The following is a 144,179-nucleotide window of genomic DNA, read 5'->3' on the forward strand; positions in this document are numbered from 1 at the left end:
ACCACACTCTTGCCCAGTTTCCATGATTGGCCCCAAGTCCTCCAACCACCAAACCTGTTCTCAAAAATATATTCTGAATTAATCTTATAGAAACCCTTCAGTAATTTGAATGTCTCAATCATATCACCCCTCTTCTGCCTATCAACCAATTTCTGCAAACCACAAATCCTCAACCTGTTTTCATAAGGTTCATTCCATAGACCTGCTATCATCTTGGTCACTCGTCTTTGGATCCTCTCCTACCCATCAAGAAGAAACCCTGGCACCCAAATTTGGGCACAATAGTCTAGATGAGGTCTTATCAAGGCTTGACACACTGGAACAATAACTTGCTTGTCTCTGCTCGCCAAAATATTCTTCAGTAAGCAAGTGATTGGATGAGCTGATTTAGCCACTTTTGCAGTGTGCCCCCCCCCTAAAATTCAACTCCCTATTCACCAACACTCCCAAATCCATGGCCTCGTCAATCTCCTTATACCAGTATACCACATTGGTGGGATACTGCTGCTAATCTTTTCACCCAAAAATGCATAACCTTACATTTTGCCACATTAAATTGACATCCATTCTCCTTAGCCCAGTCCTCCAAACTATCCAAATCATCCTGCAAAATTTTGACATCCTGTGCATTCACTATTGCTCTACCCAACTTTGCATCATCAGCAAACAAATGAACAGTTCCTCTCAGATCCTTTCCTATATCGTTAATGAACAAATTAAACAGTAGCGGTCCAAGAACATAACCCTGCGGTACACCACTAGTCACAGGCCATCTCTTGGACTCTACTCGTGAATAAACTACTCTCTGATATCTCTCCATCAACCACCCTCCTATCCAACTCACCAACCCTATATCCATCCCATTACATACTGCAGTTTACTGAATAGAATTCCATGTGGTATCCTATCAAAGGCCTTAGCAAGGTCCAGCAGAATCACTGTAAACCTATTTCCCTTATCCAGTTCAGCCGTCATATAAATATATAAATATATATAAAGTATATAATTATATACTTTCTTACAATTATTTCATTTATTTGTATTAAAAATTTTATGTATGATTTTATGATTATGGTTGAAGATGAGTATGCATCTGTTTGTAGTACAGTGAATAGAGGTGCTGATGATGTGATATAACGTTTTAGAGCGCACTCGCTTTGAGTGAGAGAGTTTACAACCTGAGACTGTCCTACTGAGACTTTTTTTTTTGCTTGTTTCGCATGCAGAAATCTGCTAAAACTTACCTAATTTTTTTAACCTCCTTTATTTTTTTATTTATGCATATTGATAATTAACAATACTTATATACATGTTTTTTTCTTAAATGCTGGTAATTAAAAATACATATAATTACATATTTGCGTGTTGAAATTATATGCTTTTATCAAGATGAGTAAGGAAGCGCGAAATTGTTGATCCGCTGGTATAGTGGATAGTAGCGGTGCTAATGATGCGAATAACATTCAAGAGCACACTCGGTTTAGTTCGAGGGAGCTGCAGAGATGAGACTGCCTTGCTGAGGCACTTTTTTTTCCCCTTTTTTCCATATTATTTTTACATTTAGTTTAGTATTTTTAAATCCTGAATTTGATAATTAATAACTGCATTCGCTTAAAATAATTTTACATTTTAATTAATGCGAACACATTTTCGAAAGCATGTGAAATCCATGTTTGCGGCATATATTACAGTATAATGCAGTTCCACAGATGCTTTAAAAGCTAAGCGTGGAATTCCATATCCGTTAATAAAATCTAGCATTTCACTGTCATGATTGTTTAGAGAGAAAGTGGTCATTAGTAGCTATTGACTTTATGTTTAGTCTTGATGACTCCTGACATGTCTGTAGTATGAAACATGCAATGCTGAAATGTGTGTTTGCAAATGGATGAGGAAGTAACGGAACTCTTTTTAACCGAGTTATCACTAATATCTGCTGTTACGAACATTCGTCATTTTAGTAAAATTCGAATACCAGCTCTGTACTTTAGTAAGTAAACAGCAGGTGGAGTCTTTCTGTCTGTCTGTCTCCACATTTGTTGTTATTATCCTCCGGAAAGGAAAGTTTTATTACTTAACTACTTTTTAATATGGACCATTATGTTACCCTGTTTATGGCAACAAACTACTTCACGAGCCGTATTATAGATATAGATAGGTATAATTTGATTTGGCTGTATAGGATTTCACTGTTATTAACCAGTAGTGTAACTACGAGGTTTGGGTCTCATCCTAACAACAAATTTTTTAGAATTAGCTGAAAACTTTTGTTCGGTCTTACTAGAGCTTTCATTGGAGCTGTTGGACGCTCCCCTTCCCAATTGAGGGGATTCGAAGTATATTGGTTTGGTTATTGGTTTCTCTAGTTAAATCATACTGTATATTGTCACCCTTTGAATGAAACCCAAGGGTTGAATGATAAATGATTCTTATCCAGCCAAATCAGACTATCCTATATTAGATAATGGCGAATCATTGCAATTTTCATAGATGCAGAAAGTAGTAATTGCCCGAAATTTTAGATAATGTCATTCCCATGTGTCTCACAAAAAAGAAGTACAGGACACTTCATAATTTTAAGATGGTTTCAACTAAGTAGTTTTAAAAAAAGAGTAACCATTTAAAAAAGTACAGCTGATCTGTATAACTTTTCAAGTCTTTAGATCTTTTTCACTATTTGTAGTTACTTAGGAAGATAAACTTATAATTGCGTTGCTTCTGATTTCTACTTTCCTCTTCACTGTTTCTTCAAATAAAGTTCAATATTGAAGCATCTATTATGCTTTCAATAAGCACTGAACTTCATTAGGATATAGTTAGCTTAAAATATAAAGAGGGTCTCATTGTTTGCATAATATGAATTAAATTGTTTTCTAGCACAGATATTTTACATCCTCCTAGTGAGAAATGCTGCTCTGTTATTTGTATTGAAGCCTGTTCAAATTTTGTTTGAAAGTGCCTGAATTATATCTTTTTGATAATTTCTTGCATCCATTTCTTTAACTATCGAGTCTTAAAGCTAAATCTGTACACTTTTACTAATGCTCTTTCATGGAAATACACCAATTCTAATTTATATTTTAGCAAATATTTCGTTCTAGACTCAAGACTACAGAAATATTTGGTAATGAGATTATCTACTTTCTTTTAAATTTAGAACATTTTGCAGAATGTGATGTTACTGATTTTTATCCCATTGGAGAGTAATGAAGTATAATCACTTTGAGATGAAAAGTTGATGGAAAATGAACGTCAATAATAAGCTTTATATTTTATAGAGCTTATAAATATTTTTGACTTGTGGTCCTTTGTACATCTTATACATTCCGTTATGTATCTTCAACTGTCTCTAAGTCTAATATTATTCACAGTGATATAAATCCTCTTACTTTTTCTCCAGATGTAATGATTGCTAAATATCTGACCGATGTATACTGAGCATTGCAGATGTGATTGTCACTTATTCTTTATCAGCTTGTAAATTGGACACTTTTATCTAAAGAATTTTCTACAGGTTTGCAAACAATAAATTACATGATAAAAACAGTAATTAACTTTAATGAAATGAAAGTACAGATATTTATTTTGTACTGAAAATAACAGTACATCATCAGTGCATAGAAACAAGCAAATCAAAGAAATGGGAATACAAGGTACATAGAACTGTTGTTGCATGCTAGAAATTCTTCTTCTTCCCTTCACGTATTAGGCCTAGTGGCCTGTTACTGGGCTATCCTTAGCCCTTCTAAGTCGTACCGGTTCCGAGGATAGAGTGGCTAGCTCTATGCTACCCAGTGTATTCTATGTCTTAGAAGCATTGAGTTCTCAAGGCTGGTTTGCCTGCTTGCGGGAGGAAAAAGCCCAGATAAACCGGGGAGAAAAACCATGCTGTCCACGCCCAAGACCAGCTAACTTGGCTATGTCTGAGAAAGATCCTTAAGCTCCTCACGTCGTCGGCTGGAATTGAACCCAGGACACTCCTTTCTCAGGCATATGGTTGAAAAGTACATAGCCACTCAGGTAACTGCATGGACGCTGCTAGAAATTAATATTAATAAATAATATTATTAAAAACTATTTTTGATGGTTACATAAAATAAGAATCCCCCAAACTTTTGAGATGTAAAAGGACTTTGAAACTTTCTTTGAAAAGGTGTTCATATTTAAACCTGCTTTTATGAAGAAGACAAGCTTCATCCCACTTGATACTGTGTTTAGTGTCAATACTATGTTGTGCCAGACCAGACTTTTGAGGTTTCATGTATTCGATATAATATTGATGTTCATTAATTCTTTTTTCCACAGAAAGTCTGTCTGCCCAAAGTATGTTAGATTACATTCACAAGATATTTGCCAGCTAATGATAGAAGTGACAGTTTGTCTTTTGTAGATGGCAGCAGATGAGAAATTTTGTTGATTGATAGGAAAATATGTGGAAATGAGATGATACCTCTTCAAAATTCTACCATTCAGTTCAAAGAAATATGTCTGTACTTTCATTTCATTAAAGTTAATTATTATGGTTGTTGGTTAATTTATTGTTTATAGTCATGCCACTGGTACTTTGAAGAATAGGTTTGCAAGTGTGCTCCCTTTGAAAAACTATTTTGAAATACTTATTAGGGCTGAAATCAGGAGCACTTCTGTTTCTTGCATATCAAATGCTAATGAATTAGTCACTTTAAAATAATTTAAATTGATCTAATGATTTGTACCAGTTTCACCAATTTTGGACTGTTTTGAGTGTTAAGATTTTTTCTGTGAGTTTCAGTACATTCTCTACAGCCAAATTTCAACTATATTACAATATTTCAATACAATATTCTCTTATTATATATTTATATATATATTTATATTTATAGATATTTATTGGGGAGATATATATTTATATATCTCCCCAAAATTTTGCAGGATGATTTGGATAGATTGGAGGTCTGAGCTAAGGAGAATGGATGTCAATTTAATGTGGCAAAATGTAAGGTTATGCATTTTGGGGTGAAAAGATTAGCAGCAGTATATCACACTGGTGGAACTGTACTCCAGGAGATTGATGAGGCCACTTGGGAGTGTTGGTGGATAGGGAGTTGAAGTTTAGGTGGCACATCGCAAAAGGCTAAATCAGCTCATCAAATCACTTGGATGCTGAAGAATACTTTGACAAGCAGAGATAAGCAAGTTATTGTTCCTCTGTATCGAGCCTTGATAAGACCCCATCTTGATTACTGTGCCCAGATCTGGTCACCTAGGTTTCTTCTTGATGGGGAGGAGGTTGAGAGGATCCAGAGGTGAGTGACCAAGATGATAACAGGTCTATGAAATGAACCTTAGGAAAACAGGTTGAAGATTTGTGGGTTGCAGAAATTGGTTGATAGGCAGTAAAGGGGTGATATGATTGAGACATTCAAATTGCTGAAGGGTTTCTATAGGATTCAAGATGGTGGGAGGACTAGGGGACATCCATGGAAGCTGGGCAAGAGTGTGGTTAGTAAGGGTGTTAGAGCTGGGTTTTTTACTTTTAGAGTGGTGAATGAGTGAAATAAGCTGCCAGAGTCTGTTATGACAGTGAATGAGTTCAAGGCAAGGTATGATAGATACTGTGTGAATGTCGAATAGTTGTGATGGACATGATGTTTAGGGCCTTCCTCGATGAGTCTAAGGACTCCTCGGAGTCTCCCATGATAATAATAATTATTATTAACATTTATTTAGTATTTATGATGAGGGACATTTAAATTAGTTCTTTATTCTATTCAGGTGATATTTGTTAAGTATATACTTTATATTGAAAATGTATTAACCAAATTGAATAACTGCTGTAATAAATGCAGTGAAAATCATGATGAAAAGGCCATAATGATAATAATAAGCAGGTAAACAAATACTAATAGCATTCTTTATGAATAAGCAAATTAAATATTATTTTTAGTAATAACAAACCTCCATGAGGTCAACAGATTCATATTAACCATAAATTATACTTAACAAGAAATTACAGTATTCTTTCATTTATCCAACCACAGCAGAGATCAGTTTGCTAGTCAGATAATTTTTCATATGGATGAGGGGAAAGAAAGAACCAGGGAAAGGAGCAAGGACAAGGGGGACATCCCTGGAAGTTGCTAAAGATGGTGGTGAGTAAAAGGGTAAGAAGTAAGTTTTTTGCATGGAGAGTGGTAGGAGCATGGAATACATTGCTTGAGAGGGTGGTGAATATGCAGACCGGATGATTTTAAGGAGTGGTATGATAGACTTTATATTGACTAGTGTTGACCCCCACAATGAATCTTGTAGCTCCATGGAGGTCAAGAAATAATAATAATTGAAAGGGTAGAATAACTGAAGGTAAAATTACATGATGCTGCATTAGAAGTCAATTGACACACTAACTCCAGTCAATTGAAAGTTAATTCATTTGAGGTCAGATAATTGAGAGCTCTCTATATATATTCTTTTTTTATTCTTACATAACATCAGCAAACAAAGTTTGCACATGAGATATCTTCATGACTAGATTGCTTGTTTACAGAGGCAATTAGCCTCACATCTAATTGCTCTGTTATCCCATAATACTGTGCATTATGGGAAAATAGGGCAGGATAGATGCCTATACAGCAGTGGTGGCCTGTCCATAAGTGCTGCATTGAATGCAGCTCCAGTATTGAGTATACTAGCCACTACTACTCGCTAGTATACTCAATGCTGGAGTTGCATTTAATGCAGCTTTGCAGCCCTTATGGGCAAGCCGCCACTGCTATATAGCCATACATTATTAGAAAGGTCACTATCTAGATCATTTTTAACCTTCATTGAGGTTTTATCAGTGGGAACTAGTTCTATAGAGATGCTGTGAACTAAACAAATGGTTGACTTTTAACCTGTTGTTGCCAGTCATTTCATATATTTTCTATTTTAAGAGTAAAAAAATAATGGTAAATATGTTTCCTGTTAGACAAATTCATCAGATTATAACTAACTCTTATAACTATCATGATACAGTGCTGTATAATTCGATCTTTTCTGAGTAGCCTTGAATTTCTTGAGATCCATTAAAAATCTTGGTGAGTAAAGTTGGGATTTCATAATAATAGTATTAGCCTGAGTAGTTCTCAGGGACTCACATTAGTGAGTACAGGCATAGCAAACCTGAGATACCCAAGCTAGACCTGATCTTACTTCATACAATATACACTTGGTATATCATATCTGGAGACTGGTCTTCTGCTCTTCTTTCCCTCTACTCTCTCTTACTTCTTACTCCTCCCCCCCCCCATGCTATTAGAGCAACTCGAGGGTGAGGGGATGACTCTTTCCTCTCATACTGTAGTTTCCACTATCTACTAAAAAAAAGTGGCTGAATTCAGATCAAGGAGTGGTGGTTGACACTTGACGAAAACTTAACCATTGAAACCGAATGAACTCTAACCAACCTAAAGATACATGCCAGCTTGACTGTCGCCCGGTCAAACAAGAGTCATGCCCACTATTAGGGAACCAAGATAGTGAAGGCGAAATTTATAATAGTCTAACCAAGTGAAAAACAAACTTTCAACATGCTATTGGAACAAAACATCACCTAATAGACAGGAAAAACATAACAAGCATAGGAACATGGAATGTAAGAACTCTTCACCAGGAAGGAGCATTGGAAATACTACTGCATGAATTAGACAACTACCAATGGGAAGTGATTGGACTTTGCAAAACCAGATGGACTGGAAAAGGAGAATTCTGCCATGGACAGTACAAAATCTTAATTTCAGGCAGGGAGGACAACAAACACCAAGGAGTAGCAGCACTTATATTTAAACCCAAAGGCTCAAAACTCTCTGTTGTCCTACAATCCTATCTCACCTCGGATAATTAAAGCAAGATTTAAAACATCAATCAGATCTAACTATCATTCAAGTATACTCACCAACTTCGACATCATCAGAAGAAGACATTGAGGAGTTCTATATAGATTTGCAAAAAGCAGTACAGCAGACATCAAGTCATGATCTCCTAATTGTAATGGGGGACTTAAACGCAAAAGTAGGCTAAGACTGGGATACCTGGCCAAGAGTAATCGGAAAGTTGGGGTATGGAGAAAGCAATGAATGTGGCAAAGACTGCTAAACTTCTGCTCAAATAATAGACTAACAATAACCAACACTCTCTTTAAACATCCAAAACCCTAAAGAAAATGGACATGGATATCACCAGACAGACGAACCAAGAATATAATAGACTATATTATTGTAAACCAAAGATGGAAATCAAGTATCCTAAACTGCAGATCCTTCTCTGCAGATTGTGGATCAGACCATAAGCTAGTATTAGCAAACCTAAGAATAAGGTTAAAATCTGGAAGCACTTTTAGAGTCAAAAGGAGGCTGAATGTAAAAAAACTACAAGACAACAATATTCTAAGAAAATATCAACTAGAACTAGATAAAAACCTGAAGGAACTACCAAAACAGAATATAAACATCAAAGAACATTGGTACAAATTAAAAGAAATAATATTAAATTCGGCAGAAAAAACAACAGGTTACACAGAAAGAGAAAGTAAAAAGGATTGGATCTCGAATGAAGTAAAAAGGTTAAGCAATCAAAGGAAAAGCATAAAACTAAAACAGAACTATAACAGAAATGAATATAATAGATTAACCAGAGAAATTAGAAAACTAGTTAAAAGAGACAAGAATAACTGGTTAGAAGAAAAATGCAAAATGGCAGAAAAGCTATCAAAAGAAAATAAGCTTCATGGATTATATAAACAAATAGACTAAATTAGTAAGACAGACAACAAAAATTATAATAATCAAAAAGGGACAACTAATTGAAAGTAAAAAAAAAGAATGGCCAGATGGGAAAAATACTTCAAAGATTTATATAATAAAAACAGCTCCCAGGATATTACGATTCCAGCCACTGAAATGGAAGAGGAAACAAATATCTTTACCAAAGAAATAATAGCACATAGCATAGAAAAACTCAAAACTAGGAAAGCACCTGGCATTGATCAAATACATGCAGAATTCTTAAAAGCAGAAAGGAACAACTTTTGGAACCATTAAAAACATTATTTGAAAGGATCTACAAAAATGAAGCAGTGCCTACTGATTGGACCAAATCAGTCATAACCCCTATATACAAAAAAGGAGATAAAACAGAATGCAATAATTACAGAGGCATTAGCCTCCTCAGTATTCCAAGTAAGGTTTTTACAAAAGTACTCCAAAAACAAATTAAGCCATATATATAGAACTGGCACTAGGAGAAGAACAAGCTGGTTTCAGACCAGGGCGAAGCACAGTTGATTAACTGTTCACTTTAAGACAGCTAATAGAAAAGACACTAGATTACAACCAAAGTTGCTACATAAATTTCATAGACTTTCGTCTGGCATTTGATTCAATCCATAGAAGAGAACTATGGAAAACTATGGAAGAATTCAGAATTCCCAACAAAACCATAAGAATAATAAAGAATCTGTATGAGAAATCTAAAAGTGCAGTACGAATGGAGGACACCTTAACCAACTGGTTCCACACAGAGAGCAGAGTAAGACAGGGATGCAATCTGTCACCAGACCTATTCAATCTTGCACTGGAAGAAGCAACCAATAAGGCCTTAAACAATGAAGACTCCAGAATCAAAATATATGGGGAATATGTGACAAATTTAAAATTTGCAGATGACATTGCATTACTTGCAAGCACAGAAGAAAATCTACAGCGAATTTCTGATAAAATAAAGGAGGAGTGTATAAAATCTAGATTAAATATAGACAAAACAAAAATTATGCAAATAGGAAAAAGAAGCACCAATCTGAAAATTGAAATTGATAGTAAGAATCTAGAGCAGGTAGTAAACTTCACCTACCTTGGAGGAGTTATTGAGTACAATGTTGAAATTATAAAAGATATAAACAGATGAATCAGTCAAGCATTCCAAACTTTTGGACGACTTAATAAAATATGGAACTCAAGAGACATCAAACAAGTAACAAAAGTAAGAATCTATGAAACAATGGTCCTCCCAATACTCCTCAATGGAAGTGAATGCTGGAATCTCAAAAAGGCTGAAGAGAAAAAATTATTAGTTACTGAAATGGGTTGGCTAAGAAGATTACTTGGAGTATCTCTGCTGGATCGACTAAGAAACAAAGACATAAGGAAACTACTAAAACAAGAAATAACAATAATAGACAAAATCCAAGAAAGAAGACTGCGATGGTTTGGCCACCAGAATGGGGACAGAAAGACTACCATCTAAAGCCCTGAATACAACGATGGAAGGTAAAAGATCCAAAGGATGGCCCAGAATTAAATGGATAGACAAAATAAAAGAGGACCTGAAAACCAAATCATAACAAGCGATGCCAAACTGGACAAAATTGTTCGGACTCTCCCGGGACAGACAGAAGTGGAAAGAGTTCATTCGGCCTCATCATCATCCATATAGATGATGGAAGAGAGAAGAAGATCAGCCTGATGTAACTGTATCCTGACTTTCTTTCTTCTATAAATGATAAGTGAGCACATTCCTTATCCTGCTGCTGCTGAGAAACTTTTTCCCACCAGTAGCAGCAGCAGTACCATTTCCTTCCCTTTCATATCTGCTGCAAGATCCCATTAAATTATCAGATCAAAATTCCATAATTTAAAAAAAAATATTCCATAAAAAAAAAGACATGCGATACAGCCCATAAAATACACTAGCTTCTATAAATTAAGGAACAAAAAGAAAAAATCACAATAACTCAAACACACTGTATGATTAATTTTTATGTAATTTGGTGAAAAGAAGTATGGTATGAGATGTGAAAGAAACAACCTACAAAAATTATAAATAAATTATGAAGGTAACGATATTGTTGAAGGTACCCAAAACAGATTACATGGTTGTTGAAGAACACACTAACAATCATGGATAGAGTTGTTTCCCTTTTTAAGGCAGGGGAACAACTCTATCCATGATTGTTAGTGTGTTCTTCAACAACAATAAGGCCACATCTGGACTCCCAGATTCTGTAGTGATGAAGTTGTGGAGAGAATCCAGAGACAGGTGACAAGGATATTATGATGGGTCTGTGGAATGCTCCTTATGAGGAAAAAATTGACGGTCTGTAGCTTCAAAATTAGCTGATAGACGAAAAAGATTAGACATGATAGAAGAAGTTAAGTTATTAAGAGGTTTTATAGCAGGGGTTCCCAACCCTATGCTCGTGGGCACCATGGCGCCCATCGACCAATTTGTGTGTGCCCGCCATTGTTCAACCATGTGCCGTATAGTTTGAACAATGGTGGGGGGGGGGTATCTAGTGGTTTTCTGATTATGTTAAACTGGAGTGGAAACAGCTAAAAATAAGTCATACAGAAAGCTTGTAAAAGATGAAGACAAAAGATGAAGGCTGCCATTTCAGTGTGGCAAAATGCATACATTTTGCCAGAAAGTTTGCACTTTGAAATAAAAAGATTATATGCACTTTGAAATAAAAAGATTGATGACATTGTACAGCAAAATTAAGAGCGTAAAAATTTGGGAATTATAATAGACAGAGATTTAAGTTTGAAGGCACACACAAATTGGTTGACGCAACAATTCATGGCATGCTATATGACTCATGCATTAATGACACATGACGAGTATTAAACATACAATGTAAAGTAGACGTGTATTCGAAGTTGTTCATTCCAGTTTAAGAACTGGAATATCATCATATTCTCCTAATTATGAAGCACTGGCCAATGAAATGGAATGCCAAAGATCACACTAACTTACATATATATATTTAAATTTTTATATAATGTAAACTTTTAAGTAATAAAACATTTGATTATAATGTGAACTTCGTATGTATTCATTTAACAAACGAATTCAAAAAATTTGCTTGAAAAAATAGATGGTGCCCATTGCCCTACCAGTATTTTAGAATGTGCTCTAGGAAAGAAAAAGGTTGGGAACCCTTGTTTTATAGGATTGACACTGAAGACTTTTATATATATATATATATATATATATATATATATATACAGGGTGTCCCAAAATTCACGCAAGAAGTAATTTTGATAGCAAACACAGGTTTTTAATTAAAAATTGTAATTTCTTATTGATTCATAAAGTATACAGTATAGGGTTATGCATGGAATAGCATATCGGGTAAATGGTGTCCACGGTTTTGCTGGCATATACGTACTGTTTTGTCGAAATTTTCCATGACCGTTTTGCATAAATGTGGCTGAATTTCGTTGATACAGCGCTCAATTCCTCTTTCAAGGCGTGGGTGGTCATGGGCTTGTTGCCATAAACCTTGGACTTCAAAAAACCCCAAAGAAAAAAGTCCAACGACGTTAAGTCACATGGTCTGGGCGGCCAATTCTGATCACCAAAACAGGAAATTACACGACCAGGAAATGATTCATACAGTAATTGAATTGTTTCTCGGGCTGTATGGCATGTAGCCCCGTCTTGTTGAAACCACATGTCGTCCATATCTTGCAATTTAGGCACAAAAAAACTGGATTATCATCTCGCGATAGCGAGCACCATTAACTGTTATTGCCTTATCAGCCGCATTTTCGAAGAAGAATGGACCTATGATGTCTCCAGCCCAAAATCCGCACCAAACAGTGACACGTTGTGGATGCATTTGTTTCTCAACAATCACTCGTGGATTTTCTGAACCCCAAATGCGACAATTTTGTCGATTAACGAAGCCATCAAGATGAAAATGAGCCTCATCGCTGAAGATGATTTTGTTCGAAAAATAAGCATCCACTTGTTGCTGTTCAATAATCCATTCAACGAACTGTCTTCGGTGCGTGTGGTCAGTAGGCTTCAGTTCTTGAGTCAATTGAACTTTGTAAGCATAAAGATGCAAATCGTTCGTGAGAATACGCTGTAGAGAGCTTCTCGAAATGCCAAATTCAAGACCATGGTGCCGAATTGATGTTCCTGGACTCTCAGCAACACTCTCACGAACTGCTTCGATGTTTTCTGTTGAACGACTTGTTGAAGGACGGCCAGAGTGTATAAGATCACTAATTGATCCAGTTTCCTTGAATTTTTTAATTAATCTTTTCACAGTTGATGAAGTTAAATCATTATTCCGACCATATTTTGTACGAAAATTGCGAACTGTAGCTGCCAACCCTTCGTTATTTTTAAAATATTGCTCAACAATGAAAATGCGTTGTTCTTTCGTGTAGCGCTCCATTTTTAATAACCTTGAACTGTCAGCTGTCACGCTGTCTTTTTTTTCTCGTTGGCAACACTTTACCGCACAAATGGCGATAAATTTAAATCTTGCGTGAATTTTGGGACACCCTGTATAATACAATACAATAGCATGAAGGGAAAGAACAAGGGGTCACCATTAGAGGTTGTGTGAGTGTGTGGTTAGCAAGGGTGTTAGGACTAGGTTTTTTGCTTGGAGGGTGGTGAATGGGTTGCCAGAGGTGGTTGTGGGTGCTTCATCAGTGAAAGTTTAAAGGGAAGCGTGATAGGTATTGTGTGAATGATGGTTAGTGTGTGAATAAATGGATCTATTAGGATAAGTCTTCTGACTCCATGAAAGATACTTGTATAATAATAATAGTTTAATTCAGTAACAAATGGGTACATGAAGACAATGGTCAAAGAATGTGGTCACCTCTCACACCAATACAGCTCTCAATGATGTTTCATGCTGTTTATAATGGTGTCCCAGAGCTCAGTTGGTAATAATAACCATTTCTCCTACAAAGCTCTCCTAAGTCCCTCAAGGTCTTGATGATAAACTATGGCAGGTAGCGGATGTAAAAGAAAAATGTCGAGAGCATCCCGGACATGCTCCATAGGATTAAGATCAGGAGAGCTGACCAATCCATACATACAATAGTATCTTCTTGAAGATGTTGGTCCATGAGCTTGCTTGATGAGGATGAGCATTATTGTCTTGACCTCTACATTCATGTGTATGCAGGTGCAAACAGATGAATGGAGCTGGGACCTCACTCTAAGTTGCAGCATTCATGGTTCTACTAGTAAGACTAGAGGACCAGCCAAAAGGTCAGACAGAGGTAGCCAGATGGTAGCAAGAGCAGCTATCTGGCTGCCTCCTGACCAGATTTGAGCATCGTAGTCCATATGTGGTCATATGAAAGTCCTGTAAAGAAAGCAGAACAGTACTGCCTTATTTCTACTTGTCACTGTGTTTTTCAACATTCATGTGATCCTTTGCCATTTTACCACTTTTGCAATATATTCTTTGAACTTCAAATCTCTGTCTGTTATAATCCCCAAATTTTTACGCTATTAATTTTGCTGTACAATGTCATCAATGAATATACAGCATATAATCTTTTTATTTCAAAGTGCAAACTTTCTGGCAAAATGTATGCATTTGGCCACACTGAAATAGCAGCCTTCATCTTTTGTCTGCACTGCCAGACAACTCTACAAGCTTTCTGTATGACTTATTTTCAGCTGTTTCCACTCCAGTTTAACATAATCAGAAAACCACTAGATACCCCCCCCCACACACACACACAGAAAGAAAAATAATAATAATAATCCCAATATTCTCTCCTGTGGTGTGGAGATAGGAGTATACAGACTATCAGTCACCTTAGTCACATACAGACCCCTTCACAAAGCCTTCTGTGCATAGTGGAAATTGATACCAATATTTCTGTAGCTGACGTGAGTAGCCATCCTGTTTTGACAAGCAGATAATTGAAGATATTGGTCACCAATTGCAGTTGTAGCCCATGGCTTTTCTTCACTGTATCTCCCAGAATACCGTTTGTGACTGTTGGAGTTAGTTCCCCAGTCTATGAACCAAAGCAACAACTCAATTCTTTATTACAGTATATGTCATATTGTATATGTGTGTGTGAGAAAACATACTATAATAAGTAATTCCACTACTAAAAGACTATGGCTTAGGAGTGGTGTTAAGTTAGACATGCTGAAATGTGTTTTATGACTGGAGGTGCTATGTAATAATAATAATGACTTACATGGATGAGGACTCAATAAGCTGACCCATCCCAAGTAACAGTAAAATGCTGCAAGGCATTTTACTGTTACTTGAATGTAAATCCTGTGTCCTCATTGGACTTGACATATGTCTCTAGCAGATAGAAACAGGCAGGTTTAAGTTTCTACACTGTTATTTTGGAAAAATCTAGAACAATTTCATTGTAAACATTTAATTTACACTTATTTCTTTGGCTATTTCTTGCAAAATGGTAGTGGTAATTTGGCTTAGTTTAGTTGGTGGATTAAAGGTGGAGATGGAGAGTTTTTAGTGGTCTCCCTCAACGAATCTTTGGACTCCTTGGAGCTGTCATGAAATAATAATAATATCTTAGATACTGAGCACTTCTCTTTGTGTTTGTTTGTCATTTGAACCTCATAAGAATAGATGGCTAGTGTCCATCTCCTCCTCTGGAAAAATGCTTGTTATACCATTTGACATTTGTTGCATTTTCTTTTTATTTGAGTGAATAAAGAATAGATACATTTTAGAGGGGTTTGGATGCTTTTCTTTAACTGATGCTTTCACCGTTAATTTTTGACTAGAGGGTTCCCACAATTAGGGGAATGATTTTAGGAGAGAAATGATTTTCCACTAGATTCTGAGTTAACTCCGACCAATTTTGATAGTATGTTACAACTCTCCCATCTTTCTTATGCATTACTTCAGTAGATACAATACTTGGCCAAGTGGTTAGTCTACCTGCTCTCCAACTAACAGCTGCAAAATTTGAATCCCACTGTGGGCATGGATGTTTGTGATTGTCTTTAGGTAGGAGATGAATTTCATTGTCTGGTGTGAGACCCCTTCTCCCAAGGCCTGAAGTGACTTGAAGAAGCTCCATGTTTGGTTTCTATAGCTAGATTTCTGGACTGTCAAAAATAAATTAAACATACAAATATACATATATATATATATATATATATATATATATATATACAGGGTGTTCGGGATAAATTTGACAGTTTCGTAAGGAAAAAGAAAATCTTCTTTGTATCTATTAAATTTAATGAATTGACAAAAAAACATTACAGGCAGAGTTAATTACAATACTATCAACAAGATTTACTCAAAATAACCACCATTAGCATCGATCACAGCTTCAATTCTGCTTCGGAACCTCGAACAAGCTGATGCTACAGTCTCCCTGGGAAGGGCCGCAAAAACTGTTTTAATTTTATCCATTAACTGGGCTTTTGTATTACTGGAAGTGCGATTGGTGTCTTTTTCAACTGCGCCCCATACAAAATAATCCATGGGGTTAAGGTCTGGGGAGTTTGGAGGCCAAACATTTGGACTGGTGAAGTCGTAGAAATTTTCAGACAACCATTTTTGACTTTTCCCAGAGGTGTGGCAAGGGGCCGAATCCTGCTGCCATACATACGGCCTACCATTGGCTACCCTTGTTATCCAGGGCTTGACTACAGTTAGCAACTCCACGAACAAAGCCCGAATTCCAATGCCAGGGTTCTTCAACACCTGTTCCTGCAGATTTGCGAGGAATTCTGCTGTACGAACGCAATCAGATCGTCTGCTAGGGATCTTTCTTCTTGCTACATCCTTGTAGTCACCATTGCAAGTCTCTAGTTCATGCCTGATTGTTTTTACTGTATTCAGGGAGCATTGGGCAGCAGTCGTAATATCCTTATTTTGATGGCGGGCACGAATCATCATGATACAAGTTATTCTCTTCCATGATTCAGGTGGGTTCCAGCTATCCATCCTTTCTGACATCTTGTATATGAATGAAGAAGGGTCCAAACTTTTAAAGGAAGAGAAGTGTGTGTTAATACATGTAACTTACGGAAAAATATAATTAATTATAAATATGTCAAATTTATCCCGAACACCCTGTATATATTAGGGTTACCAAGTAATTTTATAAACTTGGTTATTTTACTCCTAATCCCAAGTAAGCAAACAGTTAATTTTGCGCCTGAACGTAGTTCAAGTCTAAAGGTGGTGCAACACCAGGGAAACTCATTGTAAAGGTGGGTAAAGCTCTGATCACTATTCTTAGTATTTTCCATAATGTAAAGCACATCTCACTAAGAGATGTATACTGCAATACATTATGCATGGAGTCACTACCCAGACCGGTTTCAACCTTTTTTGAGGTCTTCTCAGTGAATAGCTAGACCCTAAATACCAATGTTTTTAGTAATATAGAGCTTTATCAACTTTACCTATACAAGTTTTTATTTTGAATAAGAATCTCTGGAGGAGATATAGATATAAATAAGGTTTTTTTTTTTTTTTTTTTTTTTTTTTTTTTTTAACTTGGGTAATGTATATTAGGGTTACCAAGTAATTTTATAAACTTGGTTATTTTACTCCTAATCCCAATCAGAGCTTTACCCACCTTTACAATGAGTTGCCCTGGTGTTGCACCACCTTTAGACTTGAACTACGTTCAGGCGCAAAATTAACCGTTTGTTTACTTGGGATTAGGAGTAAAATAACCAAGTTTATAAAATTACTTATTTATATATATATAAAAATTTGATAAAAATTGGAAAAAAAAAAAATCCTTAGTCCACCCATGGCACAAAATGTGTATTATAGGTTTGCAAATAACCTTTTGTGGGTGGAAGCGACATAAAAAAAAAATGTGAACATCAGTGAGAGAAATTAGATTATTGAGTGTGCTACTTGATTATAATAACTCCTCTCTCTCTCCCTCCCTCCCTCCTTCATAACAAAAGCAGCACATTCCTTCATATACCTACCTTGTACTCTCCAATCTGCTCTCCTGGATGGATACCAGGAGATTGGATATTTATGTGGGAAATAAGCATGCTTTTCAGTATATCTTTGTGAGCAACCATATTTTTCTCCACAGATAGATAAGTGGAAAATTGACCAGGCTAATTGTAACATCCTTTCACAACTTACAGTATCTAATCCTGAGATAGGCATCCTATCACTGAAGATAGGATGAAGATAATATTTCATGTTATAGACTGTATTGTCAGGACATGAACAAATGCATTTTCCAAAACATCATCTCAATTTCCATTCTACCTGAAACTGCAAGTACTAATCAGTAAAAAAAAAAAGATTAAAAATTGTGGAGTATAATTACAACATCAGACCTCATAGCTGTTAAATGTGCTCAGACTCATGCACGCTGCATTTGTAAACTCTGAAAAATTGGATCTAGTAAAAGTGCCTGAAAATCAGTTGATAAATGAAGTAATTTAACCTCCATTTGTTAAGAGTAATCATGTGATTTCAAATTAGAAGGTGATAATACATGTGAAAACTTTCACTAAGAGGGAACGTGTGGAATAATAATGCAGATGATTATGATAAACTTAGAAAGCAACTTGAAGCAGTGCCTTGACATGAAAAACTTTATGGAAGAGGAATCAGAAGTGCATGGGAAGTAGTCAGAGTGTCTGAAGAAAGCTTTATCTGATTATAACTTCAGAGTTAGAAAAATCATTTTTTTGTATTTTTATTTAATTAAAAAAATTAAAAAAAAAAGAAACTTAGCCCACTCACATGTGGTACTAATGTGCTATAGGCTTGCAACCTTTCATGAGTAGGAATCAAATAAAAATAAATAAATTATATAAATGATAATCCTTTTATTATTTACAGAGATAGATGAATAATACAGTCATACCCCGACTTATGCGAATCTGGAGTTACGCGGTTTCTTATATGTACGTATTCCCTTCACGCCTCACCACTAGTCGTATCTTTCAGGCGCCGGCCGTATTCGGCAGTGTTGCACATGCTGTGAACAAGCACTGAACTGTTTTGCGCGGTCTCCATTCATACACGATTTTTATAGTCTACAAACCTTGCAATTGTTTAATGTTATGTTCTTGATAAAAATTTTATCACATAAAAAATAATAATGTCATTCAAAAGAAGCAAGTCCGATTCTTCTACAGCTAGCAAGGAAATAAAAATTGACTTTGAAAACAAAACTCAACATTATTAAGGATTTTGAAGGCGGAATGAAAATTTGTAAGCTAGCAAAGAAGTTCGATCTACGCAAGGAGACTAGGTGAAATTCATCTAGTCTCCTTGCCTTACTTGGTATATAACATACTTGTTATTTGGAATACATCCTCTTGATTCACTTCTAATGCTTCATCCCTCCTTATATACAAATAAGGACCATTCTAATAAAGTGATTATTAAATAGCTCGACTATGTCATCTGCTTTGATCACCCAAGTTCCATCTTCATCCAGAAGGATAATCTGTTTGCAGTCATTTTTTCCTCCTACTTGCTATATAGCAAAAAAACTTCTTGGAATTCTCTTTGGATTGCAGAACTAGTCTTTTCTTGTATTTTAATTTTTACAAGGCTCAGGCTAGAAAGGTGACTATGCTAGGCATCTTACTAGCCTGAGACTTACTGTATTTACTCTAATATAACTCTCCCTCTCGTATATCTCGCACCCATGATTTTACTTTATAAAACAAAAACAAAAAAAATTAAAGAGTTTCTTATATACCTCATACACAAAAAAAAGTTAAAACTTTAAGAAATAGATAATGAATGTTGTTATGGCAATTTCAGATAGTTGAAGAGAATCAGCATTTCAACTCAACAATCATTGACTTGCCTTTGTCGTTGAGTTGCTTGATCATTTGTTAATAATGCACCAATCATATGCATAGAGATGGAAGCAACCAGTAGAGGGAGTGAGAGCAATGACTTCTACTCAATCTTGGATTTTACAGGGGTGGAGTGGTGAATGAGGTTCTATACAGGGTGGATGATTTTGTAAGAATTAATTGTCAAGAGTTGTTTTAAAAGCCACCATCTCTAATGCCCTGGATGGGAGCAAAGATGACGCTATTTTGGTAGATGACTGTTTGTTTTAATCTAATTATAGAAGCATTGTCGCTAAAAGATTCATATATAATGTGATTAAGGTGAGTGGCCAATCACGTAAATAATGTGATAAGGTCTATAATATAAAATATTAGAGAAGACTTTATATATTGTATTTAAAAGGCTAATCCCTCTATAATTAGCACATTCTAAGGGGTCTCATTTTTTTAATATTGGACATATGACACTGGTAGTGTCATATTTCAGAAGACAGCAGTGTCTTCTGAAGGACACTGGTCTTTCAGAAGAATTTCATTCAACCATATATGAGCCATTAACTCATGAATTTGTTTGAGGCATTCTTTTCCTATTTGTTTCAATAGTTCTGCCTGCAGATGATCGGATCTGGGAGCTTTACCATTCTTTAATTTAGACACTACTACTTGTACTTCCTCCAAGTTGGGCAGATGTTCCTCTGTACCCTTACTATTGTGGTTATAATAGTGATATTCATTGTTACTATTATCTAAGTTTGTTTCTTTAGATAAAATATTTTTTAAATGTGTCTGCCATCTGAGCAATATATTTTTTTTATTGTTTATTATATCACCATTTTCATTCCTGCATATTGTCAGTATAGGCTTAAATTCTTTTCTAGTTTTATTTATCTCTCCATAAAACATCTTGACTTCATTCTTAGTTCTTAAATGCTCCAACTCTTCATCTTATGGTTCACATAATCCCTCTTTTTCTTCTATGTACCTTTTTTCTTGCTTCACGGGGTTCATCGAAAGCAGCTCTTGTAAAATTCTTCTGATGCATCCTGATACAACATTTATTCTTTTTTTTCTGTAACTACTTAACATTCCTCATCATAATTATCTACTTCCTTTTTATTTTCTTTTATGCCTAATATCTGTTGTGCTGACTCCTTAATCCCAGTTACTAGACAAGACCATCTTAAATGGTTGACTGTTCATTTAAGTCAGAATTCTTTAAATATTCATGTAGTTTATATGCATATTCAGATGCAGTTTTAAATGCCTTGAGTTTGTCACAGTCAAATTTTTGTACTTTAGTGCCTTGAACTATTCTGGCATTAGAAATCCTGGCTCCTATTTGAGATAATGCTAACAATGATCGGAGTCAGTGTTAGCACCTCTATATGTTCTTATGTCCATCAGGTTGGAGACATGTCTCTTGTCAATTAGGACATGGTCTATCTGGTTAAAATATAATTTATCTGGTGGGCTTCAGGTAGCTAGATGTATATCTTTATGTTTGAACAAAGTGGATCCTATCACTATTTCTAGAGGCAGCAAAGTTTATAAGTCGTTCTCCGTTATCATTAGTTATGTTGTATAGTTCATTCATACCTATAGTAGGATAGTATTCATTTTCTTTTCCTATTTGTGTATTTGCATATCCAATGATGATTTTTTATCATGTCTTGAGCATTTATCATATAACTCAGCCAGAGCATCATAAAAATTCTTTTTCTTCAGTAGGTTCACGTATATTAATGATACTACAGTTAAAAAAAATTTTTCTCTTATTCTTAACCAACAAAGTCTTTCACTTATTGCTTTGAAGTTTAAAACAAGGTTTTTAACCCTCTTGTTAACAATAAAGCCTACTCCTATTTTTTGGCAACTATAAAATATTGTACAGTCCTTATTTTTCAATAATACCCTTCCCCTTTCCATCTTATTTCCTGTAAGCAGATGATGTCTATATTGTTATTGTAGGATTTAAGTTCATCCAGGAGCATTAAGGCTTTTTGGCTATACAATGATAAAACATTCCATGTTCCAATAATCATATCTTAATTCGTTTAGTAGGTCTTTGTTCTTTAATCAGTCTGGCTTTTACTTCTTTGGATTTCTTAACAAGGTTTTTTTGCAGAATGGAGTTGTCAGCACCAAACCCAAGCTCCCCTCCCTCCTCTCCCCCCAACCTGGAGGACCAGGCCTCCATATTTATGACTCCTGGAGGCAGGATGGTTTGGCTATGTCCCCAGACAGGTGGGTGGGTTTCTTTGGATTTCTTAACAAGGTTTTTTTGCAGAATGGAGTTGTCAGCACCAAGCCCAAGCTCCCCTCCCTCCTCTCCCCCCAACCTGGAGGACCAGGCCTCCATATTTATGACTCCTGGAGGCAGGATGGTTTGGCTATGTCCCCAGACAGGTGGGTGTTCCTTTGATCGCCTTTTACAATGCATATAAACTCACAGTGGGACTATTCTAATTCCCGGTCACCGCACAGGAGTGAATAATGATTTATTTGCTCCAGTATAATCTATCCTTGTTATAAAGAGACCTTAATGGAAAGAATAAAAGAGATTAGTAATTTGACATTCAGAATAGATGTGGCATGTACTCGCATCTTGGTAATAGCTAAGTGAACAGGAAGCATACTATTAGTTTTCAAAGGAAATAGTAGTTGGTTATTGTAATTTGATACAAAGGTTGCATAAATTATTCAAAAAAAAAACAAAAAAAACTATAAACAGTTGATCATTATTACTTCCAGAATTTTGAGATAGGCATGCAATTAGAGCAGTTGAGATTCTGTTCTGACAGTGTTGTAGAATTTCACATGTCAAGGAAAAAATGATTGAATTTAAATCTGCCTTGATTTCAGAAAACTCTATGGCTAGTGTTAGTGGCAAGGCCAGACTTATATGATTCCAATAACTTCGTATAGCCTGTGTTCCTTACTTCTAATCTTAGTAGAATGATGTCTCCCCAAAATGACAAATCAAGCAGGAATAAGATACTTGATAAACACCAGGCCAAGACAGAAGAGAGAATTTATCCTCGGTGGTTGGTAGAAAGGAAGGTTGTTTCTGAAATAGTTTGATGGTGCTACATAGATTAAACTTGTAAAGACATGCTGTTTGTTTTGATTCCTTTAAGATATAGTATAGTTCTCAGAATCTGATAAGTCTGGGCTTGTTAGCTATGCTAGTAATAGTAACACAGAGTTATCTGGAATTAGACCAAGATACTTCACTGAAGGAAATTTAAATTCACTCATCTCTTGCTTGAAACATGTGAAACTGTAATGCCATCCAATCTCAACGTTCTAGGAAGTAATCTCGATGAACTCTTCATTTTTTTTTTTTAATAATTTCTGTAACTTTTATATCGATTTACCATAACTTGTTTTCTTTCAACCCTAATCACGTGTTCTCCTATTCACTTAACTGTGACTGAGATGGGAGCAGTAAACATGTTATGTTCCATACACATCAATTTTCAATGTTGTTTTACCATTCTCTTTTCTCTCCCTGACAAGTTTACAAAGATTTTATTTATTTAGCATATAATGTACAACAGCTGTGTGAGGTCCCTTTTATGGGAGAGTACAGCACCATCTCAATTCCCCCCATTTTTATCTGGGCTTGAGACTGGCATATAGTTGATGAATCAGGCCTATGACTGGGTCTTAAATATTCCTGACTGTAATTTGTATGTTTGTTTGTTCATGGGGCTAGTTTGCCTTTACAGAGATCAAAATATAGGAGCTATTTATATGTTTCACATGTGCCAAGCTAACCATTATTAATTTCATACTAAAGAAGGTTCTTAGTCGACACTGTTAGTCCATGGAGTCAACAGATTTATCTATGGCCTCACTATATATTGCCTCTAGGCAAGTAACATATTTATTATACTGTACCTTAAATTCATTCATACATTTAGCACTCACAACATATGCCAGTATTACATACTACTCCATGTAAAAAGTCAATTTCTTATTCCCCTTTTTACCAGACGAGCTTTACAAACCTTTCAAGAATAGCTTCTCATTCTCACTACCCACTCTGTATATAATCCCTTCTGTATTAATCCTGTAAAATCTCCTCACCAACTTAAACATCTCTGTTGTCACCTCTTTTCTGCCTACCTCTAAATTCTGTGGTTTATACTTCATCTCTCCTCATTTTCTCTGTCTCTCTACACCAGAGATCTGATATTGCCTCAGTTGCTCATCTCTGGATCCTCTAGGGTTTTCACTGTGATTTGGATATTTATGTTGAACAAAGTGACTGAAAATCTGTTTGCATCCAGCAAATATTTAACAAACTTAACTTCAAGTTTATTTTTATTTATTTATGTGTTGTGATATTATTAATCTCCCAGATATACATAGTACACTATTATTGATTGTTAGTGTTTGTTTTTACTGGGATAGTATTTTAAACTATCAGTATAATAATCAAAGATAGCATGCAATAGTCTAAACATTTTATATGAATGAGTAACATTCAGATAAATGACAATAACATTTTTATTTGAGATATTTACATATAAGGTACTTTCTTTGGACCAGAAATTAGAGGTTCATCCGTAATCTCTTCCAATAAAGTATTCCAATTTGTATATGCAATATTATATATCACAAACTTAATTTCAGTGGAAATAAGATATATAGATAAACCTAAGTTGTTGGTTGTTGTTACTCTGTAATTTTGCAGTTTAATTCACAACAACTAAGGAACAATATGATATTTATTTATTTAACTGCTAATATTACACTGGTTTTATATGTATCATCTTTGGTGTACAAATACCATGACAAAAATACTTTGTCATGGTTTTAGAACTTCTTTTTGTGTTATCCATTACAATTTGGAAACTGTTCCCGCTATTAATTGATTGTTAGTGTTTGCATGGTTTTCAAATTGTGATGGACAACACAAAAATCTGTCTTAATTGGTCCATCTATTATTGAATAAAGAAAAGTTTCTGAGTGTTACGTTGATCTTAAAATGACTCTCCCTGATTTTTAGTGTTTACATAGTATGACAAACTATTTGTGCTCTGAAGATGCTAGGTATAAAACCAGGAAAATTGTTAGCTGCAGATGATTCATTGTATTAGTAACATTTCCAGACCTCTGTCTGCACTATCATACGACTCGTTGTAGGAGGCCAAATTCTCATAGGCCACAATACATATCTAACCTAGAAAACATTCAACTTGGAAGCATTCACCACCCACTCTGGCAATGCATTCCACTTTTTCACCACTCACAGTGCCAAAAAATCTCCTTTTCACTTGCTCATTTGCATGACCCTAATAATTTACAGGGAGTGATTGTTCATTCTCCCACCACCCATTTCCCTATTCAGCATCTTCCTTATATCTAACTGATAGGCTTCTTTCACCAACTTGTGTCTTAATTATATCACCATCTGCCATCTGCCAAGCTCTACATGCACATTCCCTGTGTAATCATCATTCCAGAATTCTTAGTCATGTTCCTCTTTACTTACTCTTTCTCTCTCGCACTAATCATTCATATCTGCACAGAAATCCAAATATGGTCTGATTGCCTGCCATACTATAAACATGGAAGAAATGTCACCACACATATCCATACATATTTGTCATTGTCCTCCTTATTAAGGCATCTCACACACACATACTATATATATATATATATATATATATATCTATGGTACATAAACAGAAATCTATGGTACGTTTATTACTTGCACCCTTTTGAGACATTACACCCTCATACATGACTTGTTGGCTCCCATTAGCCAACCATTCTTGCAGTCATGCTATCAGTAGACTATCCATCCCATCCTACTCAATTTCAACAGTAGTTTGTCACATGGTATTCTGTTGAATGCCTTTTGCAAAAACTAGAAAAATTATCATATAACCATCTCCTCTGTCCAGCGTACTTGTCACAATATTAAAGAGTAACCAGGTTTTGATGTAAAACCTCCTCTTAATAAGCCCATACTACCCTCTTGAAATATTTCTATTCACATCAGTCCAAGTTTGTAGCAACTTCACCTGATACACCAGCTGGTATATAGATTGAAACCATTGACTCAAAGTGGCTGAGTCACTACACACACACACACACACACACACACACACACACACACACACACACACACACACTCCTCATTGCACTGAGTGCACCTTGTTCTTGATATCTCCTCCACAACATCTTTCTCTGCAGCTCTTGCATAATCATGGTTCATTTATTTCACCTCCATTCCACTCTGACATCAGCATCAGTAAGTGATTTTGAACAAAGTCCCATTCTCACTAGTAATTTCTCTTCCCTTAACTGATCGTGCCATATTGGTCACCAGTCTGTTTTCCTTAGTTTTTTTTTTTTTTAATCTTGCACTCAGTAATTTCACACACATCTTTTATTCAGAGAACCTTGCATCCATCTAGCCACTTCCCATGTGAAATCTGTATGATCATTCGCATCAGCTAGTGGCATTATGGTGACATCATCTATTATCGCTGTATAAGACATTAAATCTTAAGTCATGTTTTGTGTGTTGCTTCCATCATGTGTTGTGTAAAGTAATTATGTTATCTCTAAGTAACTCAAGAATTTTGTTCTCCATTATTCACCTATTCCTTGTTTTCAGTCATTACTTCTGTAGTTAGTCATCCAGTTATCACTTCCCAATCACCTACTGTTCTTATCTCTCACAACATTTCAGAATGACTGCAGCAACACTCCACTAAATATCTAAAATTTCTGTTTACCTCAGTCCCATGCTACATGTACTCAAAAGCAGTTATCACTGTTTTCTTGAAGTTCCACATGGCAGATAGGACAGCCTTCTAAGATCATCAGTAATATTTCTACTCTCTCTTTTATCCTGCCTTCCTGAAAACTGCTGTATCCATCATATTCCATTCTTTGTAGATATCATCAGCCATGTCTCACTTAATCAATGATTTGTGAACAGACTAATTTTATCAATCCTACAAACTCTTCTCCTTTATTCATTTTCTTCCCTTTTCATTTTCACAATTCCTCCTCACTCTTTCATTTGATGACATTTGACCTCATTACCTACAGTGACGCCATCTTTGAAGCTCTTTCTCTCATTCCATCATTATTAATCTCATACCTCTCTGACATACACTCACAGCCACCATTTAATTGTTTCTCTGCCTTAATGCACACAGTTCTCTTCTCTCAACAGCAGTTTACCCTGTTTTACATCACTCTTACTCAAATGCAGACCATCTCCAGCAAGCAGCTTTCTCTCTTTTCCCTTTTTCCACCTTCAAATTTACATTATATGTCCACATGCTCAAGGCCTCTTCATGCACATCCTAGCTGTCATGCCTTTCATAGTCACCATCTGCTATCATGGCTTGGCAAAACGCGCGCGCGCGCACACACACATCTCTTCCTCCCACACTCGTCCACTGTTCTTTAGCAGCATTTTCAAAATTTGATACCTCACTTCATGTTGGAGGCTTAATGGATTTTTTTACAACACTCAAAAATAATTAAAATAGAATTTAATACTTCCTATATTTCGTCCTAGTCACTACTGACATCTACGGGGATTACAAAAACAATTAATGTAACATATACACAAATCACAAACAATACTAAGCCCAACCACGTGGGTGACACTAAAGTCCTATCTAGGTAGAGCGCCCTCTAAGGGCAGTAGTAGGTGGCCTGGAATGTAAGGTGGGAACTCTGGTGATGAGTGTTTCCCAAATCTTCGGAAGCTTAATGCAACCGTATTTATTGAGATTTGGTTGGTTTTTGAGAGCTGCTGCTGCTTCTAAGAAAAGTCTCTTTCTTGAATTTGCTGTGGTGGAGCATGGTGGTTTTCTTCCATGATACCCTGTGGGTGGTGTCCAAAACATGGTCAGCCAAGCCTGAATGGCCATAATTGTGTTTGAAGATGTAAGACTTGTGTTCCTCTAGACGGATGGATGCTGATCTGCCTGTCTGTCCTCTACACACGGATACCTCACTTACTAGCTCATTTGAAATACCTAGCAAATTATTCATTTGTATACAGTTAGTTTGTATGTTTTGTATTGTTCCCCTTTCAAGCACACTTTCAATATATCTTATTTTATTTTTAATTTTTACCAGAGGTTAGGCCAGTAGTGTTAATGGTTGACCAAATTAGTGAAATTTGGTCAACCATTATATACTGTGTGTATTGCAATGTAGCTTGCCTCTATGTACATACATGTATACTCCAGATGAGGATTTCTCTCTCTCTAACATAATGATTGTCTTTATAATGAGAAAGAACTCTGTTCTAAGAAATTTGCTAAAAAAAAGCTTTAAATTCCTCCTGTTAGATAGGATTTAAACTCCTTTTTGTTATTAAAAAAAAAAAAAGTAATATGTTGGTTGTGAAGGCATCTTCCACTTGGAGATGCAACAGATGTAAGGCATTATACCTCATAATAATAGTGACACACCTACATTATATCCCATAATAATAATAGTGACAATCTATCCCACAGGTGATGTAGTGGCATTGTCATTCTGGAGACAAGACATTGCTGCTGTTTTCCTGTACTTGACTTTATCTAAGAATTGTTATAGGAATGTATCTTGATCGCTTCACTCATCAGATCTTAATACGGTTGTTGCTGAGGCAAATGCCAGAAATGATTGTTTACTAAGCAATAATTTCTGGCATCGTTATATAGCAGTCTTATAGTTACAATCTTTGAAGTTAAGTCAGGAACCTTGTGTGGGTGGAACACAATAAAAATAAATAAATAAAGCTATGTTTGCTCACTTCTGTCACTTGTTTGTTTCAGGTTGTTGAAACACTCAATCTTTTTAGAAAAGCCATGAAAATACTTAGCATTGCATAATGTGGCAGTGATTCTGAGAGCTAAGAAAGAAACTTATTATTGACTGTTCTTTACATTTGTGTCTAAGAAATTTATTTTAAAAAAAATTAATGTTATTTTCTTTTTATTCCATAATAAAACAGGTATATTAGGTATAAAACATGGCAGAAAAAAGGAAATCAACTGATCAGAGGCCTGCACCAAAAAAGTTTCATTGGAGTCTAGGACTGAAAGCCTCAATGGAGGATCCATCACTTTTAGTTGAATCAGATAAGAAAATTGTTATTATTAAAGATAAATACCCCAAGGTAATTGCTCTCTCTCTCTCTCGTATACATAAACCGCATCACATTTTTAGTTTCTGTTGTCTAGAGAAGCTACTCAGCTATAGGGCCACTTTTCACAGTAAGATGCAATTGCATAGCATTTGATTTTCTGACTATATAAAGCTTTCTAATTTGCATTGCTGGTACTTTTTATTTTGAAGGGGGGGGGGGAATGAAAGAAAACTGATTTTATTGATGTATGAAAGTATACAAGTTGAGTTGTACAGTACAGAGAAATATTTAAACATGTTCTTTATTAATTGCAGCTAAAGCTGCTTACTTCTTTTAACTTACCATAAAATATAAAAAAAAAAAAAAGTTTAAAAAAATCGAGAAACAATATTATGTACATTATATATTTTTTTGATTATCACATTTTGTCATGACCATTCAGCTGAACTACTTCTTACTCATAGGCATTCATAATTTGGGATGTTTTATCTGCCCACAAAAATCTCTCTCTGGCTAACATGACTTTAAAGCCACAATTTTTTTTTGCAACTTTTAGTAATGTGATTGCCAATCTATTCTGTTTAATTATTTTTAACTTTTTTTAGATTTTCTGAATAGTCCAGCTATGGTACTCATGTACTATAGGTTTGCAATCTTTCATGGATGGGATTAAAAAAAATTTTTAGTGGATATTTTTTGAGAATCTTATTTCCATGCTACTTGGTATTGCTGAATTTTTTTTCATTAAGAACAATTAGGTAGGAATGTGAAACCATCACCTGCTTTCTTCTCACTTGAACCTATAGAGCAAGCAAAATAATTCAGACACAAATTTTAGTGAAGATGGTAAATTAAATAAAGAAAAAAATTATAGAGTGGTAGGGAACCAGCTGAATAAATTTATATGACTAAGAAAGAAATTAGCCAAAGTACCAACCAGTAGTGTTGAAACCATTATACACATACCTAAGATGAAAAGCCAAACGGCCATTTTTTTTTTTTTTTTTTTTCTGTTGATATAAGTTAAGGGGATAAAAATCCCTTATTGTTTTTCAGCCAGTAAGCGAAACTACGATCGAAAACTACTTGCGAGGTTGATATAAGTTAAGGGGATAAAAATCCCTTATTGTTTTTCAGCCAGTAAGCGAAACTACGATCTGTAACGTTTCTTTGCCGACGAACTGTCAGCGTATCCAAGCGTAAGTGACCACTTGGTAGTGCCACACCACGGCAACTCGTTGCAAAGGTAGAGCAAGATCCCTCACTGCTCTTGATATTTTCTCATAATGTAAAACACACAGCTCTTAAGAGATGTAGTACTGTTTTACATTATGAGGAGAGGTCACTACCCAGACCAGTTTCAACCTTTTTTGAGGTAGAATGGGAGTTCATGTCTCTCATCATTGGCCTTTGGAGAATAAAGCATGCTGAGGATCAGCAGACAGTAAAAGAGGAGTATGATATAAGATAGAGTAGGATAGTAGGAGGTAAAAAGAGGCCTCAGTCAACCTGTTTAGCCTTATTGGCTAATTGGTCTGTAACATATAATCTCAATTTATCTGTTCAGAAAAAAGGTTAAACATAGACTTTTGTCTATAGTTCACATATTATTTTATCTAAAGTAATGATTTACTCCAGTGTTAATGGAGGTTCTTTTTATGTTACTAGATATAATATCCTTATTTTTATTCCAGGTAAATAATTTTTTTTTTTTTTTTTTTTAAACAAGATGTAAATAATAGGACTTATTTAAATATTTATTTTAAATCTAAAATAACAGGACTTAAGGTCCGGTAAGTAGGAATGAAGAGGAACTTACTGAGGAACTTGTATACCTGGTACCACTGGGACTTAGAATGGGGAAGAGACTGGCCCGGGAGATGCCGCTCACGAGGAGCGGCACCGCCTCGCAGTAAGCCTTCGCCGCCCGGGTTCTCAGCTCTCCCCCCCTTGTTTGGAGTAAAGAAACCGTGCCAGCGAAAGCTTTGTGGCTAGGGGAGACAGAGTGGTTATTCTTTTTCCTGGGGTGGGGGGGGGATGGTGGGTTTTTTGGGTTCTAAAGAGATATACAGGGCCTGATGCGTCCCTGTATAAGAAAGCATATTGTCGGTGGTTTGCAGTATTGATTCACAAATTTAAAGTCTCCTATTAAGTGCCTTTCTTGTGCAAGAAATTTGGGTAAGTAGAAAAAGAAACCTTTTCTTATTCTTGCATACATTAAATTTGCGTCTCATACCTGGGATTTTTTCCGTACTTTCCAGATGTGATATTTTAGTACATTGATTAGGAAGATAGTGAACTTTTGGGTTTTTTGGACTGGTGGCAGGAATTGTAGTCGTATGACCTCTTCTACTGTCAGCATGGGGATTCCCAATGCTGTGCTGAGTCTCCGCCAGATGCGTTGGGCTGGTGGGCAAAAATAAAAGAAGTGCCCCACCGTTTCCACGTCCCGGCAGACATCGCAGAATGGGTCGCACGGGTTAGGTACATGCCGGGATTTCACCTGTTTCACCGGGAGCCGCCCGTAGGCTATTCTCCAGGCTAGATCCCGATGAAAAGGCTGTCCCCAGCTATTTTTGATGTTTCTGAAGAGAATTTCATTATTTGTACTAAGATTGGGTGTATCACGCCTGGAAAGTTGGAAGAAATCCCAGTATACTGCTTTGGGTTTGTGTGTGAGGATTGCTATTCCTCTGTCTCTGAGTGTTGTGATCGATTTCACTACTGTACGGTACCACTTGGGCACCCCCCTTGCACGGGATCCAGCATAGTCCGTGATCCCAAAGAGGGGGAGGAAAAGTCCTATAAAATATCTAATTAGTAGGCCAGAAATGTGGTTGGAGTTTAAGGCCTTCCGTACGGTTTTGAATGTGTTTGCTTGTAGCAAGCTTCTGTGATCGGGCAGAGCATAACCCCCTTCTTCCTGTTTGAGTTGTAGGTATTCTTTCTTTACTTTACTTCCAGTCCACCGTTACTAGGCGTCCTGTGGTGTCTTTTTGGACATTGAAGAACCCCTCCGCGATTGGTGGCCGACTTGGGGTTATGCCACTTGATCCATTACTGGGGGTAGGCTCTCTAACATTGTAACGTCATTGTCGAGGGGCTTTGCGCCTATTGTTCGACATTGACCTGTGGTCTCTGTTTCGTCCTCCGATGACATCATGCTGCTTTGTTTCGCTTTTTTCTTTTCCTGTGATTCCGTTTCTCTTGCGTGCTTTGTTGGGGTGCTGGGTGTGACCTCTTCCTCTTTCCTGCAAGCTTCATGGTTTGCCACATTGATGCTGGTGATCTGTGTGTGGCGGCTTGCCTTGGGTATCTTTGGGGTTTTCGTTTCCGTTGCTGCTTCCTTTTCAGCCTGCTGGCCGAGCTCCGGAAAATCGCTCCTTGATATTTTCTCAGGGTTCCCGATGGGCGTTGCCCTAATCGGTGTTATGGTCCCTCCTATTGCTTCTGAGTGTGTCTTGTTCGGACATGTGTCCAATTTGTGGGTCAGAGCCCCACACTTAATACAGGGTTCTGTACAGCTTTCCATTTTATGCTTTGACGATTTGCAATTTCTGCATTGTATTCGAGGGCAATCTGCCCCAAGGTGTTCCTCCGAATTACATCTAAAGCACCTTTTTTTCACACCTGGGTAGTTCACCATTACCCTCGTTCCCCCCAAAAAAACAAAATTGGGGACTTCTTTTTTCATGTCAATCAGGATTTCAACGTCTCCTGTTTTCCATCCTTTATAGTCGGCGTGCTCAAGTGCTTTAATCTCATGGATTTCCCCCCATTGACTGAAGAATTTCTTGACTTCAGGTTCATTCTCTAGGTATTCTAGAGGAAACCTGGTTATTTTTAGCGTTTTGCGTAGGCTTCCTACGAGGAATGGTCTGATTGTTTGTCCACAACAAATAAAACCTTCTAGTAATTTCTTTTTTGTTCGGTCGTTTTTGACCACTACTTGAAATCTATTGTTCCCGTATGGTATGAATCCGTATATATTTTCAGCCCCTACTGTCTCGATTAGAGCTCCCGCTAACGTCTGCTGATCTACAGGCTTCGTGAGCTCAATACCGAGCGTCTTAGTTCTAGGCAAAAAATGCGACATAGTTACAGAAATTCCTGACTACAATTGTAGAGAGGGGATGTAAGGGAGGGCAAAGTCGAGGAACGCAGGGCGTTCCTCGCGGCAAACAAAGCGAGACCAGAAAATGTGGGCAAAACAACAGATAAGGAGAGAAAAAAAAGAAAGAGGTCTTACCAAAGCTTGGGTTCTACAGAGGAATCTGAGCATGGAGCTCTCTTCGGGCCGCAGGAACTGGATCCTCTTTTGGACTGGTAGGCACAGGTTCTTTCTTCTTCGAACTGGAACTGGAGCTCTCTTTGACGTCTTGGCGGATAGGTCTCATCAGTGAGTAGCTAGACCTAGAATATCAGAGTTTAAGTGAAGAAAACTTACATACTTTTGCTATACGATTGCCCAAAAGGTGTCACTATATTATATTATAACATAGTATAACTAAGATGAAAAGCCAAACGGCTTTTTTTTTTTTTTTTTCTGGCGAGGTTGATATAAGTTAAGGGGATAAAAATCCCTTATTGTTTTTCAGCCAGTAAGTGAAACTACGATCGAAAACTACGATCTGTAACGTTTTTTTGCCGACGAACTGTCAGCGTATCCAAGCGTAAGTGACCACTTGGTAGTGCCACACCACGGCAACTCGTTGCAAAGGTGGAGCAAGAAACCGGTCTGGGTAGTGACCTCTCCTCATAATGTAAAACAGTACTACATCTCTTAAGATCTGTGTGTTTTACATTATGAGAAAATATCAAGAACAGTGAGGGATCTTGCTCCACCTTTGCAACGAGTTGCCGTGGTGTGGCACTACCAAGTGGTCACTTACGCTTGGATACGCTGACAGTTCGTCGGCAAAAAAACGTTACAGATCGTAGTTTTCGATCGTAGTTTCGCTTACTGGCTGAAGAACAATAAGGGATTTTTATCCCCTTAACTTATATCAACCTCGCCAGAAAAAAAAAAAAAAAAGCCGTTTGGCTTTTCATCTTAGTTATACTATGTTATAATATAATATAGTGACACACCTTTCGGGCAATCGTATAGCAAAAGTATGTAAGTTTTCTTCACTTAAACTCTGATATTCTAGGTCTAGCTACTCACTGATGAGACCTCAAAAAATGTTGAAACCGGTCTGGGTAGTGACCTCTCCTCATAATGTAAAACAGTACTACATCTCTTAAGAGCTGTGTGTTTCACATTATGAGAAAATATCAATAACAGTGAGGGAGCTTGCTCCACCTTTGCAACGAGTTGCCGTGGTGTGGCACTACCAAGTGGGCACTTACCCTTGGATACGCTGACAGTTCGTCGGCAAAGAAACGTTACAGATCGTAGTTTTCGATCATAGTTTCGCTTACTGGCTGAAAAACAATAAGGGATTTTTATCCCCTTAACTTACATTATACACATAATTAGGTTTAATGGAATGAATAAAGCACAGAGAAATAACTAAACACAGGTTTAATAGCTTTTTATATTTTGTCTCTATTACAGAAATATCTTCAGGGATTCAGTCTTAAAATTATTTTAGTGTGTGTGTGGCATGATATTCTTAAAAATGGCATGATATTCTTAAAACGACAAGTGGAAGAAGTTAGACTGAAAGCCTAAAGTTCTGTGAAAGGTACTGTTGAGCAAGGAGTTCTGATGCTTTCCAAATCTTAGGAAGTTTTACACAACCATATTTATTTAAATTAGGCTGTTCTTTTAATTAATCTGCTGCTGATTCTAAAAAAGTTTTAAGTTTGTATTTTCTGCAGTGAAGCATAGTAGTTTTTTCATTTGATTCTATGTAAGGTATCCAAGGTATGAGCAGCTAGATCTGACTGACCATGGTGGTGGTGTTCTTCAAGGCAGATTGGCAGTTCTCCCAGTTTGAATATAATAAGATAAATTGCAAGAGCAAGGAACCTTGTGAACACCTGGAATAAAGAGGGAAGGGAGCAGATCCTTAAGAGAGCAGATAATGGCAGCCAGTTTCAAATGAGGTTTGAAAGCAGTGCAGAGATTATATTTCTTTAAACTTCTGACTATTTTTTCTGAGTGTCCCAGATGTAGGGGACAGTAATAGTATTGCTGTAATTTATATGTTGAGAGGGATGTGAAGAGGCAAGAGGAACAACTGTTTTGTTAATTTTACTGGCAAAGTAACCATTGGACAAAAAGGTATGGTAATAGGCAAATTTGGTTGGAACAGGGATTGGAGGCTCCGTTGACTAGGGATTTAATAATACTATATTGTTGAGAGAGGGAGATGGGATGGTGAGAAAGTCTGTGTATCTGTGAGTGCGTGTGTGAGTGGGTTTTTCTTTAAACAGAGAAAGAAAGAAAGTGTGCCAATGGGAAGATTAGAGTATCTAGAAAAGGCAAGCTATTATTATTTTCTTTTTCTATAGCGAGCTATAGTTGAAGTGGAAAGAGTCTGTCAGAACCATGTGACCAAATGGAGAGCATCACTGTATCTTACGCAAATAAAAGGTTTTAAGAATGGTAGTACCAAGAGCATGTTTTTCAAAATGCTGCATATAGAAATTGACTAGAGGTGGATAGTCTATGGCTGTACCTTCTGTTTATATATGATATCCTCCCAAGTGAAGTAACTAGAATGGATGGTAAAATTGAAGTCATTGACTATGTTGGGGAGTTGGGGGACATTAATTCCAGGTCTCCCACCCAACAGCCAAGGTTAGCCAATAGCACCCATAGAGGGCACCCTCCTAGGACTTCGGGCTTCCAATCTTTTCCACTTGCTGTTTTGTGGGTTTTTTTTTTGTGTGTGTCTGTATTAATACAATTTTAATATTATATCCAATAGAGATGTTTCTGTGGCAAAGGCAAAATATAGAAACTATTAAACCTATGTTTATTATTATTACATGACACCTCCAGGGAGTCCAAGGACTCATCGTGGGAGGGCACACTACTCTACTTCACTAAATATATCTCATCCTCTCCACTGCTACTTAATTCTCCAACTATGACACTACTACCATCCATCGCCCATCATCACCAACAACAGTATTTTTTGTCTGTAAATTGTGTGTTCTGAAGGCCAATTTATCTGTATGCTGGATGAAAAACCCAAGTTTCTGGGAGAAAAAACCCTGCTACCACCATATGAGATCGGCTAACTCACCATCAACTGGAAAAGTCCATATAAGGATTCCCCTTGTCACGACGACTATGTGCTGTATTCATTTCATTAAAGCGAATTACAAACATAAACCAGCACCTAAGTCTTAATACCTATTTGTTGAGATCAGTTATAGGTCATCAGATCATTTTTAAACAGAATAAGAGAAAGATTAACAAAACAAGTATTTGATGTCCAAAGAAAAATAAAGGTGTATTAATACAATCAAAAGCACCTTAGAAGACTGAAATATAAGAGTTGATGGTATTGCATATCTGACAAATAATAATTTGGAAGAAAATTATTAAGAAACTAGTAATAATAACTTGTGTTAAGTTATATAATATTATGTACACCTCCTTGAGACTTCTAACATGTTAATAAACTACAGCAACTTCTGTTTTAATAATAATAATTATTATTTTTATTATTTGGTAACCTCCATGGAATTAACAGGCTCATCATGGGAGGCATTTAATTTAACTAGCAGCATGTCTATCATAATGAACTTTGAAATTATTTACACTACCTCTCTTCACAACAACACTTGAGCAATGCATTTCACTTACTAACAACTCTCCATGTAAAAAATTACTCCTCACTCCCTTCATCACCACATTTTTATACAACTTCCAGGAATGGCCTCTCGTTCTTCCCATCTTAACATCCACTCTTTTTATAATTTCTTCTATTTTAATCCGATAGAATCTCTGAACTAACTTGAAGCTCTTTATCATATCTCCTCTTTTCCTCCTATACCAACTTCTGTAATCCACATTCTCTCAAATGCTCTTCATAACTAACACTCCAGAGTCCTGATATCACTTTGATTATTCATCTTTGGACCCTCTCTAGTGTTTCCACATCACAATGAAAACTAGGCGACCAAATATGAGCAGAATAGTCGATATGTGGTCTGACCAGTGCCTTATATAGATGCACAACCTCCTTATCCCTACATGTCAATGCACTTTTTATCATAGCAGCAATACTCTGTACAATGTTTGCAACACGTGATGTGCTCCTGGAACTTCATTTCACTGTCCATCTTCACTCCGAGATCCCAAATCTCATCCACTCCCTGAAATACATGCTTATCCCTTTTCTGGCCTTATACAGGCCAGAAAAGGGATAAGCATGGTTAAAAAAGAAAAGTAGAATATGAGAGGAGATTGGCCAGTGTTATGTCAAAGCTATTCCAAGAAAATTTTTCTGCTATGTGGCAAGCAAGAGAAAAAATAATTATGGCAGGTTGATGCTGGTGGATACCTGTGATAGCAGAGTAACCATAGCAAATGGTATAGTGGAATTATCTAACGAACACTTCATCATTGTATATCATAGTGGTGTGAATGATGCTGTGCAACATGTACGTGGGCTGTTCAATAAGTAATAAGACTAATTTTACTGTGGCGAAACCACTCATCACAATATTAATTTCTGTGGAATAAAGAAATGTTGCTGTATGTATTAACAAAAGAGGTTAATAGATGGCGTATACGGGCTGATGTGCCAGAGTGTCACATGACTAAACGCAAGTGCTCATCGGCGCACCTACGAGGTGCAACCAGTCTTCAAAATGGAAGCGTCCTTGGAACAGCGTTATGCGATTAAATTTTGTGTGCATTTGCAAAAATCGGCATCAGACACTTTTAACATGATACGCGAAGCTTTCCACGATGAAACAATGTCGAGGGCAAGTGTGTTTCGCTGGCATAAAACTTTTAAGGAAGGCAAAATGTGGAAGATCTTGAACGTGAGGGAAGACCTGCAACGTCCATCACAGAGACAATGATCAACATAGCAGCGATTATCATCAAGCACGTCAAAAGGAAGCATCCATTGCTGAAGAATGGCTTCTTATTGCACCACGATAATGCAAGGCCACATATTGCTGGTTGTGTAGTGGACGTTTTGCAGAACAACAACACAGATATCCTACCACACCCTCCATACAGTCCTGATCTTGCACCATGCGATTTCTGGCTGTTTCCTCAGCTCAAGAAACCACTAAGAGGCCGCATTTCAAAAGCAACAAAGCATGTGTAAAAGCTGCGGAGGCGGTTTTGAAAGAACTCTCAAAAAACGGACTCTCACATGTGTTTAAGAAATGGACGCAACGTTGGGACAAATGCATCGCGTCTCACAGTAGTTACCTCGAAAAAGTAACTACTGTGAGATGCGTAAATGATGACGATTAAAGGTAATTTTTTTTTTGTATAAATATAGTTTTATTACTTATTGAACAGCCTACATAGGAGGGAGGGAGGTAAGAATTAGGGGAATTAAAGGTGAAACAATTGAAGGTGTATAAAGTGTTGTTTGGGTTAGATGTTAATAAGGCTGTGAGAAATGATATATCACCATATATTTTTAAAGAATATGTGAAAGAGTTAGCCAAGTCCTTGTCCTGGTTATTTAATGAAATCTTGTAATGGGGAAAGATTCCTAAGGAGTGAAAAGAAGGCAAAATAATACCTCTCCACAACCATGGTTTGAGTAACTGAAGTTTCCAATTATAGACTGGTCTGTATATATGCTGTTGTGATCAAAATATTGGAAAAATTGGTTAGAAATAGAGTACTGAAATGGGTTGGTTGACATGAGATTCTCTATGATGGTCAGCATGGGCTAGTGAAGGGCAGCTCTTGTTTTTAGCAATCTACTTATGTTTTATGATAAGGTGATAAATGTGTTGGATAAGGGAGAATCATATACAGTGACATTCTTGGACTTTTGCAAAAGCATTTGATAAATTACCACATGATAAGTTTGTGTGCAAGCTACAGAGGATAGGATAGGGTAGGAATATCTGTAGTTAGATGGATTGGAGATTTGGCTCTCTGAACTACCAGCAAGCTGTGTATGATGGAGCTGTATCTCAGAAAAGGAAGGTGACCAGTGCTGTGCCTCAAGGTTCTATTTGTGGGCCACTACTGTTTAACTTTGTGGATTGACATTGAAGGTTTGGATTGGAGATTTGGCTCTCCGAACTACCAGCAAACTGTGTATGATGGAGCTGTATCTCAGAAAAGGAAGGTGACCAGTGCTGTGCCTCAGGGTTCGATTTGTGGGCCACTACTGTTTAACTTGTTTGTGGATTGACTGGGGATCTTCACATTTTTGCCGAAGATATAAAATTCAGTAGAATTATCATTAGTAGTGCTGATGTTAATTCTCTGCAGGAAGATTTGAATAGACTTTTATTAAAAATGGACAGTTTTAATATTAATAATGTAACTGGTAATTAGTTTACGGAATTAACAATGCATATAAAGTATATTAATTAAAGGTAACTTTAATGAATAACTTCTATATTTCGGCAACATCACGTTGCCATCTTCAGGAATATAAAGATATGGTATGTGCATGCAGGCACTAACAAAAGCAAATGTGGAAGAAAGCACGAAACTAATATTGTTCCTAAAGTCCTAATGGTGCCCTCTGGCAGGCTAATTTGGTTGTCTTGGCAGTTGGGCTGAAGTTCTCATAATGTAAGTCTCCCAAATTTGGAGTAGTTTCATGCACACAAATTTGTTGAGGTTAGGAACGTTTTTTAGAGCTGCTGATGATTCCTTGAATAATCTCTCGTATTTAAACTTGCTGCAGTGTGTTATTTTTGTTTTCTTCCAACAAATTCTATGGTGGGTATCTAAGGCATGATCTGCCAGCCCAGAGCGGCTGTACTGGTGAAACCGGATGTAGTGTTTGTGTTCTGAAATCCTGATATTTGTTGTTCTGCCTGTTTGGCCAAAGTAGGACAATTTGCAACTGCAAGGGACCTGGTATACACCAGGTAGGTCTAGGGGAAGTGGTCGGTCTTTGGTAGAGCGGATAAGGGATGCCAACTTTTTATATGGTCTGTAACAAAAAGTAAGGTCATATTTTTTGAGGATATTGGCTATTTTCTCAGAGGTGCCCTGGATGTAGGGCATGGTGATAGATTCGGTGTAATCTTTATTGTGGAGGGGGGGGGGGGTTGTGGTTTACTGGTTTTAGTATTTTTTGGATTTTTTAGGGGTTATAGCCATTGGCTAAGAAAGTGTTGAGGATGTGGTTTAGTTCAGTAGTTAGGGCCTTGTCATCTGAGCAGATTAATTTTGCACTGTTATATAGTGTTTTTATAACCCCATATTTTTGTGAGGGGGTGGGCGGGATATCTGATGAATGTATCTGCCAGTATGGGTGGGTTTTCTGTAAACAGAGAAAACCAAAGATCCATCAAGCTGGCGAGTGATTAAAGTGTCTAGGAAGGGGAGGGTGTTGTTTTCCTCTTTTTCTAAGGTGAACTGGACTCTGGGGTGTTGGTTGTTAAGTGTGTTAGGAAGGAGTGGAGTGAGTCTGAGCCCTGTGGCCAAATAGCGAACACATCATCCACATAACGAAGCCAAATAGTGGGTTTTTGTGGGGTGGAGTTTAAGGCTTTCTCTTCAAAGGTCTCCATAAAGAAATTGGCCAAGGGTGAGGAAAGTGGTGAACCCATGGCTGTCCCCTCTATCTGTTTGTAGAATTTTCCTTGCCAAACGAAATAGCCTGAGTTCATTGTGAACTGAAATAGGGCTGAGATATCCAAGCCAAGTTTCCTCCCAATATCTCAGCCCTATTTCAGTTTATATATTATCATTATTTTATAGTGAAATAAATTGAACTGAAACTTAAAAGTTTTGAAATTTACCAGAAAGCTTATGAAAATAAAACATTTTCTTGAAACCTACATAAGAATCACTAAGAAAAGGTGGATATATGTGCTTCTTTTTAAGCCATCTCCAATGCCAAAGGTTATACATGCTTAATTCTTATGAGTTCTCCAGTAAATTTTGAAACTATTTTAAGTTGCAGTTTATTCTGTCATCGTCATCAAATTCCTAACATGTACCCTCAAGGGATTTTCAGATATGATAGTACTCCATGAAAAATTTACATCATTACTAACTTCCTATCTACAATTTTCCTCCTAATTAATCTGTTACTGTCAAGACTCCAACATTATCAGATCTTATATTTCTATCTTCTAAGGCACTTTTTCTATATCAATCCACCTATATCTTGGTCTGGGTCTTTTTCTTGCCAACCTGGCAGAGAACACTTTGTTTTGTAATATTTTCTCTATCATTCTGTTTAAGTGACAATAACACCTGAGATTAGCTCTGCTGACACATTCTAACAATGTCGAGTTCTTTGCTAATATCCTCGTTTTTAATATGATGTTGCCATTGCCATCTGTTCACGCCCCTAATCTTTCTCAGGACTTGACCTAGTCTTTAGTCAAGTGTGCTCCTAACCCAGCTCTCAGATCGATAAGTTAAAATTGGTTTGAACACTGTCTTGCATACTGCTAATTTAGTGTTTTGACAAATTTCTATCTTATTCCATATAAATTTATTCAGTTGACTTCCTACCATACCAGCTTTATTGATTCTGTTGTCTATTTCCATATTTAATTTACCATCTTCACTAAAAATTGTGCCTGAGTAGCTGAAATGTTTCACTTGTTCTGTAGCTTTTCCATTCACAATGCAGTTGATATTTTCAATGATTCTGCCTATTTTCATTGTCATTGTCTTGTTATTGCTGACCTTCATACCATATCTATTACAACAATTATTCAATTTAATGGGACTATTGCAGACTTCTAGTGGATTTATTTAGAAGTATAACATCATTCGCATAAAGCAAAGAGCTGACATTAACATCTCCAATATTCATAGCAGGTTTAATACCACTTTCTTTCATAATGTGATCCATATAGATAATGAATAACAGAGGGGATAATGTGCATCCTTGTTTCACACCAGATTTAACATTAAACAATTTTCCTGCACTTCCTTTAATTCTAACCGCTGACTTACAACTCAAATAAATAGTAAGTATTGTTTTATATAATGCCCCATTAACACTATATAACTGTAGTGTATTGAATAGCTTATCTCTTGGCACCTTCTCATATGCCTTTACCAGATCTGCAAAGTTAAATACAAATCTTTGTCATATTCTCATGATTTCTCAACTATCTGTTGTAAAGTGAAAATCTGATCCTGAGCCTCTATTTGGCCTGAATCCAGCTTGTTCTTCACCAAGCTTCACAATCCTTCTCAACCATTTCTCAAGTATACTTGCATATATCTTACCAAGAACACTCAGTAGAGAAATAGCTCTGTAATTCTCACATTCAGTTTTATTTCCTTTTTTATATATGGATACTATGAGAGCTCTACTCCAATCATCTGGAATTTGTCCCTCTGTCCAGGCCTTCTGAACTATGCAATGAAGCCACTGCAAGACTTTTATACCTCCATACTTGAGCATTTCTGGTCAAATATCATCTACTCCTACTGCTTTTCCACATTTTAGGTTTTTGATGGCTTTTTCTACTTCAAGTATGGATATGTATTCCTGACTGCATGCCTAGTCAGTGTTTTTTACCACTGTGCTGTCATCACTGCTTCTTTCATTTAGCAATTTTTCAAAGTAATTACTCCATACTTCAAGGATATCTTTTTCTCCTGTTTTCATGTCACCTTTGTCATCTCTAACTCCTTTTACAACACTCTTTCCTCGAATTCTGAGCCTTCTTCAACAATCTCCAGAATATCTTCCCACCTTCTTGATATTTATTTTCTTACAAAAGTCCTCCCATGACTTTTGTTTAGCTATTTTTACACAGTGTTTAGCTTTCTTACATTTGTCTCTATCTTCTCTAAGAGCACAAGCCGACTTATTTGGCAGGAACTTTTGATATGCTTTTTTTTTTCTTTCACTGCCTCTTTAACTTTCTGTGTCCACCATGGAGTTCTAATTTTTATATCCTTGCAGACAACCTCACCACATGCCTCTGGCTAAATCAATCGGTGTTTTCTTCAGGGCTTGCCCCTGAATCTCCATGGTTTGGTTAGTGTTCTCAAACGCTTTCATTTTTTCTTCAATCATGTTTGTGTATTTTAGTCTACAGTTCACATCTGAGAGCTGCTCAAATTTTATTCACTTTAAAACTTTCTTACATGTTCTTCTTTTCAGTATGAAATTCAATTTTATGCTGCTCAAGACTAAATGGTGATCACTTCCAATTTCAAATCCTCTGTACGCTTTGGTGTCCTGCACCATGGAGAAAACATCACTATCAACAATAACATAGTCAATGAGACTTTTCTTATTCCTTACTTCTTCTCTCCATTTGTGCTCATTTTTATGTTGGAACATTGTGTTAGTAATAACTAGTCCATGTCCTGAGCAGAAATCCAACAGGTATTTGCCATTATTATTAGATTTGCTCTTTTCTCCAAATTTTCCCAAAAGATTTTTGTATGTCTGATAATCCTTTCCTACTCTGGTATTTAGATCCTCAATTTTAGGCTTTTTTCTCTAAAAAGCCTAAAATTGAGGCTTTTAAGAGATAGCCTCAATTTTTTTTAGGCTCTCTCTAAAGCTTCAAAAAATTCCTCCACTTCTACCTTAGTAGAATCTTCTGTGGAACCATGTGCACAAATAAGTCTCATTGTCCAGTTCCCCATTCTGATATTTGCCCACATCACTCTACTTGAAATTGCCTGCCATTCAAGATGATTAGTCTTGTATTTAGAGTTGAATTCTTTGGCTACTCTTTTTTTTTTTCCTTGATTGCCTGAATATAACATTTTGTAGTTATTGCTCAGAAAGATCTCACCAGTTTTTGTCTTTTGTTTTCATTCACCCCTATTATGTCGATCTGATACTTATCCAATTCCTCAGCTAGCTCCATTTCTTTGCCATTCAGGCTTCTTGTGTGGATAGTACCAGTCTTAAACTGTGGTGATGTTGAGTTGGGTTATGTTTTAGGAGTTGTTCCTAGCTGACTTTTCTTTGTTTGCCCTGTTGAAAATAATTGGGCCTTGTTAACTGGAAGATACCCCAGCCGGCATGAAATTCTGTCATGTTGTACCAGCATTTTATATTGTGGTTTAAGCCAATAAGAATATAATTTGGTCAGCTAAATCCCAAATTACCAGCCCATCCTTGTTCGTTCAGTATCCTAACAGATACCTAACAGGGTGCACCATGAGAAGGTGAGGATTGGACATTAGATCAGAATGTCTGGTCGGTTCTCTGCATTCCTTTAAAGCTGTGTGGAGGTCTCTTCTCAATTATAACTTTGACCTTTAAGCACCCTAGTTCAATCTGTATGGCTATAAAATAATAATGGATTTATAATGCCATAACATCATCATTATCAAATTCCTGATATCTATTCTCAAGGGGTGTTCAGGATATTATAGTATTGCATGAAAAACTTACACCATTACTAACTTCTTATGTACAATTTTCCTCCAAATCAATCTGTTACCTGTCAAGATTTCAGTATTATCAGATCTTATATTTCTATCTTCTAAGGCACTTGACTATATCAAGCCTCCTATATCTTGGTTTTCCTGTGAGTCTTTTTCCTGCTAGCCTGCCAAAGAACACTTGGGAGAGGAAAGATTAAAAAACAAGTTCATATTCATAACTTAGATGCTAAATGGAAGTCTTTTATTTCTCCAAACTCAACTATTATGTTATTATAAATGTTTCTCATCCTGTATTCTAACTCAGGTTGTCCACCCAAAGCAGATTATTACTATTGACTGTGCTATGAAGGCACTAGAATGGGGGGGGGGGAACAATTTCTGCAAGACTCTCACCCATGAAAGGCTGTGAAGCAATACTATATTAGTACCATGGGTGGGCTGTAGTTTTTTGTTCCTTCTTATTTTTATTATTTTTTACATAATTTGAAAATTCTGCTCTAGATGCCAAACATGGATCTTTTGAATACACTTCAGGCAACTGTTAAGCACAGGACTAGTTGTCTTACACTGCATCTTCATCTCCCACCTATACATTTGCAAACATCTGTGTTTGTAGATGTTTTAAACTTCCAACTTATTGGTTATAGAATGGAGATGCAATCCACTCATTTGGAAAATAGGGGTAAACTGTATTAGATTAAAAGCTTATAAACCTGTTTTTATTATTATTATTATATTTTTTATGGTGTATTTTATATACTTATCACCTATCACATAACTTGAACTTATTCTTTAAAGGCACATTTACCGTTCTTATTAGCAATACATTCCACTTACTCATTACGTACATTAGAGATCTCGCTTGCCTTTACTGGAACACACTCTTAACTTAGCTTCCAGGAATTACCCCTTGTTTTCTCCCTTCCTGACCAAGTATTAAAACTTCTCCTGTGCATCTATATTATAAAATTTTGACCAAATTTTGAAGACTGCATTCCTGATGTGCCAGATATCTTGTTTAACTACCTCTGAATTTTCTCCTCATCCTCACAGACTCAAGGTGACTGTATTGGAGCAGTAAGTTCAGATATGATTTTTCAATACCTTTTGTAAAAGGTAAGAATGATTTTCCTTTTCCTATCACAGTTTTAACTTGATCACCTCAGCATTGTCACTCCTGAATTTCCACTTGCTGGCCACTGTTACTCCTGGGTATAACTCTGGCTTCATCAACTGCTTTCATTAAATTTCCATCAATTTAATACCCACCTTGCAGTCTCTTCACTTTGAAACATACCTTGCACTTGGCAACAATACTGAGTAAACATTCATTATCATTTTCCATAGCATTAGTGGTTTTCAAGTTATCCTACTGGGATTCTGTATCAGAAAAATCGCCTTTTACAGCTTGGTGTCATCAGAAGAAAATTTCATATCATTATCTATACCATCCCAGTATCATTTAATATCAATTTGAACAGCAGTGGTTAAGGATAGTCCTGTTATATGCTACCAGTCACCTTATCATAAAACTTAAGCAAATTGCTAAAGCAAGATCTATCCTTAAGCAAAGTTATACTGTCATTTATAGTGGATCATAGCCATACCTTTTCTTGTATACAAGGCTGAACAGCCTGTTTAGTGTTGGGACAGGTAGGTTCAGTCTATCTTTAACTGCATCCCCTAATAGAGGAAACGTCTTACCTCCCTTCCACTCTTTGGGACCCTGCTTATATTGAGATTTAAAGTAAAAACTAAGTCAAGTATAGTGTCAATTCTCTGTACATTCACTTAATACACCTATTGATATTATTCTAGCAAATCTCATTGCATTATTTGCATTAAGCTCTTACAATATCTTTAGTACCTGTAGCTCATCCATCTTTTTTTCTCCATCTGGTTCTTTCACAGTATTGAAAACCCCAATATTTTCATTAGAATGTATTCTCTAGTAAATTGATTACTAAAAATTCCATTTCTTCTACATCCATCACTCTTCAGCCAGATTATTTCCCCATGATCAGTCTTTCTTTTATATGTCATGCGATAAAAAAAAAAAATAAAAAAATAAAAAAATTCTCTAGAATTTTCTTTCGCCCCTGCACATTAATAGTTCAATCTGATGCATGCTTTGTACTGTTCATGGATTTGCTCCAAATACTTCCAGAATTTCTCCCACAACATTTTCTGCTGGATTAAGAGTTAGATTATTCAGAAATATTGTTCTAGAACCAAACACGTTATTTTAGTCCTAGTTGACCAGAGTGGTAGTGTCACACTTGGTGATGAAATTCATCACTTACAATCATCAATATTCTTCACTGTTTATACTGTGTAGCAAAACACTCATAATTTTGACTCTTTCACATTATTTTATTCCATTTTTTTTCATCTCTTTCATCAAATCCAGTAGGAAAAAAGTGTATCACCTTATTATTAAAATACTCTGGAACTCGATTTTTACTGCTTACATATGGGAAATATATGACCTGTATTAATTCAACCATGTATCTTCCTGGGTCTGATTCTCACTGCTAAGACCCCAGTAAAGTTTGAAACAGGTCAGGATAGTGACCTTTCCCTTAATGCATAGCATTATGCACATCTGAATGGAAGTGTGCTTTGCATTGTGGGATACTAAGGTAATTGATGTGAAGTCACCAGTCTCTATAAAGTAGCCTAGTAGTGAAAATACTTCATGTGCAAACTTTGCTTTCTTACACTTGAAAAAGGATTTCTTGACAAGTATTCTAATATTGGAATTGCCACAATACTGTATTATTTTTGATGTTCTCTCTTTCATTTGTCACTCACTAAATACTTTCCATTATTTTAAAAATTTCTTAAGTTTTGAAAGTTCACATGCCATACTTTTTTCCCTTAAGTTTTTCCTTTCATCAATTTTTTTACTATATTTCATCTCTTTTACTTCTGTGTTACCCTTTTTCATTCTCTTAAATTCATATAATCCCAAACAGCCATTTGATTGCATTCCTGTTTTTTCCACATGTTGCACTGTGTATTTATTTATTCACTCACACTTGAATTTCTGCACTGCTTATTCCTTCCATACAATTTCACTTGCTCCTCCATCCTTACTACATGAGAAACATTTCCTGTTTATTTCTAAATAACTTAGGGAATTGAAACAACGTAGATACGAATATAAATTAAATAATACTTTAATAGATATTTCCAATATTTCGGCAATGTCTCATTGCCATTTTCTAAAGGAACTTACAGAAAGGCAGGAGCACACAGGCCCTAACAATACAGTAACTGGAAATGAAGATATGAAGCTATCTTTCTCTTAGAAGTCCTGATGGTGCCCTCTGGTGGGCTAAGTAGGCATTCTTGGCCGTTGGGCTGAAGGTCTGCTGATGTATGCCTCCCAAATTTGGGGCAGTCGCATACAACCTTACAGAAAATTGGCATCCCTTATCCGCTCTACCAAAGACCAACCACTTCCCCTAGACCTACCTGGTGTATACCAAGTCCCTTGCAGTTGTAAACTGTCGTACTTTGGCCAAACAGGCAGGACAGCGAATATCAGAATTTCTGAACACAAGGACTACATCCGGTTTTACAAATATAGCCATTCTGGTCTTGCAGACCATGCTCTGGATACTCGCCACAGAATACGGTGGAAGAAAGCAAAAATAATACACCGGAGCAAATATAAATTTGAAAGATTATTTATGGAATCAGCCTCTGCCCTAAGAAACTCTCCAAACCTCAACAAATTTGGTTGTATGCGACTGCCCCAAATTTGGGAGGCATACATCAGCAGACCTTCAGCCCAACGGCCAAGAATGCCCTTAGCCCACCAGAGGGCACCATCAGGACTTCTAGGAGAAAGATAGCTTCATATCTTCATTTCCAGTTACTGTATTGTTAGGGCCTGTGTGCTCCTGCCTTTCTGTAAGTTCCTTTAGAAAATGGCAATGAGACATTGCCAAAATATCGGAAATATCTATTAAAGTATTATTTAATTTATATTCGTATCTACGTTGTTTCAATTCCCTAAGTTATTTAGAAATGCATAACCAACTTATAAGCCTATCTACGAGAATTTCCTGTTTATATATCTCAACATTCTTTTTTCTTCCACAAACATCTAAAAAAAAAAAGTTAAAACTGTTGTATTCATGTTAAATTTGAACAATGCACATTCAGTCTGAAATGTAAAAGTTAAACTTAAAAAAGTCAGGGAATTGGGGGTATCAGAGAAAGTTATCTTTTTCCATCAACAGCTTTAAGACTTGGACAACATTAATATATAATATTTCTGTCTGGTAAAAATAAAGTATAATTTATCCTATTATGGAAATTGTTTCTGCAGTTAGACATTGTTTAAATTATGAAACTTGAACTCTTCCACATCCTTATAACTTTTTATAAAGTTCTTTAACTTTTTAATAATTAAAAAATTAATTGGCTTGTATACATAATTTGCTTTTAAAAATTGTTCTCCCCCTCCAAGTACAAAAGTGTTGCATTGATGTTATATGCAGTTGTTCATGTTATCTTCCTAGTTTAATGTCTTTTGATGATCTCACTAGTTGCCTCCTGTTTACGATATCATTCCATTACACCAAATTCTTCGTGACCAAAGGTTTTGAGTTTATATGTACCACATTTTTTGATATTCTTTCTTTCTTAATCCTTCCTCTTTTACCTTTATGGTGTCAAGGTTTAAAGTCTTTTAATCACTTTTCAATTCCAACTTGCAGGTGATTGGCCTACAGAGTTCTAGCATAGTAGAGGTGCTCCTCTTTGCAGTGCCAATGCTTGTTGAAGTATTCTTGTCTGTAAACTGTGTGTGTTCTACTGGCCAATTTGCCTGTTCTGAGGGACGAAATACCCAAGTTTCTGGGAGGAAAAAACCCTCTACCTCCATGTGAGACCAGATGACTCACCTTTAATCAAAGAGATCAGATAAAGGTTCATCACATCATGGACAGGAATTGAATCCAGGTCTTCTGACCAAAAGGCTTTGTCTATACCAACTGAGCAACGGAAGCTCCACATTTTTTTTGATAATCATTAATAATTTTTTAAAGTTTGGTAGTGCTTATAGTTTTTTTCACAGAAATAGAGCATTTGCTTCAGGCACCAAATTAAAAAGGTGTCATTAAATACTTTAATAATGATAAAAGATTATTTTAAAAATGCAGCATATTCATGTTTTTTGACCATTTGGATTTATTCATGCCCATTTTGGTCTATGAACACATCTTTTTAAAATGTGTTTATAGCATTCATCTATCATCTCTGATCATTAGAGTTTAATATCATTTTCTTCTTTCATTTCCCTATTCCAATTTTTTTAAGTGTACTTTCTCTTGTTTATTTTTTTTTTTTTTTCATTGAAATATTATTCTGTAGAATCGCATATTTTTCTTGTTATACAATTTGTTGTGATGATTATTTATCATGGTTGCATAAAGTTATATAGTCTGTGTCATCTTGTCACCACCTTGTTACAGTAGTGGACCATGGTTGCAGAAGATTGCAACCATGGTTATACAAATCAGAATTGCATTTATTTTTAATACTCAGATCACTTTTTTTTGTTTGTTGTAACTTATATTATTACCAACAAATAAAATTATTACTCATTTGTGTAGTTTTAGTGCATTAAAATTTGCAATTTAATATTCTGTTAAATTTTGTTTGTTGGTAGGCAAAATATCATTTTCTAGTTCTTCCAAAACAAAATATTCCAAGTCTTAAACAACTGAATAAGGAACATGTTGAATTACTGAAATATATGGAAAAAAAAGGACAGGAATTAGCAAAAAGGTAAAAGATGTTTTTAAAGTTATATTATTGATATTGTATATGTAGTTTGTGAAATCAAGCATAAAGAATGCTTTAGTTCATCACAAACATATTTAAATGGCTGTGCATGTAGTTATTCATATTTGTTTAAAAATCACAATAGCATTTAAAAGACGCTTTTATTTATCATTCAAACAATTTCTAATAATTTCTGATAAAAACAGCAAAGATTTGCTATTTTTATCACTTTTTTTGCAATGTCTTTTGAACTTCAATTCTTTATCCATAAGAGTTGTTTTGATGATTAATGCTTTACTCGTTAGAGAGTATTTTTAGTTTTATTCAGGTATCATTTTCCTTTGTATAGTAATGAAAACCTAATTTAAATTTTATGATCAGTTTAAGACCTGATTCCTACAAGAAATAATTTTAATTTTTAATAATAGATTAGAATGCTCTTAAACAACTATATAGAAACTTTATGTAGTACTTAAAAAATACATGCCTGTTGAATTTTAATTTTCCTTTCCAGAGTAAATGAACATCTCACATTCAGATTTGGCTATCATGCAGTACCTAGTATGAGGTAAAATTTTTTTTAAAAAGTTAAGTAATGGTTAATGATTTTTAGATTTACTAGAATATTAGTGACTAAAGTGCAGTATGCTTACCACTTGTGGCATGCCAAGTTATTCATTGTGCTGAGCATAAATGGTGAATTCTTTTTGTCTTTATATTACTGTTTTAACATTGTCATCATTTTCTGTAATCATTCTACAAAGATGTATTATAGGATGGTTATTACTATCATTATACAAATATCTTCTCATGTCAAGACTCATCAAAGGAGGCAATTGTAAAATGCATAGCAATGCATTATCCTCAGAAATAATGTTTATCATACCTCATCTTAAATTGGTTCAGTGTTTGTGCACTCACAACCCTCATGTGGCAAAACATGTTCACTCACCAGCCACTCTCCATGCAAAAAAAGTCATGCCTCACTCTAGTATGCACCAGACCGTTTATAAAACTTTCAGGAATGACCTGTTGTCTCTCCCCTTCCCTCCTTCAACCCTTTGAAAAAAATATCCTGGATATCTGTTTGATAAGAATCCCTTAACAATTTATATGTCTCAATCATATCGCCCCTCTTCCACCTATTGACTAATCTGTAATTTACAGTCTCTCAGTCCCTCTGAACTTTTTCTAGAACTTGTCACCTAGGAATGTGTGTGACCAAATCGATGTGCAGTAGTCCAGATGTGGTCTAATCAAAGCCTTATACCAATGGATCTTGGGACCACATTCCAAGATCCATTGCTTCTTCCACCTCCTGTAATATAATGCTGCCGATATGATACACAGCATTACATTTTTGAGATTCAAAGTGCAAAAACTTTACATTTACTGGTGTTAAATTGATATCCCCACTTGTCTGCCCACATAGCCACTCTGTTCGAATCACTCTGAAGCACCAGTACATCTGCAGCATTCTTAATAATTTTGCCCAACTTAGCTTCATCTGCAAACAGTTGAATGCTTGCAAACCTCTTGAAGTATCATTAACAAATTAAACAGCAGTGGTCCTAAAACAGAACCCTGTGGGACTACTGGTAACTCTCCTACTCCTCAGTCACATAGGATGTGCTGAAAAGTTGTGATAATCACCATGAAGGAATTGAGGGAATAGAACTTACACATTATTCCAGATATTCCCCATAAGGTGTTACACACTTGTTAAATTGCTGCTACATCATTTGCAGTCCTCTGAGGGGGGGGGGGGGGAGGAACCTTTGTGTAACAAGACTTCTTTTTTTTTTCAAAGGAGGCAACAGTCCACAGCTACAGATATGACTTCATCATTTTGTTCCTTTAAATTTGGGAATAGGAAATAGTCATATGGAGTGAGGTCTGGCAAATAGGGTGGGTGAGGCAGATATTGAAAGCCCATGTTGTATATTGTCTGTTGGGTTTCATGAGGCGTGAACAGGTGCATTGTTCTACAAAGCAACTCGCCTCTGCTCAGTTTCCTGCAGCATTTTTCCTTCATTTCCTTTAGAGCTCTTGAATAAACTTTTACTGTAACAATTTCACCTTTTTTGAGGTACTTGGTAAGAATTACACCATCCATATCCCAAATGACAATAACAAGAACCTTCCTTGCTGACCTCTCCAAAGAAGTTCTGAACTTCTTTGGCCATGGAGAACCTTTGTGTATCTCTCTCCACTCCATTGACTGTTGTTTGGTCTATGGGTTATAGTGATGAAGCCATGTTTCATCAACAGTCAAAATACAAGCCAAAATATTTGTACCCGATTTCTCAAACTGACCCAAAATCCCTTGAGATGACAGCACACATTCTCTCTCTTTTGGTCAGCATCCAAAAACATTTGGGGACCCACTTCGCTGAGAGATTTTGCATGTCTAGATGTTGGTAGATAATGACCCCCAACTCATTCCCTGGATATCCCCAGAGTCTTTGCAATGTTTTTGACTAGTATTCATCTATCATCAAGGATCATTGCATGTACTGTATTGATGTTTTCAGGTGTGATCACTATGGTAAAAGGCCTTCCTGACCTGGGGTATCTGTTGTCTCAGGATACCCAGTTTTAAACTTGGCCACCCATTTGGCAACTGTTGGATATGCTGGGGCACAGTGTCCTAAAGTTTTACATAAAGTTTGGTGAACCTCAGTTGCAGACTTTTCTTGCAGCATGAAAAACTTGATGATGGCCCAAGATATGTTCATTCTTATAGTTATATCAGTTGCTTTAATATCATTTTTTGTTCTAGGTGTTTATCAGAATGTTTCAGCCCCCCCCCCCCCCCCCCAGTAGCTCTTCTGTACATAACCATTTAATATATATTAGAAATTCAGTTTCTTATCCTTTTTTTTTTTTTTTTTGAGAAAAAACTTGTGCCATTGTTATATTACTTATATACACAAAAACAGAAGGCATAGGTAATCAAATAAGCATTATTATTTATGCCTTGCGTTTTCATGTAAATAAGTAATATAGTTTCTTATCCAATCAACCAAATGATTATTTAATCCCATTTGCTATACACCAATTTATTATGTGGTAGTCTGACAGATACTTTTGCAAAAACCAGAAATATCATCCCTATCCAGAATTGTAGTCACCTAATTGCCAGCCTGGTTGACCATGTGGCTAGCATACCTACAGTCCAACTAACAGGCTGCAAATTTAAATCCCTCTACTGGCATGGATGTTTGTGATTGTCTTTAGGTGGAAGATGAATTTCATTGCCCGGTGTATGACCACCTCCTTACTTATTGGTGACCTGAAGTAGCTTGAAAAAGTTCCATGTTTGATCTCTAGAGCAGTGTTTTTGGACTATGTAAAAAATAAATTAAAAATACCAAAAATATATATAAAATTAATAAAAAAAAAAAAAGAAAAGTCCTTAGCCCATTCACAGTATTAATGTACTATAGATTTATAGAAAAACCTTTTGTGGGCAAGAGCAACATAAAAAAAATAATAATAAATTAGTTAATGAAGACTATAACAAATCCGTGTTGATCTCCATACAGAATCTTTTCCTTATCTACCCAATCATGTATCTGTTCCTAACTAATCTCTCCAAAATGGTCTCCCACCTTTTTATATAAGGAAAAATTTCATAAACTGATATCTTATATGCTTTATAGTCTATAAAGTTTATAGACTTCTGTAAATCTCCTCTTTCTCCTGTCTGCTAATGTCTGCATACTCTGTCTGTTCTTGTATTCTATATTCCATAATTCCAATATAATCTTTAACTTTTCTTTGCAGTTTTTTCCTTATCAAGGCTTTTTAAAGAGACAAAATGACTTCCATATCCTCAGATGTTAATGTTTGTTTCAACATTGCAGTTATTCTCTGATTTGTATTTGCAATTTTTGCTATGTAACCTTTGAACTTCAACTTGATATCTACGATAACGCCAAGATTTCCAGTCCCATCTGTTTCTCCAAGCATAATCCCACCAATATAATATGCTGTTGGATATTTCATTACACCAAAGTCTATAAATTTACACTTACTTGAAATTAACATTATTATTATCATTAACAGCCATTATCATTTGCCCACACCTCCAACATATTTAAATCACCCTGTAAATGCTGTATAATTTCAGTAGCATTTCTGATTTGCTCTGCCTATATTTTTGCATTACCAGTAAACCATCACCATTAAACTGTCCCTTACAAAGTATAGCCTGTTTTTCAATCCATTTCTGTATGTGAGTTCTTGCCAACTTCTGTAAACTCTTCACACTTACTCCAGAGATATTGATAGGTCAATAGACACACATCAGTCTTTTGCTCTACCCTTCTGCAATAGGATTATCATATATTATTTCCATTCCTGTAGGATATTTCCTGAGCCTTGAGGTTCAAATTATGAAACATGTCAATGGTCTAGCCAGTTGGCTGATATCCCATCTTGTCCCTATTGTTGAATGCTTATCCAGGTTATACAACAGCTCTAGAACCTTCTCATGCACCTCTATCTCTTCATCCGATGTGTGGTAGTACTGTGCATTATGTTACATATATCGGGTTGATAGTGTAGTGAGCACTCATTATTATTTCATGTCACCTCCAAGGACTCATCAAGGAAGGACACACCTACTCTACAACTCTCTGCCTCCACCACTATATCAAACCTCTACTACCTTTATCATCTACATCAATGCCATCTACTGCTCACCACCACCCCTAGTATTTTTTGTCTGTAAATTGCGTGTGTTCTGAAGGACCAATTTGTCTGTATCCAGGATGAAAAACCCGAAAAAACCCTGCTACCTCCATATGAGATCAGCTAACTCGCCTTCAATTGAAAAAATCCATATAAAGATTCCTCCCATCATGACGAGAATTGAACTTAGGCCTTTTCCAATTAAAGGACGCAATGTACTGTCATTCTTCCAATTGCACTATAGAGGCACTTAAAAGTTCCTTCCTTAATTTTGGTGCCTGGTCTGTCACGGCTAAATCACTTGGCTTCAAAGAAACCTGATTAATATTATGATAGGGTGATTAATCCATTCTCATAGTCTGCTGTGTTTATCATTCACATTCTCTGGCTGGTTTCTCTATTATGCAAGAGGGAAAACTCTGCCATCTCAATATGAACTGGCTAACTCACCTTTTAGATGAAATGCCCTTTATCACATCCTAAACAAGAATTGAACCCAAACATTTCTAACCATTACTATTGAGATATTTTTATAAAATATAAAAATGACTGGAATACTAGTTCAGTTCATCTTCCATTTATGTATTGGACCAAATGGGTGTTATGGCCAAGTTATTTGGTTTATCTTAATTTAATTTTACTCAGATAAGGAAGTTAATCCTATCCTCATGTTCTGCTATGTCTAGCAAATGCATTTGTGTTCATGATTCAAATAAGTATAGTGCAAGAACATAGTGTTTTAAGAATGCTTTTTTAAAAAAAATAAAGCTTAAAATTCATTGTAATCGAATCCTAATATTTTTAAAACTTAAGTTGAATTCTTAAGATCTTAAAACATTAAAATTATGATTTGGCTTAATTTTTATGATTAAAAATTAATCATAAAACTAATTAAAATTTGAAGAGTAAGCATCAAGACTTACTTGATGACTACTTCAAATTTTTGATTGATTTTAAATATCATTGGATGGGAAAATAGTATTGAAACTAGAAGCTTGACAATGTTTTGTCTTTCACCCATATCAATAAATGGTTGAAAACGTTAGTACCACTCATTCTGTAACAGTTTTTGATGATTGTCATATTATCTCGAATGATTTATTCAATTTAAGGGGATATTAAATCCCACATTGTTTTAAAACCGAATAAGAAACTCAAAGATTGGAATCAGAGAGTTTCATGCCGAATATAGTAAACTATAAAAGTATCGGCGGCCACTAGCGTGAACTAATGCAAGTAGTCCTAGTACGTAGTACAATCTCAGGCAACTCGTTGCAAAGGTGGGGAAAGTTCTGATCGCTAATCTTAGTATTTTCCATAATGTAAAAACACATTTCCTAGGAAATGTATGCTGTTATTACATTATGGTGGAAGGTCACTCACTCACTGATGAAGCCTCAAAAAAAAGGCTGAAACCGGTCTGGGTAGTGACCTCCCACCATAATGTAATAACAGCATACATTTCCTAGGAAATGTTTTTACATTATGAAAAATACCAGGATTAGCGATCAGAACTTTCCCCACCTTTGCAACAAGTTGCCTGAGATTGTACTACATACTAGGAGACTACTTGCATTAGCTCACGCTAGTGGCCGCCGATACTTTTATAGTTTGGAATCAGAGAGTTTCATGCCGAATATAGTAAACTATAAAAGTATCGGCGGCCACTAGCGTGAGCTAATGCAAGTAGTCGTAGTACAATCTCAGGCAACTCGTTGCAAAGGTGGGGAAAGTTCTGATTGCTAATCCTGGTATTTTCCATAATGTAAAAACACATTTCCTAGGAAATGTATGCTGTTATTACGTTATGGTGAGAGGTCACTGCCCAGACTGGTTTCAGCCTTTTTTGAGGCTTCATCAGTGAGTGAGTGAGTGACCTTCCACCATAATGTAATAGCAGCATACATTTCCTAGGAAATGTATTTTTACATTATGGAAAATACCAAGATTAGCGATCAGAACTTTCCCCACCTTTGCAATGAGTTGCCTGAGATTGTACTACGTACTAGGACTACTTGCATTAGCTCACGCTAGTGGTCACTGATACTTTTATAGTTTACTATATTCGGCATGAAACTCTCTGATTCCAATGTTTAAGTTTCTTATTCGGTTTTAAAACAATGTGGGATTTAATATCCCCTTAATTTGAATAATGTTTATATCGCCGAAATGAAGCCTATTGGCTCTTTATATTTAAGTAATTGAATGATTTATTTTATAATTATTATTTAATAAATTTCAAATTGGAAATAACAAATGATGCTTAAATAAAAGTGATTATATAATTTATTTTGTATCTTTTTTTAGCCATCTGCATATGCATGTGATCAGTCAAGATTTTGATTCACCATGTTTAAAAACTAAAAAGCACTGGAATTCTTTCACTACAAAATATTTTATTGATTCTGTAGGTAAGGTATATTTCAGTGAATTTGTATTATTGAAAAATCTACTTTATGATTAAAATTTTGTTTTTAATACTGCAGCAGTGAAATAACTACTTTGAATTGTTTATGTACTGAATTGGATTAAAAAAAGAAAAAAAAACTTATTTATCAAAATTGTGCATTTTTGTTTTAAGTCATTTAATACTGATTTACTGTTTTTTGTTTGCATTCTCTATTGGTTCAAAACACATACTTATTTGTGATAGAAACATATCTGACAAACAAAATCTGACAGAAACAAAAAAAATATCGAGTTTTTTTCACAGCAAGCACATGTACAGAAAAGGAAAGTTCCATTTGGTAAAATTTCATGTTTTGATGATTTGCTCTATTTTTTTCCCCCTCTAAGGCTCTTCTTAATACAATTAAATAATACATAGCTATGAAATACCAGTTTTTACTTACCAGAAAATACAAATATACTCTTAATACACTTATTTTGAATTATAACATACTCAGAGGGACCAAAGGGATTATTATGTATGCTACTCCAGAGAGTCTAAGAACTCATTCAGGAAGGATCATTTTGTCATTCATACTCAAATACCTATCTCCTCTCTTTCCTTGAACTTACTTGAACCTACTATTTATTGCCAAGAAATGTAATGAAGAAGTCAACTACAAATATCTCTGGGTCAAACAGGGCAAACTTTTCATGAGAAGAGATGATACATCTAAAATATGGCAAATCGGATGTGAAGCAGACGTCTAAACTCCGAGAAAACAGCGAGAGTAATAACTAATTGCGAACAACAATGACAGATGAGAATAATAACTGTGATGTCACTTTTCATAAATGTGCAATTTGTCATGATTCAGTAGAATTAAGAAACTTTTTATCCTCAGACACTGTAAGTACCTTGAAAATTTTGCGTATAAATAGAAGTATTCGAGATAAATTAGAGCACATTGAATTACTACTAGACAATTTAAGCTATTGTCTAGTAGTAATTCTGGGTTAAAGATGAAGAAATTGATTTGTATCAATTAAGCAGATTTAAAAATTATTATCAATGTAGAAATTATAACAAACTTGGAGGAGTAATTATATTTATCTGAAATTCCATATTCTGTTAATAACATTACTAACATAAAAATGAAAACAGCTGAAAATATCAATTTATATTTAGACCATCATAATATATATATATATATATATATATATATATATATATATCCGCATGGTTAGCCTAGTGGCTTTGCGCTTCACAACCATATGACTGGGGAAGGAGTGTCCCAGGTTCGATTCCTGTCGAAGATGTGAGGAGCTTGAGGATCTTTCTCGCCAAGTTAGCTGGTCTTGGGCGCGGGCAGTAGGGTTTTTTCCACCAGTTTATCTGGCTTTTTTCATCCCGCAAACAGGCCCCGTGAACATGTGCTGCTACAGTCAAAAATATACCCCCCCCCCCCCGCGGCAGGTTGGTTGGGAGTAGTACTAACAAGAAGTCGCATCTAAGTAACACACAGACCCTGCATAGGAAATGGGAATAATGCGTAGTGAAAGACGAATATATATATAATGGCTGTATATAGGTTACACTGTTACACAGAGTCCAACTTTATACAAGAAATCGAGTGTAGTCTAGATGAGATCAGAAGTGACAATGTTCTCATAATTGGGGATATGAATATTGACTTGCTGAGGAATAGTGGATCCTCTCAAGATTATCTAGATCTACTTCCCGTGCATGGACTCGAACAGTATATTAATATCCCCACGAGAGAATTCAATGGTGGTAGAACGGGTCTAGATCATGTATTTGGGAGAACTTTAAGTGGAAACAAAATCCAAGCGGCAGTTCTGCGCCAACCTCTTGCGGATCACTTTCCAATCTGTATTAAAGTGCATTTGCATGTACAGCACAGAAATAGTACAACCGAAAACATTCCCTACACAACAATTGACTCCAGAGTATTGAAACATAACTTGAGCACTGTCTCCTGGGAAGATATAATGATGGAAACAAATATTGATACCTCGTATCATAAATTTATTGCAATATTGAACAATAAAATACAAGACTTGATTAAAGTTAAAATAATAGACAAAATAAAAGAAAAAAAAGCCCTGGATTAGACAGGAAATCAGACACTACATAAAAATTAGAGATAAAGTGTATAAAAAGTTTAAAAAATACCTGCACAATCAATATTATGAACACAGTTTCAAGTACTATAGAAATCTAATACATCATAAATTAAAAGAAAGTAAAAACGAATACTACAGAAACGAATTCCTAAAATGCCAAGGAAACCCCAGAAAACAGTGGAATTTGCTAATAAATTAATCGGCAAAGATACACACAAACAAAACCTCCCCATACTATCGATAGGAATAGAGAAAATGGAGACAGAGGATTAGCTGAAGAATTCAATAATTATTTTGCCACAGCCAGTGAAAGCATTCTGAAAAAATGCTAAACCCATCCCTCAGAATTGCACTCTCAAGAGACTTGATAACTCCATATATCTTTTCCCCACTTGTGAAAACGAAATCAAAAGTGTTATAGCTAGCCTAAAAACAACCAAAACTTCAGGATATGATGGTATTAACACAAGCATTGTGAAAGAATGCCAAATATACATTAGGGAATTCCTAATGTACATTTTTAACTTATCACTGATGACAGGCACGTTTCCATCAGATTTTAAGAAAGCTGTACTTGTACCTATTTACAAAAAGGGAAACAAAAATAACTTGAAAAATTACAGACCGATCTTCCTTCTATCAGTCTTTTCAAAAATATTAGAGAAATTGGTAAAAATCAGACTCGTGAAATTTTTGGACAAAAACAACTTTTCAAAGAATCAATTTGGGTTCAGGCAAAAGTTTAGCACAGAACATGCCTTACTGAACTTCACAAACACAGTTTATACCTCCCTTGATGAACATAAACTAACATTAGCAGTATTTCTAGATATACACAAAGCTTTTGACTCTGTAATCACATAAAATTTTAATACAAAAATTAGAAGTCATAGATATACGAGGTACTGCCTTAAACTGGCTCAAAAATTACTTAAATGCCAGATCACAAATTGTAAAAATAAACAACAGCTATAGCAGCTCCAAAACAGTAGACTGCAGTGTACCACAAGGATCTCTCTTGGGAACAATTTTATTTAATATTTATATCAATGACTTTTGAAGTCTTAAACTAAACAGTAAAATAAATACTTTTACAGATGATACAGTACTAATTTTCTGTACAGACATAGCCAAACAAATGAAAACCATCGTGAATGCTGATCTTTTGAAAGTAGCAAATTGGTTCCAGTCAAACAAACTGTCTGAATGTCTCAAAAACCAAATATGTAAATAAATTAGACTTAATTCTGTATGTTAGTCAAGTAAATAATAGTTTAATGACAGATGTTTCACTGACTAATTAATAATACTAATTATTAATACTAGTAGTCAAGAAAAAGGTCATAATATAAATATGTAAATTTTTAACTTGCGAAATACAACAGGCAAAACGAACTTCACTGCACAATTAATTTTGCATGATTGGAATTGCATGACAAATTCAAATTGCAACTGTGAAAAAATAGAAAAAGTCAGTGTAATAACTTACTTGGGATTAAAAATTGATAGTAATTTAAGCTGGAAACCGCATATTACCGATGTCATAAATAAAGTAAGGATTATGTTAAACACACTTTACTACCTAAACAGATTCTTAAATTTAAATATGCTAAAAATATTATATTCTGCCTGGATTCAAAGCACACTACAATATGGTATATTAAGTTGGGGAGAAATCTATCGCACTACGCTGAAACCTTTAGTCTCGACTCAGAATAAAGTAATCAAAATCTTAACTAGAAACAAATAAGGATACTGCAATGTGTAATAAATACACCATACTAAACATACTATCCCTTAGATATTTATACATCTATAGGGTACTATTATTCATAAAAAATGACAATGAATATGTAAGTATCAAACAAGATGCTTTCCTTAGTAGACATAAGGGCCTAAAATAAATAAAGAAGCAATACACAAACGTTATACTTATTTAGCACCAAAAGTATTCAACACACTACACCCAAACAAATACAAAACTCTAATCAAACAGTATTTATTTTCTCACAGAAATGAGGAAGCTCTGTTTAAAATAATTGTATATTTGGAAAAAACAGAATTCGGAAACATATTTCCGAATTACTTTTTATAAGAAATTCTGTGGGTTTGTGATCCATTTCAGGCTTACAGTCACGAGAATGACCTTTCGTTATCAAAACAAAATACAGAAATCATCTTAGTGTGTGTGCTGCAAGGGCCAAGAAGCTCAACCATCTCATTAAAAGCAAGTAGTAACATAAGTATATCATATTGTTTATTTGTTTAATAAAAATTAAAACTTTGTTCAGTGATGATACACTTTTAATCATTTACTTCCAATTTAATTAATTACCATATTTGCAGGCATATAAGACGGACTTTTTTTTCTTTGAAAATACGTCTGAAAAACAGGGTGTGTCTTATACGCCGATACTCAGTTTTTTATTACTTTCATTTCTGGAAATGTTCTCTGTTCCGAGTTGCACGATTTCTATCTTGCTTCTTTGCGGTGTGTGAGAGCATTCCGGTTACGTAGAGTTCAGTGGATCAAAAGGCTGGGTAGATGCAGGAGGAATGAAGTTATGGATAAATAAAATTTGGTCTAGGTGCCCTAACGGACTGTTGAAGAAGCCTGCCCTGCTAGTATGAGGTCAGTTTTGTTCTGACAGAACAGAAGATGTTAAAAAATAAACTCAAGGAATTGAAAACTCAGTTCGCTGTAATTCCAGGAGGTCTAACTAGTCAGCTTCAACCTTTAGATGTCTGTAATAATAAACCATTTAAGGGATTTATGAAGGAGAAGTGGAACAGCTGGGCACAGTCTTCAGATTTTGAGGTTACGTCACCAGGAAGAAGGAAGAGGCCTAGCATTTTGCAAGTTTGTGAGTGGGTCAAAGCTTCATAGGATGCTGTGAAAACTGAGATAGGATAAATCATTTAAGAAGTGTGGCATTAGTAATGCACTGGATGGTACAGAGGACAATTTGTTGTATGAGGACTCAGATTCTGATTTAGAAGTGGTTACAAGTGTCTCTTCATTTAGCTCTGGAGATGAATTTCTGGGTTTTGACGAAGAAGATTAAAAGGTGGGTACTCTTTCCTAGTTAGATTAGGTATTTGTTGAAAGTAGACCTACTTACTTCTTTATTTTTGAAATACTGTAAATTCATTATAATATTCAGGGATGAAGTTTTTTCCTAAAAAAAAAAATGTGTACAAAAAAAGGGGGTGCATCTTATACGCCGGCAAATACAGTATGTTTCTATATTCAAAACGTGCTTTTAGATTTATTATGTTATAAATGGCACAGTTTTTCTCAAATGTTGGTAATCCCCATATAGGTTTTAAAAAAATTACACAACTTAGTGGTCAGTAGAATTGTTTAGACATTTTACTGGTCCTTGAGCTTAGAAAGGTTGAAAAATGCTGCCTTAGACAAATTGAAATGTAAGAGTAACTCAGAACGTTGGAGACTGAATAAAGCTGATTAACTTAGAAGAAGAAAGGTGGGAAAACTAGTAATGATGAAATATAATTGTGTTGAACTACATCTTTGAGAATAAGTACAAGGAAATGATGACAGTCCCACTTCTGAATGGTTGGAAACCTATAGAATATTAGTGCTGGGGTAGGCTAAGATTGGATTGAGTAATCTGTATATCAAACACAGTAATTTTTACCCAGCCATTAAAAAAAAAACATCTATTACACTTTTACAGAGTTCCATGCCAGTGTGGGAGTCACATCTGTAGCCTCTTAGTTACAAAGCAGAGACGTTATTCACTTTTTCACATAGGTTAGTAGGAGGATAAATATAATTGTACTAATATTATTCTCAATATTTGATTATACTTAACGATTCGTTTTTATTATGTAGTAAAGATGTCTGTTCATTTCATATTACCATTACACAAATGGTTACAATTTTCAAAAAGTGAGTACGCTAAAAATTGTTGTGGACAATTTTAGCACAGTATCTTCTATGCATACCGATCAAAAGGAATAGTGAAATGAACAACAGTATGTATAGAAGATACTGCACTAAAATTGCAACAGGAGCTCATTTGTACTAGTATTGTTTTACCCCAATTCTTTCTGTAGTGCAGTTGATTTAGCCTTGGGTTTCTTTGTTGTGATATAAACAACTAACTATTCAGTAGGGATCAAAGCTGTATAACTGAGAGAAGACCTCCACATAGCCTTTAAAGGAATGCAGAGAACCGACCATGACTTCTGACCTAATGTCCAATCCTCACCTTCTCGTGGTGCACCCTGTTAGGTATCTGTTAGGATATTGAACGAACAAGGATGGGCTGGCAATTTGGGATTTAGCTGACCAAATTGTATTCTTATTGGCTAAAACCACAATATAAAATGTTGGTACAACATGACAGAATTTCATGCCGGCTGGGGTATTGCCCGGTTAACAAGGCCCAATTATTTTCAACAGGGAACCAGGGCAAACAAAGAAAAGTCAGCTACTGGAACAAATCCTAAAACATACCCCAACTCAACATCACCACAGTTTAAGATTGGTACTATCCACATAAGAAGCCTGAATGGCAAAGAAATGGAGCTAGCTGAGGAATTGGATAAGTATCAGATCGACATAATAGGGGTGAATGAAACAAAAGACAAAAACTGGTGAGATCTTTCTGAGCAATAACTACAAAATGTTATATTCAGGCAATCAAGGAAAAAAAAAGAGTAGCCATAGCATTCAACACTAAATACAAGACTAATCATCTTGAATGGCAGGCAATTTCAAGTAGAGTGATGTGGGCAAATATCAGAATGGGGAACTGGACAATGAGACTTATTTCTGCCTATGGTCCCTCAGAAGGTTCTACTAAGGTAGAAGTGGGGGAATTTTTTGAGGCTTTAGAGAAAGCAACCGACACAATGAAAAAAGGAAAAGTTTGTCCTTGTTGGGGATCTAAATAGCAGAGTAGGAAATGATTGTCAGACACAAAAATATATTGATAAAATTTGGAGAAAAGAGCAAAGCTAATAATAATGGCAAATACCTGTTGGATTTCTGCTCAGGATATTACTAACACAATGATACAACATAAAAATGTGCACAAATGGAGAGAAGAAGCAAGGAATAAGAAAAGTCTCATTGGCTATGGTATTGTTGATAGTGATGTTTTCTCCCTGGTGCAGGATGCCAGAGTGTACAGAGGATTTGAAATTGGAAGTGATCACCATTTAGTCTTGAGCAGGATAAAATTGAATTTCATATTGAAAAGAAGAACATGTAAGAAAGTTTAAAAGCGAATAAAAATTGAGCAGCTCTCAGATGTGAACTATAGACTAAAATACACAAACATGATTGAAGAAAAAATGAAAGAGTTTGAGAACACGAACCAAACCATGGAGATTCAGGGGCAAGCCCTGAAAAAAACACCGATTGATTTAGCCAGAGAGGCATGCGGTGAGGTTGTCTGCGAGGATAGAAAAATCAGAACTCCATGGTGGACACAGGAAGTTAAAGAGGCAGTGAAAGGAAAGAAAAAAGCATATCAAAAGTTCCTTACAAATAAGTCAGCTTGTCAGAGGTTGTTGAAGAAGCTCAGAAATGGAGGAAAGAGTGTTGTAAAAGGAATTAGAGATGACAAAGGTGACGTGAAAACAGGAGAAAAAGATATCCTTGAAGTATGGAGTAATTACTTTGAAAAATTGCTAAATGAAACAACAGTGATGACAGCACGGTGGTAAAAAACACTGACTAGGCATGCAGTCAGGAATACATATCCATACTTGAAGTACAAAAAGCCATCAAAAGCCTGAAATGTGGAAAAGCAGTAGGAGTAGATGATATTCGACCAGAAATGCTCAAGTATGGAGATATAAAAGTCTTACAGTGGCTGCACTGCATAGTTCAGAAGGCATGGACAGAGGGATAAATTCCAAATTCCAGTTGATTGGAGTAGTACCCATATATAAAAAAAGGAAATGAAACTGAATGTAAGAATTACAGAGCTATTTCTCTACTGAGTGTTCCTGGTAACATATATGCAAGTATACTTGAGAAATGGTTGAGAAGAATTGTTAAGCTTGGTGAAGAACAAGCTGGATTCAGGCCATATAGAGGCAGTCAGGATCAGATTTTCACTTTACAACAGATAGTTGAGAAATAATGAGAATATGAGAAAGATTTGTATTTAACTTTGTAGATCTGGTAAAGGCATATGACAAGGTGCCATGAGAAAAGCTATTCAAAATGCTACAGTTATATGGTGTCAATGGGTCATTATATCAAGCAATACTTAGTATTGCTTGATATAATGTTAGAATTAAAGGAAGTACAAGAAGATGATTTAATGTTGAATACAAGGATGTACGTTATCTATATGGATCACATTATGAAGAAAAGTGGTATTAAACTTGATATGAAAATTGCAGATGTTAATGTCAGCTATTTGCTTTATGCGGATGATGTTATACTGCTAAATAAATCCGCTACAAGTCTGCAATAGTCCCTGATTAAATTGAATAATTGTTGTAATAGATATGGTATGAAGGTCAGCAATAACAAGACAATGAAAATAGGCAGAAGCATTGAAAATATCAACTCCATTGTGAATGGAGAACCTATAGAACAAGTAAAACATTTCAGCTACTTAGGCACGAATTTTAATGAAAATGGTAAATTAAGAAATAATTTACACAATCAACAAAGCTGGTATGATAGGAAGTCGACTGAATAAATTTATATGGAATAAGAGAGAAATTATCCAAAACACTAAATTAGCTGTAATACAAGACAGTATTCAAGCCAATTTTAACTTATGGATCTGAGAGATGGGTCAGAAGTAAAGCACTTGGCCAAAGACTAGAGACCACAAATATGAGAGTCCTGAGAAAGATATTGTTAGAATGTGTTAGCAGAGCTAATCTCAGATGGTATGGTCACTTAAACAGAATGATAGAGGAAAGATTAGCAAAACAAAGTTTCTTGCCAACCTGGCAGGTTGGCAAGAAAAAGACCCAGAGGAAGACCAAGATATAGGTGGATTGATATGGTAAAAAGTGCCTTAGAAGATAGAAATATAAAATCTGATAATGTTGGAGTTCTTGACAGGTAACAGACTGAATTGGAGAAAAATTGTAGATAGGAAATTAGTTATGATGTAATTTCATGTAGTACTATCATATCCTGTACACCCCTTGAGGGTATATATCAGGAATTTGATGATCATAATGAACTATTCAGTAGATAATGCAGTGATTAAATATGCTAATAGAACATTGAGAGTAGAATTCAGTTACATTTCATTTATAGCAGGGCTATAAATGAAATGTAACTATAATATACTGTATTTTGCTATATTTCTTGTCTCTAGTATTCCTGTATATACTCATATTACGAGTTTAGGAGAGTCAACAGAAAACTTAGTTTCAAAGAGATAGTAATGTACTGAGCTTGGTTTGCTATCCTGCAAGGATAGCAAACAAAGGGAGGATAAATATCTAAAGCTCATCTATAAGAGAACTGTTTTAAAAAAATCAATGTCACATGTATGTCCATATAATATATATGACACCAGAACATAAAAATGCCTTAATACATTAAGGCATTTTTCTGTTCCATAGGGTGCACAAACAAATGGATCATGTTACTGATTATTATTTTTGTTTACAAAAATATCTGGAGTTGTGGTACTGGCAACTTCTTACTTTGAGGTAGTACAGGTTTTATTACTTAAGTTAAACGGAGATAGTATGCTGTGCACGTGCTTTATTAAACTTGAACCACATGCAGTATACTATTTGGTATTCTGGTGAGCACACGGACAATTTGTGTGAGATCATTTGTGATTGCAGAAGTCGCAGCCTCTCTACCTGCTTGATCTGTACAATTGGAAGAGGCAACCAGCTGACGTTGTGGACATTGAAGTCTCTGAGGAAGATTACTTTGCCATTTAGAAAGTTAGATCAAAGAAAATCAACATTTAAGGAAAGGTGATTGAAGAGTTCAGAGTGATTGTTGGCATTGGCATTAGGAAAACAGTAGAGACAGCATATGAATTTGACAGAATGAGGTAGGGTGATTTTTAGCCAATGGAAGTCAAAATTGGGAGATTCCAGATTAGTTAATTTCTTACATGGTATATCGGAGCAAACGTATGTACAGACCCCACCTCTGAGGCAAAGGAAATTAAAGAGTGTATAGTTGGGAAAGTAGTGATGATAGTATGTGAGGAGGTTGAGATTTGAGTTTGTCAGGAAGAGTAGGTGAGGTTTTGCAGACTAGAGGTGGAAGCAAACATCATTAAAGTTAGAACCGAGACCAGGCCCGGCTGGTGGCGTATGTGAAGTATGCAATATACACAGGCGCCACAGAAGAAAAGGCACCTAAAAGATATCAGAAAATATGAGATAAGAGTTTAAACGAACAACGAATGGTACATATAATTATGAATGTATGTCGTCTTCCGTTCGGGCCCCTTCAGACCTTCCCGGAAATGAACAAATAAATTCTAAAATTGTATCCTGGACCCGATTATATCACTGTAATTTTTGATTAAAATTTACGAAAATATACCTAAAATAGTTCTTTATTTTTTGATGTATCATAAATCAACTTATGATTAATTGTTGAGTTCCATGTAAGGGCCGTATCATTTTCATATCCTAATTTTAATCGGATCAGATGCATGTGGTCCGGCCAAAGTCAGATTACTACTGATAACTCATTCTTCTGGACGTTCGAGCCTGTTATATTAGCAGGCTGTTAGGGCGTGTCAGTGACACAAAATAATCGGCGAACTCTCGAGTCCAATGCGAAACATTCTTGTAAAATTCTCTTATCTAATTTCGTTGAATCTTCCTGAGAGAACTAAGTAAGCTAAATGGTTTGGCACTAATTTCAGTAGAAAACAATATTGGTCAGTCTCTCAAGATTGATGTGCTGTGACAGGATTTTGCTAAAATGAAAGCCAGACCAGTCCCTTTTAGCAAAATTAATGTAAAGAATATTTGAGTAAATCTCTTAACTTTATATTACTATTTTATATTATTTTTAAAATTTATATAACTTAAAAAAATTTTTATAAGCAGGACTAATTCGTAGGTAACATTATATTGTAAAGCGGGTTTCATTTGTTTTTCATTTCCTGTTCATTTTATTCACACTTTATTCAAAAAAACTTTTTTGGAAAGGCACCAAACATTAATCGCGCACACAAGAAAAATGCAATGCGCCGGTCCTGACCGAGACCATATATTTGTGAAATGGATCTGGAAAGTTCTGTGAAGTTTGCTTTTAATTAACCACATGTCCCATGTTCCCTATGCAGTGTCGGTGGGGGTCAAGTTTCCATGCTGGTTATTTGCCGAGTTTGATTTTCTTACTAGTGTCTCTTCTTTATAATTGATTGTCCATGCTTCATCTCCACTTTGACATTTCTCTTATATTTCTTCATAATTTTTTTAATTGCTGCCTTTTTACTTTGCACTGTGAATAGGTCATATCTGGCCAGGCTTGTACATGTGACATAGCTGGCACCTTCTGACTTGCTGTTCATGGCCAATATGAATGCTAAGCTGCTTGTTAGGGTATTGCAGGTCATTTTTATTAAGTGCAAGGAAGTTCATTCCATTTCTTTGTATAATTGTAGACCCAAAGCAGTGACCTACAATTTTCTTGGGTCAAAGTTCCATTGTTCAGTGAACCTGCAAATGTTGTCATTTAGCATTGTGTCGGTTTCTGAATGGAAATTAAGGATAATGGCATTGTTCTTTTTATGTTCTGCCTTGATTGTGTCTTGATGAAGCAATGAGATCACAAAGCTCATTAGAATTGTCTATGGTATTCAAGATAAATACCTTTTGAGATGCTTTTGATCTTGGATTGCTTTGAGCTTTTTTTTTTTCCCTGATTATGTCAATTTTCCAGGAGGTTTCATCTAAAATGATAAGGCACTGTTCTAAGGTATCCATGCACTTAGCAACTGTGTAATGGTGGGGAGGCACAGTGAATAGAAAAATGCCTGGCTGAGGTTGCTTTTGAGTTTGAGTACTGATTCATTGATTAAAGTTAGTCTTAAATAAATTGCTCATGTAATAGTATTATTACTTCTCCTGCTTTTATCTTTTATTTTCTTTTTGTTTCAAATAATGCTCTTTTAATGTTTCCTTCATTAATTTCTTTAATTAATTCATTTTTTATTTAATGATCTTACATTTAGAGTTGCTATTTTTAAATCATACCATTTCCAAGTTTTTGATTTCCTTGTCTCATTCATCAGTTCTGTATTGGCAGTGTAATTACAGTATTAATTGTTTCCTTGAAGAAGACAATTTATATCTTGAAACAGTCTCCTAGTATAGATGCCCCCCCTCCACATTAGCCAGGCATATAATGATAATGGAATGTATTTTTTTTTCTTGCATCCCTATTCAGATTTATTTTCACCAAACCTAGATGTAGTCTGTGACATTCATGGTAAAAGTCTTATGAGAATAAAATCAGTCTCAAGAAAAATTTAAGTATGTATTGTTCTAGAAGATTACTATTGCATTCTAATCAGAGAGACTCCAGATGCTATCTGTAAATAACAAGGTGTCAACAAAGTGAAATTGGTAGGCGAATACAGATTTTTCTAGGCTCATAAACTTCGTACATTTTAAGTTTTCATTACAAACACACATTTTTGTTAAAGCATAAAAAACAATTTTCAATTTATTGTCTATCATCATCATCAAATTCCTGCCAGTACCCTCAAGGGGTGTACAGGATATGATAGTATCATTACTAACTTCCTATCTACAATTTTCCTCCAAATCAGTCTGTTACTTGTCAAGATTCCAACATTATCAGATCTTATATTTCTATCATCTAAGGCACTTGTACCGTATCAAACCACCTATATCTTGGTCTTCCTCTGGGTCGTTTTGCTGCCAACCTGACAGAGAACACTTGTTTTGCTAATCTTTCTTTGCCCATTCTGTTTAAGTGACCATACCACCTGAGATTAGCTCTGCTAACGCATTCCTGGATGTTGACAATGTCAAGTTCTTTCCTAATATCCTCGTTTTTAATATGATATTGCCATTGATGCCATCTGTTCACACTATAATCTTTCTCAGGACTCTCATATCTGCGGTCTCTAGTCTTAGATCAAGTATTTTACTTCTGACCCAGCTCTCAGATCCATAAGTTAAAACTGGTTTGAACACTGTCTTGTATACAGATAATTTAGTGTTCCAACTAATTTCTCTCTTATTCCAACTAATTTCTCTCTTATTCCATAGGAATTTATTCAGTTGACTTCCCACCATACCAGTTTTGCTGATTCTGTTATCTATTTCTATATTTAATTTGCCATCTTCAGTAAAAATCGTGCCTAAGTAGCTGAAATGTTCTACTTGTTCCACAGGTTCTCCATTCACAACACAGTTGACATTTTCAATGATTCTGACTATTTTCATTGTCTTTGTCTTTTTATTGCTGACCTTCATACCATATCTATTACAACAGCTATTCAATTTAGTCAGAGAATCTTACAGACTTGTAGCGGATTTATTTAGAAGTATAACATCATCCGCATAAAGTAAAGAGCTGACATTAACATCTCCAATTTTTATATCATGTTTAATACCACTTTCCTTCATAATGTGATCCATATAGATAATGAATAACAGAGGAGATAATGTACATCCTTGTCTCACACTAGATTTAACATTAAACCATTTCCTGCACTTCTTTCAATTCTAACTGCTGACTTACAACTCAAATAAAGACTAAGTATTGCTTGATATAATGCCCCATCGACACCATATAACTGTAGTGTATTGAATAGCTTCTCTCTTGGCACCTTGTCATATGCTTTTTCCAAATCGACAAAACTTAAATACAGATCTCTGTTATATTCCCATGCTTTCTCGACTATTTGTCGTAAAGTGAAGATCTGATCCTGACAGCCTCTATTTGGCCTGAATCCAGCTTGTTCTTCACCCAGCTTTTCTTCCACAATTCTTCTCAATTGTTTCTCAAGTATACTTGCATAGATCTTGCCAGGAACACTCAGTAGGGAAATACCTCTGTAATTCTCACATTCAGTTTTATTTCCCTTTTTATATATGGGTACTATGAGAGCTCTACTCCAATCATCCGGAATTTGTCCCTCTGTCCAGTCTTTCTGAACTATGCAGTGCAACCACTGTAAGATTCTTATACCACTATACTTCAGCATTTCTGGTCGAATATCATCTACTCCTGCTGCCTTTCCGCATTTCAAGCCTTTGATGGCTTTTTCTACTTCAAGTATGGATATGCATTCCTGACTGCATGCCTGGTCAGTGTTTTTTACCACTGTGCTGTCATCACTGCTTGTTTCATTTAGCAATTTTTCAAAGTAATTACTCCATACTTCAAGGATATCTTTTTCTCCTGTTTTCATGTCACCTTTGTCATCTCTAACTCCTTTTACAACACTCTTTCCCCCATTCCTAAGCTTTTTCAACAACCTCCAGAATATTTTGCCACTTTCTTGATATTTATTTTCTATATTCTTGCCAAAGTCCTCCCATGACTTTTGTTTAGCTAGTTTTACACAGTGTTTAGCATTCTTGCATTTGTCTCTGTAATATTCTCTAAGAGCACAAGCTGACTTATTTGACAGGAACTTTTGATATGCTTTCTTCATTTCCTTCACTGCCTCTTTAACTTCCTGTGTCCACCAGGAAGTTCTGATTTTTTTATCCTTGCAGACAACCTCACCACATGCCTCTCTGGCAGAATCAATCAATGTTTTCTTCAGCGTTTGCCACTGAATCTCCAAGGTTTGATTCCTGTTCTCAAACTCTTTCATTTTTTCTTCAATCATGTTTGTGTATTTTAGTCTACAGTTCACATTTGAGAGCTGCTCAACTTTAATCGCTTTAAAACTTTCTTACATGTTATTCTTTTCAATATGACATTCAATTTTATCCTGCTCAAGACTAAATGGTGATCACTTCCAATTTCAAATCCTCTGTACACTCTGGTGTCCTGTACCAGGGAGAAAACATCACTATCAACAATAACATAGACAATGAAACTTTTCTTATTCCTTGCCTCTTCTCTTCATGTGAATTGTGCACATTTTTATGTTGGCACATTGTGTTAGTAATAACCAGTCCATGTCCTGAGCAGAAATCCAACAGATATTTGCCATTATTATTAGCTTTGCTCTTTTCTCCAAATTTTCCCAAAATATTTTTGTATGTCTCACAATCATTTCCTACCTATTTAGGTCCCCAGGACCAACTTTTCCTTTTTCAGTTGTCGGTTGCTTTTTTCTAAAGCCTCAAAAAATTCGTACTTATTGGTACTTATCTAATTCCTCAGCTAGCTCCATTTCTTTGCCATTCAGGCTTCTTATGTTGATAGTACCGATCTTTAACTCTGGTGATGTTGAGTTGGGGTTTGTTTTCAGATTTGTTCCAGTAGCTGACTTTTCGCTGTTTGCCCTGGTTCCCTGGCGAAAACAATGGGGGCCTTGTTTAACCGGGTGACATCCCAGTCAGCATGAAATTTTGTCATGTTGCACCATCATTTTAATAATAATAAAAAAAAAAAATTATTGTCTAATGTAAATAAATTCCTGTTATATACTTGTTTATTAAGTAGGGTGAAGCGTCCTCCTAATTTTACAAATAAAGTAAATTTCCTTAATGGCATATTATAATTATGAGTAGAATTTAAATTTTAATGTTCTAATATGCATCAAATTATGTATCATGTATTCACCATACCCCCCCCCTCCCCCTTCACACATGCACATTCCAAATATAGAAATTCTAAGTGTGGCTGTAATTCTTGACTAGGGTTTTGATTTCAGCTCTTTTGTAATAGTCATTAATTAACAGTCTTTAACTCAAGAGAAAATTTATGAAAGCAGAATATTAATTCTTTCAGATATAATCAAACAGTTAAAAAAAAATGGTCACATCAATATAACGAATTCCAGAGAAGCCGAAGAACTATTGAAAAAACCTTTGAAGTGAGTGTTATTTTATTTTATTTTTTTCATTAGTTAAACAAGAAAAATATTATTTTTACTAAATAGCTTAAGGAAATTACAACGTATACTAGGATATACATTAAAATAAATTTTAATACACTTCCAATATTTCGGCAAAGTCATGTTGCCATTTTCACATGAACTTAAAAACAAGACGTGCATGCAAGCACAACAAACAGTAAATGAGGATGAAGCAGGAAGCTATTCTTTCTCCTAAAAGTCCTGATGGTGACCCCTAGCGGGCAATGTGGGTGTTCCTGGGCAATTGGGCTGAAGGTCTTCTGATGTAGGTTTTCCAAATTTAGTACAGTCTCATGCAACCAAATTTAGATTGTTTTTTAGGGCTGAGGCTGATTTCATGAAAAGCCTTTCGTATAGCCTTTCGTATTTGAATTTACTACGGTGTATTATCGTGGCTTTCTTCCACCATATTCTATGGCGGGTATCCAGCGCATGGTCTGCAAGACCAAAGTGGCTGTACTGGTGAAACCGGATGTAGTCCTTGTGTTCTGAAATTTTGATATTAGCTGTCCTGCCTGTTTGGCCAAAGTAGGACAACTTACAGCTGCAAGAGACCAACCCCACCCACAGACCTGCTAGGTCTGTGGGGGGGGGGTTGGTCTTTAGTAGAGCAGATAAATGATGCCAATTTTTTTTATGGTCTGTAACAAGAAGTTAAGTGATGTTTTTTTTAGGATTTTTGTAATTTTTTTCTGAGGTGTGTTGGATATAGGGTATGGTGATGGATTTAGAGTAACCTTGTTGTGAGGGGGGGTTATTGGTTTCAATATTTTTTGGGGGGTAGCCTTTGGCTGAGAAAGTGTTGAGAATGTGGTTTAGTTCTGTGGTTAGGGCATTGTCATTTGAACTGATAAGTTTAGCCCTGTTGTGTAGTGTCTTAATGACACCATATTGTTGTGGGGAGGGGGCGGGGGGTTTGTTGGTGAATGTATCTGTCTGTATGGGTGGGTTTTCTATAGACTGAGAAAACCAAAGTTCCATCAGGTTGGCAGGTGACTAGTGTGTCTAAGAAAGGAAGGCAGTTGTTTTTTTCTTCTTCCAGGGTGAATTTGATTCTGGGGTGTTGGTTGTTTAAGTGTGTTAGGAAGGAGAGGAGTGCATCGGAGCCATGTGGCCAAATAGCAAACACATCATCAACATAGCGATGCCATATGGTTGGTTTTTGTGGGGCAGAGGCTAAGGCTTTTTCTTCAAAGGTCTCCATAAAGAAATTGGCCAAGGGTGGAGAGAGTGGTGAACCCATGGCTGTCCCCTCTATTTGTTTGTAGAATTTTCCCTGCCAAATGAAATAGCCTGAGTTCATTGTGAAATGAAATAGGGCTGTGATATTGGGAGGAAATTTAGCTTGGATTAGCGCTAAGGATTCTTTAAGTGGGACATTTGTGAATAACGAGGAGACATCTAAACTGACCATTACGTCAGTGTGTTTGAGTGTAAGGTTTTCTATGCTGGCTTTGAAGTGGGCTGAGTTTTTTTATGTGTGAAGGTGTGTTGCCAGTATAGTGTGTGAGAGCTTTGGCCAAATGTTTAGCAAGTTTGTATGTGGGGTAATCAATGCCATCCACTATGGGACGTAATGGCACATTTTCCTTATGTATTTTTGGGAGTCCATAAATACAGGGGGGGGCTCAGTTTGTTAGTGACTTCCACAGGCCAAGAAGTGACCTTCTTAAGAAGCCTGTGGAGTTTTCTAATTTGTGAGTTGGTGGGATTGTACTCGATAGGGAGGTAAGTAGCCCCGATCTAACAATAGAGCATTCAGTTTACCTGTGTAATCCTTTTGGTTAAGCAATACTGTGGTGTTCCCTTTATCCGCTTTGGTAATTATTATTTCCTTGTTTTTCCTTAGTTCTAGTAGAGATTTAATTTCTTTACTGGGCATGTTAGTGTTTGGTGGTTTTGCTTTGGTCAGAACACAAGCCACATCCAGTCTAATATCTTAAGCGACGTGGTTTGGAAGGTGTCGTATCCCGCGTTCAATTTGTATCATAATATCTTCAGCAGGTATTCTTCTGGGCGCAATGGCGAAGTTGTTGCCACATGAGAGAGTGTCGAGTGCTTCAGGTTTCACACTAACTGACGAAAAATTGACTACCATGTCAGTAGGAAGTTGTGGTTTCGAGTTTGACTTCTTTTTTAAATTTTCAAATTTTTTGATGTATCGATCTTGTACTTTTTTAAATTCTTTCTCTGCACTAGTGCATGAGATGTTGTATAAAATAGACCAAATTTCGTGGCTTAAGGTGCTTGAAAGGTCATCTTCGAGTGCCTGGATAGCTAAGTTAACATCATTCAGGAAACGAATTGTTTCCTGAATGATGTTAACTTAGTAATCGTAGCGATTTGTTCCCTGAGCAAAGCTTGGCTGGCACGGTTATAAATACGAAGAGCTTTTTGTGAAGAGAAACAGTGCTTAAATTTGACACAGTTTGGGATTACCTGATTATCCCGGCAGCGGGATTTAAAAACTCATTTTTAAATCCCGGCAAACCTGAACAAATTTGGTTGCATGAGACTGCCCCAAATTTGGAAAACCTACATCAGAAGGCCTTCAGCCCAATCGCCCAGGAACACCAACATCGCCTGTTAGGGGGCACCATCAGGACTTTCAGGAGAAAGAATAGCTTCCTGCTTCGTCCTCATTTACTGTTTGTTGTGCTTGCATGCACATGTCTTGTTTTTAAGTTCCTGTGAAAATGGCAACGTGACATTGCAGAAATATTGGAAGTGTTTTAAAATTTATTTTGATGTATATCCTAGTATACGTTGTAATTTCCTTAAGCTATTTAGTAAAAATGCATAGCCAATGTCCCAAGCCTTTCCATGAGAATAAAAATATTAGCAGTTGATCTGGAATATATAATTTTATGGAAATTATAATAAATGTATCGGTATAATTTGAATGATTTTTTTTTTTTTTTTTTTTTTTTGTTTTTTTTTTTTTAGGTGTCATGTGTGTGATGTTTCACTACCTACAATTCCCAAATTGAAAAAGCACATATCCGAACACAGTTATGAAAAATAAGTTTTAAATAATTTATTAAAATCTTGTAATTTTTACTTTAAAAAATTAAAAGTTATGCTTGACATTTTTAATTTATGGCATTCAGTCTCTATATTTGTGCTATCTTTTTTTCCTGATATGAAATGTATCTGTTGTTTCATTTGCCATTTATCCAGCATATAGATATATATATTTTTATTTAATTTCAGTAGAAGTAATGCTGTGTAAACTTATAAAAAAAAAAAAATAAAAACAATCAAATTACTGTATTTCTAAAAGGGCTTGTGTTTTGCATTTTTTTGAAATCTCTCTCTTTTTCTTCATAATTTTTTTAATTGTTGAAAGATTGTTATGATACTGATATCCTGTTATGAAAGCAGAATTGTGCATGGTAGCTATTACTATTATGGTAATGATGTGTATTTTATATATATATATATATATATATATATATATATATCGGGCAAATATTCCGGGTGTGCGGTGCTCATCCATGAAATATCAGTATTACCAATATTATATTTTTGCATTTATTCTCGTTAAAGACTCCCCCAATTGTTTGCAGACTTCGCGCGATTCCTAAAATTGAACACAATATACTAAAGCTTCATTGTCCTCTTCACGAGGGTAACAAAGCATTATTGCTTCATGAGGAGGGCACTTTTCAATGCATAAGCATTGCGTCACATTCGCATTAATAGCATGGGAGTGCTTTCAAAATGCATACACCTTTAAGCCCTTCGAAAAGATGTAAAGAGGGTACAAGGTCAAATTCTTAGTGTTTTAGTATTTTTAAACTGCTGAGAAGGTGAGGCTGAGTGAGCTCACATTTTGAGCTCACCTAGCGGCTGTGATTGGTTATTGTGTCAACCAATCCAGTTGAATGTTGTCGTTTGTCATGAGTTGAGCGCTTTCTGTATCTGATGGATGTATTACAAACAGCTGTTACACGTGTTTTCTGGAACTGAAAATTTGAAAGTGGATGTTAGGAGAAAAATGCTAATTGTTTTTTCTTTTGCTTGTGCAGTATATCTGTTGAGGTTGCAAAGTTTTTTAATGGTATAGAGACATTTTTATTCTAGCCTTTGAAAAACAATATCTATTCCTGAATAAAAATGAATATTCTGTGTATTATAAGATGTTATTGATCTACAGCAAAATACCAGCATATGTGAGATTGATAAGACAGAAGAACCGCTGATAATAAAAAACAAAAAACTAATGAATGTAGTATTCCCGAAAGTGTGGATAACTCCGATAATGATCAGATGTTATGTATACTTAGTCTCAGTAAACAAAATAAAATTCTTGTAAAACGGAGCGAAATATATACAAACCAGAGAAATACACTTAACATATGCAACAAATTTTATGAGATGATTTGCTGCTCCATCAAACCATATTCATTCCTGCTGTACTCTCTCTCTTCATAAGTTTTTCTTTTCTTTTTTTTTTTAATTATGTCATAAATTCACTTATTCATGTTTAGACTTTATAGGATTATGCTATTCACTCTACCCAGCAACTTATAGGACACACATATCACAAATGATAATTATTAATAATTCGTTTACCATTAATGAAAGTTTCTACACATCATTTATGACATGTAAGAATAGGAAAGAATAAGTCTTATAAATGATGGTTCACATATTTTCATCTTTGAGTATTTCAAATATACCAACCAAATATAGCATTCACCTTCATTATTTTCTAATAAATCCTAAAACAAACGGATTGTTCCCCCACTCTATGCAGTATTCAAAGTTATCTTGCAATTAATTGCATTGGGCCAATTAAGATGAGCACTGATGCGCTATGCACTCTCAAAACTTTCATACATCGATAAAAATGCAATCACACAGTCATGGGCATCTGGGGGGGGAAGCACTTCCCCCTGGTATCTAGTAAAAAATTCCACAAATTATAATTGTAAAAGCGATTGAGATATGCAATCTTACACCTTGACCATGGGACGCTTTGTCTGTCTTAAAATTTTATTATGGGTTGGCCTGTTTCGGCCCATGGCAGGGTAGCCATAGAACGCGTGTTTTATTGCAGCAGTAAAACACGTGTTCCTGTTTTTGGTTCATCTTTTTCTGATTTGTGAAAAAAATTTTCATTACTGTTGTGAACAGAGACCAGTTCGTTTTGTCCTCTGTGTCTAGTGAGTCACTGAGTGAAGTGTGAATTGTAAATTTATAGTGAAACAAATTTAAACAGAAAAATACATTTTTAAAAAGTAAGTGTATGTAATTTAATATTATTTTACTTGTTAGTTTTATGATTTTTTGCTTTTAAACTGAAATAATTTAATTTAGGATTTTGGGATTAATTAATTAGTTGATATTTTAATAAAATATGCTGATCAATTTTTTTATATATGAAATTGTGCTAAAAACTGTATTAATTCTGAATACTTTTTTTTTCCCAAGAATTAAAGATCATTAAAATGAAAATAATGTATTTATAATTTACATTGACAAATGCATCAAAAAATGCTAAAAGACGTTTATTGATGTAATTATTTAATTAAATCAATAATTATAAAAATTTATTCATGTAATTATTTGTCTCCAAGCTTTGTCTCTCTTTCCCCCCCCCCCTGGAAAATTTTCTGTGGACCATGCCCATGCATACAGATTGACGTGAAATTTGTAGCATGGGTTGATAACCCACACGACAGTACACCCAACTGCAATGGACACGTGATGCCACCGATATATATTGTGTGTGTGTGTGTGTGTGTGTGTGTGTGTGTGTGTGTGTTAATCCTACCTGTGAAAAGTTATAAACCTGTAACAAGTATTAAGGGTGGAATAATCTGCATAACATGAAACTTCAGCAAACTATTTCACACCTCCAGTAAGTAGGGTCTTGATAATGAAAATCATTTGCCACATAAAAACATTGAGAAACATCAATGTCACAGTGTGATTCAAATCCATCTTGTAGGTTAGAGAGCAGAAATGCTATCTAATTGATCAACCAGGTCAACGTAGCAAATAAGCAACTTTCATAACTGCAGTTTTTCTGTTGTCAAATGGAATTTTTAAGAGAGATGTGTAAGAATCCAGTAAGTAAACCACATAGGTCATTAAAAATATTTTGCAATGCGAATAAAAATATACTTAGCATTGTATTTGAGTATGTAGATGTTAATATAAAACTACAACCTTAAATTATTATTTATTGATTTAAAAATATTAAATATAAAAAATAATTTAAATATTAAAAGCAACTATAGTTTTGAGTGGTCTCAAGTTTCATTTGATTTGAATTATGTCTGAAGCAAGTAGGGGTGTGAGGCAGGGTGTTTTATCTGTTAACTGTATGCATGTTCCTTCTGGTCACTTTGCCTGTTTTAGAGAATGAAAAATCTGAATTTTTAGGAAAACTGGCTAGAAGAATATGTACAATTAACAGATCCAATATACTGGTATCATAGCCTTAGTTTTGCTTCAACCAAATCCCAAATCATAACATCTTTGTTCCAGAGAGATGGGACTTCCGCTTCTCATGAAACTTAATCAGATCTGTTTGCAGCACTGAGATGCATTCTGATCAGAGCCTAATGTAGTGGAACCATTAACATCAATATCAGTATTGGTCAGTGTTCTTCTCACCTTTGCAGCAATCCTCTGGATTGTTTGGCCACCTCTAAAATGTATCCTCTGAATTTCAGCTCTATCAACAATGACTGTAAGCAGATTCTGCTTAGTCATTTGAACAAAACAGTTACAACCAAAAAACATAAAAATAAAAAAATAAATATCTCTTGACAAGCTTATAAAGAATAAAACAAAATTCCCATCCCTAACCAGATTATACACATGCCATATATCTCTATCCTACATCAATTGGCCTTGTTCCTAAAACAACATAAAATTAGAACATTCCACACTTTCTGAACAAAATTTTCTCCTTCCTGAGACAAATCGAAGGCCATCAAGATCCTTTCTTCTTCCCAGGTGTCTGCAGTATTCTCTATTAATGTGGGATACACATTCTCTATTAATTTCAGACACAGGGTAGACCATCTCGGTCAAATTAGTATTGGCAACCTAAAAACAAACCAATACAAACATGCCTTAGATAAAGACCATTTCATCAGGTGAAGAAAGCTAGGCTATACAAATCCTAATTTCAAGCAGTTCCTAGAAGTGGCTCAAGTTCAGCATGATCCATTTAACTGTAATAGAACTGATGGTGCAATGGTATACAAATTTTGGCAGCACACTACCCTATCTTCCAGTAATCACAAAAGATCATGAAGTATTCCGCTGTCATCTCCATACACCTGACTGTCCTTGTTCTCGAGGTCATATCATTCCCTTACATTTTGATAATGCTAGCTTGAGCTGGCAAATTGTCACTTGTAAATAATTTAATAATTATTAAATTAAATGTAATTAATTAATTTAGTGATTTTTTTTCATGTCAGTTTCACAGTTTTTATTCCAAAAACTTCAGTATGAATCATTTACCTTGTAAAATGAAATCATATTGTTAAAATAAGACCCATTTTACAAATATATGCTGTCTGGTCTCTATAGAAATCTTCCTCATCTATGCAATGCTATATCTTTAACCTTTATTATTTAAGCAACAGTATACACACTGACTCTTTCTCATCCTTCCCTCTCATTTCTCATATTCATGCTGATTGAACTGTTTAGTGAAAAAGTTCAAGACGGAAAAGTACATGGATGTTCCCCTTCCCCTTAACTAATGAAAATATTTACCATTTGGTGAAAACCTGATTGTGTTTTTTTTTAGTGTTTGTACATAAATATAAATCCAAAAGCTGTGCTCAAAATAAATGCAAATTAAATAATTGAATTATATTTATCTTTTCATTAATATGTGATATACAAATTGGTAAGGAAATTCGCTTATGTATTCCACAGTACAAGTCAGCTTTTGAGGGATCAGAAACTATCTCTAAAATCATTGTTCAACTTACACTGGATACAAAATGTAGACCTTAAATTCACATATATCTAATGATCTAGGACAGTGGTTCTTAACCAGTGTTCCCCGGAACACTTGTGTTCCGTGAACTGGTTACAAGTGTTCCACCTGTGAAAGATGCCACATGACACAGTTCTGAGTATAAATGGCTACTCTGAATAAAAATGTTGGGAATTATTTCTGTTATAACAGAACAATTAACAATATTGGAAGAAAAGATTTCAAGTTACTTTCCTTCCTTAAATACACATTATGACTGGATACGAAATTCATTTGGCACAGTTAATACATTGAGTTGTGAATTTTCGTTACAAGAAAAATTAGTTACCTTGTCAATGGATCGTACTCTAAAAATGAAATTCTCTGAAATAACTCTTGAAGAATTTTGGATTTTTGTTCAAGCCGAACACCCAGCTCTCTCCACAAGGACACTGAAAATTTTGTTACAGTTTTCATTTGTGTGAGCTTGGTTTCTCAATATTAACCCATATAAAAACTAAAAAGGGTGAAAGACTTACTAATATAGACAAAGAGATGATGGTAGCTATATCACATATTAGACCTGATATTGCTGAAAGCCGACAAACTCAAGTATTGCGTTAAAATAAGTTCCATTTTTATAAAAGGCAAGTCCATGCATATTTTTATTGTTAGTTTTATGACCCTAATGCTCTTCGTTTTCCCCAAATTTTTCTTATAATCAAAAGTGTTCCGTAACTTTGAAAAGGTTAAGAACCACTGATCTAGGATATCCTCTGTAATTTTATTTGTACCATAAAGTCCTGCCTTGCAGTGCTGCACTTTATGACAATCTGCTCATGTGACAATGTTCATTATGACCAATGCCCATTCATATGATATCACATTCACTCATATGACAGTTTAGCAACATGGCACTGCCTTGAATCAATGGATGTGTAGGTTTTGTGAACATCAGTTTATGTACAATGGCGTTGCTCACTGCATCTATCTGTTTCATTGTTTTTGCTGTGAATTACAAACTGTTTGACTATTATTTTATTTTATTGTTGTTAGTAAGGGTACCCTTGCTTCCCTTGAAAATAAGGAACATTCATAAACCTATTACATTAGATATTAAATTAAGTTTAGTGATGAGGCATATTTCAGATCATATGCTGTAGAGCAGTGGTAGACAACCAGTGGCCCGCATGTGGCCCAAATGTGCATTTTTGGTGGCCCATAAAAGGTTGACCATATTTACATGGTATGTGGTCCGTATGTTCAATTATTTAAATAATACATTTTATAATATGAATAATAAATTAAAAATAATTTTATACCTATACTTTGTGATATCTCCCGTGCAACTTGGAAATACCAACAAAAGGAAACTTTTGTTGGTATTATTGAAGATTTACAAACGGAATTTTCAACAAGATTTGTGGATTTTCATAAAAAATATCATCGAAATGCGATTATGTTTTTTATGAATTATGATTTTTTATGATTAAATTTTTCTTATAATCAAAAGTGTTCCGTAACTTTGAAAAGGTTAAGAACCACTGATCTAGGATATCCTCTGTAATTTTATTTGTACCATAAAGTCCTGCCTTGCAGTGCTGCACTTTATGACAATCTGCTCATGTGACAATGTTCATTATGACCAATGCCCATTCATATGTCACATTCACTCATATGACAGTTTAGCAACATGGCACTGCCTGGAATCAATGCATGTGTAGGTTTTGTGAACATCAGTTTATGTACAATGGCGTTGCTCACTGCATCTATCTGTTTCATTGTTTTTGCTGTGAATTACAAACTGTTTGACTATTATTTTATTTTATTGTTGTTAGTAAGGGTACCCTTGCTTCCCTTGAAAATAAGGAACATTCATAAACCTATTACATTAGATATTAAATTAAGTTTAGTGATGAGGCATATTTCAGATCATATGCTGTAGAGCAGTGGTAGACAACCAGTGGCCCGCATGTGGCCCAAACGTGCATTTTTGGTGGCCCATAAAAGGTTGACCATATTTACATGGTATGTGGTCCGTATGTTCAATTATTTAAATAATACATTTTATAATATGAATAATAAATTAAAAATAATTTTATACCTATACTTTGTGATATCTCCTGTGCAACTTGGAAATACCAACAAAAGGAAACTTTTGTTGGTATTATTTGAAGATTTACAAACGGAATTTTCAACAAGATTTGTGGATTTTCATAAAAAATATCATCGAAATGCGATTATGTTTGAACGCTTTTAATGTCGACATTGATCGATGCTTACCAAAAAAAAAAAAAATTGAAGGATTAATCAGTTTTGCAAAGATGATAGTCTCATTTGGCAGCATCTACATTTGAGAATAAGCATTTTCTGCCATGAGTTTTAGAAAAAATAAAATTTCTTCTCGACTGACTGATGAACATTTGCATGCTTCGATTCTAATTTGCACCTCAGGTTATAAAGTGGATCTATATAATCTGGCTAAGGGAAAACAATCACAAAAGTCACAATAAGCAGGGAGACATATGTACATATTGTGATGGATACACTATATAACTTTGTTTTTACGTGATAATAATTTTTCATTGTGTTTCATTTTCATGCTTGTTTCATATCTCGTACTTTAAATATTTCTGTGTTTTTTAAGATTGACATAATAAAAATTTATAACTTAAGTATGATTTTTAGAACTTATAACTTAAGTATTTTTTTTTCACTCACTATTTTCTCTTAAATAAACTCTTGCGGCCCGATTATTAAAAATAAAAGTTGAATGTGGCCTGCGAGTCTGAAAAGGTTGCTGATCCCTGCTATAGAGAATCCTACAGAGAGAAGAAAAGACAATTTACCGTTTAATTTATAATATTTTTCTAACATTTTTGTTTGTGTAATTGATGTAGCAGTAAATAAAACATTTATTTACATCAGTTATGCATATATATGGCTGCTTAAAAATGTTATTAAATTTTTGGTCTACAGGGGGTTGGGAAGCAGTGATTTGCTATATGATGGTGAGGAACCTAATGTGTTGTATGACTGTTATGTCTGTAATGTCCTCAAAAAGAATCCACTTATTATTCTGATACATTTTCGTCTTCATTTTATCAGAACAAACTGTCATTTTCTCTGACCGTTGCATTTTATATTCCACAAAAGCACATGAATTTAAGAGTTATAATATTAGTATGCAAGTTATCATACATTTTATGACACCTTGGGCAATATTTTGCATATCCTGTTTAGTTTGTAAATAATTTTTAAAATGTTTAATAAAACATTTAAGTTTGTATGTTTGGAATTACAAAATACACATTCCTCTTTCATATCTAAATAGGTCATAATAAACACACAAATATCACTTACGTGTGTGTGTCATCATCATACTTTTCAAGGATTTAGGCCTAGAGTGGCCTGCTCGAGCCTTAGAAGTCATCGTTGAATCTCTTAAGAGGACATCCTGGAAACCATCATGATTTCACATACAGATATTTTATGAAACAAGAAAATAAAGTTACCATATAGTGACATCATAAATGAAAATTAAAAAGGACATATTTTACATATACCTACTACATAAGCAGAGTTTGTATACTGAACCGAATTGGAAAAGTTCGTATATAAAAATTTTCATTTATGATGTCACTATGTGGTAACTTAATTTTCTTTTTTCACGAAATATCTATATATGAGATCATGATGAGTTTCCATCCTCAGAAAAATGTTGCGTCAATTTTGAATATCACAAAATTGACGCAACAAAGCACATAATTTGACTAAATAATCACATTAAGGCAGATATTATTCCGATTAGATTTAACCAAAATGTTTTAATATCGAATCTAATATCACAATTTTGCTTTATGCTTTTGTAAAAACTTTTGATCACAAGCTCGTCATATTCTTGAGTGCAATGCTCTGCCCCATCTTGGTCATATCAGGCCGAGTAACTTGGCTTCTTATAAACCTAATTTTGATAAGTCAGTTAACCTATATCTAATGAGTTTTTCTTTTATTAGGAAAAGATCCCACATTTCCAAGACAAAAAAATGCTACTGTGCTGTGTGAGCCTTTTTACGTTCATTTGAAAAGCCCATATAAATGTTCTTGGCAGGTATAAAGAAATCTGAGACTCAGGTCTTCTCAAAGACCCGGGTTTCAGATCCCTTTGAAAACTGTGCTCTGTTTGTTGTGAAAGCATTTTCACTACAAACTTTGCTATAGAAAAAGCAAAAGCAATCAAACTATAAATGTAATAAACTAAAAAACACTGTTTATCCATTTTACAAACATGGTGATCACCTGGTCAGATACATATATGAGAGAAGGTCAGAAACAGCGGTTATTCACGATCTCATCTTCTTTGTCTTAATATGTTTAGGCTAGATGGTCTGTCACAACCATAACTTGACTTCATAGAAACCTAATAATGCTATTATTAGGTTTCTATGAAGTCAAGTCTTAACTATGCCCTTTTTTATACTGATTCCTCACATGAGAGGTCACAAGATCTCTAACAGTCATAATCTGCAACTGGTTAAGAAGAAAGAAGGAATCTATTAACTAGTGTCTTGAAACTAGTGTAGGTCTACGAATGGATATTGACCAGTGGCTGCTCTAGTTCATGCATGATTAGAGGAAATTGAAGAAATAGTAGAGCCCACTCTCCAACAGTACCTATGAAATACTTATAAAAAAAAAGCCATAATGCAGAAATGGAGCATCTCTGAGAAAGTGACTGGAGGAAGTTTTTTTGAGAGATGGGGGGGGGGTTTTTCACCTAGTAGGTGGATTTTTTCCTCTTCTCTATACAGTCAAGAATTCTTAAGGAGGTTTAGGGTGCACTCTCTTAGGGAGATTTTGGATTTATAAAATATTAGCAGTTGAGCGGGAGAAAGAGAGAGAAAGAAAGAGGTATTGTTTTCGATGAAAAAGAATACCAAGATTTTTGGAGGCTGAAGAAGATGTGATATGTTTATGCCAGGATAAGGTACATATGAAAGTAAGCTCATGAAGCGGAATTGATCTTGAATGAAAATTGGGATATTATCAAAAGTAAGAGGGAGAAATAAATGGCATAATATCATCTGTTTGAGATTCTACAATTTTAAAGTTTTTACAAAAGCATAAAGCAAAATTGTGATATTAGATTCGATATTAAAACATTTTGGTTTTTAGAATAAACAGCATAGTGTATTTCATTGGAGTGATATGATCCACAGTCCTCTATTCTATCATATATTCAGGTTTTTCGGCAACTGTCATTCCCAGTTGCCGAACCTACACTTTAAATAATTTCTTTTGCCACAAGGGTCATGCTTGTGCAGTCATCAGTACTGATATGTCAGAGAAAACAAAACCTCAAATTTGTCTGTTTGATTTCCACTGGCTGAAAATCTCATTACCAAACTTCATTGTATTAATTTACTGTCTCTGTTACTCTTCAAACTCTGATAACCACTCTGACCTCTTTGACAAAAGAGCTCCATTTTTTGTAGTCAAAATACCCAAAGAGCGTTGTCTTCCTCAGCTATTTCACCTTCTGCAATGCAAACTGGTTTCTCTTCTTTAATTCCACTTATCAAGCAGGAAGGGGGGGGGGTCAAGGTATTTGCCATTAGTTCCCTTAGCAAATCAGAACACAACTTTAGCTAAATTTCCTTCATTATGCAACAACCTTTGCCCAGCCATTCTCAGTCTTCTGACAATACAAAGGTCCCGAATATGGAACAACCTTCCTGAATTCTGTTCCTCCTTTCCATTATCTGACTCAAATACCAATACAGAACCAAATAACAGTAATAATTCTTATGGAAATTGAAGGTCTTCATTCCTCACTGCACCCAAATACCCAACCACTATCCAACTCATGGTTCTCTAGCAAGTGTGTTGTGGCAGGGCCAAGAAAAAAAATATAGCATATTGCAAATAATTCAAGAACAAAATTCCAGCATTGCATTCAGCCTGTAATACAACAAATGCAAAAATAAATCTAAATTAAGTTTTGAAATGACCAAATGCTTTAAACATGCTTCCTGTTCAAATAGTTGTTTGCCTTTTGGTCCTTCACCAAGACTGTTGGGTGCAACTTTTTACCAATCCATGTTTCCACTCCCCTCTCAAATCCATTGTAACATCACCCAAAGACAAGACTGACTGCTACTTGTTCTTCTCCTCCAACTCTTGTGCCAAGTCTCTCTCTCTTCTCCTTTTATCAATAATTGCTTATCCAATGCCATCCTCTGTCTCTTTTGTCAGAAGAAACCTAAATAACCTAGTATTCACAGATGTGATCAGCCTTCAGGAAAATGACAAGCAAAAGTAATTGAACATCCCCATCAGCAAAATGCTTCATCAGTAAATTTCAGTGCCAAGGCTTCAAAATATGTCATCATTATCAAGATTGAGTTACACAGTGCAAAATATTTGATTTTAAGAATGGGTATCGATTATATTTTGATTTTAATGTGAAACATGACTATCTTCTTCCTCTCAGGAAAAAGTGAAACATATTTCTATTCCTTATGTTAAGTTATCTTACCCTACTTGTGAAATACATAAACAACAACTTTGCTTCTTTCATCAGAAATGACAAAAGCATCCTCCCCCCCTGGCCATCCCAGATTTTCCAGATTCCTTGCTCCAGTGGTATGAATGGCAACAAATTTTCAGAATTGGTCCAAGTATGATGAGTCCCAAACACCTGCATATAGTTCATCCGCATGGACATTTGGGTGGTTAAGGAATAATCTTAATCCTTATGCATGGGATCACACTTGACTAGAATTGGCACATTTGTAGCTTGGTAGTAGGCTTTACTATTGACTGTTTGCTACCCCTCCCTACTCATTTTTTTGGAAGGGTAGGGGGAACTTTTAGCTATAGACTCATTGATGATACCATATTATTGTACTGTAAGCAAATCTCTCTCCCTTAATATATCATTGATCAAATTTGTCCTGTGATTTCCTCTTCCTTCTAAAAATGAGAGAAAAATAGTATAATATAATAATAAAAAAAAGGTCCACATGGTTAGCCTAGTAGCTGTGCACTTTGCCACCATATGCCTGGGGAAGGAGTGTCCTAGGTTCAATTCCCGTTGGTGACGTGAGGAGTGAAGGATCTTCCTCAGCCATAGCCAAGTTAGCCAGTCTTGGGCATGGACAGTAGGGTTTCCCCCCAGTTTATCCAGGAGTTTTTCATCCCGCAAAGCTGGCAAACCGGCCTTGAGAACTCAACACTACAGGACATAGGATACACTGGGGCATAGGGCTGACCACCTTATCCTGTGAACAGCTTGAGGTCTGATGATTAATGAACCCTCGATACTGAAAAAAAGTTTCGATTTCCATTTAAGATCTGTTCTCTCACCTACCCTATTCCTTCTACATATAAATGATCTACTCCAGCAGACCATCAATGCAATACATAGTTGTTGCTAATGACAGTACATTGCATTCTTCCTCTTCAATTGACAAGCCTAGCAATGTACAAATTGCAACCTCCAGAGCTTTAACCACTACTACCTTAAATTCAGATCTCCTAAACAGTAGGGTTTGGATAACCTTGCCAATTTCAATGCTAACAAAATGCAGCTCTGCCTTATTTCCCACAAAAAAGAACATGTCTCTTCCAGCTTTACTTTTAACAATATCAAAAATTCTTATGCATAATGAGATTGATCTTCTTGGGATAACATTAACCTCAAATTTGTCTTGGCACAAACATATTACAAATATTACCTCCTCTACCTCCAAAAAATTAGGTTTTCTTTTTTGCTCAAGGAATTACTCTGACTCCAAACAGCTTCTAATCTTATACAAATTGCAAATCCATCCAACCACTGAATATTTCTCACATCTGGGATGATGCCCCTAAGAGCTTTCCAAAGATATTGGACTCTACAAAAAGGGCAGTCAGGCTAATTAATGACCCATCTCTCACTAATACACTCCACTCAGTTTCCACTGCTTGCATATTCTTACTAATACTTCTACAGCTGCTGTTCATCAAATTAGCATCAGTAATACCCACACCCTGTCAAATCCATTTAAACATGTGAAGCAACTAATCAACACTCCCTCAACTATGCATTACAACAGAAATTTGAAAAAATAAATTACATTATCAAATAAAACAAGATATGGCTAAAAACACCTGATAAGTATTATATTTCTCAGTTACTTTCTTAATATCCCAATTGTTCCTTATAATATTTGTCAAGTACCTCTTCCAAAACTAAATTTTGGGGCTGCCAGTTATGATTGTAGGATTCTGAAGGAAAAGGGAAGGGAATGTCTCTTTATCCTTTAAGATTCAGATTATACTGTCCATAACTGGTTGAATTAGTGCTAATATAATTTAAGGCCAAAACATGCGTTTGTTGTTGCTTGAGAGATGAGAAGTATTGCATGAAGGAGGATATGAAAGAGTTATTGGAAGAAGCAAAAAAGAAGAGCAAGAGGGTGAAATTTGCGAGTCTACTGCAACGCTATAATAGAGATGAACTTAGGAGGGTGATTATTACTGATGAATAAATTTATGCACATGCAGAAGGAATGATGTAGAATTTGTGGACCTATGGCTGGAGTTTGATGGACATAAACATTTGCACAATGCTGATGGACTGCACTTAAATGGATTCACAATTAAGTGACTAGAGAGAGCTTTGTTCACTGAGAGTATGGAAGTGTAGTCAGGAAAACTAAAGAAATTAGAGTGGATGCAAACGAGTGTGTGTACATGAAGGCACCCATGAAGCGAAAATGTGAGAATAACCAAGTGCAGAATAATCTAGTCTATCAAACAAAAATTATTGAATAGGGAGTCAATTCAAGAAGTAAAGGTGGTTGGGGGTCTAAAGGGATGCTGCAGTTTCTCTATACTAATGCCAGAAATTTCAGAACAAGAGTGAGGAGTGTTTGACACTAGTGCAACCTAACCAAATGTTATAGGCATTAGTGAGACTTGGCTAACAGCAGATGATGTAGTTACAGGGATTGAATGTGATGGATTTAGTATTTTCAGGTAGGATAGAGTAACAAGATGCGGGTGGGATACTGCTGATGATAGATGAATTGCAGCCAACAAGAGTAGGAGTCATTTAGGCAGATAGCAGTTCTTTTGAGTCAATGTGGTGTGAGATTGAGGTCAATAGAACAAAATATAAAATTGGTTGCTACTATAGGCTGGGGTGCCAGGGATTATGTGGAAGACATGCATCAGAAGATTAGTGCAATGAGTGATTATTATTTAGGCTTTAACTTCAGAGACATAGATTGGAAGAAGGAAATGGAATTTATACATCTACTGAGAAATAATTACTTGAAGCAGAATGTGACAGAGGGGACTTGGGATACGAGAATGTTGGATCTAGTTATAGGAATAGAAGACCTGTTCATAACTAAAGTGGCTACATTACAATTCAAGCAGTACCATTACATAAAGATCTGTAAGGGAAGGATGTTTACATTGCATGGGAGATAATCAAAGGGTATCTGAAGAAAGCAGTATCATACTGTATAACCAAGGTCAGGAGAGTAAATTAAGTAGGAGTTAGTTGAATGAGTAATATTAAGTATGAGCTGCAAACAAAGAAAATATTGACCAACTAACTCATGAACGGTACAAGGATCAGGGAAAGAAGGTGACCAGCCTGGTAAGGAAGGCAAAATCAGATTATGAGAAGAAACCAACCAAACAGGCAAAAAATTAATCCAAGACTTTTTCATAATGTGGCAAGTAGGAGGAAGAATGAGTATGAAAGGATAATTTTAATGAGTGCAAATATAAAGAGAGAGAGATAATGGAGGCAAAAAAAATTGTTCAGCTACTGAGTGATCATTTGGCAAGGGTGTATCATCTAAGTGAAGATATTGTTATGACAGAGGCTGAAGAAATGGAGGTGCTTAGTGTATTGCATAATCTGAATGCAAGTACAACTGTGGGATTGGATGGGATATTGGCTCACAGGACCACTGCTGTTTAATTTGTACATAAATGATATAGGAAATAATCTGAAGGGAGATATTCAGTTGTTCCAGAGGTGAGTGGTCTGTGAAATGATCCTTATGAGGGTAGATTGAGGGTTTGTGGATTGCAAAAGTTGGTTAATAGGCAAAAAAAATGGGATATGATAGAAACATTTAAGTTGCTTAAAGGATTTTATAGCATTGATGCAGGGGAAATGTTTCAGCACTTGACTAGAGAGGCCAGAACATACTGTAAGAGGTCATCCCCGTAAGTTGGATAAGAGTGTGGTTAACAAGGGCGTGAGGAGTAGATTTTTCACTTGGAGAGAAGCAATTGAATCTGTTGCCTGAGTCAGTTGTGAGTGCTTTGTCTGTTAATGGGTTGAAGAAGAGGTATGATAGATATTGTGTTAATAGCTTGCATCTCTCTCAATGAGTCTTAGGACTCGTTGGAGGTGCCTGTGCAATATTTTTTCCCAGAGGTGGTTTTGGAGTGGAAAAACCCATTTCTCTATCAAAAACATAACTATTTCTCTTTGAAACAACTGCTGAACATGGCCCATATCTTTGAAAAATACCTTGCAACTTCGGGTGTGATATTTATAAAATTGTTCTTATCAAGAGGTATATTGTTCAAATTTACATGTTCGTGTCAGAAACAAGGATGCATTCTCAGTATACTAAAATTATTGAAAAAATGACAGATGAGGCCTTGGATTGGTTTACCAGTCTGGACATTGACCTGTAGTTGGTATGGTGGTTATGGAGGAAATAGAAGATTCAAGGTCCCATTCACCACGAAGATGTTATTCGCATAGCCGCTCTCATAGTCCTCGTCGAAGTATCAGCAGAACTCCTCCTCGTGCTAGAAGATGATGATGCAAAGTGAAATAGGTTTTCTCTAATGGATCAAGATTTCACACAAGTTGCAACTGCTCTCTAATAAAACCTTGGATACAGCTACATTTGTGTTGAGAGAACATGCATTTTTGTCATATTTGGTGTAGTAGGATGATAATTTTCCCTGACCTGATTATAACACATTACTTTTTTTTTTTTTTTTTTTTTTAAAGGAAGGCTTAGAATGCAGTTCGTGCCTTTTATGTAATGAACTTTTACATGTTAAGATTTTCATCATTTGTTTCTGGAGATTGTGATTGTACATTTCACTTGCCAGTTTCACAAAGCCATATGCGTTAATAAATATAAATTGGAAAAAAAATGCGACTAGAAAAGACAGGTTTCATGATAACAGTTTAGATAAAGTTGAGATCATTAAACGCTCAAAGAAAAAAAAAAAAGAAAAGGTGTAGGTTACATTTTATTGGCCGCCTAAGCGGACGAACCTAACCCTTTCATTAGCCAGTTCTTGAATGAGTCGATTGTTGGTGAGAGGAAAAAAAAAAAAAAAAACTCCATATTTTTAACCTCGCACTTAATAAAAAAACCCACCGTAGAAGCAGCACTATTTCAAAACAACAAAGGCAAATGTTAGAATTGAGGATCACGAGATGGCAGCAGTTGTTTTCTTACTCTCGTCTCAATGCTTCTAAAATCATAGCTCTCGCTCAGCTTACGATGATGCTGTGGATGAAGATTGACTCTTTAGCCAATTTTAAAGTTAATACTAAGAAGTGTTACTCCTAATCCCTTTTGGGAATAAAAAAAACTGTGTAGAGGTTTCATTTATTAATAAAAGCTCAGAATATATATATATATAAATTTTTGTATTAATGTATAAATAAATATTTATACTTTTTGTATAATAGATGTTTTGTTGGCTTTAAGAAGTTTCTTTGCTGCAATATCTTGGATAGTAGTGTTATCATTTTAAGCATTTTTATGGAATTACCCCTTATTTTAGAGATGTCCAAACCTTGAGAGAAGTTAAGGTGATTTGTAACAATCGAGAAATGCACACATCACATCGATATATAAGCGTTTGCTGCCTCGTTCTATTTTTTACACTTTAGGCGTACTGATTCCTTAATATTATTAAAACTCACTCCCTTACTGATTGTAAGGGAGTGAGTTTTAATAATATTCAGTCCAAACCAGCTTAAAACTATTAATTCTGTGTTAGTTGTGGTGCTACTGTTTCTCTCCTCCCGCGCTTTATAATTACGTAATCACTGGCGAACCATAAGTGAAAACGATTTGTTAACAAGTTTTCTTTTCTCGTCGTTAGATGGCAGGACATTCACTAGTAAAGTTTTCTGTACCGCTAGTCATTCTATATTAAAAATAAAATAAAAATGAAAAAAATCCGGAGTATGTATATTGCCATAAAACATCTGTCCACTGATGAGAATTCACCTTCAATGATCACTGGCTGCAGAGAAAAAATTATCAATTTATATATATATATATATATATATATATATATATATATATATATATATATATATATATATATATATATACAGGGTGTTCGGGATAAATTTGACATATTTATAATTAATTATATTTTTCCGTAAGTTACATGTATTAACACACACTTCTCTTCATTTAAAAGTTTGGACCCTTCTTCATTCATATACAAGATGTCAGAAAGGATGGATAGCTGGAACCCACCTGAATCATGGAAGAGAATAACTTGTATCATGATGATTCGTGCCCGCCATCAAAATAAGGATATTACGACTGCTGCCCAATGCTCCCTGAATACAGTAAAAACAATCAGGCATGAACTAGAGACTTGCAATGGTGACTACGAGGATGTAGCAAGAAGAAAGATCCCTAGCAGACGATCTGATTGCGTTCGTACAGCAGAATTCCTCGCAAATCTGCAGGAACAGGTGTTGAAGAACCCTGGCATTGGAATTCGGGCTTTGTTCGTGGAGTTGCTAACTGTAGTCAAGCCCTGGATAACAAGGGTAGCCAATGGTAGGCCGTATGTATGGCAGCAGGATTCGGCCCCTTGCCACACCTCTGGGAAAAGTCAAAAATGGTTGTCTGAAAATTTCTACGACTTCACCAGTCCAAATGTTTGGCCTCCAAACTCCCCAGACCTTAACCCCATGGATTATTTTGTATGGGGCGCAGTTGAAAAAGACACCAATCGCACTTCCAGTAATACAAAAGCCCAGTTAATGGATAAAATTAAAACAGTTTTTGCGGCCCTTCCCAGGGAGACTGTAGCATCAGCTTGTTCGAGGTTCCGAAGCAGAATTGAAGCTGTGATCGATGCTAATGGTGGTTATTTTGAGTAAATCTTGTTGATAGTATTGTAATTAACTCTGCCTGTAATGTTTTTTTGTCAATTCATTAAATTTAATAGATACAAAGAAGATTTTCTTTTTCCTTACAAAGTTCCTAGTACATCATTCCACTAAAGCACAAAGGTTCAAGAGAACTTAGGTTGGAGCTCTGATTTAGTCAATTCGTTAAGAATCACGTTGTTACCCCTTAGAAAAAAGCATGATCGACTTTGCTGTAAGAGAGGGAACGCTGTTTTGTTGGAATAGGAACTCTGAACTATAGGATTCCAACGGTACAGCTTTATTTATTGCGGTATAAATAAAAACCAATTCTACAGCACGGATTGCATTGTCCCATACTTTGTAGTTGGGACAATGGAATCCTGCTCGTAGCGTTCACCCGGCTACTGATAGAAAAAGTTTTTCCATTTATTTATAAAGGCCTTATAGCGATTCATCAGTCCGAGGAATCCTTTTCCAATCAGAATCCAGTTTTTAAAAAACAGGAATGGTTTGAACACACCTCATTGACATGAACTGTTACTATACATTCGGTTTTTAAGCTATGCACCATCACTACTTCAGACATAGCGCTTATTGAAGTTACCTTTACGTATGCACTTCTAGAACCATTTGCATATCCTTTGCATCATGTGTACTCTTGCTGATATGTACCAGCACTTTTGCCAATAGTGCATAGTATGCTGTCAAAATATATATCGCATTTTTTTTTTTACTATACTATTTTTACTTTTACTATTTTTTTTTTCAGCATTGTAAACTAATTGTGCGCGTCTGTACGATGACCTAGGATTGCATAGAGCTGAGTTTGAATCTCCTCTTGGATACCAAGAACTTTTGTAAAGGCGTTTCATATAAAGATGAGTTATCCATCTCATGCAAAAGTGGAAAGAGACCTCACAACCTTTATTGCTTATATATCATAATGCCAAACAACAACAGTTGATTCCTTAAGAAATGAACCTCGGTAATCTGTTCAAGTACGTTGCAGACTCAAATTACATTGGCTAGTTGAGCCTCCATAGACAGTGTGTATATATATATAATTCTGGCTGGAAAAGCCTCTGTCATATTGCAAAACCTCAGTCGAATCCGATGGTCACAATCCACTTGATTCCCATATTCAAAGGTGTTTATGATTGAACTTCTTTTACGGCTCATATCCATCTTTTTTGAACAGTCTTTATCGTGTGTGGGCTAAGGGTTAGATAATTGGAAAACTGCAAGATATACGAGTGCCTCTTGCATATCCTCTAAAGCAGGATTTCTCTTTTGGTGTACTGAGGACATTTTTTTTATATCCCCAGTACACCAAAATAGCCACGTACAGGTTTATCAGTCATTCTGGAGTATTTCATAATATTAAATATTTTTTAAGAATCGATAGTACCAAGTGTTACACAAAACCCGAACCTCCGTAGAGCATTCATTAAGACTTTTTTTATATATATTAGGGGGGGGGAGGCTCTGCCCCATGGCGCCTACGGCACCCAACCCCCCGAGTTCCGGGCTGGTAAGCCGGAGACAAAAAACGTTTCAAATTTCGGCTTATCTTCATATATATATATATATATATATATATAGAGAGAGAGAGAGAGAGAGAGAGAGAGAGTAGATATATATTTATGAAATGTCTTATATGTCTGGGATGCAAAGAGACTTTATTTTTTGTGTCATTACAAATCGTTGTATTCCCTTAAATCGTTGAACACAACGATTTAAGTTCACCCCTAGCTGAACTAGAGAGTGAATTTAAACTCCCTAGTTCAGCTTTTCTGAAATAGTACTTGTCCTGTAATTTGATCTCTATCTCTGAAACACCCTCAGATTTTCTTCCTCTGAGCATCATTTCATCTTGGGAGACAAAAATTATAACACCAGTTCTAGAAGTAGTGAGGGTACGGAAAAGCCATGGTGTTCTTGGCAAAAAACTGTTACCTAGACACACTGGGTGCGCTACGAACTCTCATTGCCAAGCTACCTCTTTGGTTATCATCATTGAAAGATATTTCTCCTTGAACTTTCAGATAGTTTGAGCTACACGAGAATACCTGATGCACTGTTCATCCACTATCGAAGAAGAAAAACAAAAATCACCATACTGTTAACCTCTCTGGCTTTCTTCGAGCTCTGTTTCCCCATTGCCATCTCTAAATGGGTATATTTGAAATATTAGCAATATTTCAAATATCTCGGGAATATTTTTACCGACTTGAAAACAAAACTGGATGCACATCGTTTGCTCTTTCACATAACTCATTTTGAAAATAGCATCATAAACAGTCAAATGGATGCAACCTATTAGGACAAAATTGAATAAACTAACTCGTAATGAAGGAATATAACAGGAGAGAAGGTAATTCATATTGGACGTCCAAGAAGTCGAGGTAGCACTTCACCTCTGATTAGTTTATAATCAGAGACCGAGCAAGGTGCTCGGTCTCAAGATCCTGCTATGAAAAGCAAAATAATAATTCTCATTTTTGTCACACTGAAAGAAAGTTAGCCGATCTCATATAGAAGTGACGGAGATTTCTCCTCCTCCTCCCACTAAAACGGTATTTTAATTCCTCAAAGTACACAAAGGGTCGTAAAACATTTAGCAGATAAGACATGCCACATAACCATTTGTTTTAGTGTAATTATAAAAATGTTTATCTTCCTCAGTTAATCTAGTTTTGAACTTGAGGGTAGCATTATTTTTGGCATTTTCTCCCATCTACTTGATTATCTCTAACGGTGACGTTATACTTAAATCACAAAAACAAGAACTGGTAGCAGCTTGTCTATTTAGATATCCCAATGACAGTCAGCCAAATAATAGAAATAGTATAGTAAAAAAATAATATAATAGGGGGGGGGATCATAATAAATCTTCAAAGCCCTTTTCATTTCCAAAAGAAATAATTGGCACTATTTTAGTCTTAACTTTTTAGACATTATTGCGGTTTTTACTTTTGGCTATCGCTGCAGTTGGAGTGCACTTCTCTTACATATTAGGTGAAAATGAGGAGAATGCGAGATACAGTTGCTCTCAGCTCGTGTTCCATATTCTAATTAGTAGTATTATATAAATTATTTTGATATATTGGAACGCCACCACTACCATTTTAAAATGAAACATACCGATATGTATATATCAGTATGTTTCATTCTATACAGCAGGGTTTTCCGATTTTGTGTTTTGTGATGTCAGTAACCAAGCCGTGTATTTTTAAACATGGAAGTAATTCGGGAATGGGAATACCGCTGTTTTTGACCGGTCATAAAAAATTGCCTTCAAGCCGATTACAACAATGGGAGGCGTATCCTCTGTTCTCAAAACTGAACGAAATAACATCTGTGTTGCAAATGTTACTGACCAATCGGCAAGGAAGTATAAAGAAAATTTTTCCACTGAAATTGAAGATCAAGGTAGCCTGTATCCGGTTCTCAAATCTAGTAATGCTGAATACTTTCTTCGCACATTCGTATTGTAGGGTGAAAGTGCTTGTTTCGAAACCTTAGTGCCGTGATTTTTTTAAAAGTAATAGGCCTACAGATTTAAATTTTAATATGAATAAGAGACAAGGGACTTTGTTTATTTTCGGTATTAAGAAATCTCTTATTGAAGGTGTTTGTGACGCAACAGATAGTGAGTCATCCACCACCAGCCTACAAGCGATCTTCAGGATGTACAAAAGGAGAGGAAAACTACCAGCACACAGGAGAAAAAGTCTGCATTCACTCGTAAGTACTTATAATAATATAATAATATTATAAATTTTTGGTGATCAGATTGGGATATGTCAATGAAAATCAGCACAAATTAATTTAATGATGTTGGCCTGAGGAAACTACACTATGCTACAAGATTTCATTAGTCCAGTGATTGATAACTGATTTAAATGTAATTTTATATTTGTCAGCATGTCACACCGTATACATAAGTGTACTAACACTCTTTATGGTTATGCCATAATTAATTATTAATACATTACAAAATAACCAAGGTGTTCCTTGAAAATTTCAGGATTTGTGAAGTGTTCCGTCTTAGGAAAAATCTGCGAAACGCTGCTATACAGCAACATAAGGGTATATATACATAGATCTATGCAATTCCAGCAACATTGTTAAAAATATATACAGGATTTGATTGAAAATATACGCGGGATTTGATTAATGCAACGAAATTAATTGCGACAATCCCTTTATATACGCGGCAAGTTTTAATTAACGCGCCTTTAAATTTACCACCCAAAAACACGCAAGCCTCGAGGAGTGTTTCTTGGCGGAGAGAAAGAAAGTCGTAAGCAGATGACTGTCATTCCTCCCATTAAACATTGAGAGTGGGTATATTACAAGCTCCAATTGTTCTGGTGTATTTAAAAAATATAGCAGAACTTTGCTTTTTAGATAACGCACCTGGTCATAGAAATTCTCTTAATGATCTGTGTGATGTGGAAATTTTATTTTTTTCTACCAAATACGACATTATTACTACAACCCATGGACATGGGCGTCATTGCAATTTTCAAAGCCTATTTTCTTAAAAGGGCATTCTCAAAGGCAGTAGAAACAACAACGGGAGAAATGCGATTACGTTCCAAGAATTTTTCGAAAAATTTTAACATTAAACATGCAATTGAAAATATTCGTGACTCGTGGGAGCAAGTGTCTTCTAGCTACATGAGAGCTGTTTGGAAAAACCTTTTGCCAGAATGCACTAACGACTTAGGTGGTTTTTAAAATCCAGTGAATAACGTGGTTGAAGAAATCGTTGCAATTGGTGAAGACCTCAGTTTTGATGGTGTTGATGCAGAAGATGTTAAAGAATTATTGGATTCAAATTCAAAAGATTTCAGTGACAACGATCTTCTTGAAATTGAACAACGCACATATGAAGACAACGAATAAATGGAATGTGAAGATGAGGTTCCAAAGGAGATAACAGTCAAAGAACAGGATGGAATATTTCGCAGTTTAGAATCGCTTAAGCAGCAAGTAATGGATGGATCCAGATGTTAATCGAAGAACTTGTTTGCCGAGGTCTGGAGAGTCATTTAGCTTGTTATCGTAGAATTTATGATGATGAGAAAAACTGAAGCTGAAACGACTCGATAACTTTTTTGTTAAAAATTGCAATAACTAATGTTTAATAAATAACAAGCATTTATTAAACATTTACTTTGCATTCATTTTTTTATCTTTCCTAAAAGAGTACCATATAAAACGAACTATTAGTACAGTAATCGATCAGGGACAAATTGTAATTGTTACCATTGATTATTATATTTGATTAACGCGATTTTGATATACACGGTAACATCGAGGGATTAATTAATCACGTTAATCAAGGGATACCTGTATATAAATTAAAAAAAAACTCGTGACTTGGTCGAGGAAAATGATATGAAAAAAAAAAAAAAAATACTGGAGTGGGCCGCACAGTGACACAACTTTATCCCCTTAAGGAAAAGTGATTTTCCTTAAGGGGGTGAAGCATTGGCCATGCAAACAACGAGAGCTGTTTGCAAGGCCAATGCGTCCAGTGCTAGTACACGAAGTCCAGGACTAGATTCATGCGAAATCGCAAACTAGTGGCGTATGCCTAGTTTGCGATTTCGGATTAGGAGCAAAGGATAGACTCACACGATGTTGAGATTAGCCCAATGTTTGACGGAAATATGGGAATCAAAGACATTGCAACATCTATCCTTCATTTGATAAGCCCTTGATTTGATTCCGTTCCGGAGGACGCAAGATCTTTATAGGAGCGTTTCAACTGAAAGTGAGTTGCTAGTCTCACACCATGGTAACAAGATTTGTTATCCCAGAAACTAAGTTTTCAACCCCCCCTCCCACAAAAAAAAGCAGTCGAAAATACACGAAATTAATACCACATAATGAATTAGACCATTGCTATCAGGTGTGTGCTTTATAGTTTTCTATATGTTTTCTGAGCCTCAGGATTAAAAAACTCAAATATCTTGTAGGAGGGGGATTGGGAGAAATTAATATGACTCGAATCGAACCTTCGCGTTTCTTCCGGTGATCTACGGTCACTGAAGTTACCATAAAATTCTCCTTCAATTTTTAACAAATAATAATAATAACAATAAATATATTAGACTTGTCGTGCATTACATCACTATTATGCAGTTTATTGTTTGCAGTGCTTTTTCATAAATTATCCAATTAAGCAAATATAAAACTCGCATTACTGATTTTCAAAGAAATCCATTCCTTGGAAAGAAGCACGACGCATCATAACGACGTTATTATAACGTCGTTATTATGCGTATTATAAATAATAACGACGCGTTATTATATCGTATTATAAATACGAAAAATATGAGATAATGTAAAAATAAGATGTGGAGGAAAGATTTTAGAAGTGGAAAGATTTCAATATTTAGGTAGCTGGATCTCAGAGAAACGAACTTCAGAGTTGGACATTAGAAATAGAATAGACAAAGCTAAATCGACATTTATGGAAATGAAGAGAATTTTAATAAACAAGAACACTAAAATAGGCGTTAGAATTGGATTAGCTAAAGCAACAGTTTGGAGTATTGTAAGTTATGGAAGTGAGTCATGGACACTCAGAAAGAGAGATATGGAAAGAATTAATGCATTGGAAATGTGGTGTTATAGAAAGATGGAAAAGATTAGCTATACAGAAAGAATATCAAATCAAGAAGTTTTAAGACGAGTTGGGATGGAAAGAACACTGCTAAAGAATATTATGCAAAGAAAGACCAGATTTGCAGGACATCTTCTGAGAGGTTATTCGGGACACCTGACAAGAACTATATTACAAGGGAAAGTTGAGGGGAAGAGAAGACGTGGAAGACCAACTAGAGAGTGTTCAATGACATCGTGGAATGGGCTGGTTTAAGAATGATGGAAGCGACAGGCAGAGAGAAATGGAGAAGAGCTGCTCATCTGCTGCAACCCTCTTGCTAGAGGATGCTACCGGGCGACGACGACGACGATTATAAATAATAACGACGCATAATAACGACCTGAAACAATGTTTGTTTCAGGTCGTTATTATGCGTCGCTGCTGCATACACATATGATGTCTACAGACCTAAGAAAAGTTCTTGATGAAGCTGTAAAAATCATAAATTATATTAAAGGCCGTCCTCTAAACGCCAGCCTTTTCTCTCAACTTTGCAAAGAAATGGGAAGCAACTATACACAACTTCTTTTCCATACCGATGTTCGTTGAAATTCTCGTGGAAAAGTCCTAACTCGTTTATTTGAACTTCGGAATGAACTACAAGTTTTTCTTGATGAAAAGTTTGAAATGAAAAAGCATTTGCATAATTGGAAATGGCTCAGTCAATTAGCATACCTGGAAGATATATTTACTGTATTAAATAGTCTTAATTTATCTGTACAAGGCAAGGAAATTTCTATATTTAATGTCCAAGATAAAGTGAACGGCACGTTGGCAAAAATGAAGTTATGGCAAAAGCGGGTTGGTAATGGAGAATTTGACGCGTTTCCATCGCTTCATGAATTGCTCGCAAGTTCTAATGAACAAATTGATGATGATGTGAAAATTACTATCATGCAGCATTTAAAAAGCTTACAAATGAATCTAGAAAAGTATTTCCCTGAATTGGACATTAATATTGAGTGGATAAGACACCCTTTGAACAAAAACAAATTTATGCCAAAGGGTCTATCGTCAATAGAAGAAGAACAACTTTTAGAACTAGCTTCTGATGGTTTCCTAAAAAATAAATACAGCGAGAATACATTATCATCATTTTGGCTACAAATACAGAATGGATTTCCTGAATTAACAGATAAAGCTCTAAGGTTCATTTTTCTATTTCATATCTGTGCGAAGTTGGATTTTCGGCCTTTGTAGATATTAAGACGAAGAAGAGGAATCGCATTATAGATGTCGAACCGCATCTGAGATTGAAATTAACAACTATAGAGCCAAATTTTGCTGGAATTTTATCTCTCCATAAGTAAGCAATTTCACTCCTCTCATTGATGATAAATTATTTCAAGTAAATAAAACTTTACATATCTTTATAAAGTTTGTTCTATTAAAAATAAATCATATTTTTTGTTTACATGAACATATAAATTCAAATAAAATAGATATTTAATTTTTTAATGTTTTAAATTAATTTATTAGTTTTAATTAATTTATTTATTTATTTATTTAATTAATTAGGGGTACTTGGTAATAATAAAAATTTAAGAAGGGGTCCGCGGATATCTGAAGTTTGAGAAACACTGCAGTATGGTATCAATGATTGTTGACCTGCGATGGCTCAATTTGTCAACAATAGGCCTGAAACATGGCATCCAATCACAACGCCTCTTTCAATCTCTGTTAGTTTCCTTCTCTAGCCATTTCATCCGGATACGGTGGCACTGAATTGGGAGCATCTATTTAATTTATACCGGCTACAAATACGTGATTCGTTACATGGCACGATGCACCTTGCTCATGGGGGGGGGGAGGTGTCCGTTAACTTCTTTCCAAGCAGCGCACAATAGTATTCCATATGGATTCGAATAGCATTTCGATGTATCTCACTTTTGAACTCATTTTGCAATGATGATTATTTTACAAGCGTCAATTTGCCAGCCTGTGGTTAGATTGACGTAGGATTCCGGCTGAATATTTTATTGATTTCTAATTATTATTTTTATAATAATTTTAATGTTAGTATCTAATTTTAATAGGTTTATGTATCTTCTTTTCACTGGAAGCAACAGCACCATTAGTTAGAATTTCACCGGCCATTATTAACAACAAAATAAAATAATAAACCTTTCATAAACTGTGAATTATAAGTATATTCACAGTTTATAATCATAAGTGAATTATAGTTCACAGCAAAATACAGAGATGCAGCGAGGAACGACGTCGTAAAAAAAAAAAAACAGTTAAAACTACGTATCGGTTCATTCATGGGAGCGTAATGTCGCTAAAACCGTCGTATGAGTGAATGCAGCGTCGTATAAATATAAATGGTCATAGGAGAAGAGTAGATCGTTGTAAGGTGGGGCATTGCTGTATTGTGTGTGGATAACGTAATTTTCAGACATCACCGTCAGAAGTATTTTGGGGTTTTTGCCTATCTTCGATGAGTAACCACCGCTCCGAATGAGTACCCTCAGGTCAGCGGAGTGATTAACAAGAACAACTAATAAAAAAAGCGACAATAACTTTTCCGAAGTTAGGTCTTTTAAGCAGTTCAATATTTAGGACATTTTCTGTTGAAGATGACGTGAAGTTTCTATAATGTTGCTTACCCTTCGAAACTTGTTTTAGGTTTCAATAGCCTAAACTTTTTTTTTTTTTTTTTGCTATTTAGTTAAACTGTAGATAATTTCATCTTTTACAAATTTCATCCATAAATAAGTCTAGGGCTAACATCGAAACAATACTATTGGTCTTATTACTGATTTGAACGAATAAACATCACCAACTTCAACCGGGAATTTTTATTATTTATTTTCAGCATTCCTTAGTTTGCCGTCAACCTTAGCTTGGTGTCGAGACCATGTTAGGAAACATAATAATAATAATAATAATAATAGATATTGACACATTCGCTTTTAGATATGGACCACACTCACTCAAAAGGCTTTTACATCTTTTGAAATGCTTCGGCAGTCAGAACCCACTCGTTGCACAGATTTATTGTTTCATAATCTCGTCTCCAGATTTAGGATTAAGACATTTTTGGATGCTTTACGAGAGAATTATTTATTTCAGTATCCTAAATACGTTATGATAATCTATAAAGCGTTTGATACAAATACTACGCACGTGATCGCACTTATACGTAATCATACATAGAGCAAAAATAAATAAATAAAAATTTTCTGTGCAGTTTTCCAGAACTGTGCACAAGAATTTCTGTTTCTTTTCTTTTCTTGGTGAGAAAGGAAGTGTGGAGTGGGGAACACGACTCTGGATCTTATAAATCTAATCCTTTTCTGAAAATTGTAACATGCAGTTAGTTAAAAACTATGAATACGTTTAATTAAGGTTTATCTATTAATGTATAAACATTGATATTGCGATGAGAACAAGTAAGAGTCTTTCAATTCAAATTAAATTCATTCGGAAACATGAATAGGGCAGCCAAAGTTATAATTCGCATTCAACAGTTTAAGGATCTGATGCGATGACAAAATTTAATCCATAACTTTCTCCATACTATTTTTGGACGATCCTATTTTTTTTTTTTTTAATCGAAGAAGAGGAGATCGCAAAGTACGAAGGAAAAAAAAACAAGATTAAATTAAAAAAAAATGGCATTGATTTAAAAAAAAAATTCACTTCGAGATTACAGTCGGGAGAACTATTGTCCTTTATTTGGAAATGCAAGGATTCGAAGTAATGCATATTTACGAGAAATTTTCAACTGCGAGTTAGTGGATCTCATAACAGAGATGGTTGGGATTGTCGCTCAAAAAAAATAAAATAAAATAAAATAAAATAAAATAAATAAATAAAATAATAATAAATAAATGAAATTATACTGAGAGTTTAGCTAATTCATACGACAATAAACCAAACAAAAATACAGACTAATATTTATCAATTTAAACTTTTTTCTAAAGTTCTATTAGCCACAACTTGTAAACCCACCAGTAGAATATTGCTTTGGAATCTTCGGTCAAGTCAAAATAAACAAACAAATCGCCATAAATTCTTTGGAATTTATGGCGATTTGTGACACTCTCTAGAGGTGTGACACCCCCTGGAGGCGTCACATAATAATAATAATAATAATAATAATAATAATAATAAATTCTTTCGCGGACGACTTTTCTTTGCCAGCCTTTGATCGAATGGGAGCGCGTATCTGCCTGTCAAGAGAATGTAGATTCGAATTCCAATGTCGCATGGATATTTTGTGAATGTGTTTAGGTGGAAGATGAATTTCACGAGACAACCACCGCACTGCTTATCGGAGACATGGCGTGACTTGAAAAAACGTCCCATGTTTGGGCTCGTTATTCCTTCCGACTGCTATGTACGTTTGCTTTTCGGTTGGGGAGATCCAGGTTTTGGATCCCTCCAACCTAAAGGCAAAAGGATTCAAATTCGAGCATTTATAATGAATTTTCAACTGCAGAATAAGTCGTCTCATTAGGGGAAGAATTTTAATCTCCCCCAGAATATATCATCCCCCCCCCAAAAAAAAATAGGGGAACAGTCAATAGTTCATTTGCTACTGAGTTAGTTGGTTTTTTGGGTTGAGATTGTAAATTGGTTTTCCTTCTGGTTCTGCCGTTTCCTCCTTCATCTGATCTCTCTCGCATCATCCTCTTCTTAAACGTGCTATTAGATCAATGGCATATTACGATCCAAGTAACTTGGGGAGCCCGTGGAGATGGTCTGTTTTTTCGTTCTTTAGAGTGCATGGGCGCTCATAACTTTAGTTGTTACTAATATTTTAATTGATTCAACAGACGGGAGAAAAAGGGAAAATATTCTGACAGTCATCAGAAGAAGAAGACAGATGAAATGGTTCGGACATGTGAAGAGGGCTAATGGCATTCCAAAGCAAGCACTAGAAGGAATCGTTCCGGGATCAAGGGTTAGGGCCGAACGCGATTAAAATGGACTGATAACATCAAAAAATGGACAAATTCCTCCCTTTCTCAACTGACATCAAGAACAAGAGACCGAGATGATTGGAGGAGGCTAACAAAGAATGTCACCTACCAGCCATGAGTGACCCAACGGTCCATTTAGGACTACGGGAGAGAAAGAAAGAATATTTTAATAATTAAATTAAAAAAAATAAACGTAACTTTAATATGTAACTTTTTTTTCTATAAGTTCTTTAAACGGTTATTAGCAAACATGCATAAAGTAAATAAACTCGTAGCTTCGTATTCTTGATTACGACGGATTTCTTGTGTTGATAAAAATGTCCAAATATGAAAGAAAGTTAGGGAGAAAAGAACGAATAAATATCGAGAACGAAAGAAAGAGTTGCAGACAGTGTTATGTGTGAAAACTTGATGCTTGGTTCCTGTCTTCGGTAATGGCTCGTTGCACCTATCGCAGGAAGTGTCGGCCACACACGCCTTCAAAGTCTGCACTCCGTACAGCCAATGTGCCGGCATGACTTCCGCCACGAACGCATTTGCCACTCTGAGAAATCAGGGGATCCTGGGGGAGGGCGTATACTTTCCACACTATGAACAATGGTGGATCAGGGTTGTAGTGGGGGAGGAAGGGGGAGCGGAAGTCCATATTCCTCGCCGACTTACTCATAAGCCCCAGTTCCTTTGCAGTACCCATGGTGACACCGATGTAGTTCCGTTATTCGAATCTCTACGAAACCCCTTAAAACCGCAGCGTTGTGGCCTATCCAGCAGAGGACCGCTCGGAGAGTGTGGCTAACTCGGCGTTCGTGCACTTAAGTTGCCCCGCTGCGGGTTAGCAAAGACGGGCTTTTCGACTCTAACAAATGGAGCATGTCTGTTGGCTTCCACGTAGGGACACTTTCTTCCATACAACAGACCGACTCCGGCACTTAGCTTAAGTCGACATTGTCACTACCGTATCTGCACGCAGAAGAGGGAAAAATGATTTGATTTCGTACAACATTCAAATGAAATACGAGATTATTTATGAATCGGTTTTTCCCGTTAAGTAGGGTATATGCACAACTTTAGCTTAATGGGCAAATTACTGAACATTTTACATAATAATAATTTTACATTTTATAATAATAATAATTGCGCTGAAGACAAGCAGACACAAAGCCAGTAAGGTAAACTTTCCTAAAATTCCTTCAAATGTGAACTGTGCTGTCCAGAATAAATTGTTTGAAGATCTACAACAGCATCTACAGAACAGGTTTTATTAAATATGTATAAGTGTGTCTGTAGCATCATAATATATTTTGCCATATGTTGCTTCTGTTGTGAAGAATATAAAATGGCTAACAATTGTATTATGTATTGACTCGAAGTATTTGAAGATTATATTTGAATATTCACTGCATTGCAAAGTTCAAAAATCATTTGCCAAGCAAATCTGATGGAGAAATTGCTAACCTAAGTAGAAATTTAATTTCGTTATCTTTTATTCAGAGTTATATTAACAGTGGTCCGCGTGGTTTGCCTAGTGGCTTTGCACTTCGCAACCATATGCCTCGAGAAGGAGTGTCCTAGGTTCGATTCCCGTCGATGACGTGAGGAGCTTAAGGATCTTCCTCAGCCATAGCCAAGTTAGCCGGTCTTGGGCGTGGACAGCAGGGTTTTTTCCTCCAGTTTATCCTGGGGTTTTTCATCCCGCAAAGCAGGCAAACCGGCTTTGAGAACTCAACACTACGGACATAGGATACACAGGAGCTTAGACTGACCACCTTATTCTGTGAACGGTTTGAAGCCTGATGATTAATAAATCCTCGACACCGCAAGGTAAAAGAGGATAAAAGGAAGATGAGATATTAATAGTTAGAATATTTCCCTGTTTTTATCGGGTACGAATTTAACAAAAACACATCTGAGAGTTACGTACAGTTTACTGTCATGTTTTCGTTGGTTTAAATCTGTAATAATAAAATAGTGTCTTTGAAAGCTCTGTTTCAACAAAAAATATGGAAGTTCAAAATTTGGTCGCAACCTCTGGTTGACCACAAGAATTGCCATGAGCAAATATAACCAAATGAGATTGTGGAATTGATTTTTAGGGATCTCAAGCAAATGGTTCAAGTCTCTGTGATGGGTTTCTCTTATTAATGAAACCCTTGCTTTGAATACCCGACGGTCGTTACTTTAAATCTCTATCAGCAGGTAGTGATCCGGGTTCTTGATTTTGTTCTTATATAAACAAGACTGATGTATATAAATATGAATACAATAATTTACATAATTTAAAAACAGAAGTATACTTGAGCGTCTACTTAGCTCAGTCAATTAAGACGGTGTCCTTCGATTGCAAAGGCCTGAGTTCGAATTCTGCGTACGATTCGAAGGACCTTTAGCGTTTTTCATTTGAAGGGGAAGTAGCCCATTTCATACGGAAGTGGAGGGTTTTCCACTTCTGGAATTTTGGATTTTTCATCGGGCCGGAACACACTTAATTTACAAACATACGACACTATCAGAATAAGGATTAACTACACTATTCTGTCGGATCTGGTTGCTAAAGTCTTCGTGGTAAGGTGTGGATCTAAGTGCAAGAATAAAATAGAACGCAGCGTGAAAGTTTTTTTTTTTTTTTTTTTCGGTTCACACTTTCTCTGTCGGTGTTCTTTTAACCTGCAAATTTAGTACGGAAGATATGCTATTGGCATAGTTCCGATTTGACAATGCAGAAACTGTCACTTGCATATTAATATAAGGCCCATTAATTCTCTAAATATACAAGTATGTGGAAATCATCCGAGAGTCATAAAAAAGGTGTGCTTTTATAAATATAAAGCATATAAAGCGAGATTACTTATTATCATAACTATTAAAGTTACAGCCATTTCTATCTACTACGTACAGCTTTTGTCAATTGTAACGTATACTTATTATCGTTTTATATATTTATGCTACGCAACTTTTGATTTAAATCCAAAAATGATAAATTTTAATAAAGATTTTAATTATCAAATTTTATTAAAATTCATTCAGTCTGAGTGAAGTTGTGAATTCCATAAAAAACGAATCCGAGATGCTTCTGCATTTTGTGCTCACCTAATGAAAGTTGCTTGTGATACAATGAATCAAACTCACACTATTCAAGTAAAGACATGAAATATATTTATTCTGTTTAACCTGAAGGGTGAAGGTTTTTCCACAGAGGGGAAAAAAAAAATTAAACTGTGGTCCAAACCGAAGAACGAACACTATTTCAAGTTAAGTACACACTGTAAGTACAGTGTATACGTGTTTGGATAAAATATCAAAATTATGGTAAAAATTAAAAAAAATTAAACATGAAAAAATATTGTTTATTATCGATAAAATTATACAGTTTGGTATAATTCAAAATTACTTAAAAATAAAATCCATTATCATAACCCCAATAATGTTCTAAAATAAAAACTATAACAATTGTTATGTCTTTAGTTGTAATGTCCAAATATTTAATGTGACGGAGTAAACACGATAAGTACTACGAACACTCTACTACTGGCGCAAACTGCATATAAACAATAGTGGAACTGCTTGACGGACAGTGCCGCATTACGCAAATAGTTCGCATCTCACTATGACGTGCATATGCTTGCGCGCGTAGCAATATGACACTGTGGTAAACACAGTGCTGCTAGCATCCTTCGCCGTCCTAAGTGCTACAAGATGGATTTTTATTATTTTTTGTACAAAATAAGAGAATTGTATAGGATTGTTTATGATAAAATTAAATATTACAAGCAAATATAAATAAATTAATAAATATATTTATATATCGAGAAAAAGTAGGGATGCTGCAGTTCCTTAGTGCCTATGCACGAGCCGCTCCTGGAAGAATTGTTGGAAAGCTTGAAGAAGGCTGCAGAATGACTGATATTGCCAGAGAGTGTGGAATCTCACGTATATCTAGGATCTCGGCAGCGTTTCAAACGAACGAAATGCATTCCAGAGAGGTTTCTTAAACAGGTCACCATCGCTCTACCATGAAAAATGAAAACGGCTTTTTTATAATAGCAAAATGTAATCGACGCACCACAGCAAGTCGGCTTGCAAGTTAGCTCTATTCAAGCACACGTACGCGGATATCTCGACAAATTGTGGCAAGACGCCTGCTTATACGACTGTAGTCTGTGTCCCTTTCAATTTTTAGTGGTGTTGTATCCATAAAAATTGAACAAGACGCCAGTGGGCTAATGTACTCTTTACTGATGAGAGTCGTTTTAGTGTTTCCTCCGATTCTAGACGACATCTGATCTGAAAGTGGTACTGCTTACAATTGCGAGAAATGATAGATACGGCGGTGCTGGGGTAGTGCTGTGGAGAGGCATTTTGTTTAATGGATGCACCGAACTACAAGCGCTGGAAAAAAGGACTGACTGGTGAACGATATTGCAAGGAAGTTCTTCACCGCCGTGTTCGATTGTTCTGTGGTGCTGAAGGCGAAGAATTAATTTGTATGGATGACAATGCCACACCACATCGTACACGAGTAGTGAAGATACTTATGAAGACGGAAGATATTGATCGAATCGAGTGGCTAGCACACCCCCCAGATATCAACTCCACAGCACGCAATAGAGAGATGCATAACTTCTTGAAATTCTCCTCCAGAAAATAAGCAAGACCTTATCCTTGCTCCGAAGGAGTAGGACAGTTTGCCTCAAGAACTCCTGAATCACGTGGTGCGAAGCATAGTACGACGTTGTGAGAGCTGCATCGCAGTTCGCGTGAACTTATTCCATACTGAAAGGCCTCTCCGCATAGTTTTCTGTAAGCATTAATTCATTAACTACGTCCGCGGGAAATTTGTAACTTTACCAAAAAAAAAAAGTATTGTCATTTAATTTATATGAAATTTATAACACATTTTTAGGTATTATAATTTATTAGTATGCTGGCAATAAATTTATGTCCACATTTGACTGTGATCATGAAAATTTTTTCATATACTGTACAGGTAAAACTGTAGTTCGTCCTTAGCTTTTAAACAGTAGTGTATTTATTTATTCAGATGATACGTTTGCAATTAAAATTGGAAATCGAACTTAGTCCAGCTTACATCTGCCTGCTGTAGTTATCCGCATCACCTTTTGTGAAGTATTGCAACATACACCAGCGGTTGGTAATTCTAATATTAACTATAGAGCTGTTAGAATGGTGTGCAAACTGTGGCATCTCCAGGAATCCCGTTTTGGTTCAAAATATTTAATAGACTTCCTTATTGAAGTGGAACTATTTCTTTGATTTCAAAGTATATAGTTGTTTACAATGGCGGCTCGTGACTTGAAATCGTGGGGGTGCTACAACTTTCGAAATATACATACGCACTGTAAGTAAAGTGTATGCGTGTTTGGATAAAATATCAAAATTATGGTAAAAATTTAAAGAAAATTAAAAATAAAAAAATATTGTTTATTATCGATAAAATTATACAGTTTGGTATAATTCAAAATTACTTAAAAATAAAGGAATGGATTTAAATTTTTTTAAATATTAAATCTTTTAATTGTAATGTCCAAATATTTAAGGAGACGGAGTAAACACGATAAACACTACGCACTCTCTACTACTGGCGCAAACTGCATATAAACAACAGTGGAACTGCGCGACGGACAGTGCCGCATTACGCTAATAGATAAAATTAAATATTACAAGCAAATATAAATAAATGAATAAATATATTTATATATCGAGAAAAAGTAGGGATGCTGCAGTACCGCAGTGCCTATGCATGAGCCGCCCCTGGTCGTTTATATTGGAAGAAATAAATGGTGTATGAGAAGATTAATCTTTTTTTTATTATTTAAATATTAAAAAAACATTGTTTTAGATTATTTCATTTTTTTAATTTTTCGAAAAAAATAATGAAATATTTTTTTAAAGAAAAAAATATAAAAAATTGTCTTAAATTAATGAAAAAAAAATGTCTTTAATTAAGAAGAAAATAAATATTTACAATAGCTATAATTTTTGAGAATTGAAAAGGATTATGATGTTTTAAAGTTTTTTTTTTTTTCCAGATACAGGGTGTTCGGGATAAATTTGACAGTTTCGTAAGGAAAAAGAAAATCTTCTTTGTATCTATTAAATTTAATGAATTGACAAAAAAACATTACAGGCAGAGTTAATTACAATACTATCAACAAGATTTACTCAAAATAACCACCATTAGCATCGATCACAGCTTCAATTCTGCTTCGGAACCTCGAACAAGCTGATGCTACAGTCTCCCTGGGAAGGGCCGCAAAAACTGTTTTAATTTTATCCATTAACTGGGCTTTTGTATTACTGGAAGTGCGATTGGTGTCTTTTTCAACTGCGCCCCATACAAAATAATCCATGGGGTTAAGGTCTGGGGAGTTTGGAGGCCAAACATTTGGACTGGTGAAGTCGTAGAAATTTTCAGACAACCATTTTTGACTTTTCCCAGAGGTGTGGCAAGGGGCCGAATCCTGCTGCCATACATACGGCCTACCATTGGCTACCCTTGTTATCCAGGGCTTGACTACAGTTAGCAACTCCACGAACAAAGCCCGAATTCCAATGCCAGGGTTCTTCAACACCTGTTCCTGCAGATTTGCGAGGAATTCTGCTGTACGAACGCAATCAGATCGTCTGCTAGGGATCTTTCTTCTTGCTACATCCTCGTAGTCACCATTGCAAGTCTCTAGTTCATGCCTGATTGTTTTTACTGTATTCAGGGAGCATTGGGCAGCAGTCGTAATATCCTTATTTTGATGGCGGGCACGAATCATCATGATACAAGTTATTCTCTTCCATGATTCAGGTGGGTTCCAGCTATCCATCCTTTCTGACATCTTGTATATGAATGAAGAAGGGTCCAAACTTTTAAATGAAGAGAAGTGTGTGTTAATACATGTAACTTACGGAAAAATATAATTAATTATAAATATGTCAAATTTATCCCGAACACCCTGTATCTGTCAAATCTTCTGGAAGGTACTTTAAAGTGGGGGGGGTGTAAAATGCTGCTTCCTAAACAATGTTCTGCCAGCACTATTAATTATTTTCGATTTAAATTTTGGCTTATAGATGTGCGTAGCGCTAATAGAACGTCATGCGACATGTAGGAATCTATCGCCGATATCGTCTTCGTGCTCCGCAAAAGAAGGACGTTACCGGAATGTGCTTGACACTTCAATAGATGTTTAGTTATTAGTCAGTGCGGTGTTCTCCGAATACCACAATGACGTGTACAAAAATTCTTCGGATTCATCTCTCTCTTTTGTTGATTCTATACGAATTCTCTGTTTCCTTCCCATACAACACAGGCTCCCCGCTAAGAAGTTCTTGCTTTCAGACTGACTTACTCGTAGCCGTTACTTAAGATCTCGTTTTCTCTCCGGTAGGCCTGCTATAGGGTTAACCAACCATGTGACCTTTGACCGACACCATCTGTCCCAACGAAGAACACACCTAATAGTTATTTTTCCTCTGTTTTAATTAATTCTATTGACGAATGTCACTTCGCTGTGCATACTATTTAAAAACGTTTTCTATACAAGGATTAAAATTAAAATTTCTGAGGTGCAGAAAGTATTTCAAATGCTCCATACAGCAGAGGAATAAGAAAAGTACTTTTGCGTGTACTTTAATATCGTACTTCGCTGTATGTGAGCGAAGTATTATTAAGTTATACTTTTACTACTACAGCATGATTGTCCAACCTTTTGGCTTGCTTGGACCACATTGAGTGAAGAGAAATTGTCTTAGGCCGCATATAAAATGTATAATATAGTTAATGTATACACGGTGGTTCAAAATTCCACGTACAAACTTTGAGGGGAGGTAGACGGAGGTAGAGAACATCAAAATCAACCATATTCACATAAGAAAGCATGACCGGAAACGCCACCGGAAGGTACTAACAGGGACACAAAGATACACAAGGCACAAGCAGTAAGTAGTGTAAAAAACTTTATTAGGCGTAACTGAACAGTTCAATAGTAGTTGGATACATAATATGGTAAACGAGGTGCATGTCTGAACTCAGCATTCATAAAACGACGCATGTTCTTCGTACGACATCGAAAGCTTGAATGAGGAAGCCCCAATTGCTCACCTGGAGCGCTGGCGAACAGCGCCACCTATCACTTTCGGTTGGCATTTCCGGGCATGCTTTCCTATGTGAATATGGTTGATTTTGATGTTCTCTGCCTCCCCTCAAAGTTTGTACTTGGAATTTTGAACCACTCTATATAAGTAATAAAACTTCCGTTATTTTTTAAATTTTTTTATTATATCATTAAAAAAAAGAGGGCAGCACAAACACAAAACTAGTGATATATTTGGCCTTGTTTACGTGAAACCAAAACATCAATGTCTGGTTCGATGGAAGTGGTTCCAATTCGTATTGAGCTCTGAAGGTTCTCGTCAGCAATTTTTGATCTAACTTTACTCTTCATTCATGAAAATAATTGTTCGCAAATGCACGTACTACCAAAAAGGAAATGACATGAATTAAATCGTGATGAAGCGAAGGATAATTTTCTGTGGGAAGATAGGTCTTATAAAAATCTAGCAAAGAGACGTGATCAAATTTTTCTTTAAGTTCAATATCTGATTACAACTCTATGCATTCCATTTGTAAATTCGAAGGTAATGTATTTATGTACTGAAAATGGAGTTGCAAATATACAAAATAAAATTGATAATTTATTCTGAAATCTTGAAACGTATTCTCAAATTTCTGTATCAAAACAGAAGGAAGGACCCCATATTTTGCTTGACACGTAATGATGTTAAAAGTTTAAGATCTTATCGGCCGCATTACTAACAGTCCAGGGCCACAACTGAACTACAGTATAATACAAAGCCAGATTTATGTTTTTAGTGGCCGTAAGCACAATTTTAGCACTTTTTTTTTTATATCTTTTGCCAAAGCAGTGACTTTATCAGGTGATCATTGAAGTCATCATTTCCTACATCTCATCTTTTTATTCTATCTGCTTCGCATTCGTTTTAATCTGTTCTGTGTGCTTATAAGCCTTTCTTTTACTTAAATGATTTGTCTGTTTATCCAATCCATTTTATATTATTTATTATTATTATTATTGACTGTGTCTCTTTACGTGCTTTCTGTCCGACAGACACATTAGATTTTATTTCTTCTTAAACAGTTCGGCATCAACGTACTTTTAACACGTGATTCTTACAAATTCTTTTTCTTTCTTCTTCTTCACGCCATCTCTCTCTCTCTCTCTCTCTCTCTCTCTCTCTCTCTCTCTCTCGATCCTTTCAGCACCAGGCAATCAAAAGCAATAACAAATCGCATAGATATACAAGCTATAACCTTTACGGTATCTCTCTCTCGATGAAAAGGTCTTTTCTGTGATGGTTGCTGTGTCAACTAATAATGCCAAACATCCCTCCCCCTTTAAAATACCACAATATGGGGGTGCTGTTGGTGATGGATTCATTTACGATCCAGGCTAATATAATCCGTGTGTTTTCATCAAATCAAGACTATCCAATTCACAAACACATTTCTACACCAACGAATTGCGACCCATCTGAAAGCAATCCCCTCCCCTCCCCCCTTTAATGCAAATCGACCGCAGTTCATAAATATTCATCCCCTAGTTGTGGCAACATCGAACGAGATGGTGTATTGTATTTGCACGTGTTTCAACTCCTCGGCTTACTCTCCCATCCCAATAATCCCACTTTCATCAACCTCATCTATCATCATTAGGCCCACCGAGGTCACTTGGCTATCTAAACACTGCGGTTTCTGACGCCATTCCGACCGCCGACTGACCGTCAGCGTTCGTAAGCGAAGCGTTCGCGGAGTTGTTGGCTTTTAATAATGACCCTCCTCAAATTGGCGTTAAAAGGACTAATTAAGAGTTGGACAGGGCGGAGACAACTCCCACCTCTTCCAGTTCTTATCCCTACCTCCTCACCTTTCTTGTATGTGTGGTCCGGATTGACCTACTTTTCTTAACGGATAGCCCATAGTGGTCAGCGTCCGTTTGCTGCAATCACAGCAGAGGCAAGATACCCTGTTGCTCATGCAATGCTATGACCTCTTCGCTTGACAGGAGGTAATTAAATTAATGATTTATGAGAAGCAAATAGTAACACTCTTTCACGTTACCAAGGTTGTAATTAACTTGTCATTTAGGAAACTAGCGGTTAGGCTTACTAAAGGCATGTGATGTTATCATTAACCTAAAAATTAAATTAAAGTTGTCGCATGAAACAAGTAAATATGTTTCATTATTATACTGACTTCCAGTATTACAACTTCCAAAAAAGAAAACTGTCGTCTGGATATAATAAAATGAATAAAGTTCTGTTTATTATTTGTTTATTTAAATGAAATGAACAAATCTGTTTCTGTTTTTTTTTTTTTTTTTTTTTTTTTTCAGCCGGGAAAACTTCCAAGAAATGCAATAAAAAAAAATAAATAAATCGTTCCATTGTTAGCCAGTGTTATATTTCACTATTGTTGTCTACGTCAACAATACCTTTGTACGTCACAGCACGTGTGCACGCAAAACGTGTGTACTGTATCGAGTATGAGTAAATATTTGAGATTTCTTTTCTTAAAATAAATAAAACCACATTAATTTAAAGTGGGACATTTATAGAAATCTATCGGTAAATTACTTTTCGTTCAGCCAAGTGGAACTTGCTATTTCTTCTTCTGTAACATTAATCATGGCCTATGTGACGTTGAGTTATTTCACGTACCCACTTTGCTAGGAGATGCGAAAAGCGATTTTTTTTTTTTTCCTTCTTTAGGGAAAGGGGGAAGGGAGAAAAAAAAAACGAACAAAACCGGTGAGTTTGGTATTTATAATTTCCTCTACAAATACCCGTAGAATTGAATAACTCATCAATAATCAGTCCAAGCCTGTCCGGAGCTTGCTGTGTAGGGTTCGTCGCTTAGTTCCGGGCGCCTGGCATCCTTACGATTCGCCCGCCAGACGCTGAATGATGACCTGCAGGAGTTGAAAGAAGAGATGACAAGGCCAAGGATCCCTATCCGTTAACAAATGAAGCTTGCACAAGAGCATCCTACTATCCCACAAGTCATTAGTCGTATATCGCTTGGGGAGTGGGAGGGGGGGGTGAGCAAACCCGTAAAGTTTAAGGGAACATTACGTAGCGGAAAGACGTCGGTTGGAGATATTGGACTAATAATGTGTAACTGGGTTTCTGATTTCGTTTACCTCTCTATAATGTACGATATGAACATGCCTAGACGACAGAGCATCTGGTTGCGAGAGTATTAGCCATATATCTTCCCTCAATTACCTTCTAAGCGATGGGTTCTGTGATCTGCATGCAAAACTGGTAGGCTATAACAGATTTATCTTCGTTTAGTTTATCCTTTTTTTTTTTAGGATAAGTGGCTTATGAAAATATGTAGATGGTAGGAATGAGATCTATCGTATAGGTTGCATAACGGTAGCTCAAGTGAATGCTTGTTCATTGCAGTAGGCGTACAGCGCCACAGACGGCGGGAACATTAAACTACAGGAGTTCATTTATTTACTGCCTTCAGAAGGCGCGATTTGGCAGGATAACTCGGGCCGTAACTTAGTTCCGCTAGTGGGGTGGTTGAGAAAGTCGGGGCGTTTCTGTTAGACGGGGGGGGGGTTACTGAAATATGACCTCGTTACCTCGTTCAACGTCCAAAGACGGAGGAGGGACTGGATTTATTTCCATAATTTGTATGCGTTTCTTTCTACTTTTTTAAGGTGTACTGGGCGACGAGAAATTTCAAAGAGATGATCCTCGTGTTGAATTCAGGGGGAAATACCGGACGAGGGATATTAACCCAGGCATAATAATTCTTCTGCTTGTCTTCTCCCCTTTTTAACGAAAGTTTATCCAATCCTCCCCCCCCCATACAAAAGGATCTTCTCCTCTCTCCTGATTCTCTGTTTCGCTTTTTTTGTTTGTTTGTTTCTTTCTTCGTCCTCTCTTTCTCTCGCGCGAGCACTTTTCTCCACTTTGTATTTCACTCTATTCGTTCTTTCATTCAACACCCAATTCATAGTACTATTTCTAAAGGCAGTCATCTAAAAAAAAAAGTTAACTGTTGATAAACGCATGCCTCTATTAGTACAACTGACAGAATGGCGCGTGTTCTTCGGTTCGAAATCTCTGTTTTAGTTATTTTTAACTTTAGTTGTTATAAATAACTTTAGAAAATGTCTGAAGGATACAGCAGAGCTTAATCGTTTCATTTGCTAATAAAAATGATGCTTATTAACATATCCAACTATACAGCAAAATAAAGTTGAAGATATTTTACTCTTCTCTGCTAACCTCTGACGTGATTAAGCGACAGAAGATAAAAACAAAGGTGTTAGTATTAACGGTATATAAATTTATTTTTAATGTATTGGTATTAGTGGTGTGTAAATTCATTGTCGTACAACCGATCCACTAGCGGTGATATTTAAAAAAAATTTAATTCATCCATAAATACTGCGGTTCTTATATTTACATCAACAGGGTGATTCTAGAATTTTTCGGGGTCCAATTTTATGAAAAAGCGATTTTAGTGAACCCTATTTGGTATATACATCATAAAGACCATTTTGCTATTTGTGTTTAGAAAAAAATAAATAATTTATTTATTTATTTTTCTATAAAAATGAAAGCAGCTAATTTATTTGAATATGCTCCTCAATATGGTAATTATGGCAATGAAACAAAATTAATTGTAGAAGATAGCAAAGGCTTGGTTGACAGAACAGGACAACGAGCCATATGTCACTACGTGATGTTATCTGTTTTGTTTAATAGAAACCCTAGTTTCACAGAGGGAGGGAGTAAGTTTGGTTGGATTATGGTAGAAACAATTAAGGTAGGCGAGTGTTATGACAATGAGTATATTCTTTTGACTGTTTTGTCAGTTTTGGGATGAAAAACAAGCACGGGTTTGTGGATAGAAATCTTATTGCCTTTATATGAACCTCATCTTCAGCTGAAAAGACGTTATAAACATTTCTCGCATTTTAGCGACATCCCAATCTAGATCTTTTTATCCAAAGGACAAGTGTGATTTACGGGGTTAGTATGTCTGTTTTGAGGATGAAAACCCGAGTTTCCTCACGTGATAAAGGTTACTTAAGTTATACATGGGGCTCAAAACCGAGGCTTTCTAACCAAGAGTTCGTCTGTACTAGCCGAACTATGAAGGCTCCAACAGAAGGTTTATCATCCTGAAGATAAGCATACTCGACAAAAGAACACAAACAAGTCAATAAACTGACATAATAGGCTGTCCTCATAGCTTTAATTACTTCGCAATTCTAACTAAACCAAACCAATAGAATGTATGAGGTTTAGCTAATAGAAACGCTTCTCAATTATCCACCACAATCAACAATTGGATAATGAAATCGTTACTATAGAAACAGTGCTGATTGTTACTATAGAAACAATGCTATCGTTTCTATAGTAACAATAATTATTGAGCAGTAATTCATTAACTGGAAATGAGTCGTGAGATGCACTGCGCATGACTATGTCAATTAATTTATTAATAAAATATTAAAAAAAAAACTCTGTTATCCAGGTGTGAAGAATGTTATCTAACGTCTACTTAAATGGATTCCGTACATTATTAAAGGGAATCGAAGTCCACTGTATTTGCTTCTTTTGAAAATGTTTCTATTTATTGTGTGGACATACTTCCGAGGTATTCTGATGGTTTATTATTCTTTAGGCTATTAAGATTTGATTCATTATGTTTTTAACCCTCGTTGTTTACGAATTCAGTCGTTTAATGCAGTTAATGACTTTTAAATTTACGCTTGCGAAACTATCGTCTTGAACGAGGGCATAAAAGTTGGCTTAATTTTTTTATTTATTTCTTTTAGCATTTCACAAAATGTGTAGCATTTATTTACATTCCTTTTGTCCGTCCGTACGCACTCTGGCTGAATAGATTTTAATGAAATTGGATATTTATGATCTTTACTAAAAAAATTGTCAAGTTGTCTCAATTTTCATTGAAATCGAGAATTTTTAGTTCCAGAATTAAGATAATTTGAAACGAAACAAAATCATGGCAGATTACTTTTAAAGTAGAATTTAGTTGACTTAATAAGTTATTAGCTTATTCTATTAAGCATTTCAATAACAACAAACGTTTCCTAGCATCTTGTCTAAAAAATGAAAGCTTGTCGACAATGTAGAATCCTTAACCATCTCTACCCTCCAGTCAGACTAAGTTGACTGTTATGAGTCGTTTTACGCACCCTTACATTTCAATTGCACCATCTGGGAGAGCAGATGTCACAATAATGAAGTTATTGTAACTTCGGACGCATTCGCTTTTAGACGTTTACTCTCTCTCTCTCTCCCCCCCCCCTCAAAAATTAATGTTCCGTATAACAGTGTAGGACAACAGTTGTTGACGAAAAAATTACTTTGCCTAAATTATTAACTATATACAATAATTTAACCAGTATATTACTCATACAGTCCAGAGGATAGAACGTATATTACTTTCTCTCTCTCATAGTGAGATCGTCTAAATTGTACTCGTATTAACAGTTTTGCTATGTTAGATTTTTTTTTTTACAGATCAGCTGTAAATATTTCATCGTTGGCATTTAATTATTTTGCAAAATGTTCAATTGTTGATATCGTCTGCAAATACTTCGCTGATATTCCAATATTAACAATCGACGAAATCAATCCACGTTCTCTATTTCCGAATAAATAGAAAAATTAAATCGCCTTCGATTTTTGTTTGACGGCATTGTTATTTTAGACACCCTCAGCAAATACTTTCAATAAATGATTAACGAATTGAATACAGAAAAAGTAAAAGAACGAATGAAATATGAATAAATACAAAACAAACAAAAAAATTCTGTATAATAAATATATAATCAAAAGAAGTCACTACATATGGACTTCCATGAAGTTGATATAGTAACCTCCTATGCTTATTTCAAACAAAAGATCATAGAGGGAGCTGGAATCAACTTCTTTGGCTGGAATCCTGTAGTATAATGATTAAGGCATGGACATTATGGAATGTGTGAGCTTATATAAATCAAAAGTCAAAAATATGAGTAAAAACATACCTTGAAAAATAAACTGGAGGTAAGATGTAATTTATTCTTCGTTCTTTTATTCTCGTTCTAGTGTTGTGTGTTTAAAACATTACCGAATGTGAATAGATTTAAAATAATCTCTTGGTTAAAAAAAAAAAAAAAAAATTCTCAGATTGTACAAATTCTACGGGCAAAAAAGGAAAACCAGAATACGGGGTTTGCGAATATAGCCAGAAGGTAGAATGCGGTGCGCGTGGCCTTGTCACGCATTCCAGCTGGTCACTCGACTCATGCTGACCCTGTCAGGTTTGCCAAGAACTAATGAAGCGGAGACGCTGACAGAGTAGACAAAAATGACCTCTTGACCTGTTTGAAGTCCGAAATAATTTGTTGTCGAAAGTCGGTGGGTAAGCCTAATGAAGACAATCTTTTCGTATCCATTTCATTTGTTGTAATTATTTTTAGGGAGGATATTATTTAATGTTACTGTTCGAGTATTGCAGACTTTTGTTTAGTGACTTCGGGGTGGAGCTGTCTCCTTTTTTTTTTTTTCCCCCCCGAGGTACATGAGCCTATAGACGTACAATGCTAGATACGTTTATAGGATTGTTTTTACATATTCAGATATGGAGAATCGGGAATTGCTATTATTAAATTGACACATGTTGAGCCCCTGTATCCAAGTAAACGAAAGAAGGCAACATCACGGGAACTCCAAAAAAAAATGCTTTAATATTCTCGGAACACAAGTCCTAATCAAATCCAGGTTATACTGAAAGTTTCTACAAGGAGGGCCGGATGTTCTCACAAGGAAAAAAAAAAAAAGAGCAGGTATCCAACCGTCATTCTTTTCTGTCGTCTACAGAAGAGAATGACGGTGCCCAGTTTATCTCCTCAGCCGTCTTGATCATCGCAGATCGTACACTACAAATACAGGTGTTCAGCCGCTGAGAGACATGAATCCGCGTGTCGTATGCTCTGATCGAGGCCGCCTTTATCAGCCTATCGTGTCTAATGAGCATTTCTGTTACACCCCGGGGAGGCAAGCAAGGGATCAGCGATCGGATCTGAAAGATAACCAAAGAGTTGATGGTTTGTTTGTTTGTCAAAGTCTGCGGGAATGTGTGGATTGGTCCGCGTGTGTTTGGCTTATTACGGCGACATTCACAACACAGGAAAAGCAAATCAGAAAGGGGGAGGAAAAAATGTCTAAGGGTGAAAGAGGGAACGATACACTCTCCCGGTGTCTGACAAACAGAACGGACGATTCACCATTAACCTTTGAACTTCAGGCAGTCCGTAACAGAAGTCCGACTGTCGCGAGCAAACACGGCTCCTTGCGATGTACAAGAGAGGCCCGGTGATGGCGGAGGACAAACAATAGCTGTAGTTAGATCCTCGCGGTCGATAACAACGCTGACATCAAGTTTAGGGACATACGGCCCACCCCGGTCAAACTGTTTATCTACCAGTGGATCTTGAAGGATGGAAATGAGAATGTGGTTAGCATTGTTTTGACCGATAAGAGACAACTTCGGAGTCGGAGACCCTAACCGCTGTTTGACAAGGCAGATAACTGTCCCATGTACTACCTACAACGACTGTCATCCCTCCAGTCCAATCGAACTCCTTGGAATAACGCACTAGTCAATGATAGAGTTCTTAATGGTCATTTTTAGCAGCCTTCACTAATACGGGACTGGTGGGACGGTTTTATCACTACAAGTTATGTAAATGATGCAGAGTGGGTTAAACTTTGTCAAACTTATGGGATAGCAAAGAAAGTATAAGCCAGAAATGTTAACCAATGTTGGTATCCGGAGAGTTCGTCGAAAAGGCAATTCATCGAACGACAATTCGTCGAAAATACAATTCATCGAAAAAACAATTCACCGAATATTTTAAATTTTCGAAAATGTTATGAAAAAATTGATCCATTTAGAACAAAAATCGAACCGTGCATACGGGGGAGAGCGATGCTATTTATAGAATAATATGGTTTCTTATAGTCTTTCTTGTCCGATAACTGTTTGATGTCTGTTCATGGGACTGATTTGCCTGTTTCCGGGAGGAAAAGCTCAGCCATCTCCGTATTATGCCTACTAACTTACGTTTAGCTGAACATAAAACTTATGCGCGTCGTAAAAGGGATTCCAACCACCCAGGTCTTTCTAATTAAACGGCTTCGTTAATACCGACTGAACTGCGCAGGCTCCATTATTATTATTGCTGCTAGTAGTAATATGCGACTTCAATACAGCAATTATTATGGGATGAATTTTACTCAGATTCGCTATTTGAAACTTTTACAAGAAAATGTCGAACCGTTCCAGTTTTCAGTTCAGCTATATTCGGGGCGACAAAGAAATAAAAAGTGTCCAAATTATGTATTACAATAACTCTCTGACTTAGCGGAATTAGTAGAAGTTGCCAGTACAAGAAGCTGTCTGCACGATTCCGTTTTTGTTCTAAACGGATCACTTTTATCATAACATTATCGAAAATTTAAAATTTTCGATGAATTGCATTTTCGATGAATTGTCGTTCGATGAATTTTCATGCAACCGAAATGTTCGTCTTACAATTGTTCTGTCGTAACTTTGGATCAAATATTTTATTCGCTTCTTCTGTTCTGTATTCCAAATACAACTACCGATGTCACGCTGGTATAACGTTAATTCCATATTAAGCAAACAAAACTATATCATGATGCCATTGAATATAAGGGAGATTTATACAAGATCTGTATAAGATGTCTTTTAGTACTTCCAAGTCTCATTGTTTATCATATTTATCACGTGAATTACTTCATACATTTATCTGATCTGTGATTCCATTCAAATAGCTTTATATATCAATTTCTAGTGCCGAATGTTTTCTTGTAGAATCTTCAGTTTGTCGAAGAACAGAAGAATATCACCCATATCAACTTTAATCTGAAACATATTTTACACATTCAGGTCACATTGCCATTTATTTCTATAGTTTGTGGCAAAATAAAAACTTTATCTCTCACTGAAGCTGCTAAGAATCGACCTGCCTAATGAACGAACAACTTTCTCTTCACGATGTAAAAACGTCTAAAATGGGTGGTCAATGGAAAACGTAATACATTGCACCGTTTATCACTCATTACATTATAGACATTTACACTCATCAGTGGTAAACGTCATCCATAACCTAGTGGTTGGATGGCATTTACCACTCGGCTAATCAAGCTGCAAATTTGAAAGAAGCCACAATATAAAGCATTGATGATATGAAGACCTATCCCTAGTACCCTTGTACTAGTGATATCATTTGAATTTATATCACTTTTCATAAAATCGAATCTCTCATTATTGTCTTCGTTTCCTTGGCTAACACAAAGGTAGTGACAGCCTGACGAACAGGCACTGCCGTTCCTAATATCTCAGCTGAGTTCACGTGATCAATCCGTTTTGTATTACCAAATTTGCAAATAGTATTCTCAGTTTGAACGTATTTGGCTTGAACTGGATAACTGAATTGAAAGAAGCCCAGAATACAAGGCATATACACTATGGATGAAGGTCACCTGTATTTTAAGACAATCTCATCTTCCATTTGCGAAGTTGGCTAAATGGTCTGTTAGGGATGTGTATGTGGAGGGGGTTGGGTTGGTTTGCTGTTGTTTCGGAAATACTGCCGACGCAACTAAGGCTATGAAGTCAGTGTATTGTGTCTGTCAATTGCGATTTGCGCGTGTTCTTCTCGTCGTTTTGCCTGTTTGGAAACACTCGAGTTTGTGAGGGGAAAAATCCGTCCTCTCCATATGAGACCGAGATACGGAGGTGCGTGCGTGCGTGCGTGCGTGCGTGTGTGTGTGTGTGTTTTACGACTGTAATTAGACAGTTGCGCGGCAATTAAAGCAAGAAAAGTATTTACATTGTAATATACATTGTAATTGTATATATACATTGAGATTGCATATTATTAATTGGATCAGAACTCGGATTGGCCTGTTTAAGGTTACAAAAATCGGGGTTTTCAAAGGAAGAAACTATCTTCAGTACACTTTCGTACTGAAGATAGTTTTTTTCCATCTTTCGCATGCTCTTTGCATGAAATGGTAAAAGATGCGATCATGTTCATACATGATCAAAATACTTTCTTAAATACGTTCGTACAATACAAAGACGATAAGTTAGATTTGTTAACTATTGTTTAGCATATTCAAAATGCGCAAATAACGGGTTTTGAGAGCACCTCAGTATTAACCGGAACTCACATTAGTGGGTCCAAACTACCTCAGAAACACCGCAAATAAAGCTCTAAATAATCATCCGAAATGACAACTGGGACTTGCTCGTCGATCGACCACCACAGCCAACCCCCGCCGAGATGTGACTCACAGACCCAACCAATATTGAGCCTTGCAAATCGGGGAATGGGGGGAGGAAGAATTGACGCGTAAGGGGGGAGGGGAAGAGAGCGAAAGCTGTGTGGTTGCTCGCAATTAATCATAGCAGGGACCTCTGCGACATGAGCGTTCTTCTCCGTCTGTCTCTTGGCGTAAGGTTGGCGATAATATCCAGGGCCGTATGTCTCGCTCGGGTGTATTAGTGGGTTGACCTCCCGCTACGGCTGTGCGGTGCTGGCGCCGATCGCCTTCTAGCGACGACCATAGGTAGTCTTCCGATGTAATGGAAGCTGGGAATGGACGACGTGAAACGTCCGGACTACGATGTAGCGACCGAGAGGTTGTGGGTAATTGATTGCAGCAATTCGAGTAATTCTACGGTATCAATAATGCAGCGACACGCACAAGGCCTGCACGACTCGGGAGGGGTCAGATCTCGACTCGTGACCTCTCTCTATCTGTTTATATATATATATTTTTTATTTCTGCTAAAGTCGCCTTTTCTTAAGTCAGAACCATTACGAATTTTCGGACTACTGAGATGGTCCCCAAATTTCAAACCATTAACTACGAATTGGCTGTTTTCGTTTCTTTAGAATGTGGGAAGGAACTCTTATACATTCTGGAGAATTCTCTTTGCCACAAAATTGCTCTTATCCGTTATTAACAAATATTTGTACTCAAATTAGACACGAGAAACTTCAAATTTCACTAAATAGGACAAAAAAGATTTGGTGAATAGGTTATCGTTATGCAACAAAGATCGAGGCTAGTGTATTATGCCTATTAAGCGTATATATACTCCTTCTGAGTTAACTTTTTTTTTTTTTTTTATGGGAGGGCGGAATGGAGATCTATGGATGGCAGTAGACACAGAGGAAGACCAAGGAAGAGATGACAAGATTAAATTGTTAGAATTGCTAAAATGCAGTGTATCAAATGGAGAAAATTAAGGGAAAACTTCGTCTAGCAGTGGACCGATCCAGGTTGAAGAAGAAGGGGGATAAAAACCGAGTTCCTGGGAGAAAACAACTCCTTGTGCGAGCAACTAATTCACTCACCTCTAAATAAATAAATAAAACAGTAGTGTTGAATTCCTAAATAATACATGGAGATTTAAAAAAATTAAAAAAAATTAAAAAATCTTAAGAATTAAAAAGGACTCCCTTCAAGGGAATTAACAATTCCTTTAGAAAACCAGTTCTTTCCACGAAGAACCAATTCTTTTCCCAATGAAAACGTCCAAAGGAAAATCCTTCCAGGATTGATATCATCTGTTCATTGAAAATAAACAAGGAAGTTTTTTTTTTTTTTTTTTTTTTTTTTTTTTTTACCTTAACACCATTCATAAGCAGGTGAATTTAGATCGAAACAGTAATCTAAAAAGAAAATTAGTTAAAAATAAAATAGCTACCTAATAGATTGTAATCCATTCTGTCTGGTGTGTAATCGACACCAAACGAACTCAGTACTGGAAAATCTAATATACGTCACCCCACCTAATCAGGAACGTCACCTACACTCTCTAACAATCAGTAAGAAACGTCTGGTGCTAATCAACGTATATCAACAAGATAAGGCCTTGGATAAAGTGCCAAATGAACATTCTCATTCACTTTTAGCCGAAAAGGTACAAGTGTCTCCGCCAATGTTCAGTTCAAAATATGCATATGGGAAAAAAAAAAACCAAGAATAAAATGGAAGTATGATTTGGTTTGTTGTGGTTTGGGATTACTGTAGAAGCGATGAGACCAGTTGATTGTTTCTTAATTCCTGTGGCTGGTTTGTCTGTTATGACGAACAAAAATCTTGTGTTCCTAAAGCCTCCATAGAATTTTCCCTTGGAAGATGTCGAGTGGGAAACAATATAGATGTATATGTGATAATGTCACACACATGTGATTATCAGTATTTATCATTTGCAAAAAGAAAAGAGAGAGAGAGAGAGAGAGAGAGAGAGAGAGAGAGAGAGAGAGAGAGAGAGAGAGAGAGAGAAAGTAGAAATGAGGAGATGGTTTTATTTTTATTATTCCGGGAAATTTGGGTTGTTTATCTGCAAAACAGACAAATTTACCAGAAGAACATACGCAATTTACATTACAATGATCATTGGTTTAGGTTTCAATAGTCTTAGTTGCATCAGCCATCAATTCTAAATAATCCAAGCCCCTGATACTGTTTATGGAAGTCCGTGAGCCTATGGATACCACAGAATAGATTAAACACGTGGATGGAAATCAAACTTCCTGAAACTAAATAGTGTCCCCACATTATCCTATCCCAAGGAATAAAAAGACAGATGCTGTCTTTCTCTGAAAAGTATGCATGGTGGACAATTTAACAAGATAACGATTTGGAAATGGTTCTTTTCGTAATTGATTAGAAAATAAGCCACGAAATGATGTCTTATAGCACATCTGTCTCTACTATTAGACATAGTATCTGAATTACAATGTCACGCATTTGTAGTTAAAATGACTGTTAGTTACCCCCCCCCCCCCTCCCTTGTAACTGACACACATACACCTTTAACAGGCATTACGGTAGTTACCTTGTGGGCCAAGCGGGGTTTTTTTTTGTCTCTCTTTCATGAATAGCTTTGCCGACACAAGTTTGGAAGATACTTCACAGAAGAACTGTGCGATAAGGGAACATTGTCGGCAAAGTTGACGGGGGTTTTAATACTTTGGGGTGTTAGACATTGTGAAATGCTTGCTCTTCATCGGTCGGGTCACAGTCAACAACAGAAGAGTGTTTCAAAACGCACTTCTAGTTCATGAGGGCAAATCGGATTTCTGTTCTTTGGCTAGCTATTAAGGATCGCTCTTGTGATTTGTGATGGAAGACAGCGTTCGTGTGCACCCAGCCCTTGATAATCCTTGATTATGAGCTCTTCAGAGGTACTTAACACGTGGCAGATCTTAACCCTACAAACAGCTCGCTCACCGTACCCCGCACTTCAACGTCCGTGGCGTCTGTCGGAGTTCGGCTTTTGTCTCAGAGAAAGGACTCGTTGAGTCTACATGAGTTTCTGGGCCTTACGAAGAGAGGGAGGAGGGGGGGGGGGAGCAGTTTACCCTTCGTAGTTGACAATGAGGGGTGCTCTCGAAGTGCACGAGAATTGCATGGTTCTTGGTTTGTCGGCATGGTGGGAGCGGTAATACCCCTGTACGCTTACAGAGAGACCTTTTTGTTAGCCTCTCCACGACCTTTTACAACTCGCTGACCCCCCTATAGCCGACTTTTGTTGTAAATCTATTGTTAGTAAGGATTTAGGATTTAAAAAAGGACTCGTTCAATGGGTAGTCTCATTCTGGACAAAACAATAGGGGTCACGGAGAGGCTAACTTTGTCACCTCTTCATAATTCGGCTCTCTCTCTCTCTCTCTCTTGCCGTACAAGAATAAGAAAGGCAAAGGGTATTTGCTTTTATGTTTGGGATTGTTATAAGCTCTGAAAAGTTTACCCTAAAATCTACTAGGAATCCTCCAAAAAACGGTTAGCTTGACAACCGCACTAACATCCGGGTTTTTTTTTATTTTTTTTTCTAGTTATCTGGACATTTTTGCAACACACAAAAAATCACTAGATGTCACTTTCGTGCTCTTCTTACACCTTTATATATGGAGTCACATAGCGTCATTGCAAACAATGTCTAATTTACATTCAGGATCACGTGACTACGAATGTTACCTTAGATCACAGACCATTACAAACAAAATATTTATTTTTTTATTGATAACTTTTCGTACACGATTTCTGATATTTTCGATATTTCTTGCCAGATAAACCCCCCCCCCCCCATTAAAGACCAATCCTTCTTTTTTTAAATTGCATTTTTCTTCTTCTCATTCTCATTAAAAAAAAAAAAAAAAAAACGTTTCTCAATATTATGATTCACTTCAGGATGGTCAATATACTTTTCTTTATTGACGAGTCGATATAAGGACGAAATGGTTAAAAAATTTCGAACACTGGAAAAAAAAAAGTGGGAAGTCCTTCTCATTGGACAAGAAAAGAAGGAGTTTGAAGGGTGGGTGTCAACAATCACACACCTTTAGTGACGAATTACCTAAAATGAAGACATTCGACGACAAGATGAATCTCCGCAGTCACTTCACTCCAGTAATCTCGAAAGAAATAACAACAAACGAAAAAAAATAGACAGTAACAAATATTTTCATCTCTTCTGTTTCTCCGTGTGACTTCGATCATCTGACTCACTCCAAGAACAATAAAAGCCAGGCACGTGACACTAGCCGATTCGACCGACGGCTGTGTCAGAAAACGGACGGGGGAAGATGGAGTGGAGCATTTCATCTTCGCAGATATCATCATTCATTGTCCGTGATGACACTTTTGAGGAGGGGGGGTGAAAAGGGGGGGAGGTAACGGCGAATTGTGACGGGCCATGAGCCGTCCAGTCTGCCAGCTCATCACACACCATCTCGGCAGGGGCCCCCGTACATCGAGAGGCATGTAGAAGTGAAGAAGAAGAGAAACGGGAAGGATGACGAGGGGGTTAGCGGAAAGCGCACACATGGGGGGGGGGGGAAGGAGGGAAATGAGAGGATACGGAGAGCGTTATAGCGAGTATAAAACAACTGCTTGTGTTCGGCAAACGCCAGTAGACGGCGTCTTCTCCGCCACTCCACGCTAAGCCTAATTGTAGCTAGAGGTAAACGACCCGCCCCCTACCGGGAGACGCTAAATAACTTACAGGGGATTCGTAAACAAGGGAACAACTTATGGGTTGTACATATGGATGAAGGCGAGATTCCCCGTTATTTAGGGCGCGTGTCTTTCTTCCCTCCGTCCCCCCCCTTTTGTCGTTTTCTTCCCCTTTCCACTTGGTAACTATGGAAGACGGACGCTTCATAATTGACAGTGATCTGTAGCGCGTTGGCGATACCATTAAATTGGACGTGTCTCCATGGAAAGTAAGCCTTTATCTATTAGCGCCCTCAGGCGGTGAAGCTAAGAAACAGGACTAACTTATGGAAGTCGATTAAGAATGCCCAGCATTTGTGGGATAAATGAGAATTGGCGCACCGGGTATACGACGCTTATTTTCAAGTTAAAGGTAAATCCTGCTCCAAGTACGATTATTAGAGCTATATTCTAAGAAGGGTGAAGGAGCATAATATGTGTAGGATATTAAAATGGAAAGATAGCAACAATAAAACGAAAATGTGGTTGGTGAGAGGAAAGCTCACAACCAAGTTTTACATTTTTTTTTCTTTCTTAAAATAATCTTTATCCATTTTCTGTGATTAGATTACTTACCGCCAGGGTAATGCCGGTCTCTTTTAGGAGAGCGACTCCTTGTTTTATGATTCTCTAGAGATATTCATTTGAATAGATGTATCGGTGGATCTGTTTACACGAACAGATCATAATCTTCAATCAATTGTTTTTATCAATCCAAAGATTTTGGGCTGAAGTTGTTCTTTACCCTAAAAATCTCCGGATCTTTGCTTCAGTACGTTCAAGCGAGAAGGACTTAAGTCGCTGATCCATGGACATTCCCATTGGCAGAACAAAAACTTGATTTTAAACTTAATACGGAAAATAGTGCAGAAACGGTATTTGAAAATAGCAGACGAAAACAAATAGTTCACGCATTTGTAGGATTACAGTTTTCCGAAGTCTTGCACTTCTAAATGCAGTATAGTTATGCTGATGCATTACACAGTAATTTATACTGCATTAGTATTGGTGTGTGAACTGACAAAGAGGATAATCCTGAAATCCTACCTAGAGATAAAACCTAGAAGAAATTTTTCTCACGCCAGTTCACGTTTCCAAAAAGGAGGGTAGTGATCTACGGGATGAAAATTCATCCCTAACCTAAAGACAATTATAAGTATCCATGCCTGCAGTGGGATTTGAACACACAGGATAGTGGAGGAGAGTGGATGTTATCCACTGGACCAATCAGGCCGAACTAGAAGATTATACAGTGCTTTATCTAGCAAGATTTAATCCGATGAATGTGCCCGGATGGCTCAGTCGGTAGAGCATTAGGCTTTTAACCTAAGGGTCCAGGGTTCAAGTCCCTGTTCGGGCGAAGATTTTTTTTTTTTCCCTTATTAATCTTGCAGAAAACGAAAAATATTTCCAAACCAACTGCTTTACAATATCTTAAAGGATAAACACACAATGTAACAGATATTCTGTGTTTGTTTTCCTTAGAAATTTCTGTATCAAAACTATCCAGTGTGCGAATGGGACAAAGAATTAGATATAGAATTAGATATCTAATTCTTTCTGCTTATCTAATAGAATTAGATAAGCAGATACGCTGACCACCGGACCTGGTTGGCCGAGTGGTTAGCTTATCTGCTCTCTAGCCAAAAGGCTGTGGGTTCTAATCCCGCCGTGGGCATGGGTGTTTGCGATTGTCTGTGAAAATAATAGTGATGGTGGTCGACGGTAGATGATGGAGAGTAGGTGTCCTCCCTCGATGAGTCTTTGGATTCCCGGGAGGTGTTATATAATAATAATTCGAAAACTAAATCCTACTCTAGAATTAGCGTCACCCCAATAAACAGACTGCTCATTTCAATGAAACTCATTTTTCAAAAGACACACCCGAAAATGGAACTCACAGCTTGAAGAAGAAATACACTTTTCGTTCGGGCAAATATTTAGTAAGTTTTACTATTTATCAGTTTCTTTTTTTGGGGAGGGGAGGATTTTATTTATGCCTTACAAATGAAGTACAAAAATCCTGACTCTTTCGTGATGATTTCAAATAATTGCTTTTTAGCTATTTAATAGGCTTATTTGGATGAGTCGCGATTTTAAGAGAAAGCCTTTGGCAGTTTTAGCTGAGCTTGTATTATCTGAAGTTTCGCCTACAGAGATGCGACCCACTAAGTTGTTTTTTCACTTCACACACACACACACACACACACACACACACACACACACACACATATAGTTGACTAACATATACTATAACTTTGCCTGTATGTTAATCTCAAATACCCCAACTGACCTTTAAAAATTACAACACTTACATTCTTAAGATTTTTGTACCTATATCTATGAATCTATGTGTGTACGCCTCTTATCTCAAACTAATAGGTTCATTCGTAGAATATAATTGTCTCGGTGTTTTGATTTATTACTTCCGAACATCTTACATATAATCGAATTAGACTTTGAGTAGATCAAGACAGATTTTTAGCATTATTGGTCATTGCTTTTTCTCTTTGTATCATAACAGATGTTGCTGGGACCGTCTGGGTTTGAAAGCAGCTAGATACCTAACTATGACGTCTTATGTTAGGAGGAGGCTTTCTAGTTGTCATTGGTGGAGTAGTTTTTTTTTTTTTTTTCCCACAGTTTATCTCTTATAGTCACAAAGTATGACCGCAAAGTGATCATCAAATTTCATGTCACTTGTTTCAGTTGACAAAAGTCTTTATCATTAAAGACATCATATTTTTCTAATTTGTGCTATCATCTATAGGACACATGATTACAGATTTGCTTTTTTCACTCCGGAAACAGTTTTTTTTTCATCTCACAAAACAGGCCAACCGGTCAGAACAACACGTATAATATACAGACAATACACTGGCCTCATAGCCTTAACTACATCGGCCATAATCCCAAATAACAACATCACTTAACTCTGTAATTAAAGTGTCCTATTAATCAGAGGATACTGTTTAATAGTGGCACACACAACGAAGTAATCTATGCAGAAAAATAAGTGCTCAAAAATAATTGATAGTACATCGATATTTCAATTATTTTAGTGGATTTCTTTTTGTGTTGAAATTCTGTTAGAGATTGAAAACACGTATTATTAGATATTAATTTCTAAGGAAAATGGGGCTCCCATAGATTTCCCACTTTAGGAAACTACTATAGCAGCAGCACGTGATTCTTCAGCTACGAAAATCAGCTATGAGTACACATATTTTATATAACAAAGCTAAACATAAACTTTGCAAATAGAAAATATTGCTGTAAGGTACTTTAGAAGTATAATAGACAAATAAAAAACATGAACTAAGATGTTATTATTACATTAAAAGCATTATTACATGAAAAAAGCATTATTACATGAACTAAGATGTATATATTACACATTATACATCTCTTAGGAGATGTGTTTTACATTATGGGAAAATACTAAGGACAGTGAACAGATCTTAACCCACCTTTACTACGAGTTGCCCTGTCATGAAAGATTTGCTTACGCTTGGATCCGCCAAAACGTTCATAGTTTCTATCTATATTCGGTATGAAACTCTTGTAGTTTCTCTATTCGGCTTTGAAATAATGTTGGATTCAATATCCAATCCACTTAAGTTGAATAAGTAAACTAAGATAACTCAACCAGAAACAGGATTTTAAAAATATTTTTCAACATGTTTTAAAAAAAAGTGTTTTGTATGAACACCTACCTCCTCCGCTAGAAAACTATTCACTTTCCAGGGGGGGAGGGGGGGGGGATACCTTCCACTTTGGGAAAGTATGCATTGTGGAAATTCGGAAAAGTATCTATTGTCCAAGAAACGGAGTACGATAATAAACTAAAAAGAAAAAAAAAAGGCTCTCCTTCTCTGAGTTCAGTATGTGTGTGTGCGCGCACTCGCGTGCATAGTAAGTATGTTCTCCATGTGTCCTCTTCAAGGTTGAGACATTCCACACGCTGTAGTGTGTGTGTGTGTGTGTGTGTGTGTGTGTGTGTGTGAATACATCGGTGCTCTATTTCGCAAACTGTAAGAGAGATTCGCCTCCCAGTTAGACTTAATGGGAACAGCATTACATTACACAGTTCGTTGCTTTTGTGAATGTCCATAACACAACAAGAATTCCGTCAGTTTTACGCTTTACTGATTTTCTACAAAAAAACACGAAGTTCTTAAACTTACATCAGATCTCACCGTTTGTTATAAAATCAGCGTGAGTTCTCGAGAAGGACGTATGATTCTCAAGAGAAAAAGATTCATTTCTATATTCTTCATTCTATCGAACTCCCTTTTTCCACTTGTGTTTATTCATCATTAAGTGTGCTTACCTTGGAAGTTTTTTTTTTCAAAAAAAAAAAAAAAAATCAAAAATTGAAACCAGTCAAGCGGAAGTGATCTTATTGTACCACTTCCGCCCTTGACTATATGTTCCGACACCCTAAATATAGTTCAATTCTATGAAAACTTACGAACAACAGCAAAAAAAAAAAAAAAAAATCTTTCAACATCTGAAGAATTCCAGTAAGACACCAAACTTCAGGTGGACCATGAAAGTCCCGCCTTCCTTATTCCAAGATTCCTACGACCCCTTAGTGGGCAATAGGGCACCGGTGCCTACACGAGCCCCCTCTCTGATGATTGACGCTTTATAAGCGCTGAAGAATATGACTATGATAATTCCCATGCTTCGTTATTGTGGTTTGTGTCAATGGCTAAGGATAAAAAAAAAAAAAAAAAAAACCATAAAAAAAGCGCAGGATGTCGCTAAGGGGAGATTTTTCTAAGAACGAGTACTCTTCCTGTTCCATCTCCCCCCTCCCTCTGGGTCTTCGAAACAACCATCAATGGGGAAACTTCTGCCTGCTGCACGTGGGAGAACCTCTCTTCAACCTTCACACGTGCAAGGAATATGACATTCCTCCACCTCCTCCTCCTCTCTGTTGTCGTTGTCTCTTTGAGTCACATCTCCAGGTGTAGGTACCACGTGTTTTCCATTCATTGAAGCCATAGTGCAGACAGGAAGAATGAAGTCATATTGTTGAGGTCTCTCTCGGTATTGAAACCTGTTCAACTTACGTGCAAGTATACATAATTCATGACATGCTACTATTATTGTTAATATGACGTCATTTTTGTGACATCACGATGTCCATTTCATTGTTAGTAAATCGCGAACTCGTTTGATTTAGGATCGTGCACCAATTGCTGCATTTGAAATTGATATTATTTACTGAAATGAACCAGTTGTTATATGGCTGAAATATAACCACTTGTTCATTTCAATTAGTGGAGAAATTGCTGTAAATTCACATTTATTCACTTATTTTTATAAATATGATTTTTTTATTTAATCTATCGGAATGATCGGTTTTTTATTCTACAAAAACGAATGCTGCTTTCCACGCTATTATTATACATTTGCTAGTTCAGCATTGGTCATCTAAAGAAATTAAAAAAAAAAAAATTCTTAATAACATTAGAATTAATCCTCCGCTATCATTAATATTTGAAACAAAGAGAGAGAGAGAAAGTAGCAGTCGCTGTGATTACATGCAACTATCAGTTACATCCGGTTCACTCTTACACTCGGGCTGATGTCGCATTTATTTATCCCGCACAACGGTTGTCGGAGCGACGGGTGGTGTCAAGATGTGCGTAACGGACAGAAGGAGGTCCTAAGGAAATACATGAAGTAGAGATCACTGTTTATCGGGGAATGGGAGGAGCTACTCGACCAACCAACGGATCAGTCCCCTGTTTTGAAATCAAATATATGTTCTCCTTTCTTCTCTTTGCTCTGTCTCGCTGTTAATTGCTGGCAGCGTGGTTTGCTAGCCTCAAAGTTAATTATTTTCTGTTTTATTTAATTTCTACTATTTTTTTTTAATTTTTACCTTTTTTTTTTTTAATAGTTACTGAAAACGACATTTTGGCCTCCCCTAAATTGCGGTGCGTGGCGTGAATTTATTTATTTTTATTTATTTATTTATTTTTATCGTATATCAACAGTATTGATATACCCTTCCATGGCTGTCAATAGTAGTAATAAATTTTAATAACAGAAAATTATAAATAATATATTAAAATATAAATAATATAAGTATCAATTGACACAGATATAAATAAAGAATTATTAGAACAAAGGATTAATAATAAATTCGTGGTTTATTTTAATTATAAACTTAATAACAACCACAAATCAAATGAATGCTTTATTGTAGGGGAGGGAAAGTACAGTTCGTTCCCGTAGTAGTACAAGAACTTTAACAAAAACTTTTCAACTGAAGGTGAGCCAAATGGTCTCGTATGGATGTGGCATCGGATTTTCCTGAAATTTGAGTTTTCCTGAAAATGTGCATTTACGATGGGTTTTTTCCATCGTAAACGCACATCAGACATGATATCTACTATCTGGTTAGCCTCTAGTCATCTAACGTTCCTATAATTAGTCTTCCTGGTTACGGTCAAGTATTATTCACGATATCATATAAGTTTATGATATCTGTTTATTTGTGTATTTTGTTTTTATTTGAAATGTGACGTCACATCCGCCGCATTCAGTTTAGTGAGTGGGCAAAGATCATGATTTGTTTTAACAGAATATCACACTCAAGTTATCGCAAAAACAAATAAACAGACATTCATCATCATCATCATCATGCGTATCAAGGATTTAGACCTAGCATGGCCTGTTCCAGTCTTAGAGGTCATCGTTGAATCGTTTAAGAGGACGTCCTGGTTTTCTTTTTCCTAATGGCTTGTACTTTAAGACTTGTTTTGGTAATCTTTCTGTTTTCATAAAAGAAAAATATGTGGTTAAGAATAATAGAAAATATTGGCCATAATAGAAGCAATGATTTGTCAAATTTCTAATAGCACAAAATTTCTTCTAAAAAGCTCTAGTCATGGCTGAGTAACGGCAATAGCCGAGCCTCAGTTAAAACTTCATTGGCTACAGCATTGCCATCCGTTACCCTGGAAGTCCTAAAAAGGACTATCGCTCGGTCTCCCGCAGAATTTCTTATAGTCCTTATAAGGACTGGCTTAAAGGGGCGAAGCAAGAATGCTTTTCATCTTCCCCGTTATCTGTAAAGGACAGTGTAGGGATAAGGTGTTATTGAGCTATTAAAGCTCTGATCATGGCAGGAGGGTAACAACAATAGCCGAGCCTCAGTTAGAACTTCATTGGGTACAGCATTGCCATCCATTACCCTCCAACGGTATTAATCTTAATCACTGCATCTCACAGTCGATTTGATGGTAATATATATATTGTTTATTTATTTTCATAAAAGGTTAAAGGTTACCATCCTTTTTACAAAGATTTGAATATAGTTTTCTTAAATGGATTTCTTTTTAACTTCCGTTATAATTTTATTATTATTATGCCAGCATTAATATTTTTTCTATGTAAATTGAAGTTTTTTAGGGTTTTTTTATCAAGTTAATTATAGTTTTCAGTTTAGTCTTAAAACACATTCCGATCTTTATAAAAACAGTTACTGCAGTCTCGACAACCACCCTTCTAATATGGCCATAAACTTCGGCATAGTTTAGAAGTCATATTGAGAACGACAGTATCTAAGGCGGCAACAAGGTGGACATAATCCCGTCAAAGTCAGGAAGCAAAAAAAGAAAGAAAAATGTTGTGAAATAGCCATAGTTGTGAGTATCGAATAAAAAGCGGGTTTTGACTGCACCGAAATGAGACATGACAGCAGAATAGAATTATGAATGTCCGGGCCACCCCAGTACGACCCTTTTACACCGGGATAACTTAGCAGGGGGTGAAAGCCCATTAAAATTTCCACCCAGACCACCCAATGATAAAGTTTAACGGTACCTTCTCAGACACAAGCAACCACTCTACAAAAGGTCACTTCGTAGATGATATTGAAGATAAAATTCCGACGCTGACCAAGTTCACGGCATTTTTATGCTTGTTTAGGTTTTCGTATACCTGTATGTTAAAACAAACAAATAAACACAGTTCTTTGTGAAGGAATACTCTCGAGAGATGGGTGGTAATACGGTACCTGCAGTTTTGACATTGTTGGGTGTCATCAGTAACGGAATGCAATTCCTGAATTTCTTGTAAAAAATCTTCTCAATTGTAAATGGGACGTATCCTTGTCTGGTGTGATATTTAATCTTTTTATAACTAATATATTATTGTCTCAAGGCTTCAAGTACATAAGGTTGCAAGATATCGAGGGCAGCTTTTTTTTTTTTTTTTAATTTGGTGTGGTTTATACTTAGAATGTGTAAGAATTTCGTAAAGAACAAACGAAACGATTGAATAGTGCTAGTCAAAATCTCCCAGTAGGAAAGTACAATAGTCATAACAACCCTGTATAAAACAGCACAGTCCAAATTGTTCAGTTCGGACTAAAATTGATTTCGGTAGCTAAACTCCAGTAAGGATCCCGGTGTCACCCTTCATATCCATTCCAACTTTAGCGATCAAACATGGAATTTAAAGCTATTCGGGCCTTCAATATGTAGGAATTTGTAAGCGAATATGTAAAATGGGGAATATGCCTTGCTTTTAAAGGTATAATTCTAATTAAACTATATCCACCTTGACCTCACATTCATATAAATACTTGTTAATTTCAATAACATGATTTCGTCTAACTGTGCTTTGTATTCATTCAACAATATAACTTCAATGTTCGTTTCAACAATGCACGTTTTAATAATATCACCTCAAGTTGATTTCAGTGTATAACACATACCAGCATTAACAATATAAAAGTGTGGGATTCAACCGATATTTAAATAGACAGAGAAGAATGCAAGACATAAATTTAATAACAGATCTGAGTTAAACATGTGCCAAAATGTAAGACTGAACTCATGATACATTTTGGGTCAGTTTTTATACATAAATAAAAAATTTAAGCCTCACTCAAAGGATCCTTAATGACCGAATGCCTTCACATGTACATCGTTATACAATAATATTTAAACATATGAAAAAAATACTTAAAAAAAACTCCACCATCATCGGACCCTAGAAACACATCAAATGAAAATCAATAGATGAAAGAAAAACTCATCTTGGTCTACCTACCGATCTTCAAACAGCCTGTTCGAAAGCCTCCCGTGCATTTTCTGGCCAAGACCCCAACGGCGTCTAAATCCCCTCTGATGAGCAAGTCATACGTCACCCCTAGCCCGCCGCGGGAGCGTAGATGCCACGCGGATTTCGACGGCACTCTCCCGGCAACCCAAGGGAACTAAGATCCGGCAAGAGGCCTAATGGTAACTCCATCTAACCTTGCACAGTAATACTACTCGCTGTCGGGAGTTCGCCAAGTTCGTTCTCCTTGATGATCACATTTAAGACGAGCAAGAGAAGGTATATAAAAGCCCTCAGACGACAGACACTGTGACTGATACTCCGGGAATCTAAAGAGAAACGACGGTACCAGTCGGTATAGTTGAAAACCAAGTGTGCATTCCTTGTCCCGTTTCAGTGTGAAAAACAGTTTACAATTTCATCGGTGTGTACGGTAGGAGATTCAAAGTACCGCCCTGTCCTCTCTCTTAGAAACCTCCAAGATACCACGACTTTCAGGTTTGGTATTCTAATTTGATATTGTTTGAAAATCGTATCGTGTGTGGATTCCTAAGAAACTGCATTATTATGATTGTATAAATAAGTAAAACGCACTTGCAGTACTCTTTGTTCCATTCTTAGAAAAAGAATAATTTCAACAATGTTTTAAACCTGTCGATTTCAACAACGTTTTTTAAACTTGCTGATTTCAACAATGGTTTACACCTGCCGATTTCAACAATGTTTTAAACTTGTCGATTTCAGCAATGGTTTAAACTTGTCTGTTTCAATAATGTTTTACATCTGTTGATCTCAACAATCTTTTAAACCTATCGATTTCAACAATGTTTTAAAGTTCATTACAAACGTCTGTTGCCTTTCGGTACTGTTATATTTCGGCAATGCGCTTGAATTAGAATCGATTTTCAAATGCTTTTAGTTGTCCTGTAAAACAGCATTCTTAAACATTTACAATATATTTACTACTTTAGGTAAATGCTAGATCTCTTATTTATCTCAAATTTAATATGTATTTCAGAATTAAGGATGATTTAAGTGGTTTTTAAGAATCTAAAGTCGTATTTTCATATGCTCTATCTGAAAACAATATCAAACCAGATTTTCGTCAGCCTGCTGATATATTTTCTGAGGCAAATTTACTCGAGGGAAAAAAGTAGACTTTTTAAGTGTCTACTTAAGTGCTAAGTGTTTTGTTTTCTATGATGGAAATTGATTTTCACTATGATAGAGTAACCAATGAAACTGATATTTAGCTTTGTCCGCTTTCCCACGCTAAAACTGTGAATTGCCCACCAAATATTTATGACTTGTCGCGTAAGGAAGGGTCAAATATAACAATAGCAAGTTGTATAACATTTCTGATTTTTTTTTATCTGATTAAGGCTGTTTAAAAACTACATTCATAATAGTTGATCTAATTCAATAGTTAAGAGGTTTCCTCGCAATAAATATAAAACGCTGCAGCAATCCAAACCGCATAACAGTGAAACTCGTTCGTATCTAGTCATACGCTTGATGTAGCTGAATATGTCTGTATCTTCGGCTTTTATATATGTCTATAATTTGGCTTCAAATGTTTTACGAGGTTTAGATATACAGTACATAATATGCTTAGTCTGTTTGTGTGCGATTGATTTCGTCAGATAACACGAAGGTACCTGCTGAGGTTAACAATAAGTTGAGCCAACTCTACGATTGCATATGTAGAGTCGTTGCAAGGAAGTTAGCTACAATATTGTAATTTTGTGAATTGCGTTTAAATAAATATTGTTAGTAATATGCTGATTTGACCACAACGTTTTGTGGGTTTTGACAGAGCGTATGCATCAACGTTTGTCCGTTGACCTTTGACCTCGAACGAACTGAACTTCGTTAATGTCTACCTTTGACAAAGATCATTCAGATGATTATCCTGTTCTCTACAATAAGTTCTAAAGAGAAACCAAACACTCTCCCGAGTAAATCTTCTCCACTGGTGTCCGATTTTTAATCGCCAATTGATCCTTTATTATTATTATTTTTTTTTTTTTTTGATCATTTCTTACACTTCACAACATCGCTTATTGTTCACTTTGGAAATTTGTTGAATCACAAAATCGCAGATATTTGAAGAACTTCGTATGCTTTTACGGAAATTCATACCAACCCTTATTCTTATTATTAATGTCCTTTACACACTTTAGTTTTTTTGTTTTTTTTATACTCTTTTCTTGGGCATATCAACGCATTCTTCCATTACTGTCTCATTTGAAGACCACTGTCCTACAGAAACGGACAAAGCCTTCAAATCAACACCAACGCTTTAAATGCTAACCTCCGTATCTTTCTCTAGTGAAAGGACAATCGAGTCTAACAATCGCAGCTGTCTTATTTCTGAAATACGAAATCCTTCAACCATAAAATATTGCTTTCACAGCTATTGTTGTCTTGAAAATCTCCTTAAAAATTATCTATTCCATTTATATCACTGTTATTATTATTATCATCATTACGTGACGCCTCCAAGGAGTCTAAGGATTCATCTTTTAAGAGAGCACACTACTCCAATAAACACCACTCAAGGCCTAAACTTTAAGTATCGCATTGTATCGGCACATGTTTCCCACGGGAATCTATAATTGTATAAGTGTTATGTACCTAGCAAACAGTATTAAATGTTTACAACCAGCGTACTCATAAGATCTCATCTGATAACTCCTGCTTCTTCGCACGGAAAGAAAAAAATGGTTCTGAAATGTTTTAAGATCTTGTCACTTCTCTTCTACCATCAGGACATATGCATGATTACCTGAGAGTATGTCGATAATTATCAAAACTACTAATTAAGATGGAATATATTTCATCCATTCACTAAATATTATTCTCTATATGCTCTAACCAACGTTTATAGATCGAAATATCTTTGAGAACTTCCTCATATTGTCCGCTTCTACGTATCTCATAATGCGATTATTTTGCAGCAAGAAGTGGCTCATACTCGGGTTGGCTCTTCCGACAATAATAGCAATGCAAAGAAAACACCCAATTCACAAGTTTGTGTGGAACAGAAAACAATGGTATGAAGGATGGAATGATTATTTATTCATTCCTTCATGGCTCAGAGATGATGTTTATTAGTGCAAAGTGTTTTGTACTTAAATGGTCACGTGATCTAGTAAAATCAAGGCATTCAACACCAGGATGCGACGAACGTCTTCAAACATCATCTCGCGCTGACACCACTGTTTCCAAGGCAACCCTCCAAACATCCTCCTGGAGCCGTCGGACTGGAAGAAGTTGCTTCGTGATTTGCGCCCCGCAGCTGCGTCTCTTCTAAGCGTCCCGGAACCGGAGGCGGATAACAGACGGCAGGGTACAGAGAGAGAGGCGGATGCAGAGATCGACGGGGACGCTGGTCAATATTATAAAGAACGAGATCAGACGCAAGCGGCCCTTCGCCGCTCTCGCCCCGTAGACACTCGGTGTCAGAGCGTGAATCGGAAGGTCTGCCAAAGTTCACATAGTGTTCGTCGGACCGTGGCGGGTTGGTCACTCCTTCCCCGTTTTATTCCCCCCCCCGTCCGTTCCTTTTCCCGCATAATATCCCTGGCTAAGGAGGGACTAACGAGGTCAACCAGCCTCAAAATGGGGTGAATAGGAATGATGTATGATTTATAAGCGGAACGTCATCGGCAAACGGCGTATTAAACGGGGGCCAGTCGCGTGCGGTCTAACAATGCGTGTGTGGGGAGGATGTGCAAAACTATTGACTGACTGTCGGACGATAATGATGATGATGTGGTGGCGGGGAAATTTCCTCCCCCCTCCCACACACGCACACACTTTTTTATGTCCGTTCGTTTTTCCTCTCATTTCTGTTCTTTATTCGTGAATTTCTATTTTATTTTCCCTCTCTTTCAATAAATGTATAGGGAGAAAATCCCCTCCCTTTCCCGACCATCATTTAAATGATCAACATTTTTTTTTTTTTTTTTTACTGATCACCAGTAATACAAAAGTCATATATAACAGTATTTTATTGCAGTACTTATTTCAGGTTCTAAACAATGCTTATTTTTTTAAAAAAATCGTTAAAACAGACATTTTTGGTCCCTAAATTCTGTTTCCACTATTGAAATATTTTGAAGCAATGGTTTCGTTTCGTTTCATTACTAATTATAAATATGGTTTCGAATTAATTTATAAATGCTTCAACATCGGCTAACATGAATACCAAATCGTAACTTGATATTAAAGATTAACATTTCTGGCATAAAATGCTTTTCATACTCCCAGCTATCCGATAGGGAAACGGTGAATGGAAAAGATTTGTGAATCAATTGCTCGCCCTGAGCGGTAGGGCTAGTAGATTAGATATCAGGATTGGAGTTTAAGATGGCTTTTGGTCTTTTATGTTTGTAGTAAGCTATTTCGTCGTAGTTTGCAGCTAATTGAACCAATTTGTTGGGGTGTATAGATTCTTTTGAAAAGAACTTTGTTCCTATAGTCTGCAGGAATGTGTAGATATAGGAGATGTCTGTGTCCCGGTGGAGTTGCACATTTCTTACGTACCATGGTGCGTTTAAGATCATTCGTAGACATTTATTTTGCACACGTTGTAACCTTGAGAATATTAGTGTCAGCGGCATGGCTCCAGGCTGGAGAAGCGTATTTGAGTAGAGGACGAACCATCAGTTTGTAGATGAGTAATTTGATTCTGGTGTTCAGCTTGCTGTTCCTGTTGATTAGAGTAGTGGTCTCCAAACTTTTTTGATCGCGTACCCACAAGACAGAAAAAATAAATAGCGCGTACCCCCAATTGATCTAGTGAAACGTAAAAGTAAGCACAAAAAGGCCGTTGGAATTGCACAGAAACAATATATACTAAAAAATCGTTAAACTTACTACTAATAGTCAAATAATTAATATAAGTGGGATGTCATCTGTAGATAGCAGGATAACTA

At 36.0% G+C, this 144,179-nt stretch overlaps 1 protein-coding gene and 1 non-coding gene across 6 annotated transcripts; both read left to right on the forward strand.

The window, feature by feature from the left end:
* The first annotated feature begins 1,458 nt into the window (after positions 1-1,458).
* Positions 1,459-78,660, forward strand: Aptx (aprataxin). Of its 5 annotated transcripts, none has more exons than XM_090411544.1 (8): positions 1,546-1,990; positions 6,021-6,143; positions 28,580-28,744; positions 49,861-49,979; positions 50,491-50,544; positions 56,982-57,085; positions 73,102-73,186; positions 76,175-78,660. In XM_090411544.1, exons 3-8 carry the CDS (start codon positions 28,598-28,600, stop codon positions 76,251-76,253), a joined length of 588 nt encoding a protein of 195 aa, XP_090267670.1. In that variant the 5' UTR covers positions 1,546-1,990; positions 6,021-6,143; positions 28,580-28,597; the 3' UTR covers positions 76,254-78,660. The 5 variants fall into 5 exon arrangements, with proteins under 5 accessions (XP_090267671.1, XP_090267672.1, XP_090267670.1 ...); XM_090411543.1 differs by having other exon boundaries at positions 6,021-6,131; XM_090411545.1 differs by lacking the exons at positions 1,546-1,990; positions 6,021-6,143 and adding an exon at positions 1,459-1,521.
* Positions 78,661-131,433: 52,773 nt separating this feature from the next.
* TRNAK-UUU (transfer RNA lysine (anticodon UUU)) lies at positions 131,434-131,506 on the forward strand. Its single transcript has one exon. It is a non-coding gene; the product is annotated as a tRNA-Lys (tRNA).
* The last annotated feature ends 12,673 nt before the right edge of the window (positions 131,507-144,179 follow it).

Source organism: Typopeltis vanoorti, chromosome 21, assembly GCF_054136105.1.
Source record: "Typopeltis vanoorti isolate ZY-2024b chromosome 21, IOZ_Tvanoo_1.0, whole genome shotgun sequence".
NCBI lineage: Eukaryota > Metazoa > Arthropoda > Arachnida > Uropygi > Thelyphonidae > Typopeltis > Typopeltis vanoorti.

Excerpts from the sequence above, each read along its gene's own strand:
- Aptx (XM_090411545.1), top strand. The coding sequence starts at position 28,598 with ATGGCAGAAAAAAGGAAATCAACTGATCAGAGGCCTGCACCAAAAAAG. Across the intron at positions 50,545-56,981 it reads CATGCAGTACCTAGTATGAG|CCATCTGCATATGCATGTGA; the intron begins GTAAAATTTTTT and ends ATCTTTTTTTAG. Across the intron at positions 73,187-76,174 it reads CTATTGAAAAAACCTTTGAA|GTGTCATGTGTGTGATGTTT; the intron begins GTGAGTGTTATT and ends TTTTTTTTTTAG.